At 52.9% G+C, this 136,927-nt stretch overlaps 6 protein-coding genes, 2 long non-coding RNA genes and 1 other non-coding gene across 17 annotated transcripts; 5 read left to right on the top strand and 4 right to left on the bottom strand.

Moving 5' to 3' along the window:
* The first annotated feature begins 33,562 nt into the window (after positions 1-33,562).
* Positions 33,563-39,729, top strand: DUSP26 (dual specificity phosphatase 26). Of its 3 annotated transcripts, none has more exons than XM_088179821.1 (5): positions 33,563-34,240; positions 34,818-34,907; positions 37,255-37,527; positions 38,267-38,475; positions 39,145-39,729. In XM_088179821.1, exons 3-5 carry the CDS (start codon positions 37,349-37,351, stop codon positions 39,342-39,344), a joined length of 588 nt encoding a protein of 195 aa, XP_088035947.1. In that variant the 5' UTR covers positions 33,563-34,240; positions 34,818-34,907; positions 37,255-37,348; the 3' UTR covers positions 39,345-39,729. The 3 variants fall into 3 exon arrangements, with proteins under 3 accessions (XP_088035947.1, XP_088035945.1, XP_014747900.1); XM_088179819.1 differs by having other exon boundaries at positions 34,460-34,907; XM_014892414.2 differs by lacking the exon at positions 33,563-34,240 and having other exon boundaries at positions 34,310-34,907.
* A 2,457-nt stretch (positions 39,730-42,186) lies between these two features.
* Positions 42,187-42,280, bottom strand: LOC148221001 (small nucleolar RNA U13). The gene has a single exon (XR_015808720.1). It is a non-coding gene; the product is annotated as a small nucleolar RNA U13 (small nucleolar RNA).
* Positions 42,281-42,549: 269 nt separating this feature from the next.
* Positions 42,550-46,426, top strand: TTI2 (TELO2 interacting protein 2). 6 transcript variants are annotated; one of them, XM_014892412.2, is made up of 7 exons: positions 42,550-43,365; positions 43,675-43,861; positions 44,242-44,334; positions 44,599-44,783; positions 44,947-45,090; positions 45,514-45,676; positions 46,296-46,426. In XM_014892412.2, the coding sequence occupies exons 1-7, from the start codon at positions 42,779-42,781 to the stop codon at positions 46,374-46,376; spliced, it is 1,440 nt and encodes a 479-aa protein (XP_014747898.2). In that variant the 5' UTR covers positions 42,550-42,778; the 3' UTR covers positions 46,377-46,426. The 6 variants fall into 6 exon arrangements, 5 of the variants coding, with proteins under 5 accessions (XP_014747898.2, XP_088036286.1, XP_088036288.1 ...); XR_015808718.1 differs by having other exon boundaries at positions 42,563-43,365; positions 44,242-44,783; positions 44,928-45,090; XM_088180160.1 differs by having other exon boundaries at positions 42,563-43,365; positions 44,242-44,783.
* Positions 46,403-50,319, bottom strand: MAK16 (MAK16 homolog). Its single transcript, XM_014892417.2, has 10 exons — positions 50,153-50,319; positions 49,799-49,848; positions 49,474-49,583; positions 49,113-49,177; positions 48,665-48,816; positions 48,051-48,105; positions 47,884-47,958; positions 47,402-47,518; positions 47,218-47,274; positions 46,403-47,003 (listed from the first exon to the last, which is right to left on the bottom strand). The coding sequence occupies exons 1-10, from the start codon at positions 50,165-50,167 to the stop codon at positions 46,815-46,817; spliced, it is 885 nt and encodes a 294-aa protein (XP_014747903.2). The 5' UTR covers positions 50,168-50,319; the 3' UTR covers positions 46,403-46,814.
* A 339-nt stretch (positions 50,320-50,658) lies between these two features.
* Positions 50,659-57,556, bottom strand: SLC18A1 (solute carrier family 18 member A1). The gene is made up of 15 exons (XM_014892411.2): positions 57,454-57,556; positions 56,798-57,116; positions 56,239-56,297; positions 55,981-56,064; positions 55,731-55,823; positions 55,255-55,344; positions 54,401-54,444; positions 54,231-54,291; positions 54,029-54,124; positions 52,563-52,641; positions 52,416-52,467; positions 51,839-51,902; positions 51,646-51,765; positions 51,430-51,563; positions 50,659-51,133 (listed from the first exon to the last, which is right to left on the bottom strand). The coding sequence occupies exons 1-15, from the start codon at positions 57,554-57,556 to the stop codon at positions 51,032-51,034; spliced, it is 1,500 nt and encodes a 499-aa protein (XP_014747897.2). The 3' UTR covers positions 50,659-51,031.
* A 2,067-nt stretch (positions 57,557-59,623) lies between these two features.
* Positions 59,624-68,343, top strand: ATP6V1B2 (ATPase H+ transporting V1 subunit B2). The gene is made up of 14 exons (XM_014892416.2): positions 59,624-59,932; positions 61,524-61,579; positions 62,172-62,270; positions 62,863-62,956; positions 63,045-63,122; positions 63,614-63,753; positions 63,848-63,949; positions 64,447-64,544; positions 64,848-64,971; positions 65,466-65,616; positions 65,893-65,975; positions 66,069-66,173; positions 66,646-66,775; positions 66,880-68,343. The coding sequence occupies exons 1-14, from the start codon at positions 59,824-59,826 to the stop codon at positions 67,014-67,016; spliced, it is 1,506 nt and encodes a 501-aa protein (XP_014747902.1). The 5' UTR covers positions 59,624-59,823; the 3' UTR covers positions 67,017-68,343.
* Positions 68,344-70,717: 2,374 nt separating this feature from the next.
* Positions 70,718-78,536, bottom strand: LZTS1 (leucine zipper tumor suppressor 1). The gene is made up of 3 exons (XM_014892415.2): positions 75,459-78,536; positions 74,279-75,103; positions 70,718-73,686 (listed from the first exon to the last, which is right to left on the bottom strand). Exons 1-3 carry the CDS (start codon positions 75,807-75,809, stop codon positions 73,027-73,029), a joined length of 1,836 nt encoding a protein of 611 aa, XP_014747901.2. The 5' UTR covers positions 75,810-78,536; the 3' UTR covers positions 70,718-73,026.
* Positions 78,537-86,786: 8,250 nt separating this feature from the next.
* On the top strand, positions 86,787-92,667 carry LOC148221000 (uncharacterized). Its single transcript, XR_015808717.1, has 2 exons — positions 86,787-87,235; positions 89,045-92,667. It is a non-coding gene; the product is annotated as an uncharacterized LOC148221000 (long non-coding RNA).
* Positions 92,668-110,070: 17,403 nt separating this feature from the next.
* On the top strand, positions 110,071-117,901 carry LOC148220999 (uncharacterized). Of its 2 annotated transcripts, XR_015808687.1 has the most exons (4): positions 110,071-111,310; positions 111,794-113,116; positions 114,349-114,501; positions 117,466-117,901. It is a non-coding gene; the product is annotated as an uncharacterized LOC148220999 (long non-coding RNA). The 2 variants fall into 2 exon arrangements; XR_015808688.1 differs by lacking the exons at positions 110,071-111,310; positions 111,794-113,116 and adding an exon at positions 113,867-114,257.
* The last annotated feature ends 19,026 nt before the right edge of the window (positions 117,902-136,927 follow it).

The raw sequence follows: 136,927 nt of genomic DNA, 5'->3' as shown, positions 1-136,927 counted from the left end.
TGAGGGAATAACAGCTCTGGCATTTAAAAAGTCAACTCCCATCAGCTGCAGCTCAAGATGTGCTGTGTAATTGGGGGACTCTAATTGCAAATAAGAACCTTTCTGTCCTCGGGAGCCGGGTCTGAGTTTGTCTAAGGTAATGAAGCAGGGGCTGAAGATCAGCCGTGGAACAAATTGCATTAAGGGGGAATCAGCCACTTGTCTGTTCGCATTTCTTCCCTTGGAATAAAAAAAAAAAAAAAAAAGCTTTGTGCCACCCAGTCCCCAGAGCTCCGGGGCTCTGCGAAGGGGAGGAAAAATAAATAACAAAACAACAAAAAACCCCCCAGTGATTAAAGCAAAATATGACAATCAAGTCCCATTCATTCATCTCTCCAAAACCAACAGCGCTGTCTCCCAGTTCCTGGAGCCCCTGTGGATCAATCCCAGCGGAGGGGACGTTGTTGCTACGAAACTCCAGCATTGAAATGGATGAGGCAGAGTGACCTTTGCCTCCGGAGATGATGTGCGAGCTATTTATATGCACAGCTGTACAAATTGCCGGAGTTTAATGTTAAATTCCACGGAAAATCGTCTTTGCTGCTCTGCTTTTGAGGAAAGGACGGGGTTTAAATATTTAATGGGCTCCTGTGGCTGTGCGGGCACCGTCGGTTACGTAAGAGAGCGGCAGAGAGGAGCTCCTGGCGAGGTCTGATTTAATGAGACAGAATTCCAGAGAATCCTCAGCGCCCCCGGGAGCTGCAGCTCCAGCGCTTTGTGCCACCTGCTCCTGGCAGGACAGCCCTCAGCTCCGTTCCCTCCCAATTCCCAGGGAATTTAAATTTCCCCCCAGAACTAGAGAGTGAAAATGAGGTTTTCACTTTCAGGGAAAAACCTTCAGGACTCTCAGTGAGGGACCAGGACAACCCTGAATTCCCAGAGGAATTCACCTTCCCCCAGAATTAGGGAGTGAAAATGAGATTTTCACTTTCAGGGAAAAACCTTCAGGACTCTCAGTGAGGGACCAGGACAATCCTCAGCTCCGTTCCCTCCCAATTCCCAGGAAATTTAAATTTCCTGCAGAATTAGCGAGTGAAAATGAGGTTTTCAGTTTTAGGGAAAAACAGTGTGGGATCAGGACAATCCTCAGCTCCGTTCCCTCCCAATTCCCAGGGAATTTAAATTTCCCCCCAGAATTAGGGAGTGAAAATGAGGTTTTCAGTTTTAGGGAAAAACCTTCAGGACTCTCAGTGAGGGACCAGGACCATCCTGAATTCCCAGGGAATTCTCCTTCCCCCCAGATCTGGTGACAGAAATGAGGTTTCCACTTTTAGGGAAAATCCTCCAGAGCTCCCAGTGCTCCCAGTTCAAGGAGGAGCTGAATTTTCCTTTCTTTACCCACATCAGCAAACACAACATTTTCACTGCTCACAGCCACCACCCTCAATCCAGTTGAGATTTTTTTTTTTCTTGCATGGTTTTAAATCCTCCTAAAAAATGCAGCAGATGAACGTGGTGGTCCTGCAGAGCTGTGAGGTTGTTTAAACCCCCCCAGCATCACCCCCAAAAGTTCCTTTTCTCCCTTAGCTGGCAAAATTCTATCAAATTCTATTTATTTAATATATATCTATCCATCAAAATTCTATTTAATCTCCACAATAAAGTGGTATTTACCCTAAAAATCTGATTATTGGGTTGTTAGGATGCAAGAAGTGAACACCAACGTTTATTATTCTTTTGTTTTCATTTCTAAAAGCCTTTTTTATTATTTTTTTTTTCCCCCCTGCAGGAGTTTTGCCTGTAAATAAAAAAGCTGCTTCTCGCTGGCAAAGTTCTGACTAAAAAATCCAGGCAGCTGGAGTTAAAAACACAAAGCCCTGGGCACATTGCAGATCTTTATGTGCTGTTGCAGCCCTCTGTGAGATTTAAAAATAGGCCAGAAATTGTCCACGATTCTTTGTGCAGGCCCTTGGAATTGGGCATTAATTTGTGGCAGCTGCAAAGCTGCCCTGAGACAACATTCCTGAATAAAGGGGGAGCTTTTTAATGCTCGAACCCCTCAAAAACTCCAACGCCTGGTGGATAAAAGCTGGTGTAAAATAAAGAATATTCAGAGGGAAAGGAAAGCCTTGCAGTCGGTGTTAATTTGCATTTCCAGAGGTGCTCCAGATGTGAGACAAATGACGCGGGGCAGATGATTCAGCAGCAGCGCTGGAGGGGGTGGAGTTATTGCTTTCAACTGCACTCCTTGCCCAGGAAATTGGGATTTCTGTGGGATTGCTCTTCCCCAGCCCCACGGATGAATCCTCACCAGGGAACTGATGGAGTTTAACGGGCTGGGGCTCAGTGCAGCTTTTTTAGGGGTTGGGTTTTTTTTCCCTCTGTGGATCCCCCACATGGAGCAAAGTAGGAAATTATTTATTTAAATTTCTTGATTTAAATTTCTTGATTTAAATTTCTTGATTTAAATTTCTTTATTTAAATGCTGTTTAAGTTGACTTTTTCCATCAGAACTCCTCCTTTGATCCTCCCTGGCTCCTGCCCAGCCAACGCAGCAGATGTTGTAATTTGCACCTGGTGGGTTGGTGTTTGAAAAGTCACATTTCTGCTTTTTTTTTTTTTTTTTTTTTTTTTTTTGATAAACAGAAGGAAATCTGTCTTCAGCGCCTTTGATGAATTCCATGGACTTTTCCCACCTATTAATTCCTCCAGCTGGGTGCAGAAATCCATCAGGGATGTGGAGGAGGTCACTGCCAACCCCAAAGTCCCAACCCCAAACTCCCAACCCCAAACTCCAAAATATTCATTATTACCGTAAATACTTTAAAAAATGAAAATATTCATGATTATAATAAATACTTGAAAAGATTAATTATTATAATAAATACTTTCAAAATGAAAATATTCATTATTCTCATTTGTGGCGCTGCTGCAATTCCTACGAGGGTTCTGTGATTAAAAAAATAAAAATAAATAAACAATCAATAAATCCCTGCAGAGCCCCGGAATGACAAAGATTGTTGGGAATCGTGTTTGAGGAGGGGTGGGGATGTTTTGTCATCAAATCAATCCCAAAAATTCTCCTTTAGGGATCCCTCAGCTCCCCAGGCTCTCATTTATTTGCACCAAGAAACCCTCGGTGTTTGCAGAGCTGAATTTATCTCAAACTCCTGCCAGGAAATAAAGCAAATATTGACCTGGAAGTGATGGGCTGCAGGAGGGACAGCAGAGATTTAAAATATATATATATAGAGAAAATAAATATAATATTTATTATTGTATGCCTGGGGCTCCTCTGGCTGAATTTCTGAGGAAAAGAAGTATTTTTTGAGATTTAAAAAGAAATAAAATAAAATTAAAAGAAATAAAAATAGAAGTAAAATAAAAATAAAAATAAAAATAAAAGTAAAAAAATAAAAATAGAAGTAAAAATAAAATAAAAACTAAAAAATATAAAAATAAAAATAGAAGTAAAAAATAAAAAAATAATAATAATAAAATAAAATAATAATAATAATAATAAATATTTAAAAATATATCCGAGGGATTTTCTTGGAGCTGAAATTCCAACGTGTTCTTAAGGCACCTCCAGGTAAAATTAATGTGCGGGTGGGAATTAATGAATTAATTCATTAATGTGTATTTCCCCATAATTAGAGCCATTAATTGGGTCGTTCAGGGGAACCCACAAACCAGGCCCTGCCATTTCCTGCTGCACACAGGAAATTCCTCACAAACCAAAAAAAAAAAAATTCTATGGTTTTACAAACCATTCAAAAATCTCTATGGTTTTAGAATTAATATTTATAAAAATGTGGTTTGGGCCCTGCTGCTGTGGCTGAACCAGCAGCTTTTAATTCCCACGTGAAAAAAGGATAAGAATGGAATTCAGTTTGCATAAAAACCCTGCTCTCGTGAGGAAAAGAAGTTTGCACGTGCAAAATCAAGAAATGAATCCCAGGAGGATCAGTGAAGGAAAGGTGTGAATTATCCAGGAATAAAGAGATTGGGTGCACACAAAAAATTCCATTTACCAACCAAGGAGCTGAGCGGTGAGGAACTTGTGAACCAATAAGAGTCAAACTAAAACCAGGTGAAAACGTTAAAAATTGGATTTTCTGCGTGAAGAATCGAGAGTCTGTTTGTGTTGGGACGATTTCCCAGCGAGCCTCCTGCAGCACAGCACCATCCAAAAAAAATTAAAAAATAAAAAAAAAAATAAAAATTTGAGGCATCTTGGCGAGAAATTCCTGCAGAGATGCTCTGGCTGCCAGATGTCCACGGGAGAAGGATGGGAAAGGAGCAAATGTTTGATCCTTCAAGTGGATAAAACGCCCCTTCCTGGGGAAAAAAAAATAAAAATAAAATAAAATAAATAAAGAATCACCGAGCAGAGGACAAAGCAGAGCCGCCTGTCCCTGGTCAGCAAACAAAGCTGCAGAGAATGGGCTCGAGGGGTGTTGACAACGCTCTGGCACTTCATTAATCCCAGCGAAATCTCTGCAAAGCCACTGATGCATGGATTCCATTTTCAAATTTCTCATTAGTTCCCCTTTATGGATTAAATGCTGATGTTCACGAGTGAGTGCACACAGCTTGGGCTGATGGATGTAATTGGGTTGTAATGGATTTTAGCTGCTGTTCCTCCTGATCTGGCCAATTTGAAATGCAGTATCAATGCACTCTGCCCATCTCTCTGTGGGGAATGAGAAATTGAAACCTACAAGATGAGATTTATCAACTTCCATAAAGTTCTCTGCAACCATCATAAAACTGTTAAACTCCTCATTATCATTCCAGCACAGCGATTTCCCCAACTCTGCTCGGGCAGTCCAAATATTAAAGTGCATTTGAAATAAGTAGAGTTGATCCCTCAATATTCTGCATGTCCTCAACATTGATTTAGGTGCTGTAAATATCCCCAACCCTGGATGACACGAGCAGGCAAAAAAAAAAAAAAAAAAAAGAAGAAAGAAAAATAAAAAAAATAAATAAAAAAAAAGGCCGTGACAGGATTTAAAGGTTGCAGAAGTTCCCTGCAGTTTTTAATAGGTCTGTGTGTCAATGGATAAATGGGTGAGGGATTTGCTGTGGCTCTGGGTGTAAAATTCAGCTTTGCACATCCTCCCTCAGCTTTGATGGATTGAGGGCAGCCCTGGCCCAGCAGGAGGATGAGGATGCTGAGGGAATTCCCTGAGGAATTCCACCCAGGGCGGGGTTCAGGCTCTGGAAATGTCAGGAATTTCACAAACCCCGGGAAATTCCTGCTCGGAGCTGGGTGGGGCTGGGAGGAAGGCACGGGCTGGGGCACCCGAAAATGCTGAGAGGATTTGGGAAATGATCCCGTGGATTCTTCCCTGAGTCCCCGTGGGGCTGGAATCACCTCACTGGGATTTCTCTGAAAAATTTTGGGGGCCAAATTTCTTTACCCAAATTCAGATTTCACCTCCCAGGAGCCCCAAACTCCCCTGGGAACCCCCCCAGTGCCCAGGGAACCCCCAGCCCTGCTCTGGGTGGGTTCACAAAGGCTGAAAAATCTCATTAGAGCCCAAAATCCTGAGCTCTGCACTCCCGGCCAGGGCTGGTCCCTAAACCCGGCATTAGCAGCAAAACCTGGGAGCAGGACCAACCCCAACAAAATTAACCTTTTTATTCACTTTTTATTGACTTTTTATTGACTTTTTATTGACTCCAAGCGTTCTGCTCGAGCCCATCCCAGCTCCCAGCTCTTCCCCAGCAGCTGCTCCATCACCAGAGCCCTCCTGGCCCAAGCCCAGCCTTGGCCTGTGGGGCTGTAAGCTGGGCTTTGCACCACTCAGGACTCGTTTGATTTTCGTCTTGTTGGTTTTCTCTCAGAGCCAGGATTAATAAAAACACGATTGAGGTGATTTTGGGGGTTTGGATGTTTGTTGTATTTCATTAAAAATTACAGAAAGTACAACAGCACCTCCAGCTTTTTGTTAGAAGTGGGGAAAATGGCTCCAGCTGAGCCTTTTTTAAGGTCTTTTAAACAAACTAATAAAAGTTTAATACTTATATTATTTATCCTTTAGACCCAATAATAGATTTCTATGACACTTGGAGTGACATTTGACCAACCAAAGGTCACTGCCTGAGTTCTGTGGAGAAGAAGGAAGAGAAGAAGATGAACAAAGACAAAGACACCACCCCAAATTCTCCATCCTGTCCCACATCCACCCCTGTGCTGTAAAAACCTCAAATTTAAACCCCATCCCCCAGTGCAAACACACACACCTGACCCACTGCACATTGGGGATTTCTAACTCATTATTCACATTTCCAAGCCTTCCCCAAGGTTCCAGCTCCAGAGCAGTGTTTGCCAGGGGCTCTGTGCCTGGGAGCACAGAAAGCTCCAAAACTCCAGATTTTTTGGGATCCAGCAGTGGCCATCAGTGAAATCCCAATTTTTGGCTGCAGTGCTGGGCCTGACCTGCTCTGTCCATCAGCAGCCACAGAGCCCCAGGCTAATTAGAGCAGCCCAGTAAAACAGATGAGAAATCTCTCAGCTTTATTGCTGTTATTATTGGGCTCCTCATTTCCATCCTGTGAGGTGTTTAAAGTCTGGAATTGCAGCTAAATGGGGCATTTTGGAATCAAAGCTGCTCGCCCTGCCAGCCACGCTCATCTGTCCCCTCCCAAAACTCGCTGAAAACCAACTTACAGCTGATTAAAATGTTCTAGAACCCCCTCAGGAGTGTGGCCTAACCCAAAGCTCAGCACTAAAGCAGAGCTTTAGTGATCCATGGGAGCAGCCTGGAGGGAAATGTTCTCCCCAAATCTGGTCAAGAGATTTTGGTCAAATAAAATTGTTAAAATGGAGAAATCAGAAATTACAGCAGGAATGAGCTCTGAGCATCTCAAGCAGTATTCCCAGGAATTCCCATCACTGTAAACATTTCCTGAGCTGGGCTGGCTGAGCCTCGAGGGGAATTCCTTGCCGTGTTTCAGCCTCTGATTCTCCTCCTTTAATGGAATTATTGCAGCCCTTCCATAGGATCCATAAATCCTCATTTGTTTCCTTGATGAGCGATCGATCTGGGCCTGCTAATTGCAGAAATTAGCAGAATTAGCAGAGCCACAGGGAGTGGCTAAAGCAGGGTTTTGTTAAGCCTGGCTCGCTTTGAGGCACAGCTCTGCTGAGGTGGGAATTCCCTCAGAAGTCACCTGGGAATGGGCACAGGATTGTTCCTGGCACTGGGACACCAGGAATAAACTGGGAATCACAGGGATAAACTGGGAATTACAGGGATAAACTGGGAATCACAGGGATAAATTGGGAATCACGGGGGATAAACTGGGAATCACGGGGGATAAACTGGGAATCACGGGGGATAAATTGGGAATCATGAGGGATAAATTGGGAATCACAGGGATAAATTGGGAATCATGAGGGATAAACTGGGAATCACGGGGGATAAACTGGGAATCACGGGGGATAAATTGGGAATCACGAGGGATTAATTGGGAATCACAGGGATCAATTGGGAATCATGAGGGATAAATTGGGAATCATGAGGGATAAATTGGGAATCACGAGGGATTAATTGGGAATCACAGGGATAAACTGGGAATCATGAGGGATCAATTGGGAATCACAGGGATCAATTGGGAATCACAGGGATAAATTGGGAATCATGAGGGATAAATTGGGAATCATGAGGGATTAATTTGGAATCACAGGGATAAATTGGGAATCATGAGGGATTAATTGGGAATCACGTTGGGCCTGCCCGAAGTTCCCAGTCTGGGGGTTGGGGATGTTTTGTCCTCAGCACTTTCTGTTTTTTCAGGATCTCAAACCCATTTGTTTCCCTAACTCCCTGATTTTATTATTCCTGCCTCGGATTTGCCAAAACGCTTCAGATTCCCCCAGACTGGTTTTTATGGGTGGGGAGAGCCCAGAAACCCCAAATCCAAGGAATTCTGTTCTTGTTCCCCCTGTGCTGTGCAGAGGGGCAGGGATGGCCCAGGAGGGACAAGATTTGGCACAATGCCCCCAGACCAAGCAGAATTCAAAATACCATGGCCTACTATTATTATTATTATTATTTATTATTTATTTCCTCATTACCTCTAGGCCAATTTTTTTTCTTCATTGCCTCTAGACCAAATTTTTATTATTATTATCCTTATTATAATTCCTCTTTTCTTCTTCCATTATTATTATTATTATTGTTGTTGTTGTTGTTATTGTTATTCTTCTTCTATTATTATTATTATTATCATCATAATTATTTTTTCTTCATGACCTCTGGACCAAGAGCCTTTTTTCAGAGCTGCTTAATTCATTTACAGCCCCAGGTATTTATCACAGGATTTATTGATTAATTCCCGAGCAGATGGAACACCTTTCTGGGCAGAGATGCTGAAGTGAGAGGGGGGAAAATCGATTTGGGAGATTTTTTTCCTGCCTGTCATAAAGCAGTTTTGCATTCCTGCAGTCCCGGGGCGGGTTTGGGATTTCTCTTTTCATTATTCTGCCATCAAAGCCACACAAACCAGCTGATTGTTTCCCCCCCCCACGCTTAAAATAACTGTTGATAGAAATGTTAATTCCCAGCCTATTGTCTTTGCTAATTAGCATATTAAAGAAGGCAGCTAGAGGAAAATATCAATTTATTAGGAATAATGAGGCTTCCCTCTCCCACAGAGGTGAATATTTCAGGATTAAAGGGTTTGAAGTCCTGAGGAGAGGGGAGCTCCCAAGGGAAAACCAGGCTGAGGTTCAGCATCAGAGCCCTCCAGGGGCTGAATCCCCAAAATTGGGGGTTTGGGGTGGGCCCTAAATCAAATCCCCCAAACCCGGAGTGATCCCAACTCCCTGGGACCCTCCAGGAGCTGAATCCTGGGAATTCACAAATTCCCACCCCTGGGTGCTGCAGCCTCCTGCCCCAGCACAGCCACAATCAGCAGAGTTGAGAAATCACATTTATCCCGAATTTATCCCTCCACAGGATTCCTTTTCCTTTCACCCCACACACACCACAATAAAATAATAAAAAAAAAAAAAAAAAAAAGTGTGGAAATAAAAGTAAGAAGAACTTTGGCACGGTGACAGCAAAGCTTTTATCAGTTTAAACACTCCCTGGAATCACTCAGCAGCAGGTTCAGTTAAAAGGTGATGATTCAATCGAGTGATTCAAATTCCAGAGTGACCTCACTGGAGCCAGCCAGGATTTATGGGGACCTGGGGACTTCATAAAACTTCAGACACCGAATCTCTGAACCCTTCTGGGCTGCCCTGGCTGCACCAGGACCCAGCTTAAACACCCAAAATATCTGTAAGCACCAGGAAAATGGAAATATTGGATACTCTTGGAGAAAGGAGAAAAAAAAAAGCCAGCAAGGAATTAATGAATTTACCCCCCACAAAATGAATGCATTAAAAATTAATGAATTCTTTTTTTTTTTTAACCACAAAATTAATGAATTCTCTTTTTTTAACCACAAAATTAATGAATTTTGTGCCAGTGAAACCCGAAGCTGCCGTTCCCCCAGCTCTTGGATGGGAGTTGGATTTTACAGGGGAGAAAAAAAAAGAAAATGCAGACAACAAAAACGTCAGGGGAGGATGGGGGAAGATAAAGAAATGGGATCATTCCTCAGCCCAGGAAACTTTCATTTGGGACATCCCGGGATAATTCCAGGGGAATGAAATTCCAATCCCTCAAAATTCGTTTTTGGGAGCTGTGGTGGATGGGAATTGCCTGGTTGGGATCACAGTGCTCAGGAAAGGGGAGGAAAAAAAAAAAAACCTCAATTATTCCATTTGGACACAGCAAAAATTAAACCCAGCTCCCTTTTGGGGCCTAAATAAACAACTTTGCCCTTCCATGGCTGCTCTCAGACGTTTTTTTTAGACACAAATATTGAGGAACTCTGCAGCTGCTCAGGGCCTGACTTCTGGAGAGCATAAATTGATTCCAAGTAACATCGAAGGGATGAATTAATTTGACAATAACTTTCTTTCAGGTCTAATAAAGGCTGAATGAATCACTGAAGGATGAGCTCACGAGGAAAGGAGCTCTGGCTGATGATTCCATTAATCCTCCCTAAAAAACCTGGACCACAAGGAAAAAAGACAGCTCCCTTCCAAACCCGTTATTTTTATCTACATAAAAACCCCCTTTGCTGGCAATTTTTCTTCTTTTTTTTTTCCCCCCCATTTGTGCTTTTACCCTGTTAAGAATTAAATTGCTGAGAGAATTCCTGGCACCAATTTGAGGCCATTTCAGCCCCACTGGGGGCCCATTGAGAGCTGGGCTGAAAATGGAAGGGGACAAACCCTGGGGGAGTCCCCCGAGGGCTCCACGCTGATTTCTGCTGCTCAAAACACATTTCCCTGCACGATTCCGGGGGAAAATCGAGCAGCACTTGCAAGGTTTAACTCTTGGGTTTCACCACAAACCGGGGCTGGGATTTATTCTGATTTATTTCGCTTTCATGCAAAGGTTGGTGAGGAGTCAGGATCTCTTTCTGCACCAGCCCATCCTGGAATTTCTGCAGCTCGGAGGGAGCAGGGGTGTGAACCCCACTTTATTTCCAGTAATTAGAGCCACTAATGAACCCAAACACCACAAAAGGTCGGGATTCATCAGGCTGGTGTCTGATTTGTACCCCAAACCAGAGAGCCTGGGGAGATAAAAACCCCAAAAATCTCTTTAACCAAAGGCCCTGTCAGTGCTGGGCTGGAAAACCCCAAAAATCTCTTTAACCAATGGCCCTGTCAGTGCTGGGCTGGAAAACCCCAAAAATTTCTTTAACCAATGGCCCTGTCAGTGCTGGGCTGGGACAGGGTGATGACCCCAAACCCCTGGGGCTGCTGGTCCAGGACAGCACTAACAGAGCCATTGGTCCAAGAGGATATCCAGGATTTTTTGGGGTTTTTTTTTATCTCCCCAGGCTCTCTCTGGGCAGCTTGGGAATTCCTCTCTGCCAGGGAATTTTGGAAATGCCTCGTCTGGAGAGCTCTGGGCTGCTCCAGGAGCTCCCAAACCATGGGGCACAAGATTTAAGATGTTTTAATTTCATGTTTGAAGTGCTGTGGTGTCATTCCAGTGGCAACCAAGCTCCCCATCACATCTAACTTGCATTTTTTTATCTTATTCCAACAATTTCTGCCCTCCTTGCTTTGCTGGATGAAGGAATTCTCCCACCCCCTGCTCCCACTGTTCCCCTACATTGATTCATGTTTAGAGCTGAGAAGAAATAAATAAAATAAAATAAATAAACCTAATTCTAAAGGACAGGAACGTGGCCAGCCAAGCAGGAGCTGGGCAATGCTGCTCTGGGCTGATGGTGGGAAGGACGAGAATTTAACAGAGGAGTTGTGCAGATAAACAGGAGGTTTTATAGGAATGAAAGCAAGTTTTGATAGAGAAGAAAAGAATTGCTGAGCCAGTCTGACTGGGTAACTAGAAAGTAAAAAACAAGTGAGTTGGAATGGGATTTTATGGCTCAGAGCAAAGGATAAACCTGCCTCAAACCAAAGATGTTTTTACCAAACAAAAGGATTTTCACAGGCAAACAAGAAAGCCAATGCTGCAGGTAGAGAAAAAATCTCAGAAATTTCCAGTGCAGAGCAAGTCCCAAAGTTTAATATGTGACCACTAACTCCCATGATTGGCCAGCCACTGCCATCATATGGTAATTCCAGCAGTTTGGATGGGTTGTGTGTAAATGTACAAGCTATTGTGTGTGATGCTGATTGATTGCCATCTATTAAGATGCTCTGGAATGAAAAGTTTATAATTAATTGTAACATAAGTAAAACTGGATTTCAGAACCCACAGCTCGCCCATAGCCAGCCAGGCTCACCCACGACCCCCAACTGCTGGACCCTCGTCTGTGCAATAAAGAATATTTAAAGATTTATTAAAATAAACCGTGCAATAAACAGCATTTAAAGATTTATTAAAATAAACCGTGCAATAAACAGCATTTTTGGAGCTGGCTGAAGCCTCCACGTCTGTGCCAGGCTCTTGCAGGCTGGGAGGAAGCTGAGCTCTGTAATTTCACCTTCAGCACCCCTGGGCTGGCCGGGGTCCCTGGGTTTGTGTTTTACATTCCCAGCCCCGGCCCCTGGCTGTAGATTTTCCCTGCAGACGCCAAGGTCAGCCCTGGCTCCAGCCTGGCCCGTCCCTGCATTCCAGCCGGGAAAAGGAGAGCAGGGGCTGCAGGGATGGGGAATTACGGCAGGGCAGGGAAAGGGGAGCCTCTGATTGATCATCCCCAACCTCCCGGGAGGATGGAAAAGGAGCTCGGGAGGGCAGAGGGGCGAGGGGAGGAGGAATTTCTGATTTTTCCTGGGTGTTCAGGAGCGTCCTCTGTGGACACACACATTGACAGAGCTGGGGAATCCCAGCTTGGGAATTCTGGATTTCTCCTGACTCTCAGCTCCATTCCCAGGCTGACAAGCTGACTGCAGCTTCAGTTAGGGAGGAGTCTCCCAGGGTGACAACACGGTGACAAACAGAGTGGAATTCATCACCAACATTAACCCCTGGTGTCTTTCCCGTGGGACACATCCTGAGGTGCTGTCCCAAGGATGTTTTTCCCAATTGTCCCATGAGCTCCTGTGCTGTCCTGGCTGCACTGACACACTTTCAATCCGGGCTGGCTGTACAATAAATTGGCCTTTTTTCCCAAAAAAAGTCCCTGTGTGTCGCTGTCCTGTCTCTGTTCAGAGCACTGATCACATCTCCAGCGGGCCAGGCTGAGCTGGAGCAGGGACTGGGCACAGCTAAAGGGATAAAATCGGAATTTATTGAAAGGATTCACCTTGGGCAGTGCTGGGGCTGCACCCAAATCAAACCCGGGGTGGATCCTGGGCACGAGTTTTACACTTTTATCAGTTTTACACTTTTATGAGTTTTACACTTTTATGAGTTTTACACTTTTATAAATTTTGGTCCATTTTGGGGTCAATGATCCAAGCACAGCCCCAGGCTCTGGGGTCTCAGCCTCCCTTCCCTTTGCTGCTGTTTCTGATTTTTGGGTACTGGGTGTCCTCGATTCTCCAGCTGGGAAGGGATTGTGGTGTCCAACTCCCCTGTGAATGGAACTCACCAACACCTTACTAACACCTTACTAACACCTTACTAACACCTTACTAACACCTAAATAACACCCAAATAACACCCAAATAACACCTAAATAACACCTAACTAACACCTTATTAACATAGATATAAATAAATGTTAAAATTTATAATAAATATATAAAATCTAGAAAGATTGTTTATATTATAAATGCATTTTATCATGAACGCATATAAATACGTAGAGATTGTTTCTATTATAAATAAATGGATGTTAAAAATTTTAAATAGGTTTAAAAAATATAGAAAGAGATTGTTTCTATTATATATAGATAAAGAAATAAAACGATATAAAAATAGAAATAGAAATAGAAATAGAAATAGAAATAGAAATAGAAATAGAAATAAAAATAAAAATAAAAATAGAAATAAAAATAAAAATAAAAATAAAAATAAAAATAAAATTAAAATTAAAATAAAAATAAAAATAAAAATAAAAATAAAAATAAAATCTGGAGTTTTTCAAACCAGGCTTTTCCCAACAAGTTCCTGCATTTGTTTTCTGGTGAAAACTCCTGCCCGAAATTCCCAAGCTTTGCTCGTTATTTTGGAAGGGCTGATCTCCAAGGACACATCTCCAGCAGCTGCCTTGGAATCATTTTTGGGCTTTCTCAAACCCTTCTTTTTCCAAAACAAACAAACAAACAAACAAACAAACAAAAAACCCTCAAAAAAATAATAAAAAAAAAAATAAACCCAACCAAACAAGCAAAAAAAGGGGGAAAAAAACCCAACCAAAACAACAACAACAACAAAAAAAACCCCACAAAAAACCAACAAAACAAACAAACAAAAAACCCCCAAAAACACAAAAACCAAACCAAACTAAAATAAATAAATAAATAAATAAATAATTAAAAAATCACCAAAAAAAAATATCACCATTTCCTCAGAGTGGAGAACAGCTTGAAACCAGACAAACACCTTGGAAAGATCAAATAAATTATTTCTGCCCCCCCTAAAAATGAATTTATTCCGATCTGTGTTTCTGCCCTGCTCAGGGAGGCTCGGGTTCATTTTCCACCCTCCCGTTGTTCATTTTCCAGGCCTGACAATTTGTGTCTGAGCATTTTGCTCGTGCTGATTTTAGCCTGAAAAAAATTCCCAAAATTCCCAAAATTCCCCAAATTCCCAGCCTGGCTCTCCCTGCTGCTCTGGCTGGGTTTTATTTCTTTATTTATTTTTTAATTTATGTATTTTTGAAGGCTCCTGTTTGCACTCATTAATCGGGATTAGCCTCACATTTAATTCTCTTTATGGACATTAATGAACACTTGTCAAGCTCTCCTGGAAAAACAATTGCTTGCAGTTTTTACCATTAAAAAAATATATATATTTAAAAAGCTGAAATTTGGAAGATTTGTGAGGAAAAAAAAATATTTTCCCTCCTCCACCCCTGTCCATTGTAAGGGAATGAAATTTGTGAAGGGCAAAAGAAGCAGAAGTCAAAGCTGACTCCAGTTGTACAGTAATTTTTTATTTTTTTTCCCAATATCCAATTTTTTTCCATTTAAATGAGGGGAATCCGGTCCTCAGGGAATTCCTAACAAAGTTAAAAACTCCAATGTGCTTTTATAATTTAACAGGGCCCGTATAAACCAGGAAAAAAAAAAGAAAAAAAAATTAAAAGCTCAGCCCCTCTGTGCTGCTCTCACACAAACATTGAGTGGCCAAAGCTGAATTTGTGGCTGTGGTTTGTTTGTGTCTCAATTCAGAATTTTATTACATTTCTATCCCCAGGCTCTGGCATAATCCTCGTTATTTACTTTCCACTTTCCTCCTCAAACCCAAACTTATTTTTCTCTTTATAAGTTTTTTTTTTTTTTTTTAAATATATTAAATTTTGCAATTCATTCTCAACGCTTGAAAAAGATTTGCCCTGAATAGAAAATAACTGGCTGTAAATTCTGCACAAATCCACAAACATCTTAACTGGGATGCAAACAGCTCGGGGAGATAAAAACTCAGCCCGAGGTCACAAAACTCTTGGAGGATAAATTCGAATTATCCCAATCCAGAATGGCCCCAGGCAGGCTGGTCCCAATAGAAACCCCAAAAAAGGGAATAAAAAATTCTGCCCTAAAGATCCCTGAGGATTAAATCCATGCCCCTGGGGGAGGCTAAAGGGTTAACATGGAAATAGTTATAAAAAAAAAGAGAGAAATAATAAAGGGGGAGAAATAATAAAAAAGGGGGGAAATTAGTTATTAAATGGGGGGAATATTGAAAAGGGGAAAATATTGAAAAGGGGGAAATATTAAGAAAGGGAAAATAATTAAAAGGAGGGAAATAATAAATAATGGGGGAAAGAATAAAAGGGGAGAAATATTTTAAAAGGAGGGGAGAATGTTTATTTTTCTAAAGGGAGAAATATTTTTTAAAAAGGAGAATTTTTATTTCAAGGCGAGATCCAACAGGGCCCAGCCGTTCCTCCCTCACTGAGGGGCTCCAGGGATGGATTAGGAAAAGAGAATTCAGTGGAAAAGGAAAAAAAAAAACAAAAAAAAAACAGGAAAAGAGGGTGGAACACCCAAGGAACTTGCAGGGATTCCCCATCAATGGAATAAATTCCATTTCCTGTGCCCAGCACAAACCCCGAGCTCTGCATCCCAAAAAAACCCCCCGGGAATCCCCCCGGGAATCCCCCCGGGAATCCCCCCGGGGGAGCTGCAGCTCGAGCCCTGCCCAACTTGGCAGATTAAAATAAATTCAGTGGAGTGATTTTTAATTTCTAATTCTGTATCGGTTCATTTCTATTTGGCTTGTTTGGGTTGTTTTTTTGTTTGGGTTTTTTTTTGGGGGGGGGGGTATTTTTTTAATTTTTGTTTTTGGGGTTGTTTTGGTTTTGGTTTGGTTTTTGTTTTTTGGTTTGTTTTTTTTTTGTTTTTTTTTTTTTGGTTGGTTGGTTTTTTTGTTTTTTGGGTTTTTTGTTTGTTTGTTTGTTGGGGGTTTTTTTGTTTGTTTTTTGTTTTTATTTGAGGATTATTTCATTTATTCCAGACGAATGCAGTTGGCTGCTGGGAGGATGGGAGGAGGGCAGAGGACGCTGCTCCCTGACATTCCCCGGTGAATCCCGAGCGCAGCCGGGAAATTGTGTGTGCAGGCAGAGGGGGCAGCACACCCCAAAGAGAAATGATTCCCCCAGTAACTCCAGCCCTACACAATAACGACACCGAGACAAAAATAATTCATCTTTCCCGCTTGGTTGGGTTGGTCTTTTCTTTTCTTTTCTTTTCTTTTCTTTTCTTTTTTTTTTTTTTTTTTTCTTTTTTTTAATGTTGTTTTTTATTTTTTCCTTTTCATCTGAAGGAGTCTCCAGGCTCTCAGTGTTTAATTGACAAGAATCAATTAATGGAGAGTTCACACCCAGAGCCAGGCCCTGAGCAGAGGCTGCGGGGACTCAGGGCTGGGCTTTGGGCTTTGGGTTTGGGGTTTGGGTTTGGGGTTTGGGCTTTGGGGTTTGGGGTTTGGGGTTTGGGGTTTGGGGTCTGGGTTTGGAGTTTGGGGTTTGGGGTTTGGGGTTTGGGCTTTGGGCTTTGGGCTTTGGGGTTTGGGGTTTGGGGTTTGGGATTTGGGGTTTGGGGTCTGGGTTTGGAGTTTGGGGTTTGGGGTTTGGGGTTTGGGTTTGGAGTTTGGGCTTTGGGGTTTGGGGTTTGGGGTTTGGGGTTTGGGATTTGGGCTTTGGGGTTTGGGTTTGGAGTTTGGGGTTTGGAGTTTGGGGTTTGGGGTTTGGGTTTGGGGTTTGGAGTTTGGGGTTTGGGGTTTGGGTTTGGGGATTGGGTTTGGGGATTGGGTTTGGGTTTGGGTTTGGGTTTGGGTTTGGGGTTTGGGTTTGGAGTTTGGGGTTTGGGGTTTGGGATTTGGGGTTTGGGTTCCATCCCCTGAATTTCTGCACCAGGTTCCACCAGCGAGGGCTTGGAACCCCTCGGGTTCCTCCTGCTGCTCACCTGGGCCAGGTGAGGCCGCCAAGGGCGTGGCCAAGGGAGCAGGGACAGCTCCGAGCTGCTGGCAGCAGAACCTGGCACTGCTGGGGACATCCCTGATACCACCTGGGGACATCCCTGGCACTGCTGGGGACATCCCTGGCACCACCGGGGACATCCCTGACACTGCTGGGGACGTTCCAGTCCCCCCAGAGCCGCTCCCCGTTCAGGGAATTTGATGGGAATTTGATGGGAATTTGATGGGAATTTGGTGGGAATTTGATGGGAATTTGATGGGAATTTGGTGGGAATTTGATGGGAATTTGATGGGAATTTGATGGGAATTTGTTTTCCCACCTCCTGCCCCCCCCACGCTGGCAGAGCAATAATTTCATTAAGTGATTAAGAGCTTTTATTGCTCTGACTCACAGCTCCTCCGACACCGAGCAGGAATTTCAATGAGTGTTTGCAGGGGAAATGGGCTGGGGAAAAGATTCCTGAGCATTCCTGTTCTTATTCCTGCCCTTTTCCCTGAGAAATCCTGTGAGATCAGCGGGGTCACCCCACGGGTTCTCACTGCAGAGTTCCCCTGCCATGAGAGCAGCAATGATAAAAATCCTCCCCCAGCAAAGTCTGCTGCAGATTTTTGTTGTTGTGAATCCCCTGTCCCGGGCTGGAGTGACAAAATTCCGATTATCAAACACCTTTTCCCTGCTCTCAGGAGCTGCCACGGGCTCTGGGTCAATGAGAACGAGCAATTGTTTGTTTATTTATCTAGATATCTATTTATTTATCTATTTATTTATCTATTTATTTATCTATTTATCTATCTATCTATCTATCTATCTATCTATCTATCTATCTATCTATCTATCTATTTATAATGTTATTGCTTTATCTAGGTATTCATTTATTTATAATTTTATTTGTTTATTTATTTTAGTTATTATTTTATTTATTTATTGTTTATTAATTGTATTTATTATTTATTCATTATTTTGGATAGGAATGGGAATGGGAATGGGAATGAGGCTGGGACAGGAAATTCTTTGCATTTTTCTCTTGGTTCTCTTCACTGTTATCACTCAGATAAGACACTCAGTACAGAGTGATAATAATTAATTACACAAATAAAGGCGTTGAACATTAACACACGGTCTCTATTTTAGCATTTAGGGAAAGTCCAAGCTATGTATAAATTACACTCTGCATACAAAACCTGGCACATTAAAGCAGTTCAACGTGGTTGCAAAGAGAATTAGATCAAAATCGCTGTGACTCAGAAGAATTTGTAAAAGCCAGTACAACAATTATACACTCATTTATAACAGCAGGCAGATTGGCTGCAGCTGCAGCTGGTGCTGAAGAAAACAAAATAAGTTTATGTGTGAGGTTGAATTATGCAGCCAGCAGAATCTTTAGGAAAAAAAAAAAAAAATAATCCACCCTGAATTCAACAGATTGCTGAATTACCACAATATTTAAGGCCAAAGATAGCAGCAAAACCCCCAAAAAATTAACCCAAACTGGCATTAAACACCAGTGGGAGCTGAACACCCCAGGAATCATCTGGGATAAAATCGTCCAGAAGTTTCTGATTTTTTTATTTTTGTGGTTTGGGTTTTGTTTGGGGCCTCCAGGGCCTTGGAGTTCCCCAAAGTTTTGGAGAAATGTGGTCAGAAACGTCCAGGTGTGGTGGGGAAGGGTTTGGTGGCTGCTGGAGGCGTTACTGGAGTAAGAAAATTTCTTTATTTGAGTCCAACAGTGAATCCTTGACTTCCTCTGCTTCCAAAAGATTTGTGTCAGGAGAGGAAAAAAATGAGAAATGAAAACCAAAGCGCACTGGAAAAAAAAAAAAAAAACAAAAAAACAACAAACATTTCCCTCCCATCTCACTAAAAATATCGATTAAACAAAGCAAAGCCTGGGGAAGGTGGTGGAAAACAAGGCCAGAGAAGCTGAACATTGATAAACTTAATTAAATTTCTAATGAAAACAGAGGCAGCCAGTGGTGATTACTCTGTGTAACTGAGACTAATACTCCAATTAGGATAATTCATCCCCTGGTGCTCTAAGCACAGCTCTGAACTTAAATCCATATTTCTTCTCACTGTCCACAGCCGAGGTCTGGGCTCTGGCAGCTCCTGGGGTCAGCAGAGATTTTTCCCTGGAATCACATCCCGTTCCACCAGCTCCAGGAATTCCTTTCCCTTCCTTCCTTTATCTCTCACACTCAGTGAAGTGATAACGACAATTCTCACTGGTTTTCAATGAAAACAGGTCAAGATATTCTTAATTCTTGGGAAATGTTATCCATGCTGGAATAAAGGCACAGTGGATGGAGAAATTCCTCATTTTCTCCTGGGGTGAGTGAAGCCTCCTGCACTCAGAGCATTTGCTGTATCTCGGATTTTCAGTCCCCAAGGCATCGGGGTCAGGCACAGCAAAAGTGATTTCCTAAGGACAGAAAGGTCATGGAATGCTGACAGGATTCCAGCTTTATTCATGGAATGGCTCTGGAGAGGTTCTGAGGGCAGAACTGCAGCAGCAGTTTGTGTTTGGGACCAGGTTCACCCCCTTTGGGCATTTTCCAGAAGTTCTGGGAAGTTTTTTGGGGTTTTTTTTTTGGAGCCTTTGCTTCTCTGATAAATCCAATTCCAGGGGGAATTCTGTGCTGAGAGCTCAGGGATGGCCTGAGGGCTGTCCTGGCTATCCTGTAAAGAAATCCTGGAAAGAAATCCTGGAAAGAAATCCTGGAGGAGCAGGAGAAAGCAGCACCGAGCAGATTTGTCAATCTGCAGACCCAGCCCAGCCTGGGTGTGGTGGCTGTTCCAAACAAACACCACCTCGGGCAATTAGCAACACTTAATTGGGCAAATTAGCTAATAGAATCAATGATGTCTTTTAATTTGGCAGGCAGGATTTTTACAGGGATTCATTTTCTGCCTCTCCACCTCTCCAATTATCCCGGGGTGTTGTTTCAAATGTTTATTCTGGAATTATCAGCCCTGAACGTGACCCCCCCGGGAATGTCAGAGCCCCCAGGAATTGTCCTGGCCCATGGGAAGGGACCCAGATTGCCCAAAATTGATGGATTTCAGCTTTTCCAGCCTGGGGGTGAAGCTGCTCTGCTGCTCTCCTCACCACGAGCCTGGTGATGGATTTTCTCAATTTCCTCGAGGATTTTCTCAATTTCCTGAGGATTTTCTCCATTTCCTCGAGGATTTTCTCAATTTCTTCGAGGATCTTTTCCATTTCCTTGAGGATCTTCGCAGTTTTCTCGAGGATTTTCTCCATTTCCTCAAGGATATTTTCCTGAGGATCCTTTCCTTGTCAAGGATCTTTTCTGTTTCCTCAAGGACCTTCCCCATTTCCTGAGCATCCTCTTTATTTCCTGAGAATTTTTCCATTTCCTGAGGATCTTTTCCATTTTCTGAGGATATTCTCCATTTCCTCGAGGATCATCTCCATTTCTTGAAGATTTTCTCCATTTCCTGAGGATTTTCTCCTTTTCCTCAAGGATCTTTCCCATTTCCTCAAGGACCTTCTCCATTTCCTGATGATTCTCTTGATTTCCTCTAGGATATTTTCCATTTCCTGAAGATTTTCTCCATCTCCTGAGGATTTTCTCCATTTCCTCGAGGATCTTCTCTCATTTTTTCCCATTTCAGCCCAGCAGAATTCCCCCATAAACCCAAACCTTCTCCCCCTTTCCCCTCATCCTGCCAGGCCCATCCTGCAGCTCCCGGAGACTTTCCTGCAAATGAAACCAAGAAAAGTTCGATTTTTTTTTTTTTTTTTTTTTTCAGCAAGGAAAACTCGATTTCAGCAGAAACTGGGGCTCCTAAAGCCCCCCAGAGCTCCCAGCCCAGCTCGGAGCCCCCTCCCAAGCAGCTGCTGAAGTCAAATCCACATTTGAGTGCATTCATAATTTTAAGTCAATTCACAGAAACAAAACCTAAACCATGAGAATTAGCAAGCAAAGCCCAGAGAATGAAGAGAACCAATAAATAAATCAATCAATAAATTCCCTGCCAGAATTTGGGAGAGCTCCACGTGAAGTGGGTGAGCAGCAGAACACAGCACATCTATTTTTATGATGACATCCTTAAGGTCACAGCAGAGATTTGGGAGGGGGGTGGGGGGGGGAAATTAAAAGGTATTTCCTCTGAAGACACCATTTTACAACACTTTTCACTCGCAGCTCGTTAATTTTCACAGCAGAGTTGCCTTTGCAACGTGAATTAAAGAAACAGATGAAAAAAGTCTGGTGCCTCTAACTGTACCAAGGGCCCTGTGCACACTCCTGTGCCTTTGATGAGAAACATTAAACATTTTTAATTTAGCACATCAATTTGAAAATCTAATTTTTTTTAATGCTTTGTAGCAGCAGACGCTTTTCACGGCGCTGTCACGACCACAGAAGAATTATGAGAAACTTGAACCGCGAAAAGTAAATTAGAAAAATCTCATTTCGGTTACTCTAAAAAAGAGGGGGGAAATTAGATTTTGATTAAAATCACTCACACATACAATTTTAGGTAAACTAATTTAGCAAGACTGACTATATAATAATTTTTTTTTTTTTTTTGCTTGCCTCTGCGTCCTTTAAGAACGGCTGAATGGCCTTGGAATGACCAAGGAGAGGAAGGGCTGCTCCTGGCATTTTCCCTGACCACTGCCTGGAACACAGATTTAATTCCTTGATGTTTAAGGAGCCCCCCTGCGTTCATTGGAGCTTCCCTGATCCCCTGGGAATTCCACAGAAATGTGGGAATTCGGGAAATCCATCAGGAGAGGGAGGAAGAGGAGGATGGGCAAAGCTTCCTCCTGGGCCACCAGCAGGGCCCAAATTCAGGATTTTGAGTCAGAACAGCTTCAGTTTCGTCTCTCTGAGATGGTTTCAAGGTCCCTTCCTACCCAGGAATTCCACGAGCCTATGCCCATGTGTATATGGATTATTATTATATTATTATATAATGCATTATTATATGATATAGTATTATATAATATTATATGCTGTTCTCCCCCAGAGCTGTGAGAGAGAAGAACAATTTCAGAATTTCCCCCTTTCCTGCTGGGCCCCTCGGCCTTTTGGGAGCTGTTCCCATGGGATTGCCAATAAATAATGCAGGAATGACCCACAGTGGGGCTGGCCCCTCTGCTGATCACCTTCCCAGCCATTTTACATTTCTTTTCCACAGCTGTAATCAAAGCAAACGAGCCCTGTGGCAGATCCCGTCTCTGTTTCCATCTTCTCCCTCTCTGCAATGTGTCAGTTGTTACCAATTCAAAACAAATCCCCCTTGTGATCATCTGGGACTATTTCAGCAAAAACATCCTTGAATTTCACCGGGGAAAACTTCAATAATCCTCAGCGCTCACTGGATAAACTCCCTCCCTGCTGCAGGTGTTGCCCTAAATTTGGGGTGGCATTTACTCAAAGCTTGCAATGGGACAATGCTGGCCATGGAACTTCCCTTGGGAATGGGAAATTCAGGGAATTTCAGGGAGTTCAGGAATTTCAGGTGCTGGCGCACAGAGGCAAAGCTGCAGTGCCTTCAGGTGGAATTCTGCATTATTGTGGTTTTAATTTTAATTCGCAACGACAGAAAATCCTTCCCCATCTCCCTGTGCAGGGTCCCCTCTGATCCTGTGACACTTCCCTGCTCCTCCTTCCTGTCCTTGTCCCTCCTCGCCTCCCAAACCCCGCAGTCCATCCCTGCAGCAGCCGAGAGCCCGAAATAAACGGGAGCAAAAGGCGCCGTCAGCGAATTCTCGTGGGTGTCACAGCACGAGCTGATGATTTCAGAACTGAAACACTTTTGGTTTTGGAGGAGGAGATACAGCGTGGGGTCATTTTTTTTCATTTTTCATGTTTGTTTTTTTTTTTTTTCCTTTTAAACTTTATTTTTACCCCTGACACCGCAGCTCTGTTCGCCCTCTGTGACCTCGGGAGGGTCTGCAGGGTCTGTCCCTGCCCGTGGGGTTTGGGATCACACCTGGCCAAGGTGGGGAGCCGGGAATGTCACATCCAACCCCTGGAATATCACCCCAAATCCCGGGAATGACACCCCCAAATCCCGGGAATGTCACCCCAAATCGTGGGAATATCATCCCCAGACGCGGGAATGTCACCTCCAGTGCTGGGAATGTCACCCCCCAAATCCCGGGAATGTCACCCCCAAATCCCGGGAATGTCACCCCCCACATCCCGGGAATGTCACCCCCCACATCCCGGGAATGACACCCCCAAATCCCGGGAATGTCACCCCCAGCGCGTTCCGGCCAAGGCGCTCACGCTGGTGTCAGTTTGAACCGCGGCCGGTGGAGTTTAGCCAGGCCCGGCTTTAGGTCCGGCTGAGCCCATTTCAGGTTTTTTTGCCCCAAATCCCCGACCTGGCGGAGTTTGCGGTGACTGCGCAGCGCCACCCGCGGGCCGCGGCGGGAGGCGCTGATGAAGAGTTTTAATTTAATTTAATTTAATTTAATTTGATAAGATTTCCCGGGAATGGGGAAACTGGGAAGGGCAGGATCCTGCCCCGAGCTGTGCCAGCACCCCCGGTGGATTTTCCCACTTCCAATCCCTCTCTTTGCCAGAATTCCAGCTGATGTCGGGTGTTCGTGTTTGATCCCTGCCTCTCCCTGGTGTCCTCTGAGCACCTCTGGCTCCATCAGTGATTCCATCACCGCTCCTTGGTCCTTCCTTCATCCCAGAGTGGCTCTGACACAATTCCATGGCTGCTCCTCTCTCCTTCCTTCATCCCAGACCCTCTCTGACACAATTCCATCACTGCTCTGGCACAATTCCATGGCTCCTCCTCTCTCCTTCTTTCCTCCCAGACCGTCTCTGACTCGATTCCGTCTCTGACTCGGTTCCATCTCTGCTCCTCATCTCCCCAGCAGTTTTTCCTCAGCTCCCGGTAGTTTCCAGCCAGGCTCTTCCAAAGCCCCTTCCCTGCTGCGGCACCTGGGGGTGTTTCGCTGTGCTGTAAAACAGGAATGGGGTTGGTGAGGAGGGATTTGGGCCGTTCCATCGCTGCTTTTCGTTCCCTGTGGGGCAGTGGCGGGGCCCTGAGGTGTCCCCAGGGCTCAGCTCCGGGGTGGCAAGGACAGAGCTGTGTCTGTGCCGGGTCAGCTCCTGCTGCTGCTCCGCCGCCCTCCCGGAACGCTGAGCACGGAGCTGATCCCACAGAATCGCGCCTGGTCTCGGCTCTGACCTCCCCCAGAGGGGTCCGAGCCCCGGGCAGTGACCCCGGAGCTGTGGCTGCACCTCGGGCAGGGCTCAGCTGAGCTTCAGCCTCAGGGCCCTGAACAAATCCCGGTGGAAAATCAGCGTGGATGGCCTGGGCTCCCTGGGGAACATTCCCTGGGGAACATTCCCTGGGGAATTCCATGTCCTGCCCTCCTGGGGGTGTCCAGGGCACTTCCCGAGCCTTTAAAGCCAATTTTTGGCTGGGTTATCAGTGAAGGGCAGCTGGGTGACAGCAGGGACCACAGAGTGCACAGGTCACCCCCAGAGCTCCCTCCGAGGAGGGGACGCAGGGAAAAACTGCTTCCAAGAGTTTTAAGGAATAAATTAAGCGGAATAAAATCTTCATGGCAGCTCTGCTCCCACTCAGAACCACGAGGGTGGCTCGGAGCAGATCGAGGAGCACCCAAGGGCAGGAGCCCTCCCGGGGACATCTCAGGGAATATCCGGACTTCAAAAATCAGCTGGAATTACACAGGGATGCACAAACAACCTTGGCAAAACGGCGTGAGCAAAAGGAGATGGGGGGGGAAAAAAAAATAAAATTCCAGTGCTTCAGAGCGTCTGAGGCTATTTTGTCTTTTGATGTTTGTTTTCTGCACGGTGCCAGCAGTTTCTGTCAGCTCTGCTGCACGCTGCCAAGTCTATTATTCGGCCTCATTCCTGCTCTCAATATTTTTAGCAGCAGCGGATCTTTAATCACGGGGAAATTGTTTTTGGGGGCGGTTATTTTCTTTTCTGCCTGTCCAAAAGCAGAGCTGAAGTCCGGCCCGAAGGCTCCGTGATGATCCCGCAGCCAGAGAGGACAAAGAGGGAGGGGTGGGACAAACTCCGAGGCCGTTTAGGAGAAGGATCTTTAATTTAATTCTACCTTTTTTTTTCCCCTGGAATGATGAATCCAACCCGTGACCCGGCAGAGCAGAGCTCCCTCCGAAATCCAGAGCGCTGGAAATTCAATGTTTATGTGATGACAGGAGCAAATCACGGCTGCAGCCAAAACTCTGCGACGCTCGAGGCTTTAAACAATTTAACAATTTAAACATTGCTGTGTTTAAAGGCCGTGATGATTCCTCACCTCCGCCGAGGGAGCAGCGATGCAGATTCAGGCCCGGCTTTGCATCCTTTCCCTTTCCAAATCCCACAGTCCGAGAGCCTGACTCGACCTTGAATTTGTTCCCCTCGCCCGGGTGAATCTCATCCGGAAAACGCCGATTTTGGGAGCACAAAGCTCCCGTGAATTTGGGGAATGTCGCTGCTGTGGGAGTGAAAAACTCATTTAACGATGGAGGCTTCAAAGAAGCACAAAAAAAAAAATCTCCGATGATTATCTGGATCGATTCGGGAATGAGAAATTGATAGGAAAACTTTCCCCACTGATCGTTGTTGGTGGCAAGGCAGCACCTGCTGGAATTCAAACCTGGCGTTTTCCACCCTCACACATCAAAGCCACAGCCAGGCCCAGCTGCTGAGCGAAATCCCAGCCAAAAATGAGATTTTCCTGCCCATCAGGATGGGCTGAGAGCGCCCACGGGCAGCTCCTGCCTGATGGGAACCAAGTTTTTAATTCCTGCTTGCTTTTTTTTCTTTTTTTCCTCTCAGAAAACCCTCATTTTCTCCAGATGCAATTAAAGTTTAAAAAGCTTTAAAATGCAGGGATGGATGGGATTTGGGGAAGGAATTCCTCCCTGTGAGGGCGCTGGGATAATTCCCAGAGAATCCGTGGCTGCTCCATGGATCCCTGGAAGTGTCCCAGCACCCTGGAATGGGATTTAGGGCAGATCCAGGTCCTGGAAGTGCCCCTGGAATGGGATTTAGGGCAGATCCAGGTCCTGGAAGTGCCCCTGGAATGGGATTTAGGGCAGATCCAGGTCCTGGAAGTGCCCCTGGAATGGGATTTATGGCAAATCCAGGTCCTGGAAGTGCCCCCAGCTCTCCCCAAGCCCCAGCCGTGGATCCAGCTTCTCCCCTGTAATCCCAGGGATAATTATTCCCTGCCCACAGCATCCCCCTCACTTCCACACGGGCCGTGGAAGTGTTAAAGTTGATTAAACACAGATGCTGCTGGTGGGGAGTGAGGGAGGGGAAATTTAATGGGATATTCTGCAAATGCAGCTGAGGAAAAGCTGATCCTGACAGAACCAACTGGATCAGAGAGGGGGGGGAATTACCCTGAATTATTTCCCGGTGTTTTCCTGCACGGGAAAATCGCTAAGCGAGGTCTGAGGGGAGTGTATAGACATTTATACATAAATAAATTCCATGTTCTGTGCATAACCATCAGTGGAAAGCCGTGGCAGCTCGGGCCTGAAGGAGGAGGAAAAGAAACTTTGCAGGAGGGAAAGAAATTCAGTCCCCAAGGGTCTCAAAGACTTTTATTGAACCAGCGTGAAAACGAAGCCAAAGCAAAGCAATTTCCTCCTTCCCCGCTCTCGGAGCTGCCCCAAACTGCCGAAAGTGCCCAAAAAAAAAAGGAGCTGACGGCTCCTGAAAGCATCAGAGGCGAAAGGGATGGAAATCGCCCTTTCTTTCACCGGGTAATTGCCTCGGGGACGAGCCGTGCCTTTTCTCATTCACAGCGCTGAAATGCTTTGAAAAGTCGATTTTTTTTTTAATTTTTTTTTTTTTTCCCCTCCCGTTCTGGCGGCCCGGCAGAAGCGCTGAGGTGGGATTTTCTGTGCCCTGAACACGATGGGTTTTTATCGCCCTGGCAGCAGCGCCGGGGGCCGCACAAAGGAGGCAGAGCCGCAATCAGGGCTGGACCGGGGCACAAAAGCTGCGCAGATTGGATTTGCTCCCCTGGACACGGCACGGGGAGAATTGGGAGCGTGTGGGTGCGGGATGAGCTCTGAGATCACCGCCAAGGTGACTCTGAAACAGCTGAGAACCAGCAAAGAACGCTCAGGATTTATCCCTTCCCTCCTTCCCTTCTGGGACATTCCCCCGAGCAGCCAGGACCCCTCTCCTGCCTCGGGGACGATTTTTTGGGGGGTGTTTGTGGGAGGGGGAGCTGCTTCGGGGGGAGGTTTGGGGTCCCTCCTACCTGAGCTCACAATTCCTGTCCACAATTCCAAGGGGAAAGGAAAGAAGGAAAGGGAAAAGGAAAGAGGAAAGGAAAATGAGAAAGAAAGGAGAAAGGAAAATGGAAAGCAAGGCCTTTCTGCTTTATCTGAAGGCAGAACAGGAACAGACAGCTCCCCCCTTCCCTAAACAAACCCATCTGCAACACTTCCAATTGGAATCCAAATAATCTCTGGGTTTTGGGATTCGGCAGCAAAACCAGCTCAGGGTCTGGAATCCCAGCGCCTGATGTTTGGGGGTGTTGGGATTTGGAGCTAATTAATTCAGCCACCTGTAAGCTTTGCTCAGATGTGCTGTCTGCCTTTTCCTTGCATGGATCACATTGTTTGGAAGGCTGCAGACAGAGCTGGCTGGAATCCCAATCCCTCTGTGCAGCTTTTTTTTTTTTTTTTTTTTTTTTTCAAAAATCTTCTCTTATTTTTGTTTATTCAAGCTTTTTCTTGTTCCTCCTTCTCTTCTCCCACCTCCCTCCTGCTGCTCTCTCCCTCTTCTGGGTATTTGCTCAGAAAAAAAAAGCCCAGCAACAACAAAAAAAATCTGACTTTCAGTGAGTGATTCGGCCTTTCCTGGGTGGAATTGTTTTTTCCCTCCAGGGCTGGCCGCAGGACGATGCTCCCAGCGCTGTCCCCGTGTCCCTGCCTGGTTTTATCTCAGCACAAAAGCTCCAGTTCCTGTCGGGAACAAGGCTCCAGGTGATAAATATTGCAGGATTCAGAAAGCCCAGGAGTGCTGTCCTGATTTCTGTCCCTTGGCAGGGAAAGGATGGGAGAAGAATGAAAAGATAATTAGTTTGGAGTTTGGAGAAATTAACTGGAAAAGGTTAATCCAGTCTTTTTTAAGACTGAGGGAAAACTTGGCTTGGGCTGAGCGGGCTGGAAGGTCCTGGAGGCTGAGATTGGCCACAGAACTGCTCTGCTCCGTATTCCCTGTGGGAATGAACCCTTCCAGCTGCGGAACTGGAGCGAGATTCCCCACAGCTGGAGAGCCTGGAGCTGTCCCTGGCCACCCCTGGGCTGAGGAGAACCCAATGCCAGGGATATTCCATAAAATCCCTAATTCCCTGTTCTCTGTGCTGGGATGAGCTCCCAGAGCTGTCTGTGGCCATCCCTGAGGTGAGGAGAACCCAATGCCAGGGATATTCCATGGAATCCATCATTTCCCTGCTCTCTGTGCTGGGATGAGATCCCAGTGCTCAGGAGAACCCAATCCCAGGGTTATTCCTGAAATCCATCATTTCCTGCTCTCTGTGGCCATCCCTGGAATGAGGAGAATCCATTCCCAAGGATATTCCATGGAATCCATCATTTCCCTGCTCTCTGTGCTGTCCCTGGCCATCCCTCTGCTTTCAGGTAAACCCCAAAATCCACCAGTGGCTGGGATCAGGATTTATTCCAAGATCCTCCCTGTAAAGCCGCCGTGCCCTGGGGTGCAGAGCAGGTGACAGCACCGAAGGTGACCCCGAAGGTGACCGAGGAGCAGCCCCTGTGTGGCTGAGCTGTGGGGTGGGATCCCCCCAAAAACTGCTGCACCATCCACAGCCCAGCACGGCCACAGCAGCGCCGATCCCCCTCATTTATCCCAAAATTTATGAGGGATTTGGGGGCGTGAAAAGAGGAAATGACGGATTTGTGGACAGGTGGGAGCTCCCTCAGCAATATTTCCCCGCGTGTCAGCGGCTCCTCGCTGAAATGTCGGGGATATTCTGGAATGTTCCTGCTGTAAATCCCAGCACGAGAGGAGCTGCTCTGATTTACAGCGGCCCCTGGCCTGAAATGAATTCCCCGAGGAGAAAACACAGGAGTTTGGGATGCTGGGATGGATTGTGCTGTGTTTATCCAGCCCAGACAACTTCCAGAAACTCGCAGGAAGGAAAACATTGGGCTGAGGCGAGGATGAGTAATTGAGGCTGGGGATGAGGAGGTGTAATTACAATTAGCCGCACAAGGGCGTTAATCACGGCAATAATTACACGTCAGCGCTTTCCAAAAGCAAAGAGAGCAGTGATGAAGTGGCCGAGAGGGTGACAAAAACCCGGCAGGGAGGGGAGCAGAGCCCAGCCCTGGATCTTTCCCATCGCCTGCCAAGCTTTTCCAAGGAAAGCTGAGCCGCGAGTCGGGCCCTGAGCTCCTGTTGGGCTGCATTGGGCTGATTCCACCGCCGGGAAATTGGGATTTGGGCTCACGGCGCTTGGATTTCTCAGCTTTGTTAGGTCGGGGCAGGGTTGAGGTCAGAGCTGAAGCCACCTCCCCTCTGCCAGACTCTCCACCCTAAAGAATACTTTTTTTTTTTTTTTTTTTTTTGGTCCCACAAAATAAAGCAGACACCCGATTTTAGGAGACATTTGTGCAGCACAAGCCTCAGTTCCCATGGGGCTGCTTCAGGAGTTTTGGGGCAGTTTGCCTTTGGTCCTTTTTGCATTTACAGGAACTTTTTATTCCAGCTGGGGGGGGGGGGTGGGTGCAGCCCCTCCTGCAGCCCCCAGACCCAGCTGCCCTTCCCTGATTTATCCCTGATTTATTCCTGATTTATCCTGATTTATTCCTGATTTATTCCTGATTTATCCTGAGCTATCTCTCTGATTTATCCCGAGTTATCCCGAGTTATCCCAAGCTCTCTCAGGTGCCAGGGGAGGCAGGGCCCTGTAATTTTTAATCTTGCATGAAACGAGCCCGTTGGAATGGCCTGGAAAATCCAAGCCGTTAATTCAGAATCGCTCCCGGACTCTGCAGAGATGCAATTCCATCCTGCAGCTCCGCTGCTGTAAAAGTTATGGGATTTTAATGCCCTTTTTATTATTGTTATTATTATTTTATTTCTATTTTGTCCTGCTGCAGTCACAGCTCCGGGAAGCAGCTTCACCTCAGCAGTCACCTGTGAACAACTGGAGAAGTTTGCCGAGTGTAAATCCCGGTCTTTAAACTCATTAAAGTGTGCCCGGCCTCTCCAGGAGCCATTTGACAAAGTCCCCTGAGCAGCAAAGTCGTGTTTATTACGATTATTATGGCTATTGTTATTATTATTATTATTTTTCTCTCGGCTCCATCGGCAATGTAAACACCATTACGTTTTAATTATCTGTTTGAGGAGGAGATTTCAGAGCGAATCCCGCAGGAACGCGGCCGGAATCACAATGGGAATGTCCCTGGAGAGGGAGAGGGAGGCACCCAAATGTGGCAGGGCTGAAGGTCACGGCCATAAATCCCACAAATCCCATAAATAAATCCCACAAATCCCACAGGAACGGGGCTGGAGCTGATGGAGCTCCCCTCCAAGAGGAGTTTCCCAGGTTTATCCGCAGTCAGGGGAAGGACAGGGGCTGGCCAAGGCTGGGTCTGTGGGTTTGGTGGAGGATTTGTCTCCCATTCCATAAAAAAAGGGGCGGAAGGAGAATCCTGAGGGGAGGGGATGGGATGGGAACGCCGCGGTTGCCATGGAGCCCACCCGGGATCAGCTGCGATCCCACAGCACATCCCGGCATCCCCAACCTGCCCCAGCCCCTTTTCAACCTTTGGATATCCAGGATTTGCCAGAATCCCACAGATCCCGGCATTCCCAACCTTTTCCCACCCTTCGAACATCCAGGATTTGCCAGGATCCCACAGGCAACGCTCCCCACTCATCCCCCCATTCCCAGCTCTTTCCCATCCCTCTTCACCCTTTGGATATCCAGGATTTGCCAGGATTCCACGAATCCCGGCATTCCCAACCTCTTCCCATCCCTTTTCCCACCCTTTGGACATCCAGGATCCCACAGGATTCACCCAGGGAAGGGCCCAGGGAGGTTCAGCCTTTGGCACAGGTGAGCAAAGGTGTGGGAGGGAATCCAGGAGTTGGAAAAGCTGCCAGAGAAAGGGAGAGAGGCTGGATGGACACCAAGGCAGGAGTGAACCCCAAAATCACCATTTTTATTCCTGAAATTTGGAGTAAACTCAGCTCTGGGGCCCCATTTTCACCCCCCTGGCCCAGCTCTGTCAGCCTCACCCTGGGTTTAAAATTCTGCATTTTCCACCCTCAAAGGAGAGGAGGAATTTCCATCCGGCAGAGCCATCCCAGAATTCCCAAAATTCCCAAATCCCTCCATTCCAGGGGACTCTCGATGCTCCAGAGCTCTTCTCTCCCAACTCCCAGGTTGGAGTTTTCACAACACCTGAAAATTGAGGGGTCCCAGAAACTTGGGATGGGCCCCTCTGCTTCCTGCAACACCTGGGAATTCCCGTGGGAGGGATGACACTGGGAAGGTGTGAGATGAGAATATCAACACCCCCCAGGCTTCCCAAATTAAAAAATTGATTTTTAATAACTCCAACCACCTCAGCTCTCATCAGTCTCCTCCTCGGCTTTATAGCGCTGGGCACGAAGAATATGAGGATTGGAAGAATTAACTGAATTAATGAGGGTTGATTATTAATGTTCAGAGCTCAATAAAAGAGGGGGGGGGGGGGAAATAAAACTCACCCAAAAGTGAGCTGAAAATAAGGACAATCTTTCATTGCCCCAAAATGAGATCCGTTGAGTTATTGCTGTGCTTAAAACTGAAAATGGAAATAAATCCCTCGCATTAGCCGGGAAATTCTCTGTGGGGAAATGTCCGAGGCAGGGGCAGAGGATGGGGAGGTGAAACAGAGACTAAAACCCATCCTAGGCCTGGCTTTGGAAAACTCAGCCTCTCCGAAGGGCCTGGTGCCCTGCCTGAGGAGCTGTGCTGTGCTCAGCTGCGGCAGAAATGTTTTTATAAGTGTAATGAAATTAATGTTGAGTTTAAAGCCGGGGAAGGGAGGCTCTGGAGCTCGGGCTGAGTGCTCTGATCTGACAGCTCGGAGGTGATTTATGAACAGCCAGAGCAGCCCCCAGTGGCTGCAGCCGGCAACTTTTCCAGCCGTGCTTCCATCCCATGGATCCCATCCCAAAAAATCCATCCCATGGATCCCATCCCAAAAAATCCATCCCATAAATCCCATCCCATGGATCCCATCCCAAAAAATCCATCCCATGGATCCCATCCCATGGATCCCATCCCAAAAAATCCATCCCATGGATCCCATCCCATAAATTCCATCCCATGGATCCCATCCCATAAATTCCATCCCATGGATCCCATCCCATGGATCCGATCCCATCCCATGGATCCCATCCCATCCCATAAATCCCATAAATCCCATAAATCCCATCCCAGGGGGCTCCTCCAGCCTCAGCTCCCACTCCCAGATCCCTGCTCGGACCCTGCTGCTGTGACCTGTCCTGCAGGTGACCGGGACAGAGGTGACCGGGACAGGAGGTGACAGGACACAGAGGTGACAGGACACAGGTGACAGGACATTCCAGGGACATTTCAGGGACAGGACACCTGTCATTTCTGTCACCTGTCCTGCCGCTGGAGGCTCCCCAGAGGGAGCAGCTTCCAAGGGGAGGCTGCCGGGAGGAGCCTGGGGCTGATCCCTCACCCCCCCCGTGCCTCGGGGATTCAAGGCCAGGATTTCCCTTCCCGGGCCCTGCAGGGACAGGGCTGGGACCAGGAGACAGTGACACCAAGAGCAGGGACCAGGTGACAGTGACACCAAGAGCAGGGAGCAGGTGACAGTGACACAAATCCCAGAGACCAGGTGACAGTGACACCAAGAGCAGGGACCAGGTGACAGTGACACAAAGCCCAGGGAGCAGGTGACAGTGACACCAAGAGAAAGGAGCAGGTGACAGTGACACCAAGAGCAGGGAGCAGGTGACAGTGACACAAAGCCCAGGGAGCAGGTGACAGTGACACAAAGCCCAGGGGTGTCCGTGCCCCCCCAGCCCTGGCCCAGCTCCAGCCTCTGACTCCAGAGCAGCTCCTGGAGCTCCTCCGAGCTATAAAAATAAAAGAAATAAATCAGATAAATCCGATAAATTTCCGACGAATCAGAAATCAGGGAGCGAGGTCTGGGCTGTGTCTGTGGACAGAAATCCGGGCTGTTTTTCCTCGGGGCAGCTCCGTTGTCCCAGGAGCCTCCCTGGCTTTGTTGGGCACTTCTGGCTGCTCCACAAAGCAATCCCGGCTTTATTATTGGAACAAAACCACAACAAGCACTAATCCCACGCTTAAATGACCGGCGAGCTCCCTGCAGGCAACGCTCTGCCAAAACATTTATCCACCTCCTTTCCCTTCGTGTAGTTTTGTTGTTGTTTTTATTTATTTATTTATTTATTTATTTATTTATTTATTTATTTACTTACTTACTTATTAGATTCAGATTTAACCTTTTCTGCCGGGGCTTCTGCCCAAAAACATTTTCCACGCTGCTGGGAATGTGATTCCCTGGGGCAGGGGAGGGCCAGGGCTGCTGCTGGCCTCGTTGAAATATCTGAGAGAGCTCAGAAATTCCCTCTCCGTGCCTGTTTTTTGGAGGAGTGTGGCCAGGCAGAAGTGAAAACTCTTTTTTTTTTTTCTTCTGCAGGTAAGGATAATCAACCCAATTTTCCAGGATTCAGGATGGGTTTTCCTGGAGCATCCCAGAGCTGCAAAACCCCACGGGCTCAGTGAGGACAGGACCTGCCCAGGACCTGCCTGGGATAATCCCGGGATTATATCCCGATATAATCACGGGTCCAGCTGCAAAAATAACCCAGGAGAAATTCCCGGGTTTCAGTCGAGCAGGGCCGGGGGGGGCCACGCCGCGAACCCCGGGATGTTCAGCCTGGAGCAGCTCGGTTGTTCTTCCTCGGGTTGTTTTTCCCACCCCACTCCCACTTTGTGATCTGACTCAAACTTTTCTCCGGGAAGGCAGAGCTTCAAAGGGAACGGGAGCACGTTCTGCATATTCTGCCTGGAAAATGTTTAACTGAAACATTGCAGCACTTGTGAAATGAATGGTGGCGTTTAGAAGCTGTCAAAGCAACAACAACAAAGCTTCAACCGTGACTTCCCGCTTTTATTTATTTTCTTTTTTTTTTTTTTGCTAATTTTTTCCCCCCTGGAAAAAAAATATTCCCTGACTTCGACAGGGATTTGTAAATTGTCGTAATTTGGAATGGAGCCATGGAACCGTGGATATTTAAGGTCCTTTCCAAGCCAAGCCATTCTCTGATTTGATATCCCCACATCAACCCAAGCTTTATTTTTCTTTACAAATGCAGAAAATCCTCACCGAGCCCTGGATGCACAAAGGGAGAGGAAGGAAAAAAATACAAAAAAACCAAAACAAAACAAAAGACAAACAAACAAAAAAACATCTGGAGCCTGCTGCAGATCCCCGGGGAGGGAAACCACGTCCTCAGCACCACTTTGGGCAGCTCCTGCTCCTCTCCCCTGCGCGCCTGTGGCTCCGGGAGGAGGAGGAGGAGGAGGGACAGCGGAGGATTTGGGGACCCCGCTGTCGTTGTCGCTGTCGCTTTGGGTGCCCGCGGTGTCCCTGGGTCCCCTCCGCGCACAGCCTGGCACAAACAACGCTGCCCCTGGCCATGTCATGCCTTAAAATAGCTCTTCCTCCATCAGCGTCTCTCCAGCGGCGGCGGCAGCAGCGAGACATGGCCGACAGGAGCTGATCCCGCTCCGATCCTGCCCCGGCTCCCGGCCCTCGCCAAGGTACGCTCGGGGGTGGCCCAACCCCTCCCCGCGGGTCCCGGGGTGTCCCTGAGCCGCGGAGCCTCGGCACGGCTCCTTCCTGCGTCCCATGGGACCGTTCCTGCATCCTATGGGGTCATTCCTGCGTCCCATGGGACCGTTCCTGCATCCTATGGGGTCATTCCTGCGTCCCATGGGATCGTTCCTGCATCCCACAGGGTCATTCCTGCATCCCATGGGATCGTTCCTGCATCCCACGGGGTCATTCCTGCATCCCATGGGATCGTTCCTGCATCCCACGGGGTCATTCCTGTATCCTATGGGGTCATTCCTGCATCCCAGGGGATCATCCCTGCATCCCGCACGGCTCCCCGCGTCCCTCGGGACCCTCCCCGCCTCTCACGGGACCCTCCCCGCATTCCTCAGGACCCTCCCCGCATCCCTCGGGACCCTCCCCGCATCCCTCCCCTCCCTCCCGGCAGGGTCCCGAGAGCCCGAGGGCTCCAGCCCAGCCCGGGAGGTGCCAGGAGCGCTCCGGGGCCGTTCCCAGCTCTCAGAGCTGAGCCCCTGAGCCCCTGGACCCGCCTGGCAGCGGCTGCAGCCCGGCCTGGGGTGTTTTTCTGGTGTTTTCCCATCCAGCTCTGGCCATAAGAGAGGCTGGATGGGGATTGTTGTTTTTCCCATCCAGCTGTGGCCATAAGAGGGGCTGGAATTTCGCTGTTCCAGCCCTCTCCATGATCCCGGCGCTGCCCGCGGCTGGGGACGCGTGGCTGTGCTGCAGCCAAGGTCACACAAGGTTTCAGAGCTGGGCTTTGCCAAGCCCGAATTCCCAGCCTGGAGGAGCCCAGGTTCCAGCCCAGGTGCCGCGCTGGGAGCCTGCGCTGGGCCGAGCTGGGCTGGGGACCAGGGGTGACACTCGGGCAGGGCTGGGGGCCAGGGGTGACACTGGGGCAGGGCTGGCAGCACCCCGGAGGTGCCAGGCAGGGTCTGAGCTGCCCCTCCTGGCACACGGAAGGGGCAGGGGGACATCCCTGGGTGCCCCCTGGGCTCCCTCCGAGCTCCCCCCTGCCCTTGCCGTGTTTTCTCTGCTCTGGAGGCTCGGGAGGCTCGGGAATGTCACCGAGCAGGGACAGGCTGTGCCCAGCCCGGCCAGCCCAAGGTCGCTGCGCCTCGCCCGGCCCCAGCTTGGGAGGGGAGGGGAGGCTCCAGGGCACTCTGGGCAGCAGCAGCGAGGCGAGAAGGAGAATTTCTCCTCCTGAGGGAGCACAAAAAGGCCTCTCTGAGCACATCTGGACACAGCTGGAACTGCCCGAGGGAGGGTCCTTGCAGATGTGTGACAGCAGCGAATGATCCGCGGGTTTGGGAGCAGGAGGAGCTGCTGGCTAAAAGGAGCTTCCTCATACCCCGCAGTTAACCCTTCCCACCCCAAAACAGCCCTGCAGTTAACCCTTCCCACCCCAAAACAGCCCTGCAGTTAACCCTTCCCACCCCAGAGCAGCCCTGGGCGCTCGGGGGCAGCTGCAGGAGCGCGCCCACGGAGGGTTAACCCTGCCCCGCCCTCCCTGCAGGGTTTGTGGGGCCCTGGCCAGGCTGCCCGGTGCCATCTGGAACCCTCCACCTGTCTGGGGGCTTTTCCTCCCCAGCGCTGGTGCCGTGCCCAGACCTGGCCGCCTTCCCTCAGGTTGGCAGCGCCGAGCTGGCACCGTCCCCTGGCAGCAGAGGCACGGGAGGTGGTCCTGGGCAGGGCAACTCCTGCCAAGGTGGCCTCAGCCCAAAGCTGTGGGGCTCTGGAGGCTCTGGCTGCCTCCCCAGCCCTGGCAGCAGGAATTTCTCCCCAGCAGTTTTCCCTCTGGGAAGGGATGGGAGGGAATGCTCGGCCCCTGACAGCAGCAGGGTGAGATCCCACAGCAGGGACGGAGTGAGAGCTCCCAGATTGCAGCACCACAGAACCCCCAAATCCCTGAGGCTGGAAAAGCCCTCCAGGGTCATCGAGTCCAAGCTGTGCCCAATGCCCGAGCACTGAGAGCCACCTCCAGTTGTTCCTTGGTGACTCCAAACCCCCCTGGGCACTTCCAATCTCTGCCCACACTTTCCATGGGGAAATTCCTGCTGCTGCCCACCCTGAGCTCCCCTGAGGCCGTTCCCTCTCCTCCTGTCCCTGTTCCCAGATCCCAAATCCCCCCGGCTGTCCCCTCCTGTCAGGAGTTGTGCAGAGCCACAAGGTCCCTCCTGAGCTTCCTTTTCTCCCCTTCCCAGCTCCCTCAGCCTCTCCTGGGGCTCCAGACCCTTCCCAGCCCCATTCCCTCCCCTGGACACGCCTGGTTGAAGATCCCTTTGTCCTGACAGCTTCTCCACTGCTTCCCGACAGGACCGTGGGTGGCAGCAGCAGCAGAAGTGACCCCCAGGCCCCCGCCCGGCCTCCCCGCCCCCACAGGCATGCCTTGTGGGTCTGGGCAGCTCCCATGGCTTTCCTGTCCAGGTTCTACAGGAACAGCAGCCGGTCCCCGAGCCGGGCCCCGCGGGACGAGCGCGGCACCCACCCCATCCTCAGCGTCTTCGAGCTGGAGCGGCTGCTCTACACCGGCAAAACCGCCTGCAACCACGCCGACGAGGTGTGGCCAGGCCTCTACCTGGGAGACCAGTGAGTGTCCAGTAAGACCAGTAAGGGACTGCAAAGAGAGAGAAAAGACAGCAACACACACGGAGATCTTTGGGGGAAAAAGGGCAATTTATGGTACAGACAGCCTGGATTTAAAGTGTGTCAGTGCAGCCAGGACAGGACAGGAGCTCATGGGACAATTGGGACAAACATCACCCTGGGAGACTTATACTGTGGTTTCTTATTGTAATCAATAATTTTTGGGGTTTTTTTTGTTGTCATAAGCAGTGGTGGTTGAATGAACACCCTCACACAAATTGACAAAGCCTTTGGGTGACAATCAGTCACAGCCAGCTGGGCCTTGGAGAGAACCACCAGGGAAGGTCTGGGAGTCTGGTTTTTGGGATAGGCAGCATTGATCAGACAAAGGCAGGAAGGGCTATTGGAAAATCATTGATCAGCATTGATCAGACAAAGGCAGGAAGGGCTATTGGAAAATCATTGATCAGCATTGATCAGACAAAGGCAGGAAGGGATTTTTGGGAAGTCTGATCTTGCAAGCTGGTAGCTGATACAACTTATTTGGAAAACATCACAAAACTTAATACAATGTAACATAATACAACATAATACAACATAACAAGGTGATTTTAAACAGAATGATTTTATCACACAATTTCCTTTACCTCGTGTCACTTCAGAGCTCAGCATTCTGTTTTACACAAACCCCAAGGCTTTTGTGATTGACACCAATCTTTCAGCAATTATCCCCCCCCTGCAGAGACATGGCGTCCAACCGGCGGGAGCTGCTGCAGCTGCGCATCACCCACGTGCTGAACGCCTCCCACTGCCGCTGGCGCGGCGGCGCCGACCTCTACGAGGGCACGGGCATCCGTTACCTGGGCATCGAGGCCCACGACTCGCCCTCCTTCGACATGAGCCCCTACTTCTACCCCGCCGCTGACTTCATCCACCAGGCTCTCAACGAAGGTGCCTGGGCAAGGGGGGGGAGAGGAGAGAGGGGAGGGATGGGGGAGCTGCTTTGGGGTGGGTGTTGTTGGGGAGCTTGGGAAACAAAGGGGTTTGGAGGTTGGGGTGGTGTCTTCTCATGGGGGTACCTGGATGGTGTCTCCTCCACAGGATCACCTCAATGGTGTTTCCTTATGGGGTCACCTGGATGGTGTTTCTTCGTGAGATCACCTTGATGGTGTCCCCTCATGGGATAACCCCAGTGGTGTCCCCTCATGGGATAACCCCAGTGGTTAGTGCAGCCAGGACAGCACAGGAGCTCATGGGACAATTGGGAAAAACATCCTTGGGACAGCACCTCAGGATGTGTCCCACGGGAAAGACACCAGGGGTTAATGTTGGTGATGAATTCCACTCTGTTTGTCACCGTGTTGTCACCCTGGGAGACTCCTCCCTAACTGAAGCTGCAGTCAGCTTGTCAGCCTGGGAATGGAGCTGAGAGTCAGGAGAAATCCAGGCCTGGAGAGAATTCCCAAGCTGTGATTCCCCAGCTCTGTGAATGTGTGTGTCCACACCCGAGCCCCGGCTCCGGGTGCTCCAGGGCTGGGTGGGTACTCAGCACTTTTCCCATGGGGAATTTTGGGGCTGTGCTGACGCAGCCGCTGTGTCCTGTCCCCCCTCACCCCGCAGGGAGGATCCTGGTGCACTGTGCTGTCGGGGTCAGCAGGTCAGCCACCTTGGTCCTCGCCTACCTCATGATCCGCCACCACATGCCCCTGGTGGAAGCCATAAAGACGGTCAAGGACCACCGCGGGATCATCCCCAACCGCGGCTTCCTGCGCCAGCTGGTGGCCCTGGACAACGCCCTGCGGCTCAAGAGGAGCTCCTGAGGGCACCGTGGGAGCCCTGCCCAGCCCTGGGTGTGCCCCGTGGTCCAGCCCAGGCCCTGGTCCTGCAGGGCCACCCAGGGAGGTCTGGCCATGGCTTCCATCCCAGCCCGCTCGCTCCAAGGCGCCTCCGGAGGGGCCCGGCCCCACATCACCCATCTCTCCATCCCTGCGGCCTCCAGGGAGCCTCCAAGGCTTTGTTGTCCCCCCCTGGCATTTGTGTCCCTCCCTGGCAGGAGCCTGCAGCGCTGTGTGTCCCCTGTCGTGTGTCCCGTGTGTTTCTGGTGATGTCAGGTCTGGTGTGTGGGCTCAGGCTCAGCTCCTCTCGTGGTGTTCAGGTGTTGTCCGTGCCTCGTGTCACCCTGTGAATAAAGGTAGTGCTAAGGAACAGCCTGGGGACATCTCGTGGGCTTGGGGACAGCTCAGGCTGGCACCTGGCACAGGGCTGGGGATGGAGTGGCACCCGAGTGCCCCCAAATTCTCAGGCCAGGGATCAAACCTGAGATCGCATTTAATACCCAAACCTGAGCCCCGCTCAGTGCCCAAACCTGAAATCACATTTAATACCCAAACCTGAGATCCTGCCCAGTGCCTGTCCTGGGGTTCCCCACTCACATCCTCTCCCGGAGCTGCCTCCTCTTTTTCCCAGCAGTGGGGACAACGGGTGACTCCTGGTGACCAGCCGAGCCAGGCTGGCAGCCCTGGGGTCCCCCAGGTGGGCTGGCATTCCCAGAGTCCCCAGGTGCCCATCACCTTCCAGGACCCGCCCCTCAACATCTCCATGGTTATTTTCGGCACCGGCATCTTCATCTTCGTGCTCAGCCTCATCTTCTGCTGCTACTTCATCGGGTGAGCCGGGGGCTCGGTGTCTCTGGCCATTCCCAGATCCTGTTTTGTCCCAGAAATCCGGGACAAATCCTGGAGCAGGGCAGGAAGAGCAGGAAGGGGCTCCCGATTTCCAGGGGAGGTGCGGGGGCCGCGCTGTGCGGGGCAGGGAGGGGAGGATGAGCCTTTCCCTGCTCCCCCTGCTCTTTGTAACCCCAAAGCCGAGGCTGCAGCTGCTGCTCCTGCAGGGCCAGCCCTGCATCCCTCAGCCATTTTTGGGAGCGCTGTTTTTTTTGGGAGAGGCCGTGCCCTCCTCGCCATGCCCGCGGTTCCGTGCCCGGCGCTTTTCCCCGGCCAAAGTCACGGCGGGGCCGAGCGCTGGAAAATCCAGTTCTTCCTGTCCTGCTTGACTTCTTCTGGCTTCTTCCTGCCCTGATTTCCGAGGGCAAACAATCGCCGCTGGCACCCCTGGGCGCTCCCGCTGCCCATTCCCGACCGCTCCTGCACAAACGGAGCCCCGGAGCCGCCGATCCCGAATCCCGGGCGGGAGGGGCGCGTTCCCCAAGGATCCAGATCCCCCCCGATTGCTGAACGTGCACGGGGTGAGCGGGACCGGCTCCACCGCGGATGGAGCTGGGATTAACCCGGGATAACCTCGGGACAGGCTGGGGATGGAGCTGGGATTAAACCGGGATAACCTCGGGACAGGCTGGGAATGGAGCTGGGATTAACCCGGGATAACCTCGGGACAGGCTGGGAATGGAGCTAAAATCAATCGAGATAACCCTCGGGACAGGCCGGGGATGGATGCGGGGATGTGCGGGCCCGGATCCGGGAAGGAATCCCCCTCCCCGCGGGTGCTTTGGGACCTGGGCTGAGCTCCCGGCTGGAATTTCCCGGGATTTCCCGGCATTTCTGGCGGATCCCCCACGTTCACACCCGCCCTCAGCCTCCATCTCACCTCCCACAGCGGACCTGCGCCGTCTGCCTGCAGCATTTTGGGCTGAAGGAGGAGCTGGGGTGCCAGGACACCTTCCAGAGAAAGTGAGAGGGGCTGGCAGAGCGGGGCGGGAGCCGGGAATTCCTTGTAGGAATCGCCATTCCCGAATTATTCCTGCCCCATGGAGCCGGGACAGGCTGGAATTCCCTGTGGGAAGCCCCAGGGTGCGGGATCCTTTCTCCCCTGGCCCCCGCCTTGTTTGCACAGAGTTATTTTTGTACCTGAGTCCCTCGGGATCCCCACGGGGCACAGGGATTTTGCACAGGTTTGTGTCCAAAAGTGATTAAACGGGTGATTTTCAGCCCGTCTGAGCTGTGGGTGCTGCAGGGATGGCTCAGGGGACCCCAGGGTGATGCTGAGCCCCCCAAGTGCCCGAGGAGGGGACACTGCTGGCCGTGACCCTTTGACGCGGTGACAAATCGCCCAAAATAGCATCAAAGTGCTGACCCCCCCCCCCCCCCCCCAGGGCCAGGACCCCCCAGACTGTGCCCAGACCGGGCTAGAACCCCCCGATCTCCCCGTTTTCCCTCATTTGTGACATGTCCGGGGGAAGATGACAACAGCAGCGACATCACTGACTCCCGCAGCCCCAAGGCACCCCAAGAGCTGTCCCCACATCGTCAGACCCCCCCATCTCCCCGTTTTCCCCAGTTTTTTACACATCCATGTGAAGATGACGCCAGCAGTGACACCGCTGACCCCTCCGGGGCCGGTCACCCTCCCAAGCTGTGCCCACATCGGGGTGGCCCCCCTGATTTGCCCATTCTCAGTGATTTTTGACATCAGCAGTGACATCATAGAGAGCCCAGGAGCTGCGCACCCCCCGCTTAATTCGCTCGTTCCCGCTGATTATCGACACGGAAAGGAGATAACAGGGCCGTGACGCGACGGACCCGAACGCCGGGCACCTCACACATGAAGTGGGGACGCAAACAATGACGCAGCGCCTCACGGAACCCCGGAATCTACTTTTGGACATGAAAAAGGAAGTGACGCCAGAGTGACGTCAGGACCCCCGGCGGTCAGATGGGACTGTGCAATGTCGTAACGCAGGGCGCACACGTCACGCAGCCGCGTGCCACTCCCATTCATCATCTCCATGAACCGGAAGGATCGCGGCCGTGCCTCCCGCGCCCGCACCTAGCGCCGCGCCACTGCTCTGCAAGTCATGGCGACAGCTCTGTCCCCACACGGCTCTCCCCGCTCTTTGTTCTGCCCTCTCTGAATCCTTTCCTCCGTTCCCTGCACTCCCCGTTCTCTTCTCTCCCCTCCACACCGCCCCTCTGCCCCTCTTCGCGCTTTTTCATTAGCAATGCTAATATATGCACATTAAGCCACACCTCTTCGCCGTCGGCTTTACGGCAACGAGGGTGGTTTTGCGACAGTTGGCGCGCGTGGAGCTCGTGGCGGCGGCGCCGCTGCGGAGACGGGACCGGGGGAGCTCGGGGGTCTCTGAGGGAATCCCGGGGCAGCTCGGGGGTCTCTGAGGGAATCCCGGGGGTTTTCAGTGGTCCCAGGGGTGCTCCCCGTTCCGCTTAGGGCGCTGCTGCCACCACCGATGTGCGTGTAAGGGGTTCCAGGGCGGGCAGATCCCGCCGGGCTGTGCCAGGCCATGGAGCGGGGGCCGGGGCAGCCTCCCCCGGCGCCCGCCGCCCCCTCGGCCGAGCAGGCGCTGCTGCAGGCCCGGCTGGCGCTGGCCGAGCCCGGGGCTCTCCGGGAGCTGAGCGCGCTGCTGCAGGCGGCGGATCCGCGCTGGCTGCTGGGCACGGCCGGCCCCGCGGCGCTGGGCGAGCTGGCCGCGGCTTTGGGCGACTTGGCGGCACCGCCACGCCGGGAGCAGGACGGGGCCGAGCCCCCCGGGCAGGACGCGGCGCTGGCCGCTGTGGCGGAGCGGGCAGAGCGCGTTGGAGCCGTGTTCCTGCTGCTCCTGCAGAAGCTGGAAGCTGCCAGGGGCCAGCATTCGCCAGGGGCGAGCGGCCTGCGGCGGCTGCTGGGACACGCGTTCATATTCGCTGTCACACACAAGGAGCAGCGGCCCTGGACCACGGCGAGCAGCCGGGCCGTGGCCCAGGAGGTGCTGGAGCGGCTGGTCCAGGCTGCGGGCTGCGGGTCCGTGGAGGAATTCCTGCGGGGAAAGGAGGGGGATGAGGAAGGAAGATTTGGAGCGGTGATGGGGCTCCTGAAGAAGGAGTTAACCAAGTGAGTGGGAAGGGGAGGGTGGCGAAATACCGGGAAACGGAGCTGAGGCTCCAGAGACGATAAATATGAAACCAGGAGCTTCACAAATGCCCAGCAGGAAGGTGTTGGGGGTGATTGTCACAAATGCCCAGCAGGAAGGTGTTGGGAGATGATTGTCACAAATGCCCAGCAGGAACGTGTTGGGGTTGATTGTCACAAATGCCCACCGGGAAGGTGTTGGGGGATGAGTGTCAGAGTTTGCTGCCAGCTGGGAGCCTCAGTGCACGGGAGATGAGCGCTGTGTTCCCTGAGCCGTGTCTGTCCCTGCAGAGACACCTGGAAGTGTAACCCTGCCTCCAAGGACGTGTTTTCCTGGGCTCTGCTCCGCGTGTGCCGGCCCTGGCTGTGCCCGCACCTGGAGCGGGTCCTGCCGCCCGCGCTGCTCCTCTCCGATGATTTCCAGGAGGAGAACAAAGTGCTGGGCGTGCGCTGCCTGCACCACATCGTGCTCAACGTGGTGAGGGAGGCAGGGCTTGGAGCCCTGAGCGGGTGTGCTGTGAAGGGAGGGACAAGCACAGGGTGTCCTGAGCTGGGAGGGACACACAGGGATCTGTTGTCACCCCTGGCCCTGCACAGACCCGACGATCTCATCCGTGAGAGCGTTTCCTGCAGCTCTGCCAGCCTCGGGGCTGTGCCCAGCACTCTGTGGAGAACAAACCTTTCCCTAAAATCCTGCCCTGACACAGCCCCAGCCCTTCCCTCCTGTGGCTCAGGTTCCCAACTTCTCCTTCTGGTGCAGGGCAGGGTTGAACCTGCATTTCCCAGGCTTTAGGAAGGCTGAGCTTTGCTTAGGCTTTACACTGCCCAGGATTAACGCCCTGCTCTCTGTTGTTGCAGCCAGGAGCGGATCTGTGCCAGTTCAACAGGGCCCAGGTGCTGTTCCACGCCCTCTACAACCACCTCTACTCACGGGAGGCCCCTCTCATCCAGGTGGGACGCCTGCACTTGGGTTTAAGGTGCCTTGGGCTGGTGGCAGCCCCTCGGTTTAAGGCTGAGCCTCAAGTCCAGCCAGGCTGTGAGAAAACCTCGGTAGATTGCAGGAAATTGCCCAGAGGGAGGAGCTCCTTCCTGCTGCCCCATCCAGAGGGGCAGGGAACAGATTTGAAGCACAGAGCTGTGGGTGGCAGCAGGGCTGGGCTCTGCTGTGTTTTGGTGAGAGCAGGAGCTCACATTGCCCATCTGTCCCCAAACCAGGCAGTGCTGCTGTGCCTGCTGGACCTGCTGCCCATCCTGCAGCGATGCCAGAGGCACCAGGGCCAGGGCAGGGCTGTGTCCCCCTGGGACCAGGTGCTGCAGCTGGTGCTGACCCACATGGAGGCCGAGCACGGGCTGGCACTGCGCAGGGTCTACGCAGGGACCCTGCCTGCCTTTGTCACCAGGTGAGACACAGGGGCACCTGGGGGCACTGCCCACCTTCCTGAGGGGGTGGGAGCACAGGGAAAGGCCCTGGGCTTGGTAGCCAAGGGTGTGCTCCCTCCTCAGGGTGTTTTTGGGATCCATGGGTATCTGTCCTCCCTCCTCAGGGTGTGTTTGTGCCTCCAGACTCGGCATCCTCATCGTGAGGCACCTGAAGAGGCTGGAGAGAGTCATCCTGGGCTACCTGGAGGTCTCTGATGGGCCTAAGGAAGAGGCCAGGCTGGCAATCCTGGAGACTCTGCAGTGCACCATAGAGCACGCCTGGCCCAGGTACCTCTCTGGGGGATCACACACAAAGAAGCTGTCCTGACCTGAATTCATTCCTGTCCTGAATGTTTCCACTCTAAAACCCAAAGTTACTTTTTCTTGAGGAAAAGGCCCTGAAATCCTAAAGGAAAATCTGTCCCAGGCAGTACTCGCTGGCATTACTGAAAAACCCAGCTCCAAAATTAAGCTGGGTCCTCATTTTGATCCCACCTGTGCTTGTTCCAAAAGCACAGATTAAACCAATGTGGATTTAATCAATCAATTAAACCCTGTGCTGTGCCCTGGGCTGCCCAGTGCCACCATTCCCAATTCCCAGCCCCATCCTGAGCTTCCTGCATGTCCAGGTCTGTCGTGGCCCCAGTCCAGCCCCAGGCTGTGCCATGCCCTGGCTCACGCTGGGTTTGGGATGAGCTGTTTCCCTTGCAGGATGCCCTGCAGGCTCCCAGTGCTGCTCAAGGCCCTGCTGAGGCTGCTCTGGGACGTTCACACTGAGCGGGGCCCGACACCAGAGCCCATCAGAGCTGCCCTGCTCCACAGGGCCACCCAGTGCCTCATCCTGCTGGATCACTGCTCCCAGGGCCACGTGAAGGTGAGTCCGGGCTCTGTGCTGCCTCCCAGTGCCCTCTTCCCTCTCAGCCCAGCAGGATTTTGGTTTTCCCCCCTCCCCAGCATCAATAATCAATCAATCAATCAGTGACCCGGGGATCAATCTGTGTACGACATGCTGGGGCCTGGCTGTGAACACTGCTACATTATTATTATTATTATCAATTAACATTGCCATATATTATTATTATTATTATCATCATGTTGGACTGTTTGAGTCTGTTCTCAGCAGGTGTTTGCAAATCAGTCACAGCCAAACACAAACTCCTGTCCTGTGCCAGTAAGAGCTGTGCTGCATCTGGGACTCCTCAACAAAAGTGGCTTTTCATCATTTGTTCACACAAAACTGCTGCCTTTTACATTTGTGTTCTTACCAGGCCAAAACTGGGCAGAGCTTATGAGCGTTTGCTGGTTTGTTTTCCTAGCAAATTCCAGGATTATGCTGGAATTTGAGCTGATAGAGCAGCAGGAAGGGCCAGTGCAGGGGTCCCAGTGCCTGGCACTGCTGGGCTGAGGGCACAGTGAGGGCTGCTGAGCACAGCTGTGCACAGCTGGAGCCGGGGAGGGTGGGTGACACCATCCTGCTGCTTTTGTCCCTGCAGGTGCTGCTGCAGGGGGTGCAGAGCAGCTGTGAGGAGAAGCAGGTGAGGGAGTGCCTCAGGAAGGTGCAGGAGAGCACCTGAGGGGCCTGACACTGCTCAGCCCCTTCTGCACAATAAATTTGTTGTGTTTATTGAAGAGTTCTGTCGTTCTTGCCCCACCTGTGTGCCCTACACCTCCCCCAGACACATCCAAGTGTCCCCAGGGCCACCCGAGGTTTCTGCAGCCTCAGAAGAAGCAGCAGAGCCCCCCCAGGCTCCTCCTGGAGCAGAGTCTGGGCTGAGCTGCTCGTGCTCGCACGGGAGGTGGGGGAAGTTCCTCCGAGTTGTACAAACTGAGTGCAGCTGCCCGGGCTCGGGACACAAACCCCCCTTGCTCTTGCAGAGAACGTGGGGAGTGTAAAAGCAGGAGTTGCCGGGGGTCCTGAGCAGGGGTGGCAGGTGGGTGACAGATGCTGCACTGCCACTCTGCTGGCACAGCTGGAGTTGTGTCAGTCACTACAGAAAGGGGCCAGGGAGGGCTCAGGCTGCTTTTGTCTTGGTGCTTGGCTCTGTTTCCTCCTCGTACTCGATCTCAATGTGGGGACGTTTTCTCCTGGCTGGGCCCTTCAGGGGCGTTTTCCCTTTCCATCTGCAGTTCGAGGCTTTCTTCTCTACTTCTTCCTCCTCTTCATGCTCCTCCTCACTGCTTGTCTCCAACTTATCCATGTCCTGAGCAAGGATTGAGTGAGCACAGTGATGTCAGAGCAGCTTGTGTAACTAAACCTCCTCTGTCCCCAGAATCCCCTCGTGTGTGACCCCATCCCACAGTCCGTGGCTCCAGAGGAGTTGGGCTGGGCTCCCACTGTCCAATTCTCTGATTTTGCTGCCTCTTACCATCCCCAGACACTCAAGGGTGGAGGTTTGTACCTGGTGCTTCACCCACCTCAAAGTCGCTGAGCTCGCTGTCCTCTGCTTCCACAAATTCCCTCTTATCCACGTCCTGCAAGGAACAGAGGCAGGGACTGGGCACAGCAGTGCCACGGGAGAGCCACCAAGGCCACCATCATGTTTTTCTGAGGTCTTTCCAGCAGGAAGGGGCAGCACCAGGGCAGGGCTGGAAGCTTTACCTCATCATCATCATCATCTTCCTCCCTCTCTGCATCCGAGTCGCTCTCGCTCTCAGCATCTTGCTGCTGCAGGGCCTTGTCAAAGGCGTGGATGGGGAAGTTGTAAATGTCTCCATACTGAAAGGAAAATTGGGATTTTCTGTAAGCCACAGGAGGAAGATGGACTTTGGAGGTGGGGGGCACTGAAAGCCTGCACGGGGCAGCATCAGGCTGAGGTGTGGCTCAGCCCAACCCTGACCCCACAGTCCTGCACGGAACAGGAGGGGAGCCCTCGTGTTTTGAGGCTCCCTGTGATACGAGGGGAGCCCTCATGTTTTGGGGCTCCCTGTGTTTTGGAGCTCCTTGTGTTTTGGGGAGCCCTCATGTTTTGGGGCTCCATGTTTTGGGGCTCCCTTTTTTTTTTGGGAGCCTATATGTTTTGGGGCTCCCTGTGTTTTTGGGGAGCCAGGCACTACTGTGAGCTCTGTGTGACCCTCACTCACCGTGTCCTGCTTCAACCTCTCCAGCAGCTCCTTCTCGATGGCATTGTCCAGCTGGGCAGCGATCAGAGCTTTCTCCTAACACAGAGAAGAGCACAGAGCAGCCCTGTGAGGCCCAGGGGCAGTGGGGACAGCAGCAGGGGACAGCAGTGACACAGAGCTGTCCTCACCTCTCTCCTGTTCTCGCGCCTCTCGATCTTCCTGCGCAGCGGGACGAGCTTCCTCCTGCAGGGAACAGGCACTGGGAATCTCACAGCTCTGGGACAACAGCCAGCAGCTGCAGCATTCCCAACGGGTGGAATGTCCTGAGGGTTGGGTGCCTCAGGAGAAGAAAGATCTAAATGATGGAGGGGTCACAGGAGGAGCAGCTGCTCCCGAGGGACAGCTCTGATCTCTGCTCTCTGTGACAGGGACATGGCTGGAGCTGGGTCAGGGCAGGCTCAGGTCAGATTTTAGGGGAAGATTCTTCCCCCAGAGGGTGCTGGGCCCTGCCCACGAAATGGGCAAAGCCCTGGGGCTGCCAGAGCTCCACGATGGACACTGCTCTCAGGGACAGGAGGGGTTGTTGGGGTGTCTGGGCAGAGCCAGGATTTGGGATCAATGATCCCTGTGGGTCCCTCCCAGCTCAGCACATTTATACACAGGATTCCTTCAGCTCATCCATGCCAGATCCATCCAAAACCCTGGAAAACGAGCACCAGCTCCGTGTCCCAGCAGTGACAGAGAGGCAGTGGCTCCAGAAGCCACCAGTGGTCACTTCCATGGTCACTCCTGTGTCCCTTACTGTCTCTTGAGGGTCAGCTTGCGGATGCGGATCAGGTACTGCGTGATCTTGGTGAACCTCTGCTTGCACTTGTGCCGGATGAAGCGGGGCCAGTAGATGAGGTTCTCATCAATCTCCTCCAGAGCCTTCTCGTAGTTCTTGCTCAGCAGCACCTGCAGGGACAGGGGAAGGGTTGGGTGGCAGAGCAGGACAAAAAAGGGACGTTTGGGAGGGGCTGCATCACCCCCAGAGTCACGGAATCATCAAGGAAAAACCCCCCAAGGTGGATCCCCACCTTGTCCCCAGTGCCACCTCCAGGGATGGGCATTCCAAACCTCCCTGGGCAGTTCCAACCCTTTCTGTGGGGAAATTCCTCTTGCTGTCCAAGCTGAGCCTCCCCTGGCAGAGCTTCCCTCCCTCCCCTCAGTGGGGACACGGAGCTGCTGTCCCTGCGTGTCCCCGAGCTCACCCGCTCCCAGAGGCGCCGGGGAAACGCCGCCCTCTCGATCGTCTTCATGTAGAGATAACAGCGACCTGGGAACAGCAACAAAGCCCCTGAGCCCTGCCCGCAGCTGGGCTGCCCTCAGGCAGTGCCACCACCCCTCCCTGCCCACGGCTGGATCCCAGAACCATCCAGAGTGGGAAACACGTCCAGCACCAAACCCAACCTTTGATCCCCACCTTGTCCACAGCCCACAGCACTGAGTGCCACATCCTGGCATTCCCATGACACCTCCAGGGATGGGGACTCCAAACCCGCCCTGGGCAGCTCCTTCCAAGGCCTGACACCCTTCCTAGGAATGGATTCCCCCTGCTGTCCCTGCTGTCACCTTTCTCCTCACGGACAGTGGCGTACTGGCTGTTGGCCAGCGGGCAGGAGGAGCGGTTGCACAGCCCTGTCAGGTTGTACTCGTTCCTGCAGAAATTCTGCGTTTTGGTGCTGAAAAAAAGGGGACAAGGAATGAATGAGGGAAGGGCAGGAAAACCCCACTGCTCCCACAGCTCACCCCATGCTCTGCGACTCTCACATGGTGACACAAAGGTGACACTATGGGGTCTGGGGGGGTACCCGTGCATGTCCCTCCCGTTCCTTTCCCTGCTGGATCTCCCCAAAGCCCCCCCTGGGCTCAGCCCACCCCGTCCCCCCAAACTCACGTCATCTTGTAGGAACAGAACTGCCTGTTCCCCAGCATGTTCCAGACAACCTGCAGGGACAAACAGCGGGTGACACTCCGTGACATCCCTCACCCGGTCCCCCTTGTCCCCCCCGCCTCCGGTGCGGCTCTGACGGGGGACACCCCACAAACACTGGGGTTTCCTCGGTGTTCCCCCGGCAGGGAGAGCGCGGTGCCCCTGCGGAAGCGCAAGCACAGCATCTCTGCTGCTGCCAAATCCCCACTGACACCCCCCGGCCCTGCTGTCCCCCTCAGCCACAGCCGCGCTGGGGACAGGGGACCGCGGGCCACGTGGGGCCGTCTGACACGGGGCCCAAAGAATGGTCGGACTCACATCGTCCGAATGCATGGTGGCGGTGACAGAGGTGACAGCGGTAGCAGAGACGGCAGTGACGGTGACAGCGGTGGCAGGGACAGCGGGGACTGACGGTGCTGGCGGGCCCGGCCGCGCGGTCTAGGGCGCCGCCATTACAGGAAGGGGCGGGGCGCGCAAAATCTCGCGAGAGCGGCGGCGCAGAGGGCGGGAAAAGGGCGGGAAAAGGGCGGGAAGGAGGGCGGGAAAAGGGCGGGAAGGAGGGCGGGCCGCGCTGTCATGGCGGCGGTGCCGCGCCCCCTCAGGACGGAGATCAAGGAAACCCTCCCACAAACAGACCCTGAGAGCTCCCGAGCGATGTGTTTGGGGCGGGTTAATGCTGGGCTGTGGAGCTCTGTGAGAAAGTGCAGATTCTCTGACAAAATCTTCCCTCAGATCTTCCGAGACACCCCCCCCCCGGCTGCAGCACCTGACAGATCCACATTAAATACAGCGATCTAACTGGCTTTGTTGACTGAGTCTAAACCTTATTCCCACCTCAGTTTATTTAGAGTTCTTCAAACGAATACATTAATTTAATATATGTTAGGAAGGACATGCTCTGAGTAGCACAGACATAGCACAATACATCAGACTACACCAAGACATAAATGAATGTTTAAATTTTAGTGTCCTCAGAGGAGCGGGGACATTGCAGTGACATCCTTACTGCCAGCTGATTCCATGGCTAAATCCCACATGAATGGATGGAGCCTCCAAATCCTGGTGGTTGGAGAAGAGGTTGGAAATTCAGCCACGAGGCTACGCTGGCTGTGTCTGCTCACACATCCACGTTCTGTAACCATAATTATAATTCCAAAGCAGGACATGGAATTTGCCATTGGCCATTCCTTGCCCTGGCTATTCCACGTTTTCCGCCTCCTCCGTGAGGGATAATTCCCGCTGGGCTTCCTTCGGGGTGTAGCTTTTGGGTTGCATGGGGCACTCCTGGCTCAGGATGGCCTGGGTGAAGCACAGCAGAAATCATGCTTTAATAAAAAAATAATGATTAATTTGAACAGTTAGCAAGAGCGTTATCACACTGGGAAAAATCCAAAGCAGACTTTTCCCCAGGGAACACAAGTGAGTGCAGGGAAGGACCCTCCACACTTCCTTGCTTCCATCTGAATTTTATTTTTTTTGCCCATTTTTGAGGGCGGCGCAGAGCCTAACGGGGACGACTCAACCCTTGGCAAATTCATTCTTAATTCCCTCAAACCCTTGGGGGTGTGAAGTGCAGGAAAGCGTCCCCGACTGACCATCTTCTCCTCGGCGGCCGGGGGGCTGCGCAGGAGGCGGCAGAGCGGCGCGTACGCCACGTTCAGCGCCCCGACGGCGACCATCAGCCAGGGGAAACCCAGGGCTCGCACGATCGCCCCGCCCGTGGAGGGACCTGCGAATCCACACATCCAAAAGGGCAAAAACCCCGGGGGGACACACCCTGAGTAGCTACACCGGGAGTAAAACTCTCCTACCCACGGCGAAGCCCATGCAGAAGGCCACGTCGGCGATGGCGTACACGGTGCCGTAGGCTGAGGTGTGGCGCAGGTCCACCAGGTAGCCCATGATGGGCATCATGGAGGAGTCCACCATCCCTGCCCGGGGCATTGGGGGCTCCTCAGTGCCCGCTGCCCCCGGGGCAGCTGCCCAGGAGCACCCCCAGCTTACCTATGGCAAAGCCCAGGCCGGCGTTGGGGCCGATCAGCCCGTAAATGTTGGTGGCCAGAGGGACCTGGGAGAGGAGAGAGAGGAGGTGTGAGGCCAGGAGAGCGGTGGGATTCCATGGAATCATGCAATGGGTTGGATAAAAGGGAATTTAAAGCTCTTTCAGTCCCACACCTGCTATGGGCTGGGACGCCTCCTGCTCTCCCAGGTTATCCCAGCCTGGCCTTGGACATTTCCAGCAATCCAGGGGCAGCCACAGCTCCTCTGGGAATTCCATCCCAGCCCCTCGCCACCCTCACAGGGATATTTCCTCCCAATATCCCATCCATCCCTGCCCTCTGTCACTTTGAAGCCATTTCCCCTTGTCCTGTCCCTCCATCCTTTGCAAATCCTCTCTCCCCATCTTCCCTCCTGGACAGCCAGAATTCGGTCACCCCATGGCCTTTTCCAGGCTGAACAATCCCAAAATTCTCAGCCTGAAGATCCAGAGACCTTTCCCAGAGCAACCCCTGAGCGTTTGCCATGCCAGGACCGTGAAAAATCCCTGCAGAGACACCTCAGATTCCGCTTTGCTACTCACACAGAGGAGGCTGATTCCCACCACAGCCATCCCAATCATGGAGCACAGCCACCTGCAACGTGAGCAGAGGGCAGGTGTTCTCAGCCTCGAGCAGAACATGCTGAAATTTGGGCTGGGCTGAGCCAAAATCTTTAATATCCCACTTACCTGCCCATCTTGTTAGCCAGAATCCCAAAGAGGTTGGTGCCAACGAGGTAGGAGATGCTGGCAGGCAGGAACGCCATCCCTGGGAGACAGAAAGGATTAAAAAGCTGCAAGAAAATGCAGATTTGCACAAATTTTCAGCCCCCCAGCCGCCTCATTTGGATAATATCATGAGCCAGGCCAGGCACGTGAACATCTCCTGTCACAGTTTCTCCCTCTTCCACCTTTTCCCTCGCTAAATAAAGAGGAATAAAGCTGCTTAAGTAAAAAGCTCAGGGATCATTGTGTAGCTCACAATTAAATATTTGCTCTCCCTGCTGCTTTACTAGTTGTTTATTTTTCATATCCTCTCCTGCTGACAATAAATAAAAGTGATCAGCTCCATTTCCCTGGGACTGCTTCCTTATTGGAACACACTGATTTGTGTTTAATTTCCTCTCCTCTAGCAGCTACAGAACGGGGTTAATCCTCCAGGTTTAGCCCAAGCTCTTCTGGGTTATTTTCCCCAGAATTATGGGAGAAAGACACAAAACAAAGAAGGCCCCTGAGTTTAGAACAGCTCGTGAGAGGGGTGGGTTGGTGTCAAACTCCGAATCCAAACTGCTCTCAAATCTCAGGAACCTGAACATCTTAGGGAATACATTTGGGATTTTTTTTTTTTTTTTTTTTTTTCAAAAATCACCTCAAAGCTCCTCAAAAATCACCTCAGAATTCCTCAAAGCGGTGACAGGGCAGCCCTGAGTGCTTTTCCCACTCCAGGATCTCTGTGTGCCGCTTTCCCCTCGCCCCTCCTTGCTCCAGGGAAGCTTTTAGTGCCTGGCTGTTGCTGAGGATAACTCGATCAGGAGCAATTCCAACCGCAATCCAATCCAATTTGGGATCTAAGTGCAGCCCGGGGCACCCCCCAGGTCATTCCTGCTCCAATTGGGTTTTATCACCATTCCTGGTTTATTCTTGCTGTTATCTCCACATCCCATTTTCCAGGCAATCAGCACAGCCCATCCTGCCCTGCCTGGGGTGCTGGGAACGGCCTCATCTCCCTGGGAGCTGCCTCTGCCGAGCCCATCTGGCCTCCCCCAATTCCAGCCCTGCTCAGGATGGGCTCCCGGGGCCCCCCGCTGCCTCCCTGCCCCGTTATTGCTCTGCTGCAGAGCAAATTCCATCCAATCTTGTCAATAACAGAGCAGAGCAGCCACCACTGAGGGCATTTCCAGCTGGAATTGGAGCCATGCCCAGCCTGGGATCGCAGCAGGGCAGATATTTCCTTCTTTTTTCTTTTTTTTTTTTTTTTTTGGAGTGATATAAAAGATGATTCAATCCCTCCCGCAGTGCCAGATTTTAGTCCCTGGAAGTGTCTGAGGACGTGGCACTGAGTGCTGTGGGCCGGGATCAGTCACAGGCTGGGTCTAGGAGGTTTTTTTTTCTGGAATTCCAAACTCTCCGAAGCCCAGCAGAGCACGGGGACCTACCGAGCTGCCACTGCGGGGGGCACATGGTCTGCAGCATCCAGATGGGCAGCGTGGGCTCCAGCATGGCCACACCCATGTTGGAGAAGCACAGGGCCCCTGGAAAAGGGAGGAAAAGGAGAAAAAGCTCAGGTTTAGCCCCTTTTGCTGCTGTTTCAAGCAGGCGAGAAGGAATCTTTAACAAGGTTGAAGGGTCCACCTTTACCTGCGGCCACCAGGATGTAGGGGTCTCGCAGCAGGGTGGACAGCGGCGTGGCTTTGGTGCCCTGCCAAGGGGGTGAGGTGGGCAGGGGGCTGTGGGTGCCCTCAGCTGGCCCCTGGCACAGCCCCCAGCCCCGGGCAGTGCCCACCTGGCTCAGCCGGCGCCCTGCTCACCTCGGGGGAGACGCGGGAGGGCTGCAGGATGCAGAGCTGCAGAGCTGGGGACACAACAGCGCTGGTGGCTCCTTCCTGCAGGTGCCACTCCTTCCTCCCACCCAGCCCTGTCCTTCCCCTCGGCCTGACCCATCCCAGCAGCACAGCCCCAGCGTGCCGGAGCTGTCTGGGGACCTGCAGAGGTTTGGAAGGGTTTTATCAACCCCCGAGGCTGCCAAAAGTGTGAGTGCTCCCATGGGGCTGCCAGCTGGGAGCGTGCCAGGAATGGGATGAGGAAAAGAAAAGGATGAAAGCAGGAAGTTTGATAGGCACGAGGCCCACGGTTCATTTTCCAGCAGCTCTCACACGCTTCATTACAGATCTCTTGCTTTACAGCCAGATGAGGATGGTAATTAGGGCTGTAATTTAATTAGCTCCACGCTTCCCACTGCAAATGCAGCTCCTGCTGGCTGGAGCTTTGCTGTGGCACTCGGGAAGCTCCCGTGGCCTCGGTCTGGGAGCAAGAACGAGGCTCCAATTCTGCTGGCACAGCCCGATGCCTTCGTGGCACCAAGAGGCTGCAGACAAGGGTGTCTTGCCAGAGAATTCACAGCTCAAAGAGCTTTACTGAATGTGCTGTTCGAGCCATTAAAGCAATCGGGGGGGGTATTAAGTAATGAGGGATTAATTCCAGCTCTGTTGCTGGGTCAGTCATCCGGAGATGGCAAAAATCAGATTTATCCTTGATGGAATAACCAGTGCTGATGGTATCGCTCACTGTGGTGATCTGCTCTTCCTCCCCTCAGGCTCTCCCCCAAACATTCACATTTCAGTAATTTTCTTTATTTGCAGGGTTCAAGCCTTTGGTTTCTCACCTCCATCCAAGAGGGCGAGGAAGGCCAGGACCAGGAAGGGCGAAGCTTTCCCCACAAATTCGTACATGACGCTCCCAAAGGGGGCCCCGACTGCAAGGGAAGGGCTGGGTCACACCTGGCAGTGCCACTGTCCCCAGAGCCTGGCAGTTCCACTGTCCCCAGTCTGGCAATGCCACTGTCCCCAGAGCCTGGCAGTGCCACTGTCCCCAGAGTCTGGAGTTGCTCTAAGTCCCAGCTGGGTGTTTGGGGAGGTGTCAGTCACTCAGGCAGTGCCAGGGAGAGGTCAGGAGGAGGGAGAGGAGGAAGAGGAGCACCCAGCCCGTGCAATGCCCACCCAGGCAGGAGGGGGTGCAGGAACAGGAGAAGCCATGTCCCCCTGTGTCCTGCCATGTCCCCGTGTGTCCTGCCATGTCCTGCCATGTCCCCCTGTGTCCCCCTGTGTCCCGCCGTGCCCCGTTGGGCACAGGGCTCCTTACTCAGCACGCCCAAGGCCAGGCCCCCCAGCGCGGTCCCCATGGCTCTGCCCCTCTCCGAGTCGTCCGGGTAGACGCTGGCCAGCAGCCCCAGGCCTGGGGGCACACACAGAGCCCACCTCAGCCCGGCTGGGTCTGTGGGGGGCTCCTCTCTGCAATCTGGGGTTTTAGGGGGGTTCAGGGCTGGGTGCAGTGAGGAGGACCCAGCCAAGGGGAGCTGATGCAGGCACTGAGGTGCAGCCAAAACCTTCACCTGCCACCGAGGAGAAGGAGGAGCCGATGCCTTGGAGGGCTCTGGCGATGAACAGCAGGGTGTAGGTGCCTGAGAAAGCAAACACTGCACAGGGAGGGGAGAGCTGAAACCCTCAGCACAGGGCAAGGCTGGCCCCAGCTGGCACTGGAAGGGGTGAGAGGGCAGAGACATCGTCCTTGTCACCCTCTCCTGAGCCTGGGGCCCTGCTCTGTCCCTTCTCAGGTGGTTCTTTGTGCAGGTGGGGAGGGTGATACTCACTGACTGTGGACAGGAACAGGATGGTGAAGCCCAGGAACATGGGGATGTGGTATCCGATCCTGGAATGGGAAAAAAGGAGGCCCCAGCTCAGGAGGGCTCCCCGTTCCCCCCTGGGAAATTTCTGTGGGTGGGAAGCAGCTCCTGAGGGGGTGATGTGCCCCAAGTGCTGCTCAGAAGGAGCCCCAAAAACTCTGCAAAGCCCCCCGGGGACACAGCTCAGCCCACGTGCCTGCCCCAGCACAGCTCAGCATCTGCAGGAGAGAAAGAAAACCCGAAAAGAACATTTTATCCGAGCACAGCAGGCTGGGAGGCTGTGTTTGTTTGTGGTTGCTGGTGTTAAACAGCATCTGCCAGCACCTGAGGAGAGCTTTAGCGAGCTTTATGTGGGACATAAACTCACAAGCCATGTGCAGGCTGTTAGGAAAGGTGACATTCCTGCCATTTGGATGGATATATTTCACCTCTTGCCGTTTCCCTCCCGGCAATCCCCGCAATTCCAGCAGCAGGCAGGAGCCGAGGAATCTCACGGAATCGCAGGAACCGCCGGGCTCTGACCTACCTGTTGGTCAGCACACCCACCCAGGGGTTGACCAGCAGCTGGACCAGAGCCTTGGAGGCGAAGAGCAGCCCCACTCGGGTGTTCTCCTGGGCCAGGAACTCCCCACCCTGCAGGCAGCCCCTGGCGGGGGGTCCTGGGGGGCTGCTCCTCGTCCCATTCCCGGCGCTGGTGAAGCCCCGAACGGGCACGGTGGTGGTGTCAGAACCGGAGAAAGGAGGAGCCCCGGGGGCTGCGGGAGTTGGCTCGGGCAGGGTTGGGCTCACGGAGCTCTTGGCACCTTCGTACTCGGTCATGTAGAGGAAGGTGGGGACGATGGGTACTGGAAAAAAGCCGGGGAAGGGATGAGGGAGGGATTTTCCTGCTGTTCCTGGCTGAACTGAGCGGGGCTGGCCAGGTTGGGGGTCCTGGAAGGTCACCTGAGCAGGGACCCGCTGGCATCACCCAGGGACCGATGGAGAGGAGCACCCAGGGCAGCCCCACAGCGACTGCCCCAAAGAGCCCCACATTTTACCCATGAGACAGCCCCAAAAAACCCCACATTTTACCCATGAGACATCCCCACACTTTACCTCACGATAGCCCCAAAGAACCCCAAACTGAGCCCCCAGGCAGCCCCACAGGACCCCCCCAGTGTCCCCCCGAGCCCCAGCCCGTACCCACAACAGTGAGCAGGATGTTGTCCAGCAGCAGAGCCACGAACACCACGGCCAGCACCAGCCTGGGCGAGGCCCTGCCCGTGGCCAGCCAGTGCTGGGACATGGCCAGGGACACGGCCAGGGGCACAGAGCTCGGCCAGGGTCCTGCAGGCTCCTGGGCTCAGGGGTCAGGGCCTCCAAAAAACCTGCCCAGAGAACATTCCAGGTTAAACTTCCCACGGGTCACGGCTTCTCCCTTGGGAAAGCAGCTCAAGGGGTCACTCAGTGTGTGCCCAGGATCCCTGTGCTGTCCCCAGGGTCTGGGTGCCATTCCCAGGGTCTGGGTGCCATTCCCAGGATCTGGATGTTTTTTTCTCCCAGGATCTGTATGGTTTTTTTCCCCAGGATCTAGATGCCGTTCCACAGGGTCTGGGTGCTCTTCTCAACATCTGGGTGCTGTCCCCAAGAGTTGAGTGCTTTTCCCAGGATCTGTGAAATTTCCCCAGGAGATGGAACCACCAGCTCCTCTATCAAACTGAAATCCCAGGCGATGGGAATTGCCAGATTTTAATTACAAAAAGCAAACACTCCAAAAGCTTTATCATCACGGGGAAGGTGCCACACCTGGTGGAGAACAGGGCTGGCTTCTCAAGCAAGTACCAAACCCCAGAATTAATGCAGAGGAATATAAACACAAATAAATTCACGACAGAGAAAGCAGAGGCAATAAAGACACGATTGTCCAGCACAAACCCTGTCCCCTTTCTCTGCCGTGGGGAGCAGAGGAAAATGTTCTTACCCCGGCACCCATCCGAGGGTGGAGCCGCTGCCGCCGCCTGGCCGAGCTCTGCTCCGCCGGGATTTACGATTCCCGGTTATCAGGAGACGAGAGGAGTGTCCCTGCTTTCATTGGAACCTCACAGGGCTGTCCTGGAGCGTCAGCAGGGCTGGCCCGAGGGCTGCCAGCGGGGCAGGAATGTTTATCCTCACTGCCAGCTTCCAGCAGGGCTGATCCTTCCCTGAGCACCGGGATCGGGGCACCTGGACCTGGATCCTGGAGATCTCGGGGATCCCTGCCTGGATTGGGGCACCTGGACCTGGATCCTGGAGATCTGGGGGATCCCTGCCTGGATTGGCGCACCTGGACCTGGATCCTGGAGCACCAGGATTATTCCTGCCTGGATCGAGGCACCTGGCCTGGGATCCTGGAGCTCTGGAGGATGTTGGGACCAGCAGTTTTTGGTCTCTCCTCGCCTCAGCGCTGTCTCCTGCCCATGGGATGCTCTCCATGGCTTTTCCCGGTGCTCTTTTCCTGCCTGGCCCAGCCAGGCTGGTTCCTCCTAGGCACAGCTGGGTGGAAAATCCCCTCACACCTCACAGGATTTTGCTCTTTCCTTCCATCATTTCTGTTTTCCTAAACTTCTGACACTTGGCTCCATGATTTCCCTTTTCAACCCCAAACCATCACTATCCTTCATCTAGGATATGGAGATTTACTGCAAGGAGAGGGAATAAATCTGAAATATATTCACCTTTCCTCCTCTGGCACATAAATTTTTGGCTGGGGCCATTCATCTGCCTCCTGCCTGGCCCCAAAACCATCGCCAAGAACGGCAGATGAGATTCCCTGCCCGGGGAATTCCCTGGGCGAGCATTAGAGCGGGAGTTGAAGTCTTTAAATGGATTTCAGGAGTGGAGAATTGAACTGGAAATTGCTTTCCCGGGGTCTGGAGCTGAGGCGGGGCATGAGCGGGGCAGCAGCACCATCTGCTGCGGGAGCCCGGAGCTGCCGAGCCGGGAAGTTTTGGTTTCTCTCTGCTTCGTTGCTCCCCCAGTCAGCCCAGAATCACCCAGATCTCTTTGCAGACCTTTCCCAAAATATTTCCCATTCTGAGCCAGCAGGAGGGAGGGGATTGATTTAATCCCCAACCCGTTCTGTCTCATTGCTCCACCTTTCTGCCTGTCTTTCCCTTTTACTTCCTTTTGTTTTTTATCCTTCTTTTTCACTATTTCCCCGTCTCTTATTATTGTAAACGTTTTCTCTTTTGATCTTATTTCCTTTTCCTTATTTTCCTCTTCCTCTTTTCTCTTGCCTTTTTTCCTTTTCCCTTTCCCCTTTTGAATTTTCAGTTTTTTATTCTTTGCAATTAACCCCTTTTTTCCCTCTTCCTCTTCCTCCTCTTCAGTTTCCTCTTCCATTTCTCTTTCCTTTTCCTCTTTTCTCCTTTTTTTCCTTTTCCTTCTCAGGACCTGGGACAGCTCCGGCCCCGCCCCTCACCACCAGTGGGCGTATCCCGAGCGTGGGTGGGCGTGTCCCGTGCGTGGGTGGGCGTGTCCCTGCCCGCGCTATACCCGCGCACGCGCGGCCGCCCCCTTCACAGCCGGTCCAACATGGCGGCGGTGCGGGCGCTGCGCGGGGCCGTGAACGGCGCCGGGCCCGGCGGGCCCCGCGAGCAGGCGGCGGCGCTGACCCGAGACTTCCTGTCCCAGCCGCGCCTCAGTGAGTGCGGGGGAGCCGAGGGGACCCGGGGGGCTGCGGGGAGGGGGCTCAGCCCGGCCCGGCCCGGCTCGGCTCGGGAGCCGCAGCCCCGGGCACGGACAGGCCGCAGCCGTGGGTTCGCCCACCCCTCAGAGCAGGCTGGGCTCGGGTTGTAATTAATCACCGCAATTAACCGGGGGATTTGGGCAGCCCAGGCCGCTGATGGCGCGGCTGTCGCGTGTCCTTCCCGCAAAGCCGGGGTTTGTACCGAGAACGGGAAATGGGAGGGTGGGATGGAGTCTGTTCTGGAACACTGAATTGAGAAATTGGGTGAAAAAGGGGAAATGCGGCGCTGTGGTAAAATCCCTTCACGGCAGCGCAGTGGACAGAAATCAGAGTGTGTGAAGGTGATTGTTCTGTCATCAATGACACAAAATGGCTTTACCTGTGCCCTGAGTAGCACCAGGACCTGCAGGGTGCTGCCCAGCAGCTTCTGGGTCACGGATCCTTTGAAAATACCCATCAGGTTTGGATGCCAAATCCATCACTGCAATTCCGGGCCTTTATTCTGAAGCCAAGGTGACTCCAGGTTTTTCCATGTAGGTTCTGGCTTTTCCCTGAACTGGCACGGAGCTGGGGATGGAAAATGTTCTGGGTTGTTTTTGGTTCGTCATGGAACTGGTGGAGAGGGTGATGAGGAAGGAGCGCTCATGAGACGGTCATGGGGTGAAATGCCTCATTCAGGGTCAGGTTTTCCAGGGCTCGTGGCTGCAAATCCTCAGGCTCTGAGCTGGTCCTGAGCTGATTCCTCCTCCTCCATAATCCTGGAGGATTCTCCCTGCTCAGGGTACAGGAGCAGCCCGGATGCTGCTGCTAATTAGGAGTAATTAACGGACAGGTTTCTGTCTCAGGGTGTTGAGAAGGATCGTAGGAGTAAAACTGAGTTGAAGCCCAGCTCCCCTGACCTGGAGCAGTTTGATTATTGCTCGTTAAGCTCTGACATTGCAACAGTTTCAGCTGTTTTATTGCTGGGTAAACACGGAGCTGTTGACAGTGCAGACAGAAGCTGGGGAGCTGCCAGGCCTGGGGTGGCTCTGGTGATTCCTTGGTGCTGCTGCAGGAATTTGGGATCCTGGCTGGGCTCTGCATGACCCCACTCTGCCATTTCCCCTCCTGTTCCAGTGAGGAACAGCCCCAGCTGCTCCTCGTGACCCTGAGGGAGCTCTGACTCAGGATTTCCTCCCTCTGAGGGTCAAGTGATGCTTTTACCCCGAGCTGACAGCAAAATCCTCCCTTGGAATCGCAGAATCATGGAGTGGTTTGGGTTGGAGGGGACTTAGAGCCCGTCCTGTGCCACCCCTGCCATGGGGACACCTTCTGCTGTGCCAGGGCCCCTCCAGCCTGAGCAGGGAATTCCTGCTGTGGGGAAGAAAACACTGGGATCACCTCAGAGTCACCTCCAGGGAGCAGGAAAACTGCTGGACACCCAATCCTGTTCCTAATAAACAGAAATCAGGCCCCAGGTCTGAGCCTGGTGATGGGAATGCAGTGGAAAATGGGATTTGGGATATTTGGGATATTCCTGACTCCTGCCTTGTGGTTTTTTTTCCAGCTTACAAAACCGTGTCAGGTGTGAACGGGCCCCTGGTTATCCTGGACCAGGTCAAGGTAAATTCTCAGCTGCTCATGGAGCTTTTGGAGGGAGAGTTGACAGGAAAAGCTGGGAAAGGTAAAATCCAGATTGCTGGGAAATTCCCCAGAGTGATTTGGATACATTTCTGACTTCTGGGATAAATGGGAGTGTGGAAATTCCCCCATCCAAGGCTGGAGAGTTGTTGGGCAAGGAAAGGAAACAGAGTTTGAGTTTTCCCAAAGCTCGGGAACGTTGATTAAATTCCAAGCTGAAATGAACCTGTTTGCTTTTGTTCCTTCCACACCAGTGCTCTGGAAAAGGAAGCTGTGAACAATTCTGGCTTCTTTTCAGCCTGCTCTTAAGGGCAAAACTGCTGCAGGTTTTTCTTTTGTACTGGGGCTTTCTGCTGCTGTTCGGAACTCCGAGTTTTTAGAACTGATTCTGGCAGCTCCAACCGTGCAAATGTTGTTTATTCCCTTAAAAATGGCTCTAACCTGGGAAACTCAATATCCTGGGAAGGAGTCTGGTTCTGATGATTAATTTATTCTTAAAAACCGAGTCGTTTGCAGCCTTGGAGCTGGTGATTTTTGGTTTGCTGGCTGGATTTTAATGCTTTCCCCCCCTCAGTTCCCCAGGTACGCCGAGATCGTGCACCTGACCCTGCCCGATGGCACCAGGAGGAGTGGGCAGGTGCTGGAAGTCAGTGGCTCCAAAGCTGTGGTTCAGGTAGGAGCAGGAGGCTCTTTTTCCATCATTTATTAATCAGGATTAATAAATCATGAACCAAATCAAACCTGTCTGGAGAGGTGTTCTTTTTAAATGAAAACAACCAAGTCACCTGCTTATTCCAAGTGACATCAATAATTGTAAGAGATTTCTGGCAGTGCACGGTGACATTTTTATTTCCACCCCCTCTGGATTTATTTCCACCCCACTGGATTCCTTTGCTGCTGGATTAAAGGAATCCCCTGGAATTTACAGTTTTGGATTCCAGCTCAGCCCTGTGCTAAGTGGGTGCTGGTATTTCTCCTCAAAAGCTGTTCCTTGTTCACATGATTTTATCTGAAGAACTTGGCAGGGGGGAAACACTTGAGATCAAAGGAATTGCAGCAGATTTGGTGGTTGTTGCTGATACAATCCATGAATTTTTTTTAAAGCAGAATTTTGTGGTGTTTTCTACCAGCTCTTGAAGCTCTTTCCACAGCAGCTCCTGCTTTGTGCCCTGGGGCTGCAGGTGAAGCAGCATTCGGGGATTATTTTGTGAAGCACAAAACTTGTGTCCTGTGATTTATTTTCATTTTTCCTGCTGCATTTGCAGGTATTTGAAGGCACTTCAGGGATTGATGCCAAGAAAACCTCCTGTGAGTTCACCGGGGACATCCTGAGAACCCCAGTCTCAGAGGACATGCTTGGTGAGGATTTACATGTGAGGAGTGAACAGGTTTATCCCAAATTAGCTGCTTTTCATAATAATTATCTTTTTATTATTGTTCCCTATAGGCAGAGTGTTCAATGGATCAGGAAAACCCATAGACAGAGGCCCCATTGTCTTGGCTGAGGATTTCCTGGACATCATGGGTTTGTTCTTAATCCTTTTCTGAGGGGGAGGAGAGTCAAACCTGGTGTGTTTCAGCTTTTTGAATTTCATATTTGGTTTAGAACACAAGAGCTAACTTGGGAGGAGCTTCACCTCAGTTTTGAGGTTTTTTTATGTGGCATCAAATTCCAATTAAATTACCCAAGTGCAGGGAGATGAGGGAGCAGAAAATTTTCTGCAGTGCTTGGAAGCTGCTCTTTATTATTTGTAGATTTAATTCTACAACACCTAAAGGTGAAATGCTGATAACCTGGCAGGCTTTTAAATCATTCCTAGCACTGACATGAACGTTTAACACCAGTCTGGGGGCCTGAAAGGCTCAGGTGTGACCAGGTGCAGCTGAAGGTTTGCTGGTGTCACAATGGGGTTTGTACCCATTTATCAGGGGGTGATTGATAAATATTGTTTGATAAACTCCCAGCATGTCCAGGGGTAAAGGAGTAACATTGTGTTCTCTCCAAAAATCCCACAGGCCAGCCAATCAACCCCCAGTGTCGGATCTATCCAGAGGAAATGATCCAGACTGGCATTTCAGCCATAGATGGCATGAACAGTATTGCCAGGGGACAGAAAATCCCCATTTTCTCAGCTGCTGGGCTGCCCCACAACGAGGTGAGGCCTCTAAACCTGCTGGGAGTCAAAACTGAATTTAACTGTGGGCCGTGGAACAGCATCAGATGCAAACCCTGGGGTGTTTCTTGCCTAGATTGCAGCTCAGATCTGTCGCCAGGCTGGCTTGGTGAAGAAATCCAAAGATGTGATGGATTACAGTGAGGAGAACTTTGCCATCGTCTTTGCTGCCATGGGGGTGAGCCCACAGTGCTGGGGGCAAGTGGGGCTGGAGCAATCAGGGAGGTTCTGAGAGTCTGAGCAGGTTTTGTGTGTGTGGAATTCAAGAATGGGTGAAAATCCCAAAGGATTTTGGAAGTGCTGCAATCTGCCTCTGGAGCAGGGTGCCCAAAGAAGCTGTGGCTGCCCCATCCCTGGAAGTGTCCAAGGTTGGAGGAGGCTTGGAGTGCTCTGGGATGGTGGGAGGTGTCCCTGCCCATGGCACTGCAGGGGTTTTTGGGGTCCTTTCCCCCCCAACCATTCTGTGTTAGAATCATCCATGATTCTAACAAAGCGTGGCTGATCAGGATAAAGCATCTCAGGCTTGATCTCCAGCCTGGAATTCCAGGATTTGTTCACTCTGGGAGTGCAGAGGAGCCTGATGGATGGGAGATCCTTGTTGTGGGTTATTAATGAGCTCATCAGCCCTTAATTGGATGTGAAACGTGCCAGGTTAAAGCCAGCACTGTGCTTTAGGTGAACATGGAAACCGCTCGCTTCTTCAAGTCCGACTTTGAGGAGAACGGCTCCATGGACAACGTGTGCCTGTTCCTGAACCTGGCCAACGACCCCACGTGAGTGGCCACTGCCTGGGGGGGGGGGATGGAGCCTCACGGGTGTCCTGCAGGTGCTGCTTGTGCTGGGCTTTGTGGCAGCAACGCTGCAGGTGCAATGGTGCTGCTACAGCTCCAGGTGCAATAATGGTGGTGCAGCTCTAGGTGAAATGTTGCTCCAGGTGCAGTGGTGGTGCTGCAGTTGAAATGCTGCTGCTCCAGGTGAAATGCCTGTGCAGCTTTAGGTGCAGTGGTGCTGCAGGTGCCCCGGGTGACCCCCGGGCGTCCCTGGCAGCCCCCCCCCAGCTCAGGGTTGTGTTGCAGCATCGAGCGCATCATCACTCCCCGCCTGGCCCTGACCACGGCCGAGTTCCTGGCGTACCAGTGTGAGAAACACGTGCTGGTCATCCTGACAGACATGAGCTCCTACGCCGAGGCTCTCAGAGAGGTGTGTGGGCATTAAGGTGTTAATTGATGTGTTTATTGGCAGGCTGGGTGTTGGCAGAAAGGGCTGGTGTGACGTGAGGAGCGAAGCTGCTGCTCAAGCTGTTGGAATTAATATTCACTGGAGTGGGTGGGAACAGCCAGTGAGGGTTTTTGTTGTTCCTTGGTCAGTTGGGATTTATTTCTCTGCTGGTAATTCCATCCCTGGAAGTGCCCAAGGCCAGCCTGGACAGGACTTGGAGCAACCTGGGACAGTGGGAGGTGACCCTGCCATGGCAGGAGTGGCACTGGATGATATTTTGATATTTAAATTTCCTTCCGAGCCAAACCACCCCATCATTCCATGAACCAGCAGTTTCATGTCCTCATTCTGGATCTGCCCCTTCCTGTGCTGACAAACACCTGAGGGGGTTTGTGTGGCTGCACTTGGCAGAAGAGGTGCTGGAAGTGCCCAGGGCAGGATGTGACCCCTTGGCAATGTTTTTGTGGCTGTGCCAGGTGTCAGCAGCTCGGGAGGAGGTGCCTGGGCGCCGTGGCTTCCCTGGCTACATGTACACTGACCTGGCCACCATCTACGAGCGTGCTGGGCGTGTGGAGGGCAGGAACGGCTCCATCACCCAGATCCCCATCCTCACCATGCCCAACGATGGTGAGTCACAGCCTGGGGGTCTGCAAAACACCGCCCTTGGGGCTCACAGCAGCACGGTTTCCTGGATCTTCCAGGTTTTGGCTGCCTTCTGATAAAAATGTTTCACCCTTTGAGGCCTCAGCCTTGGTGCTCACAGCCCTGCTCCAAGAGCATTTGGGATTTGTGGAGGGAATAATTGCTGAAGTCACCTGGCAACAAAAAGCTGCAGCTCAGTGCTGAAATGGATATAAAAGGGCTAAAAATATTCAAAACTTTTTTTTTTTTTTCTTTTCACAGATATTACTCATCCCATCCCTGACTTGACTGGATACATCACTGAAGGACAGATCTACGTGGACAGGCAGCTGCACAACAGGCAGGTGTGTGCCTCACTGCTCACAAAGTGTTTGGGGTTATTCTGATTTGATTTTTTTTAAGGATTCCTGATAACTCCTGGGTGTTTTCCCCCCCAGATTTACCCCCCCATCAATGTCCTGCCCTCCCTGTCCCGGCTGATGAAGTCGGCCATCGGCGAGGGCATGACCAGGAAGGACCACGCAGATGTGTCCAACCAGCTGGTGGGTAAAACCCCTCTGGGAACAGGGGCCAGGAAACATTGGCATCCAGAACATTCCTGAGGCTGCTTTATGGCCTTGGCTGAGTGTTCAGGGAGAGGTTTTGGTTTTGAACAGGCATTGTGAGTGATTAGAGAGAAGGGATGAGCCAAGCTGGGGGTGTTCAGATGGAGAGAAGGGTCCAGGGAGAGCTCAGAGCCTGAGGGGGCTCCAGGATAACTGGAGAGGGGCTGGGGACAAGGCAGGGGGGGACAGGACACAGGGAATGGATTCCCACTGGGAAAGGGGAGATTGGGAAGGAATTCCTGGCAGTGAGGGGCTGGGGATCCCTGGCAGTACCCAAGGCCGGGTTGGGATAAGGTGGCACAGCAGGAGCTGTCCCTGCCAGGGCAAGGCTGGGATGAGATGAGGTGTGAGGGCCCTGCAGGCCCTTCCCTGCTCCCCGAGCCGGGCCCAAGCCGTGCTGCCCTCACAGTACGCCTGCTACGCCATCGGCAAGGACGTGCAGGCCATGAAGGCCGTGGTGGGCGAGGAGGCGCTGACCTCGGACGATCTCCTGTACCTGGAGTTCCTGCAGAAGTTTGAGAAGAACTTCATCGCTCAGGGTAAGGATCCCAGCAGCTCCCAGCAGGGCAGGGCTCATCCCCAGAGCTGCCTGTGCCATTCCCTGCCCCACATCCCCCCTCCCCTCCCCGGGCTGTCCCTGCAGGGCCCTACGAGAACCGCACGGTGTACGAGACCCTGGACATCGGCTGGCAGCTGCTCAGGATCTTCCCCAAGGAGATGCTCAAGAGGATCCCCCAGAGCACCCTGGCCGAGTTCTACCCTCGGGATGCCAAGCACTAGCCCAGCTCCCTGTGCCCCTGCTCTGTGACATGCTGGTTTGGTTTCCTTTTCCATGTGTTGGTGTTTCCCTGTCGCCCTCCCAGCTCCAACCAGCAGCAGGTGACACTTGTGGCACAGCGTGTGACACTTTGTTCCCACTGAGAGCAGTTTGGAAAATATCCCTTCTCCCAATAGCCTGGATCTTCAGGAGGATGTTTAGGCCAGCTTTAAAAATGTGCAATAGCCACCACGAGGTTTGGGCTTTGAAAGGAGCCTTTTTTTGTGGGGTTTTCAAGGCTGAGCATTACCAGAAATTGCAAATCTTCACTTTCAAACCACGGGTTAGAAAACATGAGACAGGAGATGTGACTTGCAGGACAACGTTCCTCGGTGAAAAATGCAGGTTTTTAAGCAGGGCTGCATATTCTGAAAGGTTTGTGTGAACTGAAAACAGAGGGAGGTGACACTGGGGAGCAAAGGTGGGAAAGTCCTTGTCCTTTCACAGGACAGTGAGGTGCTACCTGACAGTAACAGCATAAAGCTTAAATACTGAATTACAGGTTTTGAATTGAAGTTTGCAGAGTAGATTTCCTCCTTCACCCTTTTTTGTTTGAATTCTGGAGATGCCAAACAGAGCCAGCAACTCAGTCTGAGCTCAGAAGTGTCACCACAGCTGTGGGTGATTCAAGGCTTTGTGCTGCTGCTGAAGGGGATCCTGAGAGGTGAAAACAAACCTAAAACCTGGCCCAGGTGAGCTCAGCTTTTAAACCATGGCCTGTACTACACCAGGTACCAGGAGTTAAAAAATGGCAGCTTTTAATGTGAGAAAGGATATTTGAAACCTGCTCGAGCTGTGCTGGGCCCGTGCCATGGCTGGAGCTGTTGTGGTTTGCACTCCAGGCACAGATTTGCCTCAGCCCTGAGCTCAGCATTCCCAAACTCTGCAATCTTGGCTGGGCAATTCCGTGTTGTTCCTTTTCCAACGGGTTCAGCCGAGGCTCTGGGCCTGCTGCTGCTGGCAGAATTCCACGCTTTTTCCAGGCTTTCCTGTAGTCTGAGCTCTGGTCTGGCTCACCAGAGCATGTTGCACCTCCCTGCACGCCTTCAGGCCCGTCTGGGAAGGTGCTAACATGACTGGAATGTGCTAATTCCAGCTTTCCCTGACGTCTCCCTGTGCAGTTCTCTGGTTTGTCCCGTGTTCTCTGTGGCTGCAACAGCAACTTGATTCCAGTGCATTCCACCCAAAGCTGTGTCCAGCCTCTTCTTCCTGAGGTCAGGATGGGAGGCATGAAAATACTTTAATGTAGAGAATCTCTAAATAAATTAAATATGGAAGGTGTTGAACAAACGGGAGCTTCGGTGGTTCTGGGGGTGAAAAATCACTTTGGGGTGTTCCTGTCCCCTGGGATCCTGGGAATGGGAGTGGAGCAACTTCACTGTGGATTAAGGGTCAGTGGAGCCACTCTCACATTGTCCCTGGAGCTGAGGAGGAGGAGGGTCTGACCTTCAGCCTCAGCCTGAGCAGTCACGAGGAAAGGCTTTGCAGGAATGTGCAGGGAATGTGATCCCTCTGTCCTCACATCCCTCCCTCTCCCAGTGCAGCTGGAAACCTAAAACTCCTGGAAAATGAGCTTAAACTCCAGTGTAGTTGGGGGTTGGATAGGAGGGGGGTCAGTCAGTGACCCCAGGCCTTTCCCTTCCCCTTCAGGGTTAGGACAGAGCCTGGCCCTGCTGGGGCCAGCCTGAGCCTGGCCCAGGGCCCTGGAAAACGGCAATGGCAAATCCAGGAATGACCGAAGGCAGAAATGGAAAACCTGGGAATGAACAAACCCAGCAATGACCAAATTCAGGGATGGGCAAACCAAACAGAGGAATGGCAAACCTAGAACTGACCAGGCCCAACCCAAACCCAGGACTAACCAAGCCCAGCTTTGGTTCCCCCCAGCCCCCGGGGCTCAGCACAGGGGATGCACAAAGGCTGTGCCGCTGTCCCTGTGTCCCTGGCAGTGCAGTGACAGCTCCTGGCACGGCTCTGGCCCGCCTGGGGACAGCAGGTACCGGCTCCAAGGGCCGTGCTGCTCTCCCAGCTGCCTCCCACGGGCCTTTCCAGGCCGCCTGCTTTTTATAATTCAGATTTTTTTTTTTTTTTTTTTTTTGATCCCATAATGAGTAACGAGCAGCGCCCGGGGGCTCAGCCCCTCGCCAAGGGCTGGCAGCCGGTGCCTGCCAGGGGCACACGCCAGCTGTCCCCTGCCTGGGGAGGGGAGGGGACAGCGCCGGGCGGCTCCGTCCCTGCCCCGGGGCTTTGGGGCCGCTGGCAGATGCGAAGCAGGGCCAGCCCCGGGCTGCCGGGGCTCATTTACACATCAAAAGCGGATTTTTTACCCCAAAGCCGGCCCTGCGAGCGAGAGGCGGCTCCGCTCAATCCTCAGACCCACGCGGGAGGGTTTGGGTTTGAGTTTAGGTTCGGGTTCGAGTTTGGAGCTGGGTTTGGGTTTGGGTTTGGGTTTGGGTTCGGGTTCGGGGCTGCCTCTGCCCCGCACACAGGCAGACACGCTGAAAGGAGATGCAAATCGGCTTTTCTCCGTCTCGGGGCTCATTTGCATGAGCTCATTAATCCAACGAGCCGCGCTGCTCCTGCGGCAGCTGGAGCGGGGCAGGGACCCCCCCCCTCCCCGGTCCTGTTTGCCCCCCAAAAACTGAGCCCGCGGTGCCCCTCGGGTGGTTCTGAAGGCACCCTGGTCACGCTGAACCTGTCCCCGAGGGATTTCCCCTGGGATTATCCGGCCTTGCTGCTTCGTGTCTCCTGCAGGGGCAGGGGCGCAGCTTTCCTGGTGCATCCCCAGTGCCCAGTTGACATCCCAGTGCTCTCCCAGTATCCAGGTTTGTGCCAGGGAGAGGACAAGGCTGGCCCAGCTCATCCTCAGCCGCAGCTTCAGGAGGGGTTTGGTGGCAAAGGGGTGCGACCATCACCTGCATTTTTGGGAGAAGCAGCCCAGAACTCTCAGGGCTGGGATTTGGGGTTTCCAGGGATGAGGTTTTGGCTTCTCTGGGCATTCCTGTGCCTTCATGGGGATTCTCTGTCCCTTCCCTCCCCAGCAGTTCGAAAATAAACTAAAAAATAAATCTAAAAATAAATTTCCCTCACTCCTAGGGCAGCGGGAGCACAGCCAAGATTTCCCTGGAAAGCAGCAGCAGGTGCCAGGTGCCTTTTTGGGGTGCCCAGATCCACCCCCTGCCCCGTGGGTGCAGCCAGAAGTGGCAGAGTTTCTTTCTTTTTTTTTCTTTTTTTTTCTTTTTTTTTTCTTTTTTGTTGGTTTGGAGCAAAACAGCTGAAATAATCAAAATCCGACCTCGGGTTTGTTACAGCAGCCACAATTCACATCTCCCTCGGGAAAATTTTCCCTGGATCTCCTCAGGACTGGGCCCTCCCTGCTCAGGGGGGTCAGGGTGAAAATCAGCCTCACCCGCAGAGCAGGGGGTGAAGCTGGGGGGCTCAGCTGGGCCGGGGGGATTATCCCATTCTCCCATTATCCCACTCTCCCTGATCCCAGAGCCCAATCCCTGCTTTTCCATGCTCGGGTTATCCCAGCTGCAGAGCAGAGATAACTCAGGGCTGCAAAAAGCAGGGCCAGGTGCAAGGATGTCCCCAGAGGGGACCCTGGTGTGCTGTGATAAATTCTGGGCATGGAAAATCCCCAGAACGCCACCGAGCACCCGGGGAAGTTTTAAAAAATTTATTTATAAATAAAAACATAAAATTAACCAGTAGTTTACATCAGTCACCAGAAAGAACATCCAAAAAAAAAAAAAAAAAACCTGCAGAAAAATAATTCTCTGTCCAGGGTGGGGCCACGGCTCCCACCTGGAGGACACACCTGGAATGCGACGGGCACACACAGCGCAAAGGTTGTGCAAAGGCAGCACGGCGAGGCCTCTGGAGATCACATCATCGAGCTGGGGGCACACGGGGACACTGGGGACAGGGACAGGGACGGTGCCACCGAGGCGAGCAGGAGCAGGGAATTGCCGGGAGGGGCGAGGTCGGGACGGGCTCTGCTCCCCTCGGCTCGGGAGGGTCCGGGAGCAGAGCCCTGGCACGGGGCTGTGCCCTGGGGGAGGCACAAAATCCCAGCTGGCCTCGCCATCCCTGACCCTTCTGCTTTCCAGAACATCCTTGGGCAGGGCTGGGCACGGGCTGGGCCCACAGGAAGCTGAGCTCGGATTTTTCCAGTGGGCTGTGGGTGAGGATTGGCTGGGCCGGTGCCAGGACTGGCTGAAAAAAAGCCAGGACTAGCTGGGAAATGCCAGCCCAGCTGGGCAGTGCCAGGACTGGCTGTAAATGTCATGAATGGCTGGAAAAAGCCAGGGCTGGCTGGGCAGTGCCAGGACCAGCTGGGCAGTGCCATGGCTAGCTAGGAAAAATCAGGACTAGCTGGGAAGTGCCAGGACCAGCTGGGAAGTGCCAGGGCTGGCTGTAAATGTCATGAATGGCTGGGAAAGGCCAGGCCCAGCTGGGCAGTGCCAGGATGAGCTGGGCAGTGCCAGGCCCAGCTGGCAGAGCTGGGGCAATGCTTTGGGGTGCTCAGGGCCGGGTGCAGAAGGCACAGACTGGTTCCTGGGTGTGTCACCTTTCCAGGCTGGAATGGCACGAGGGACACGGAATTTTGCACAGCTCGGAGCCCTTGGCCGAATTGGCGGCGTTGGGATTGTGCAAGACCCTCCCTCCCCCTCCCCAAAGACCCCTGCAATGGGGCAGTGGGTAAATAATTGCAGCAAAAATATCATTGCACTGGCACAGAGGGGTCCTGGCTGGAGCCCCCACCCCACAAACTGGGTCCTGCTGGTTCCCTCCCCAGTCAGGGGGACACGAGGGTCACCAGCAGCAACACCTCATTATCCATGGAGCCACTCGCTGGTGGCAGCAGGAAATTTTAAGAGCTGGGGTAGAAATTAAGGTGAAAGTGGCTGGTTTGGGGTTTTTTTAGCTTCCCTTGGCGGGATCAGGGATAAGGCAGCCGGGGGTCCCGGGAGGGACAACCCCAGCGAGTGCTGTGGGGTGAACACAAACCCCATTCCTTGGTCAGACCATGGCTGGGACATTCCTGGGAATTCTTGGATGCAGCTGCTGATCCGGCAGCCGGGAAAAGGGACGGAGTTTTTGTGGGGGGAGCTGGGAATGCCGGGCAGGGGGAGGGTGTGGGTGCAGTGCAGGGGGGCTGTGCTCCGACTGAACGGGGATTTGGGGGAGTGTGAGCAGGTGGGGACCTTCCCGAGGCCCTCGGGGGCGGGGAGGGGTGGATGTGGCAGCGGCAGGAGGTGGCTCTGTGCTCCCACAGCGCCCTGGGATTGGCATCAACGGAGGGGGAGGAGGAGTGGGAGCTTCCTCCAGGGAGCTGGGGCTGATTCCTGTCACAGGTAGGACTGTGCCGTGCCATCCCTGGGGCTGTGCCATCCCCGGGGCTGGGCACACACCGGGGCTGATTCCTGTCACCATCAGTGGGCAGGACTGTGCTGTGCCATCCCCAGAGCTGTGCCAGGCTGAGTTCCCTGAGCCTGCAGCAGAGCATCCCTGGGCTCTGGGCACGGATGGCAGAGAATTCCCTGGAGTCCTGGTCCCTGCCCGCCCCACCGGGGCTCCTCGAGGGGCAGAGGGGGCGGTGCCGGGGCGGTGCCGGGGCGGGGGAGCTGCGGGCACGTCACCATTGGCACGAGTGGCTTGGTCACCTCTGGAACACGACGGAGGGACGGGGGGACACGGCTCAGCTCGGCTGTACAGGGGGGCCGAGCGTCTCCCCGGGCAGCGAGGACGGGACGGGACAGCGGCTCAAATCCTGGCTCGGATCCTGGCTCAGATCTCGGCTCGGATCCTGGCTCAGATCTCGGCTCGGATCCTGGCTCAGATCTCGGCTCGGATCCTGGCTCAGATCCTGGCTCAGATCCTGGCTCAGATCTCGGCTCGGATCCTGGCTCAGATCTCGGCTCAGATCCTGGCTCAGATCTCGGCTCAGATCCTGTCTCAGATCCTGGCTCAGATCTCGGTGGCGATGATGTCCTCGTAGGGGACGTCGGCACCGGGGATCTCCAGCTCGATGGGCTCCTTGCCGTCCTCGCCCGCCGCCAGCTGCTGCAGCATCTTCTCCAGGCTCTGGTTCCTCTTGTACATGTGCAGGTAGCTCTGCTGCAGCTGCTTCTGGTAGTGGATCACCTTCTCCTTCTCCTCCTTCCACGTCTGCCGCTCGTGCTGGAAGCTGCAGCTCATCTGCTCGTTGTTGTCGCGTTCCGCCTTCAGCTCCGCCCGCAGCCTCTCCAGCTGCCCCTGCAGGGCCTGGGCATCGTCCCCGCCCGGCCGGGGCCCCTCCCGGGCCTCGCTGAGCTGCTCCCGGAGCACGGCGAGCTCGGAGCGCAGCTCCAGGATCTCCTGCTCCAGCAGGTTCACCTTCTCCCGCAGCAGCTCCGACTCGTTCTTCTTGCGCTGCAGCTCGTTCTCGCACACCTCCAGCTCCATGGCCTTGGTGCGCAGCGACACCTCCAGCTCCTGGCTCTTCATCTCCAGCCCCTCCATCTTCAGCCTCAGCTCCTTCAGCTGCGCCTTCAGGCTCAGGATCTCCGTGGTCTTGGTGGTGAGCTCGGTCTGCGACTCCTTCAGCTGCTGCTTCAGCAGCGAGATCTCCCCGGATTTTTGGCACACCTGGTGGAGGGGGGGGGGGGGTGAACACCTGAGTTAGGGGAAAACCCCGTGTGAGCTGGGGTTCAGCACGTGGAGACACTGAACTTAACTTTTTTATAATTATTTATCATTAATTATTATTTTTAATTAATATTACAAATACCTCTTATCAAAGGTTGGAATTTCCAGCAGATGAACTGTGTTTGCTCAGCGATACCACGGAGTGAGGAAATTAAGCTAAAGCAGAGGGTGGAAGGTTTTACTGCTCCCTAATAAACAGCCATGGCAAGGACTTCCTATTTCCTTGTGGGAAAGAACTTTACAGCTCCTGTGGGGCAGGAAAACCCCGAGCTGGAGGCCGGGAATGCCGAGTTATTTTAATGCCTGAGGGGTTTTGTGCTGTGCTTGTTCCCTTGGGTGACAGGAAGGGTTCAGAGGGGCAGCGAGAACCTCAATCCCAGTCCCCAGGGGGACAGCCTGGGGCTCTGCTGGGATTTCACATCCATTTCCTACAGCCTGGGGCACTCCCAGGTCCAGAGGAGGGAAGGGCTGGGGGGGTTCGGAGCTCTCCCCCTCCACGCCCCCCAAGCTCTGACCCCTTTTCGCCTCTCACCTCCCACTGCGTCTCCTCCAGCGCCGGGGCAAAGCTGGTCTTCTCCTTCTCGTAGGACCTCAGCTTGGTCTCCAGCACGTTCTGCTCCTTCATGAGCTTCTCCAGCTCCTCCCGCAGCTGCTGCTTCTCCTGCTGCAGCTGGAACACCTGCAGGTGCAGCACCTGCTGCGTCCGCTGCGTTTTCTGCGACGTCTGCTTGAGTTTGCTGTTGCATTTCTGCTTCAGCCCCTCCAGCTCCTCCTTGCAGCGCCGCTGCTTCTCCTCGTAGGCCTGGCAGGAGCTGATTTCCTTCTCCTCGAAGCTCGACTGCAGCTCCTGCAGCTCCCCCTCCCTCTCCAGCAGCTTCTGCTCCAGCTCCTGGATGGTGGATTCATCCGTGGAGAGGGGCGAGCGCACGCAGACGCTTTTCTCGGCGCCGGGGTGGTGGTGGGGGGCTTTGCCGGGGTTCAGGATCTTGTTGCCGCCATCAGAGAAGGACATGGCCTTGAGGCTCATCATGTTGCTGTCCTGGATGATGGCACACTGCAGGATGTTGTGGGCAGAGCCCCCGAAGCGGCTGATGGGGCCCATGGGGGTGACGAGGGGCTCCAGTTGGTAACTGCTGCTGGTGCTGTGCGTGGGCAGGCTGGACATGGAATTGCGGCCGGAGTCGGACAGACCCCCCGAGCACGGCAGCGGCCGCAGCTCCTGCTCCTTGCCCTTCTCCGGGGGGTGCAGCTGCTGGGGCAGGGCCCCCCCGCCCTCGGGGGATGAGTGCAGGATGGCCCCGGAGCGCGGCAGCACCGGCTTGAAGGCCGTGGGACGAGGCAGAGGCTTCTCCCCGGCCTGCCAGGGGAGAGCAGAGCCCGTCAGCACCGACCCCGACTCCTCCTCGTGTGTCCTCCCCCCACCCCGGGACAGAGCCCGTGTCCCCCGAGGGCTCGGGGGGATGCTCAGAGCGGGGGGAAGCTGCTGGCTAAAACTGCTGGGTTTACAAGGAAATTAAAAGACGGAAATCCTTCGGGTCATGCTGCTGATCCAAACCCCCAAAAGCAGAGGGTGCCCCCAGCTGCCCCCCACCTGCTCTCCCCTCATGGAGCACAACCAGCACAGCCCCGTGGTGGCACCCGCAGGCGCTCTGAGGACAGAATGGCTCCAGCGGGACATCCCCCCACTCCCAGGGCCGCTTTTCCCCACTCACCACTTCCAGCTGGCTGGGGAAGGGCATCAACTTCTGCGGCGTGGGCGTCCCGAAGTCCAGCCCGCTGGTCCCGGCGGGCACGCCCAGCTCCCCGCCGCCAAGGGCGGTGTAGTCCGGCCGGTGCGAGCCGTGCGACTTCTGGCTGACCTTGATATAAAAGAAATCCTCATTCTTGCTGCTCTTGGAGCCGGACTTGTGGCCGGAGTCCTGCGAGAAGCCGAAGCGGAGCAGCCCGTCCGAGTAGCGGTTGAGCTTTTTCAGGTGCGAGGATTTGCGGAGCTTGTACTGGGAGGCGCGGCAGTGCTTGCTGTGGAAGCTGTGGCCGGAGATGAGGCTGCTGACGCTGCCCATGCTGCTCCCGGCGCCCACAGATCATAGCAGAGCCCTCGGTGCGGCCGGGAGCGGCGAGCCTGGGGACGCGGGGACACGGCGTGAGCGAGGAGAAGCCACCCCGGGACTCGCCGGGTCGGGGGTGAAAGGGTGGGAGAGGAGATGAAAGATTTGGGGGGGACCTCAGACCCCTCCCGAGGGGCTGTGCTGAGCTGGCTGTGACAGGGACAGCACCCAGGGAGCGGCTGGAGCCGGGGGAGGCTCAGGGAAAGGTTCTTCCCCCAGAGGGTGGTCGGGCACTGCTGGGAGTCTGTGGCTGGGAGCGTCCTGGATAAAGCCAGGAAAGTTCTCTACAGGAGCGTCTAAAAACGGCCAGAGGAGGAAAAAGGGATTCGTGGCGATTTTTGGGTGCCTGGCAGGTGTATCCCAACCATCCCAACAATCCCAAAAAGCCTCCTGCCCGATCCTGGCTCCTCCGCAGCCAAACCTCTCCCGCATCCCTGGAGCTCCCGGATTCCTCTCCAGTTGCCAGCGCCCCTCTTAACCCGCCTGAAAAGGGAGGCCGAGAGGCTTAATTAATGAGCCTTAATGGCTGTGCGGCACTCGAGGGGACAAGAGGCTCTGAGTGCTGCGATCAGAGGCACGCGGGGCGCTCTGCTCCCCTGTTGGGAGGGAAAAAAACAGAAATAAAATAAATCCCCAGCTCCCGGTGGCCTCTGTGACACTGAGGGGGATGCAGATCCATCTCGATAATTCGGGGTGAGCTGGGAGGAGGGGGAAGGCACCGTCAATGAAATGAGCTGGGTCCTGTCGGCACCGGAGGAGGAGGAGGGAGGGAATGTTTCTGCTCCTTGAGTTTGGAACAGCTCAGAGCTCGCACTGGGAGCTCCAATCCTCCCCAGAGCGACTTCCCACGGTCCAAGCAGGAATCTGGGGGTTAAACTGGGGGAGCACAGCTGGAGAGAGGGAGCACAGCTGGAGAGCACCGAGGGGGTGTGACATGGCCCGAGGTCACAAAATCCCAGAATTAAAAGAAAAGACCTTTGAGATGGAGTCCAACCCCGCAGTGAGAGGGGTGAGTGGGTCTGTGTGTGGGGTCAGGGTGTCCTCGGTGGGTCCCGCGATGTCGCCTCCAGCCTGGCTGTCCCCAGAGCCGCTCTGGCGCTGGCTGTGATCACCCCAGCCTGGTTTGCGCTGCCACTCAGCAATTAGCGAGCCAGCGTCACTCAGCAATTAGCGAGCCAGAAAAGGCACGAGCGTGTCCCTGCCGCTCTGTGCCTGCTGCAAATGAGCCTTTCAAGGGTCTTTTGTCAGCACCAGCCCCGTGTCCCCTCCCCGAGCAGCGTCTGTGACCCTTCCAGCGCCTTCCAACTCCCACCGGCTCATGGAACCCACGGAGATCAACTCCTCCACGGCTTCCCGAGTGTTCATTTCTAGAGGGAAGGAGAAGAAAAACGGGCCCAGCCCTGTCGGGCGTGTGTGGGAGGGCTGGGGGTGATGGAAACGCCTCCTGCAAAGTCCCAGCGCTGCCTCCTCTCTTCTCCCATCTCCCACAGGCACCCAAAAAAATCCACATCCAAGGGGACAGCGAGCCTGGCACCCCCAGGGCAGCAGCTCCGAGCTCTTTAAAGGATCAAACCCCCCCCCCCCCCCCAGCCCCGCCGTGGGTGCATGAAAACCCTGCTGGAGATCTCAGGCTGGGAGCGTGGGGGGTTTTGGGGGGCAGACCCCCACAAACAGTGTGGGCTGAACCTGCAGGATTGGGGAAAACACGTGGATTCACCCACTCGGGCTTGTGCAGAAAGAGAGGGGGATTAAAAAAAATGAATGGCATCTCCTCATCCCAGTCATCCCTACCCTGCACGTGGGAGCGCTGCACTCTCCCATCGCCTCCTTCCCCCCAGGAATTCAATTTTATCAGCCTCAGCTCCCCCTTTCAGCAGCTTTCCCTGCACCTTCCCAGGCAGGTCACCCCTCCAGGAGCCCTCATTTCCTCCCGGCCCCGCCGTGCTGCTCTGCTCCTGCCGATCCTGTTCTTCCCCCCCCTCCTCCCTGGAATGCCAGCGCTTCCTTCTTCCCCGCGAGCTCTCGCCCACTCCTTTTCCCTCCTGGGTTATTATTCATCCTCGCCGTGCAGATGCTCCCACACATTTGGGTGTTTGTTGGGAGATAACACAGAGCAGCTGCCAAGAGCCCGGCTCAGGGCTCTGCCTCCTTCCTCTTTCCCTCGAGCGCTGCCAGGTGCTGTGTCCCTGTCCTGCCCAGGTGATTTGGAGCTTGGGGACACCGGGAATGTGGCCCTAGGGGGGAGTTTCCATGGTGGAAAGCGTTACCTGGGGTATCTGAGCTGTGCTTTAATGGAGGGGATGGCTCCGTGCAGAATTTGGAGCGTTGGCACTGAGCTGGGCCTGGGAGCTGCACCAAACCCGGCCTGAGCCTCCAGGACCCCCAAACGCTGCTGAACCCCCCGGGCTGAGGAGATGAAGCTGCCCTGGGCTGTGTGAGCTCTGCTCCAGCTCCTGCTGCTCTCCCTGTGCCTGGCTGGGGCTGGGCTCCCCAAACCCTGCTCCTTTCACTCTCCAAACCCTGCTCTTTTTTCTCTCCAAATCCCACTCTTTTTGCTCCCCAAACTCTGCTTCTTTTACTCCTCAAACCCTGATTTTTACTCTCCAAACCCTGCTCCTTTTGCTCTCCAAATCCTTCTCTTTTCACTCCCCAAATCCTTCTCTTCACACTCCCCAAACAAACGGCAGCACCCAGTGCTCGGAGAGCCCCGAGCTCAGCCCAGCCTCTCCCCCAGGCCGAGCCTAAGCCCCTCCCGGCTCTGCTGGGTCGAGCTCAGCCCCTGCCCGGGCAGGCGCCGGGCTCACGGCTCTCCTTTGTGCTCGGGGCCCCACGACAAGGCTTTCATTCAGTGCCACCATTGTCGCCGCTCATTCGGTGACATTCCCCGGGCTGGTTTGGATCGCGGCCGGGGCAGTGAATGGAGCACAAAGCGCTCCCGCTTTGCCATTAGCGAGGGGAGGAAGAGGAGGAGGAGGAGGGGGGACACACTCATCGAGAAGAGTCCCCCGCCTCAGTGACACGTTCCAGGCACTCGAACGGGCCGGGAGTCCGTCACACCCGCTGCTCGCTGCTGGAGCCCGCGGTGCCGCTGCCAGGGGCTGGGTGGGCTCCGTGCCCGCTGTGGTTGTGTCCCCCCGGCAGCTGGGCATGGCCTGGGGGTGGTGGTGAGATTGCTCCATAGCAAAAAAAATATTAAAAAAAAAAAAAAAAAAAAAAAAAGGCGCAAAAAAATAAGGCAAAAAAAGGGGGGGGGAAGGGGCAAAGAAAAAATAAAAGGCAAAAAAAAAGGGAAAACAAAAAAGGAAAAGAAAAAGAAAAAAAAAAGGCAAAAAGGGGGATCGGAAGGGAAAAAAAGAGGGAAGAGTAAAAAAAGAAAGGGGAAAAAAAGGGGCAAAAAATGAAAAAAGAAAAAAAAAAAGAAGGGGGGGAAAAGGAGGAAAAATAAAGCGAACAAAGGGCAATTTGCATGGCAGCAGCAGCAGCACCAGTCCCTGCGGGAGGGTGGCTCAGGTCAAGGTCACTTATGTCACTTATGTCACCCCTCCTCCTGCTGGGAAAGCCAAAAACCCCCGGCCGAGCTGAGCCCCAGCTTTGGGCAGGAGCTGCGGGCAGCCGAGGAGCGATGGAGGCTCCCGGGCCGGGGCTCGCAGTGGCCGCGCCGGGCGAGCGGGGCGGAATCGGCGGCGTGGGCGGCTCGGAGCGGCGCTGGGGGCAGGGCAGGAGGCATTTCTGGATTTCTGTGGTTCGAGGTGATTCACAGGCAGGACGGGCCGGGGGTGTCCCCACCCTCCCGGGGACCATTGCTCAACCCGCACAAAATCCTTGTCAGCAGCGTCCCGTGACTTCCCGCGGCTGCACAGCCTCCTGTTTGCTCTCTGCAGGCTCAGCCTGGCAAATCCCGGGCCTAGAGGAGGGATTTGTTCTTCTCCTGTCGGTCTCACTGCCCCCCGAGGGATGGGGAGTGACACAAACCCCGAAATGCCCCAGCAGATGTTTAATCCCCCGGGATTCTGCGGGGAATCAAAGCCGGGCATGAGGAGTGAGCTGGGCTGGGGAATGGGACTGGAAAAGATGGAAAAAAAATGGGATTGCCCTCCCCCAGAGGGTGCTGGGCACTGCCCAGGCTCCCCAGGGAATGGGCACAGCCCCGAGGCTGCCACAGCTCCAGGAGGGCTTGGACAGAATTCCCAAAGTGGGATTTTGGGGTGTCCATTTTGGGGTGGGACTGATCTTTGTGGGCCCCTTCCAGCTCAGGACATTCTGCGATTCTAGAATTAATAATTAATTTAATAATTAATCCTCAAGTTTGGAACGGCACCAGATGATGAGTGAGGAGGGACTGAGCATCCCTGGCCTCACCTGCCAGCCCTGCGTCCCTGCCTGACCCCGGGCAGGGGCTGCTCCCGGCTGGATCCGTGGGGTGGATGCTCCCTGCTGGATGTGGGATGGCCTGGGAACATCCCAGGAGCTCGGGGATCTCTGTTCCACCCGCCTCCAGCTCTTTTCCATCCTCCTGACATCAACATTTGTGGGAATAACCCTCAGCCCTGCTTGTGCCGTGCTCGGAGAGCAGAACCAACTCCTTCCTCTCGTTTTTTTAGGTTAAATCCACTCCAGCCCCACCTCAGCTCCCAGCCCTGGCCCCACCACGTGCCAGACCCTCCCAGAGCCCCCCCCCCAGTTCCATCCCCGCTCCTGTCACCGGGATTTGGGATAAAATCTCGGTGATTCACAGAGCTCCCACACGCGCCACATCAGTCATGCTCGGGGTACAAAGGGAGCGCGTGTGAGACACCGTTAAATATTCCTGGGGCGGAGAGAAAGATCCTTTCAGCTCCTGTAATTCCTCCCAGCATCTGGCTTTTCGCACTAATGAGCGACTGAGACGGCAATTAGAGCCTTGCTAATTGGCAAAGCTCCCCCGCTTCGGTCTTTGGCAGGTTTGGGGACACCTGAAGGGTGACGGTGGCACCACGTCCAGCCTGGGGAGTTCACAGCCCTGCCGTGGGGGATCCGTGGGGAGCACGGAGCCAAATTTGGGGACAATTTCACCTCCCGGGGATGCAGTGGGAACAGAGACCCCCCCGTTCCCAAAGGGTCCCATCCCTGCAGCAGCGGCAGGTGTGGAGCGGCCCCTCCTGCCCGGGCTGGGATATTTTGGGAGCCGTCTGGGGCTGGCAGCTGGTGCCGGGGTGGTGACAGCTGAGCGCGGCTTTCACTCGGGAGCCGCCAGGCCCCTGCTCTCACTTCTATTCCCGACCCTGCTCCGCACAATCTGCCGGGCCGGGAGCTGAAATTGCCGGCTCCGAGGGGCTGCTTTGCCTCAGGCAGCTCCGGGAGGGTTCGGGGATGGATCCCTCAATTCCTGCCCGTGCAGCAGCGAGCCCGGCGGGGCTGCGTGTCCCACACGCCTCCCCCGCGCTGTCCCCGGGGTCTGCTTGATGGAAAGGCTTTGTCTGCCCGGCTAAAAATAGCAGGGACTTGGTGTAACTCGAGATGAGCCCGAAATACTTTTCCTCCCCAGCTTTCCGCTTCCACGGGCTGCGCACGTGGCTCCATCCCCTGAATTATGGATAAAAGCGGCATGAGGGGCAGCGAACGCCTTTCCCTCAGGTTCTAACGAGGTGGGAGAACCAAGGGCTCCTTCCACGAGGCGCCGAGCTGGCCCAAAGCCTGCAGGAATTACCTGAGCCCAGGCTCTTTGTGCTGCACACCTCCCCCAGGCGCACGGAGGGGAGCAGCATCCTCTCCATGTACAGGCAAAATTTAGAAGCGGTGCTCAGGCTGCCATGGAGACGGGGCCGTGTTTGCAATCTCCGCGCCTTTTATTGTCTCTCCCCCTCTCCCCGAGCGGCTGAAAAGCGGCCAGGAGCAGCAGGGTTGGCATTGCCACCCTGGCATTGCCACCCTGGCATTGCCCCCCTGCTCCTGGTGGCCACAGCACCCAGCCCAACCCCCCCCCGTGTCCCCTCTGGGTCCCCTCTCGGGTCCCTCACCCCCTCTCAGGGACACTTTGGGCACCTTCTGGAGTCATTTGGGCTGGTCTCACTCAGCCTTTCATGTTCACTGTGAGGGGCACGGAGCCACCCTCTGCTCCCCCTCCTCCCTGGATGGCCGGGAAGGGGCTCAGGAGCTGAATTTGGGCTGGTCTGGGGCTTCTTCCTAAAGCCAAGGGCTGGGCACTGCCTGAGAAACAGGAGGGGGAATAACCGGCCCTGGCAGCAGCTGAAACCCCAAATCTCCATCCCCAGCCTGGGGAAAACTGAGAGTGAGAGGGAAAACCTCTCCCAGGCAGGGCCTAAAGATCCTCCTCAAACTAAACCTCACACTTAGGCTGGGCTTTGCTGCGATTCCTCCCGTGCTGCCCTTCCCTGTTTGTGGTACCAGCCACACCCCGGGCTGTCTAAATTCGGGGATTTTTGTCCAAGTTTTGTCTGAGCCTGGTGCTCAGAGCTGAGAAAAGGCAACTTGTGCTCGTTGATGAGGAGCCAAGCCCAGTCCTCGCTGTGAGGAGCATCTGCTGCCGCTGCCTCCTCACCCCCAGCTCCTCTCCTGCTTCCCAGAGCGTCACATCCCATCCCAAAGCTCCAGAGCAGCAGCAGAAGGGGGAGGGAAGGGGAAAAAAAAAAAAAAAAAAAAAAAGAGGCAAATTCAGTTCTCGCTTCCTATTTTCCTCTTGCTCTCTTTTCCAGACTTGGCCCGTGGTGAAATCCACCCCTTTAATGCCTGGCTGCCAAACAGAGCAGCTCTCCCAACAGGGAAATGTGCATCAAAGTTGCAGGGAATATTTAATTAACCTTTAAAGGAGCTCTTCCCTCAGTGGCTCTCGGAGATGTCACTTAATTGTTTCCAAAACTGAACGCAGGGTTTGGGAGGAGCGGGAGGCTCTGGCTGCTGGGAAAAGGAGCAGCCAAAGATCCAAATTCTCCTGGATCCTGAGCTGGAACCTCTGACCTTGGCTTGGGCAAGGGGCCAAATCCAATCCCTGCATCCAGGAAAGCTGGGAGAGCTCCAAGGGAACACCTTGGGATGGCAGCAGGGACACCCGGGAGGTTTTTCCTTTTCCAGGGAGCTCCCAGCTCCATCCCCTCCATCTCCCAGGCCTTGGGGGGATCCTCCCTTCTCCCAAAGTCAGAGCTGGGGGATGAGGCTCTCCCATAAATGATTAAAAATTATTTTCATTTCTGGCAGGAGCTGCCTTCTGCTGAAGCCTGCTGCTGCCACGAGGGGATAAATGGGAATATTTCAGCCCAGCAGGAAAAGTTCTGGCTGTGAGGAAGAGGGGGAAGAGGAGGAAGGAATGGCTGGGAATGCTGCAGCACAGGCAGAGCCACACGGAATCCCAGCATTGCTCGTGCAGCTCCTTCCCCAAATTCATCTCCCCAAATCCAGGGAATGGCCACGTCTGGGTGCACTCAGCGCTTCCCACAAAAAAAAAAAAAATAAAAAAAAAAAAAATCAGGAATTGCTCGAGCCTTGCTGCTCACTCGAGCTTCTCCCAGGGAAGGGAGCGAGCACAAAACCCAGGGAAAGCCTTTGTGACCCACGTGCCCAATCTTTGTGCATTCCCTGCTATTTTTAACTAATCCCAAATGGAAACCGCTCGCAGCTCCTGCCCACCGCCGGCCTCGCTCCTTCCCTGCTGCTCTGCCTGACCCAGCTCCTGGAAAAATCCCCCCCAAGGGCAGCTGGTGAGCGTGGAACAGCGAATCAATCAGGCAGGGGGTGGATTGGAGACCTCCCAAGAGACAGGGATATTTAGAAACAGGCACGGTCAGGGGGGACAGGGAAAAAAATCCCCTCCAAGTTTCCTGTCAGGGCTGAGCTTTCCTGAAATTCTGCAGGATTGAGAGGCCTGGGCTCTGCCATGGAGCCATGTGGGGCCACAGCCACGCCTGTGCCAGGCTGGGCTGCTCCAGGAGCAGCTTTAGGAGCAGTTTTAGCAGCAGGTTTAGCAGCAGGTTTAGCAGCAGCTCCCGGAATAGCTGCAGTGCTACTACGGATTCACACTTGGCCACGCAGCGCAGGCACCGAGCTCTGCCGGTGGCCGTGGGTGACTCGGTGTCCCGGGAAGGGAGCCTGGAATTCGGATCTGGCTCTCGGGGATTTTTTGGGATGGTCCCAAGGATCAGATTCGTGTCCCGGCCTCGGCTGGGCCCTGTGGCTGCTCTGTGCTGCCCATCTCTGCGTGCCGTGAATGCCTCACCTGAGCCTCACCTGAGCCTCACCTGAGCATGACTGGACCTGCCCGCTGCAGACAGAGCCTTTCTGAGAGGGGGAAAGGAAGGATTTGGGGAAAGGAGGGATTTGGGGAAAGGAGGGATTTGGGGAAAGGAGACAGCAAGGGGAGCAGGAGGAGCAGCAGCTCCCTGCAGCTCTGCCGATCCTTGTCCCCTCCACCGCAGAGCATCCCCCAGTGCCACCCCGGGCACGGGAACCCAGCCCTGGCACCCCCGCAGCCGGGGGGGGGGGCTCTGGGGGCTGTTCTGGAGCTCTCCTGTTGCTGCCTGAGCCTCGCCTGCTTCGCCTCCCCCCTCTCGGCAGCGCTGCCTGCCAGGGAGCCGTGACTAACGGGTGGGAGGGACCGAACGGCTCCGGCCCGGTTCTGCAGCCCTGCCGTGCCAGGCTGGGCTCACCCGGGCACCGGCGGGGGCACGGGCACAGCTCGGGGGGCTCCGAGGGCCGGGGAGTCCCGTAGGGGGAAGCGGGAGCATCCCCGGAGCCGCGATTGTGTCGCTGAGCTCGCTTTGGCAGCTGCCATTAATTGTCCCCAACGCCGATTGCGAGGGTTTCGCACTTCCAGCCCTTTGTGGCGCTGATTAATTGCCCCGGTGATTAATGGCCCGGGCGGAGCGGCCCCGGAAAAGGGGGTGCAGGGGACAGAGTGTGACACCAGAAAAGCCTGGCTGGGGACACAGAGCTGAGCTGGACACACACAGGGGACACAGAGTGTGACACTGGCCAGGACTGGCGTGGGAGGCTGGGCAGGACAGGAATCCCTGGCAGGGCTTCCCAAGGAAGGTAAATCAGTGTCTGGAGCGATGGTTGATGGCGGAGGAATGGTTTTTTGGTGTTTTTTTTTTTCTCGTTTTCCTTTACCCGCAGCCTCTGGTGTGGAAAACGAGCTCTGGGGAGGGGTTTGGGCAGCCATGGGAACTCCTGTGGAAACGCACGGGCCTGCTCCCAAAAATGGGGCCGGCCCCGGTCCCTCCTGGCTCCCCGGGGTGCACGGGACAGGAGAAGGTCACGGACCCCACTCGTGAGCACAGGAGGGAGACAAAAACCCCCTCAGCCCAGGGCTCGGCACTGCCGGACGGGGCAGCCTTGGGGACCGAGGGGTGGTGGCAGGAGGGGACAGCAGGAAACCAAGCCCAGACTCTCCAGGAGAAAGGGATGCACGGCAGGGATGCAGCCGGGACCGAGGGATGGGGGCACATCCCTGGGGAAAGACGGGGGGGAGGATCAGCGCTGGGGGTCCCACACGACCCCGGGACCCTCCTGCCACACCGGGGACGGACGGGACCTGTCCCTGAACCGGGAGGGGAAGCCCAGGCAGCGTCCGGACCCTGTCACGGCACAGACACTGCTCAGGTGGCTGAGCAGGGACGGGAATGCCGCGAGCCAGCACGGGAATGTCGCGATCCAGGACCTGTCCCCATGGCCAGCGAGCACCGCGCTGTGCAGATCTGTCCCCAGCGGTGACAGCCCAGCGCTGTGGCGCTGCTTTTCCAGGCGGGATTCATCCCCGGCTTTCCAGGAGCACCCGCGGGAGCCTCCGGGCAGCTCTGACCTCCCTCCCACGCCTTCCCCGGGCTGCAGAACCCGGCACGGAGCGGGGCCGGCCCCGCCAGACCCTGCTGGCCCCAGGCAAGGCCGAACCCCTTCCAGAGGCACCGGGCTGGCGATGCCGCATCCGGGCGAGGTTGGCATTTCCCGCAGGGGTCCCCGGTGCCCACGGCAGGCGCAGCCCCCGCGTTTGTTCATCCATCCCCTCCCACCCACCCGCGCTGCTCCAGAGGCGAAAAATTCCTGCAGGAGCAGCAGCCCCTACCCGGGATGGCTCCGAGCTGATGACAACAAACCAAAGGCATCCGCGCTTCCCTTCCTTCCCCTCCTTCCCGCGGCTCCGGGGCTCTGTAACCTGAGGCAGCCCGCACCGAGGTGCTGAACAGGCAGAATTTTCTCGCTGCCGTGTGAAAAGAAGTTTTCCAGACTTCAGAGGGAAGCGAAAAGCCAGAGCTGAGCCCCGGGGGAGCCGCGGGTGGCTCCGAGCGGGCTGAGGGATGGGAGCTGGGAATGGGGGCGAGTCCAGCCGCTCTCCCGGGGCCATCCTGACCCTTTGTGACCGAGCCCGAGCTCTGTCCCCGAGCCCCGAGCTGTCCCCACGGTGCCGGGCAGGGACGGGAGCAGTGCGGGGCCGCTGTGCCCGTCGGGGGGAGGGGGGTCACCCCAAATCCATCGCACTGTGGGGAGCCCCGACCGCGCATCTCAGCCCCTCCGGGTCCCCTCGGGGTCCCCGGTGTCCCGTCAGTGTCCCCGCAGCTCCCCGGGCAGCGTCCCCAGGTGCCGCCAGCGCTTCCCCCGCGCGTCCCCTCCGTGCCCCTGCCCGGAGCCCCCCGGGCACGGCTCCCCGGGGTCCCCCGGTGTCCCCCCCGTGCCCACCTCGGGTGGCCGCTGGCTCCTCGGCTCGGCGCGGGGCTCCGCGGGGCTCCCGGAGCCGGCCCGGCCGCAGCATCCCCGGCGCGGCGGCGGAGGAGGAGCCTGGACCCCGCGCCCGCGCACCGGGCCCGCCCCGGGAGCAGCCCCCGGCTTTGTGTGCCGGCCCCCGGCCCCTCCTCTGAGCCCCCGGCCCCTCCTCTGAGCCCCCGGCCCCTCCTCTGAGCCCCCCGGCCCCTCCCCTGCATCCCCAACCCCTCCTCTGCGCCCCCGGCCGGGGCTGGGGCAAGAGCGAGGTTTGCTGCTCGCTCTGGGGCAGATGTGGAGGGAGAAGGGACAAGGGACGAGGACACCCCGAGGGTTTTGGACTCTCCCGGCGCTGGGATTTGGGTCTGGCGCCTTGGGAAGCTCTGCGGGAACGGAGCCCAGAGCGTGGAGCCCGCCCGGCCGGGAAAGGTCCGGGCTGCAGTTCCTGTTCTGCTTGATTGGGAGCGAGCCGAGCTCCGAAATCCCGGCTGGGGTGTGCCCGGCTCATGGCACAGCCAGTCCCGGTGGCACCGACAGGGACACGATCCCCGGGCTCTGACCACGGGCTGGCAACTGCTGGGCCAAGGGGAGACCTGACCCCTCCTGGGCTCACCGGAGAGAGAGGGATTCCCTAAAGGAAAACCTTGACCTAAATCAATTCAGGCTGGGCCCCGATTTCTGGTTGTGCTCGGCCGCAGGTGAGGTTTGTCCTGCTCCTGTCCGTGGCATTTTGCAGAGTCCTGATGGTTCCCGTTGCTCCCCGGCAGGCTGGAGCCGTCATCCCCATCCCTTCCGCCCCTGGGGGAGCTGCTCGCCTCCTCCCCCTCCCCTGCCCGGAGTTTCCCTGCCCGGCTGACGCAGCGCTCAGGAATCCTCCGGGCAGCTGCCGGCACATCTGGGCTTGTCCCGGGCACGGAGCGGGGCGGCTGCGGCCGGGCCGGGTCTGAGGGGAGGGAGGATGGGATCGACCGAGCTGGAATAGGATCCACCGAGCCAGAACGGGATCCACCGAGCTGGAATGGGATCCACCGAGCTGGAATGGGATCCACCGAGCCGGCACAGGGTCCCACTCCAGCACAGGATCCCCATTCCAGCACAGGATCCCCCAGGAATGAGAGGACTCCAGGCCTCAGGGACAGGGACTAAACCAGTCTCACACTGGCTGGTGGGTGCCCATGGGATTGGGATCGTGTCCTGCGGGACTGGGATGGTGTCCCGTGGAACTGGGATGGTGTCCCGTGCAATTGGGATCATGTCCCGTGGATGAAGCTCCAGCCTCTGGCACGGCCCAAATCCCGAGCCTGGCTCCCGGGGTTTGACAGGAGCGGGAATGGGGCTGCGGGGGTGGAGCCGGCAGGAAGAGCGGGAATGGGATTGCTGTGAAGATTTCTGTGGTGATTTCTGCGATTTCTGTGGTGATTTCTGTGATTTCCGTGATGATTTCTATGCTGATTTCTGTGATTGCTTCTGTGAGTTCTGTGCTGGTTTCTGTGCTGGTTTCTGTGCTGATTTCTGTGAGTTCTGTGCTGATTTCTATGATGATTTCTCTGCTGATTTCTGTGATTTCTGGCGCTGCCCCTCGGCAGACGGGATCCACCCCCTGGTTTTTTTGGATGCCGTTTCCTGGCAGCTCCCTCGGTCTGGGCTGAGCTGAGCAGCGCTCCCACAATCCCGCGGCTGCCGCCAGAGCAGGCGGCGCCAATCGGCTATTTTGGGAATTCCAAAGTGAAGGGAGGAAGAGGAAGGAGGAGAGGAGAGGGAGGAGAAGGAGAAGGAGAAGGAGAAGGAGAAGGAGAAGGAGAAGGAGAAGGAGAAGGAGAAGGAATAGAAGGAGGAGGAGAGGGAGAAATAAGTAGGAAGAAGAGGGAGAGGGAGAAACAGAAGCAGAAACAGACGGAGGAGGAGGAGGAGGAGGAGGAGAGGAAGGAGAAAGAGAATACACGTGAGCACACAGAGCTGGTTCAGAGGACTCCACTGGGGGAAAGGCACAGGAAAACGAGCGTGGTTCATTCTCAGAGCTCGGTTTTCCTACAGCAAAACCCAACCAGGAAATAAACCCCAAACCTCACCAAAATCCACTTTTTGTACTTTGGCTGCAGACAGGGGGGTGGGATTTGTTTTCCTGGAGGGAATTTGGGCAGGGAAGCGTTCGTGCCTCTCTCAGGTCTGGCAGCCCCAGGTGTAGCTCAGGTTTTGGGAGCGAGTCCCTCCCTCATCCCTCCCTCCATCACCCCGGACCAGCCCGAAGTGGATTTGCATGGCTACATCAATAAAATCCCTTTTATTTCTGTATAAAGGAGAAGCAAAAATGACAAAGACAGGATTTCCCCCCCCCCTCTTTTTTCTCCCCCTTTTTTTTTACTACCACCAGATTATTTACAAATCCGTTGAAATTGGATAGAACTCGGTTCATACTCGTTTGCTGCTCGGGGAGGGAATTACAAGATAATCAGATCAGTGATAAAAGCAAGAAGGAGGTGTGTGTTTAATGACTTTTTCCCCCACAGAGCCGTGAAGGAAGATTGGAGGAGCGAGGCAAAGGCTGGAAAAGGAAACAAAACCTCCCTGGGCTCCTGGGGTCAGAGGGCTCCAACAGCACCTGGGGCCGGCAGGGAAATAAATTAAAGAAATTGTATTTTCCTTGAATTTTCCATGGGGGATTTAAACAGCTCCAGGCGCTGGATGTGAGGTGGGAAGTGCTGTGGGGACAGGGCAGGGACAATCCCTGGTGTCACACGGAGGTGGCACAGCCCTCCTGGGCTTTGCTTCCCAAATCCACAGGGACAGGAATTTCCCTTCAGAGCGGGGTGAAAGCGGCTGTGGGGCTGCCCAAAGGCTGAGCAGAAATTTCCTTTTCAGAGAGAAAAGTTTTCTTCCTTTTCCTTTTCCTTTTCCTTTTCCTTTTCCTTTTCCTTTTCCTTTTCCTTTTCCTTTTCCTTTTCCTTTTCCTTTTCCTTTTCCTTTTCCTTTTCCTTCTCCTTCTCCTTCTCCTCGACTCTTCCTGCCTGGGATTCACCCCCAGGAAATCTCAGGCCGCTCTCCTGCTGTTTTCCAGGGAATAAAAACAGGTCCTGGATTCCTGAATTTCTGGATTTCCCCACGGATGTTCAGTGCTCTGCTCTTTGCTTCTGCTCCATCAGCCTCCAGATCCAAATCCTCCTCAATAATTCAGCAGAGCTGCTGCACTCCAGGATTAAATAATTCATCCTGGAGCTGGAGGAGGGGAATGCGGCTCCCTGTGATTTGGGATGCTCCTGGTGGGAAATCGGGGCTTGGAATGGAGAAAATTCCCCCCAGGGTCCCGCATTCCTCCCCGGCCGAGTTTTGAGGCCCTTCCCGGCCCATTCCAGCATTCCCAGCTCTGCCCTTGGATGAAATCCTGGCTCCACTCAGCCCCTGGAGCTGAGCTGAGGGAGAGCTCAGAAAAACGAGGATTTATCCCAGCTCCAGCACGGGATGCTGAAATTGGGTTAAAAACCCCCATGAGGATGATCTGGGGGCTGGAGCAGAGCTCGGAGTGGGAACATCCCAAATTTCCTGCGGGAGAAGCAGGAGCTGCCGCTTCGGGGGGCTCTGGGACACTCCAGGATTTCTTTATTTTGAAAAACCCATTTGGCTGCAAATTCGGAACCTTTAAACCAGCTTAAATCACTCCTAAAGAGGAGCAGTAATTCCGGGATTTACTGAGCCAGGGGCTGCATAAACACGGATTTGAGGCGGTCTCACTAAATCACAGCCAAACCCCGGCACATTTTCCTCCCCGCTTATTCTCCAGAGCCCTTTAAGCTCGGTTTCAGGTTGATTTAAGCCCAGTCTGAGCCGGGGGAGGCAGGAGAGCTGAAATTCCCATCGCTGGGAAAGCAGGGATGCTCCAAAATTGCCCAGCCCAACCCAGCCCCAACACAGATGGACCTACAATAAATAAAACCAGACCCAAAATCTTCTAAGGAAACCCCATTTCCCCCCCAAAATCCCATTCTAGGATTGGATACGTGGTTTTTTAACTCTGAAAAAATGGTTTTTTACTATGGATAAGGATTTTTTAATTCTGGAAAAGTGGATTTTTTATTCTGGATAAATGATTTTTACCGTGGATAAGCTTTTTTTACTCTGGACAAGCTTTTCTACCTCAGGAAAAGTGTTTGTTTTTTTTTTTTATTTTGGAAAAGCGCATTTTTTTCACTCTGGATAAGCGGCTTTTCCCCCTCTACCTGTGGAAGGAGGGGGAGCTGAGGGTCTGCCCGAGCTGCTTTTCCTTCTCCAGGTTTTTCCCGGCTCCTCTGCAGGACCCGCCGCGCCCGCCAGAGGCTGCTGGTGCCGTGTGGAACCATCCCGAATTTCAGCTCCATTCGCTCCAGAATTCCAGCCCCGTCCTCTACAGAATTCCAGCCCCATCCTGTCCCGATTTCCACCCCCATCCTGTACAGAATTCCAGCCACATCGTGATTTCCTGATCCTTTTCCAAGCTCTCCCTGATCCCTTTCTAGATCTCCCTCATCCCTTTCCAGGATCCCCCTGAGCCTGTTCCAGGGTCCCCCAATCCTTTTTCAGGATCTCCCCGAGCTCTTTCCAGGATCCCGTTGATCCCAGGATCTCCCCAATCCCTTTCCGGGATCCCCCGATCCCTTTCCAGGGCAGGTTTGGAGCAGTGACCTCAGCAATGTCCCTGCTGTCCCTCGCCAGCCTCAGGGTCCCCAGACCATGTCCTGCTCCTCCAGGGGACCCCTCTGCTCCTGCCCTGGGGATTTTGGAGGGTTTGGAGGCCACGGCACAAATTTGGGATTCCCCAATGCCCGGGTGAGACCCCAGTTTGGGATTTTGTGTCCCTGCCACCCCTCGTCCTGTTTTGGGACCGAGCCTGGAGGGGTTTGGTGACCACAGCCCAAATTTGGGATTCTGTGACTTCACCACTTCCCGGCAAGAGCCCAAAACAGCGCCCAAACCCCACCTGGGCACGGCGTGGGGGGCAATTTTGAACCCCCCCAGGTAAAACCCCTCAAATTGCCGTGGTCAGGGCTCCATGGATGCCACACAGGGAACCTGGAGAATCCCAAATGCCGCTGGATCGGGGCTGGCTCCTGCATTTCCTGCCAGGTAAGGCCCGGGCTGGAATTCGGGGCGGTGATTGATGCATTGCCATAGTTACAGAGTGCTCTGCTCCCTGACCAGCGGGGATCGATTCCTCTTCACATGGAAATTCAGCGCCGGGAATCGCTGGATTTATCCTGCCAGGGTCTCATCCTGCATGGATCAATCCTGCCAGGATTTACCCTACCAGGGATTTATCCTGCCAGGGTCTCATCCTGCCAGGGTCTCATCCTGCCAGGATTCATCCTGCATGGATCCATTCTGCTCAGGATTCATCCTGCCAGGATTTATCCTCTCAGGATCCATCCTGCCGGAATCTCATCCTGCATGGATTCATCCTGCCCGGGATTCATCCTGTCAGGGATCCATCCTGCCAGGAATTCATCTTGGCAGGATTTATCCTGCCCGAGTCTCATCCTGCCAGGATTTATCCTACCAGGGTCTCATCCTGCATGGATTCATCCTGCTAGGAATTAATTCTGTTAGGGATTCATCCTGCCAGGATTTGTCCTCCCAGGATCCATCCTGTCACGGTCTCATCCTGCCTGGAAGTTGTGTGGCTTGGAATTTTTTAGCACATCAAGGAGACAAAATGAGGAGGAATTTCTCCATGGAAAGGGTGGTCAGGCACTGGAAGGGGCCTGGAGGTGTCCGAGGATCCCCTGGAGGTGACACTCCCTGCCCTGGGATGGGGACAAGGGCGGGATCAAAGGTCTGGTTTGATGATTTTGGAATTCTTTCCCATCCTCAGGGATTCCATGATCCAGGAGAAACCAGCAGAGCCTCCCTCCCCTGCTGCCCATGGAGATCACGGAGGAAACTCCCAAATTCCAAAATCTTCCTGAAAACTCCAGGTGGGTTCCCCCAACACCCAACTCTCCAAATTTCCTCGTGTTTCTCCTGCTGTGCTTTGGCTCTCCCCGGCTCTCCCTCCTCCTCCTCCTCCTCCTGTCTCCCCCAGGATCGGATTTCCAGCCCCGCGGTTTTATCGGCACCGGCAGAGGTTTCACTCCCAATAAACCTTTCACGACCTGCGATTAAACCTCGATAATGGAAATGTTCCCTGGCCTGCCGAGGGAGGGAGGGGGGAAAGGGGAGATGGAGGGAAAATCCTCTCCTGGAGGGCTGGAAAAAGGTGCTGGGAGGAGTTCAGAGCAGCCCTGAAATCATGGAATGTTTCAGGTGGGATTTAAATCCCACCCAAAATCCCAAATCCCACCCCCTGCCATAGGACAGCTTCTGCTGCTCCGGGTTTGCTGTTAATTAAAATAATTATCATTAAACCCCTCATTCCTGGCGAGGAATTCCATTTGGAATGACAAACATTCAGGAGTTGAGAATCCTGAGCAGAATCCTCTCTTTTCCTGCTGGAATTGGGGGGATGTGGAATTTTAATTCGGGCTAATCTGGAGAGCAAAATCCCCCCAATCCCGGCCTCTCTTTGGGGCTGAATTCCCAAATTTCTCGGGAAGGGAATTCCCAAGCCGGGGATGTTCCTGCCGGGAGATTTACGGGATGTTTTTATCCATCCCCATCCCCGCGGGTGTTTATTGGCTTTTCCTTGGATAACTCAAGCTGTTCTCGAGGCTTTCTGTGCCATTAACGCCCTCCGAGGATTAATTAGGGCTCGAGCCAGGGCTTTGTAAACCAGGCGTGGGTTTGTTCTGGGAAAACATCTCCGAGGGCCAAAGGAGAGGGGAAAAAACGGGATCAGAACACATCCAGGGGAATGAGGGAGGAATTCCAGGCTGCGGCAGCAGCAGGATTAGTCCTGGAAAGGAGGGATGAAAAATAAAAACCACCCCATGAATTCACTCCTTTTGCTGAAATCCGTGGGGAAGTGGAATTGAACACCTGGGCTCAGGTGGGAGCGGCGGATCCTGAAGGAATTTTTTTAGGGAGCGCCGGGGATTGGGCTCCGGATGCTCCAGAAATCCTGGAAAATTCCTCGGGATTGGGGTGGGATCAGCGGCTGCGGGGACGGGGATTTCACCGGAGCCCCCGGGGATTTGGGGATCAGCGATTCCTTACGGGAACAAACCTCACCGCTTGGGTCTCATCCTGATATTTTCGCCCCAAATTCCCCAATTTGGGATGGTTTATGAATTATCCCAGTGCCGGACAAGGCTTCAGAGGGAGGTGAACCCTGGCTGTGGTGACACCTGGGGACACCCGGGGCCATCCTGGAAATCCGGGAATTTCCCGGCTGGAATTCTGTCCCCAACATCGTTTTTGCTACAGAAGGAGGAGGGATTGGTGTCCCTGAGTTTTCCCTCAGGTTTTCCATCCTCCCCTCTCGTTCTGATCCCACTTTTCCTCCTTGCCTGTGATCTCCAGAAATTCCCGGACAGAATCCACAAGCAGTGGGATTTCAGATTCCTCCTGCCTGGCGAGAAGGTTGTTTTTCAATTATTTCTTATATTTTTTTACGAGGCTTTTATCCCTTCGATAATAAATTAAACTCCTATTTTCGCTCCTGCCCTTGAATTCCCCCCTTCTCACCTGAGTGGAATTTTCGCTGGAGGTGTTTAATGCCCCTCTAATCCCCGCGTTCCCAGGGGGGCACCAAAGCTGCTTTACAAACCCATAAATCCAGCAGGATAAAGTGCATTTTTATTATTCCTGTTGCCATGAAAGTCCGAAAAAAAAAACCCCGAGGCCTAATGTGATGCAGTCAATAACAAATTTGCCTAATGGTCCCACTTATCCTGGAAAAGCACCCGGAAAGGGATTTGTAGGGATGGGGAGGAGCATCCCGAGGGTGGGGGTGTCAGTGGGGGTCACCCAGGTGGGTTTGGGGTCACCCAGGTGGGTTTGGGGTCACCCTGATGGGTCTGGGGGTCACCCAGGTGGGTTTGGGATCACTCAAGGTGGTTTGGGATTACCCTGATGGATTTGGGGTCACCCAGTGGGGTCTGGGAGTCATTCCAGTGGATTTGGGATCACTCAACTGGGATTGGGGCCACCCAGCCGGGTTTGGGTTCACCGGGTTTGGGGGTCACTCAGGAGTGTTTGGGATCATCCCAATGGATTTGGGGTCACCCAGCCGGGTTTTGGGGTCACTCAGGAGTGTTTGGGATCATCCTAATGGATTTGGGGTCACCCAGCTGGGTTTGGGGTCGCTGTGCCGGGCAGAGCAGGACCCTCGTTCCCCCCTCCCTCCTCTCCCCTCTCCCGGATTCCCCCCAGCCCCTCCCGGGCCGTGTCCCGTCGGGACCGAGCTTTTCCCGGGATCTTTGCGGGGCAGTCGGGATTTTTGGGAAGCCGGGAATTGCGGGATTTGGGGCCGGGAGCAGCGCTAGATGGCAGGAGTCAGTCACGGGAGGGAGGGATGAGCTCCTCCGGCCCCGGAATCGCGCTCGGGGCTGGAATTCTGCCCACTCGCTCCGAGGATGCGCTGGGAGGCCAAAATCCTTCCTGCAGGCAGATCCCAGACCCCACATCCCGCTTTTCTCTCAATCCTGCCCGGGGATGGGGAATTTGGGAGGTTTTGCAAAGCCAGGCTGGGATCCGGGACCTGCTCGGGCGGCTGCTTGGGGTTTGGGATCTGTGGGGTTTGGGATCCGTGGGGTTTCGGATCTGTGGGGTTTGGGATCCGTGGGGTTCCTCCGGGTTTTTCCTTTCCCTTTCCCCTTTCCTTTCCTTTCCGAGACTCACAGGGAAATATTTCCATCGCTCCAAGCCTTGTTAGAACCTTTCTCTGGCTTAGGCTCGGCTTTTAGGGCTGCTGGCAGCAGCTGTCCCTTCTCCCCGCCCTAATGGTGCTCCCCCCGAGCTCTCCGAGGTTTCTGGGTGGAATTATCGGGCCCAGAGCCCAGCGAGGGGCGGCTGATGCAAAATCAGTGCCTGGAACACCTGAAAGAGAGAGGAGATCGGTGCCAAACCTTGTAGCGACAACACAAGGAACGATTCTCGCTCCGATTCCTCGCCTTGGGAATCTCCTCTGGGATGGAGACGAGGAGAGGCTGGGATTGGAAACAGGGAGAGGGATGAGGCCGGGATTTAGGGCAGAACAAACCCCAGAGAGGGGAGGCTGCGATCCCACAGGGATGGCGCACAGGAGGCACCAGGCAGTGATTGCTCCTTTCAGCCGCTGATTGCTCCTTTCATCGCGGCACAATCGGGACGGCACCCGGCCTCTGCTCCCAGCCTGGCAATGAGGGGAGGCATCCCAGTGCTCCCAGTCAGATCCAGCCCCGGGAATGGAGATATCCCAGTGCTCCCAGTCAGATCCAGCCCCGGGAATGGAGTTATCCCAGTGCTCCCAATCCCGGCTCGAAGCCCTGCTCTGTCCCCTCTGGCTGCTGTCGGGTCTCTGGTGATGGTAAACCAAGATATTCCCAATTCCTGGAGAGAGAAACATCTCCCAGTCATGTCATCTGCCATGTCCCCATGGCAGGGACAGCAGGGACACAGGGACACAGGGACACAGGGACAGCAGGGACACAGGGACAGCAGGGACACAGGGACACAGGGACAGCAGCTCCACAGCCGCGGGGTCACCCCGGCGGTGCCGCTTCCGAGCCGGACCCTCCTCAGCGGATCCGCTCCCTTGGATGATTCTGCAGTCCCCAAACACCCCAGGGGTCACCTGGCCGTGCCCTGATGTCACCGTGTCACCCCCCGGCCGTGCCGGAGGATCCCGCTCTGCCCTCCCCGTGTTTGCTGAGCCCAGCGCAGCCGAGGAGAAGCCGCCGCTGCTTTGATTGACTCGCAGATCAATTAAAGCAGCGCGCGGACAGATGGAGGGCTCGGATCCTGAATTTCCCCCCCCCGGTCTCCTCCTCTCTCGCTCTCCTGGGGCCTTTCAGGTTAATTGCCCTGATCTCTCTCTGCCTTTTTGCGCCGGCCCCTCAAGGACTGTCTGGCAAATCCTGCGCTCCGCGGGCACCGCGGCGCTGACTCCGGGCCGGGAGGAGGAGGAGGGAGCGAGGGAGAATTGATTTGCTCCATCAGGCAGCAGCAGCGGTTGCTGCCACTGTTTAATTCTCAGTTCAAGCCCCGTGGAGAATGCAAACGGCTCCGCTGCTCGGCCAATTTACAGCTCTGACAAGCTGCTAAACAACGTCTTTGTTAGCGCCGGGCGGCCCCGGGCTCTCCGCGGGTGGCGGGGGAGGCACAGGTGAGGAGGAGGAGGAGGAGGAGGAGGGGAAGAAGGAAGAGGAGGAGGAGATGAAGGAGGAAAAGGAGGAAGAGAAGGAGCTGAAGGAGGAGTAGGAGATGGAGAAGAAGGAGATGGAGGAGGAGGAAGAGAAGGAACAGAAGGAGAAGGAGGAGATGGAGAAGCAGGAAGAGAAGAAGAAGGAGGAGGCAGAGAAGGAGAAAGAGGAAGAGAAGGAGGAGGAGGAATAGAAGCAGGAAGAGAAGAAGGAGGAGGAGGAAGAAGAGAAGGAGGAGGAGGAGGAGGAGGAGAAGGATGATGAAGAGAATGAAGTTGTTTCTTCTGAGCATCCCCCTCTGCCCGCGCTGCCCCTGCTGCCCCTTCTGAGGGATTTTGGAGGAGGCTGAGGGGTGGAAATCGGCCCCGGGTGGAGCTGGAGCTGCTCTGGGGGCTGTGGTGGATGAGGGGGGGCTCCAGGCACCGACCCGCTCAGTTCTGTGAGCGAGCTGCAAAACCACGAGAATCCAACAAAACTCCACGAACCCCAATTTTGGGCGGCTCCTCCGGGATTCGGAGCCTTGGAGAAGCCCGTGGGAGCTCGGCTCAAGGAGGAATCCTCCCGGCAGCCACGCAGGGAGGGAGGAGGGAGGAGCTGGGAACTGTCCCGCGCTCCAGGATGGTTTTTAAGATCATTTCATCTCAGAGATTTTTACACAAAACCTTTCTGCTCCAAGGCCCCTCCTGGCCTGGGAGTGCCCAGGTCTGGCAGAGTCCTCGCTAATCTGAGCAGGCTGCACCAATCCCAGGCTGGAATCAGGGCCTGATGCCGAGTTTAAGTAAATTATCTCCCTAATAATGACATATTAATTATTGGTGCTGCCTGGGAGGAGGATCCTCCTGCTCCAAAAATCACCTGTAGCAATGCAGCCAAAAAAAAAACCTGGGGAATAATCCAAGCCCAGAGACAGTGAATTAATGAATCCTCATCCTGCTGCTGGTGCAGCACAAAAGGGAAACAAACCCAGAATCCTTCCCGGCGTTTATTAAGAGGTTTTATTAAGAAATTTTGCTTTTCTTGACATTTTTTTCTGCCTTTATTTTTTTTTTTTTTTAATTTTTTTTGCCATGAGCCTGGCTGGGAAGCAAGGTTTGGGCCGGGATCTGCTCCCAGCACACTGAGCTCAGCCCAGAGCTGGGGCTCGGTTTTGGGGAGCTGGGGAGGGGCTGGGAGGCTGCTGGGACATTTGTGGGACATTTGTGACATCCTGGCAGGACACCCTGTCCCATGGCTGCGCTGGAACAGATCCAGAGGGACCTGGGGAAGGTCTGGGAATTGCTGCCAAGGGCAGGGATGGCACCATTTGCCACCATCCCACTTTTTCAGTGCTGGAAGTGGATTTGGGGAGGGGTCACCTCGTGCCCCCCACCCTCCCCCTGCCCCTCTGTGGGCTCCAATTCCCTCTGTGCCATTTGAGTGCCAGGTGGGCGTCCCTTATTTGGGGACATTATTCGTGCTGACAGCACTGATGGGACTTCTCATCAAGCAATTAAATTAAAGAAAAAAACCAAAAAAAACCCCAAACCAAACAAAAAACAAAAAAAACCCCAAAACAAAAAAGGGCCCAGCTTGTTCTGAAACACAAAGGCAGCAGCCGGCATAAATTACCGTGTGTAGTTTTGGAGTGTTTACTCCAGCGCATTCCCAGGGGGGATAATTAGGGAAGAGGCTCTTTCTGTGTTCCATGGAGCACCAGGAGACGCTGCCACATCCCCTGGACGTGGCCGGGCCCGCCTGGGTGTGACCCAGGATCAGCGACGGGAGAGCAGGGAATGATCTGGGCTCTGCTCTGGGTTCGGGGGCTGTGATTTCCCGGGTGGATTGATCCCTGTTAGCTGAGATCCGAAATATCCGCCTGCGGTCAGGGCTGGAGCTGTTTGTGCTGAGCAGGAATTGGGGAATTGGGATCAGGGGCAGGAATTGGGATCAGGAATTGGGATCAGGGGCAGGAATTGGGATCAGGAATTGGGATCAGGGGCAGGAATTGGGATCAGGGTTGGAACAGGAGCAGGAATTGGGATCAGGGTTGGAGCTGGAGCAGGAATTGGGATCAGGGGCAGGAATTGGGATCAGGGTTGGAACAGGAGCAGGAATTGGGATCAGGGTTGGAGCTGGAGCAGGAATTGGGATCAGGGGCAGGAATTGGGATCAGGGTTGGAGCTGGAGCAGGAATTGGGATCAGGACAGGAGCAGGAATTGGGATCAGGGTTGGAACTGGAGCAGGAATTGGGATCCGGGTTGGAGCTGTTTGTTCTCAGCAGGAACTGGGGCTGGGAATGGATGCAAATGAAAATGTTCCCCCTGCTTTGGTCACTCCCTGCTCCCCCAGGATGGGATTTATGGGATTTTTCCCGTCCCCATGCCCAGAGCTGGAACATCAGGATGTAATTTTGGACCTTAATTCGCTTTTTCTCTTATTGGTGGTGAAATTCCCTCCTCTGGTTCATCCTGAGCTGCCAGGATTTGGGGTGGGAAGCTGATTCCCATTTTTGCCCTGGGAATTTGATTTTCCTGTTAGGGCTGACCTGGAGCTGCTGTGCCCACAAGTCAGGGGGGTTTTACAGAGCTCCTCTCCCTGTGAGCTGCTCCTGCACCCCCGTCCCTCCTGCAGACCTCCAGGTTCCGTGTGCTCCGAGTTCCTGGTGACATTCCTGCAGGGAATTCCAGACAGGAACTCTTTGCATCCTTGTCTTGGTCCCAGATGGTTTTTTAGGAGGAGCAGAGGCGATGCCTGAGGGGTCACTCCCAGCTCCGAAAAGTGGGAATTCTGCTGGAAATGAGCTCAGGCCACCCTGTCCCCGTGATCACGGAATCCTGGAATGGTTTGGGTTGGGAGGGGACCCCAAAGCCAACCCCAAGGACACCCTCCCACCATCCCAGGCTGCTCCAGGGGCTGGAGCTCCTCTGGAAAAGCCATTCCCACCGAGATCCCTCACAGGGTTAAACCTTGAGGCTGGAGGGATCCGAAAGCAAAAAAAAAAAAAGCCGAGTGGTTCTCAGGGTTTGTTGTGGCTTTTTTTTTTTTTTTTTTTTTTTTTTTTTAATTACCGTCCTCAGGCACATTTTTAATTTGAGGCATCAAAGGCAGGAGACAAAGCCGTGCGAATCTGGTGCCCGTACCTGCGGTGGCCGGGCGTGTGCCTGTCATCTTTGCAGCTTTTTCTGGGGACAAACAAAACCCCCTCTGCTTTGTTCTCTCTTTTTGTTCCGTGCATTAATTTCTCCTCTAAAATTTAAAAAGGGAAAAAAAAAAAAAAAGGGTGAAAAAAAAATTATATTAAAAAAAGAGATCAGCGAGATCTGGCGCTTTGCAGTAAAAAAATTAAAAAAAAAAAAAAAACAAAAAAAAACAACAAACCAAAAAGGTGGTGTTTAGGGGATTAAAAAGAAAACACCTCTTTTCTTTCAACTAAATTACAAAGCTCTTGCGCTGCTTTGTACCTGAGGAGAGGAGCGGGTGGGATCGGAGGAGGAGATGAAACGGCTGAGCCGAGGCCAAGGAGGGGAGGCTGGAAATGCTGGAAATGTTGGAAATGTTGGAAGTGCTGGAAACGTTGGAAATGTTGGAAATGTCCCTGCCGGGGTGGCCCTGGCTGGGCTGGGGCTGTGACACTCAGCTGGGCCTGATCCTGGTCCTCAACTCTGGGACAGTGGGACTGTGGGATCACGGCTGGGAATCATGGAATCACAGAAAGAAATCATGGAATCACGGGAGGAAATCATGGAATCACTGGAGGAAATCATGGAATCATGACAGGGAATCGTGGAATCACTGGAGGAAATCATGGAATCATGGCAGGGAATCGTGGAATCACAGGAAATAATCAAGGAGTCACAGGAGGGAATCATGGAACGGCTTTAATGGGAACAGAATCCAGATCTTTGGGCTCACAATTCCCACTGCACTTCCCAGAACTTCCATTCATGGAATTTCTTTATCAAGAGAGGAATCCAGAGCTACGAGCTCGCAATTCCTGCTGCTGCTTCCCAGAACTTCCCAGAACATGGAGCAGCTTTACTGGGAGTGGAATCCAAACCTTCAGGCTCACAATTCCCCCCATCCTTCCCACAACTTCCATCCCATGGAATATCTGTAACAGGAGTGGAATCCAGAGCTATGGCCTTACAATTCCCACCACACTTCCCAGAATTTCCCTTGTATGGAACAGCTTTACTGGGAATGGAATCCAAACCTTCAGGCTCACGATTCCCACCACACCTCCCAGAATTTCCATCCCATGGAATATTTTTACTGGAAGTGGAATCCAGACCCTCGGGCTCACGATTCCCACCACACTTCCCAGAATTTCCATCCGTGGAATATTTTTAACAGGAGTGGAATCCAAACCTTCAGCCTCACAATTCCTGCTGCTCCTTCCCAGAGCAGTCCCGACCCCTCGGAGCCTTTCCCAGCTTTTCCCAGGGCGCCGAGCGAGGCCGAGCCGCTGGAATTCCGCCAGCTCCGGGATGGATCATCCCCTTTATTGCTGCCACGGTGCTCCTAAGTGCCTCCATCCATCATTCCCGGCCTTTTCCGAGCCGGAATGAGCGCCCAGGTGACAATTTCTGCTCCTGGAGCCTCTCCACGAGTCCCTGCTCTGATTTCCTCCCTCCCCTTCTGTTTTATCACCACTCGCACGATGGAGCCATGGCCAATTAAACAGAATTAAGGAAATTAAGGAGAGGCTCCCCTCAGGTGTCCTCATCAAAGCCTCGAGGGCAATTCCAGCAATAAACGGGATTCCATAAAGAACCTGGAGTGGCCGGTCCATAAAACTCCCCCCACGGCCAAGAGGCGTTTTGGGATCTCAGAGGTTTGAGCAGGGATTTGAGGGGGATGTGCTTAAAATTCCACCTTTAATGGGTTTAAACTGAACTAAGGCAGGTTTAGAGGGGATGTTGGGGTGGAATTCCAGTCCTAAAAATTCCAGATTTAAACTGAACTAAGAGAGGTTTAGCTGGGATGTTGGGGTGAAATTCCAGTCCTAAAAATTCCAGCTTTAATGGGTTTAAACTGAACTAAGGGAAGTTTTGAGGAGGATTTTAGGGTTTGCTACCCAGAAGGGATTCAGGATTTTGGGGAGGATTTTAGGGTTTGCTATCCAGAAGGGATTCAGGATTTTGGGGAGGATTTTAGGGTTTGCTACCCAGAAGGGATTCAGGGTTTTGGGGAGGATTTTGGGGTGCTGGGAGGGATTTTGAGGACTCTGCCAGAGGAGAATTTGGGATTGATTATGGATGCTAAACGCGGAGCCAGCCCTGGCAGCCGAGCCCTCAGATCTCCGAGCCATCAAATCCCGCCTGAGCTTCTGCACGGAACGATGGAGAGAAAAGGGAAAAAGAATTAAAAAAAAAAAAAAAAATTAAAAAAAATGGGATAAAAGTGTGGAAATCGCTCCTGGAGCTCCTCACCTCTGTTCAACCTCGCTGCTTTCATGTGGCGCTGATTTGTTTTGATCGCTCCGAGCCGGGGTTTGCTCCAGCCCCGTTCCCAGGGAATTCGTGGGAATGAGGAGACGCTAATGAGGGGGGAGGGGGCTCGGGGGATCCCGTGGGATGGGGGTGTGGGATTTGGGATCTGGGATTTGGGATTTGGGGGGGTGGGATTTCAGATTTGGGATCTGGGATGAGGGATTTGGGGGGGTGGGATTTCAGATTTGGGATCTGGGATGAGGGATTTGGGATCTGGGATTTGGGATGTGGAACTTGGGATGCGTGATTTGGGATGTCGAGTTTGGGATGCAGAATTTTGGATTTGGGATCTGGGATCTGGGATGGAGGATTTGGAATCGGGGATCTGGGATTTGGGATGAAAGATACTGGATTTGGGATTTGGGATTTTGGGGTGTGGGATGCAGGATTTGGGATGAGGGATACTTGATTTGGAATTTGGGATTCTCAGCCCAACCCCAAAATGCCACCACCCCAAAGCAGTGCCAACAGGACCGTCCCAAATCTCAAGTTTTATGGGGGGAAAAAAAAGGAGGAAAACTCCACTTTTATGGAAAAAAAATGTGTCTAATTTGGAGCATGTTGGAATTATTTTCCCCAAGGACACTGCAACATTAAATAGGAATTAAATTCGGTTTTTGTTCAGTGTGTTATTTCTAACATAAATGCATTTTTACCCATTCTAGGGGTTTTTTTTCCCCCTTTTCCTATTCTAAATAATTCCCTGTCTCCTTGGCTCCCAATACCCCCGAATGGAAAGAAAAGCTGATTTCCATCCACTTAAATCCATCTCAAACGAGCCCATTAGGAGCCACCTTCATCCAGGGTTTATTCTGAGGAGAAAAAAAACAATTTGGGGCATCTCCCACTGCTGAAAAATCCCATTTTGGGCTCGCACAGCTCCGCTGTCCTTCTGTGCCTAAATTGTTTTTGTTTTTTTCGTTGCAGGTGCTTTCAATTTCTCCCCAATTTGTTGGAATTATCCTGACGAGCATTCCTGCCAAAAAAAAAAAAAAAAAGGTCGAGAAAACTCAATTTTCCCTGGGAAAATTAATAAAATACACTCCCGGCTCATGCAACCTGTTCATTAATCTGTGAAAGGAGAAATAATTAAAATTAAAATCTGGGGGTTTCTCCTGGATTTCGCCTTTCTGAAATTGTGGGGACGGGAATTTTTGGGGCCAAACAGCTCAGTCTGGCACTGGGAGCATTTCCAGCTTCCAAGAAATCCCTGGGAGAGGAGCTGGGGCTTGGTCGGAGCGGGCAGGATAAACCCAGATTTAAAAACGGGAATTTATTTTTCCCTGGAATGTCGTCGCTTTTCCCAAGGATTTTAGGGGGAAGCTGTGATGGGAATTCGGGGTTTTCGTTGGATTTTTGGGGGAGGAGGGGACATGGAGGGGACTTTGGCACCTGAGGATGTCACATGATGATGTCACATGATGATGTCGTCACATGATGATGTCACGCGGTGACGTCACATTTGGATGTCACCTGAGGGGTGGCTGCAGGTCAGGGGCGGCTCCCGCTGGAATTTCTCATTCCCAGGTGGAATTCCCTGCCCGTCCCGCGGCTGCTGCTCTTGGAGGAAACAGAAGGAAAAATTCTCGGTGGGATTTGCTTTTCCACGGGAGGGACGAAGATTGGAAAAGGCGGATTTGGGGAATAACCTTGGAGTCAGGTCTGGTTTTTATTTCCTTTTGGTTAAAGCTGTTGAGAGGCATCCAAAGCAGGGAAAGCGAAAACAAACAAACAAACAAAAAACCCAAAACAAAATAAAAAACCCCACTAATTTATTTAATATAAATAAAGCAGCCAGAAAAATCGGGATTTTGGGGGAATTTGTGCCACCAAACATTCCCGGCATCCATCTCCACATTCCCACTGCTCTGGGATGGGGACGTGGCACCGGCCAGGGGTGGGGGCTGAGCCTTCCCATCGAGGTCTCAAAACTCTCCATTAATTCCGGTTTTAGCAGGCAGCCCTTTGTTTGTTAAATTAAAACCAGCTGGTTATTGAAAGAAACATATTTATTGGGAATTAGCAGCCATGTGCTGGATGGATATTTCCCACCTCGTTGTCAGGGCTCAGACACAAAGCTGTGTTTAATAATAATTTTTTTTTTTTCCCCCCTCCTTTCAATTATCGCAAAGGCGGAGGGGGGAATAAAAATCATCCCATTAATTCCGAATTAAACGAACATTTGGAAAATCTCAATTCCCAGCGCTGGTGGTGCTGCGTTCCAGCTGGCTCCGGGCAAGACGTGCTGGGATTTTCTGCTGGAATTTTCTGCTGGAATTTTCTCCTGGATGATCCAGGGCTGGGCTGGGACTCCCAGATCTTCAGCTCTGCCCTCTCCAAGCCCCCGCTTGGCATCGTCCTCTCCTCCTCTCTTTTCCGACCGAAAATTCCAGGAATCTCAATGTTTAGCAGAAAATGGGGATAATTGGGTCTTCCTGGAGCAGGCAGGGAGGGCCATGAATGATTTAGAGGGAGCTGGATGCTGATCAGAGGCTCCTCCTGAGCTGCCTCCTCTCCTCAGCTTTGCTGAAACATTTCTCGCATTTCCTCAAGTGCCCGGCACCGGGCCGGGCTTTGTTTGTGAAGAAAATCTGAATATCTGCACAAATTCTGGGCTGGGGGAAGGAAAAATTCCCAGGGACGCCCCAGATCCAGATCTTGGGGTGGTTTTGTCTCACCTTTGCATCCCGGGGGGTCTTTTTGGGTCAGGACAAGACATGGCCTTGGATGGGTTATTCCCTTTTTTTTTTTTTTGTGACCTTGGATGGGTTATTCCTTTTTTTGAACCCTTAGATTTGTTATTCCCGTTTTTTGTGCCCTTGGATGAGTTATTCCCTTCCTTAGATGGGTTATTTCCCTTTTTTGTGCCCTTGGACAGATTATTCCCTTATTTTTGTGTCCTTGGATGGGTTATTCCCATTTTTTTTTGTGCCCTTGGATGGCTTATTCCCTTTTTTGTGCCCTTGGACGAGTTTTTCCCTTTTTCCCGAACCTCAGCTGCCCATCCTGCTCCATGAGATCTTTGTTTCCCGAGCACAGGGACCCTTTGAAAGGCGGCCCCGGTGCCCCGGGGAGGGGGGTTTGTGTCTCGCTGTCCCCAATTTCTCTCAGTGGTTCCTTTTTTTCCCTGGAATCCGAAGGTGTCAGCGCTCTCTGCCCGGCCCCAGCGCCCGGGGCAAAGCCTGACCTTTGCTGCTCCCTCCGCGCTCCAAGGAGGGGAGAAAAAAAAAAAAATGGAATTTTGAGCGGAAAACAACCCGTGAGGAGCGATGGGAAGAACAAAAACGCTCTGAGGGGAAGGAGCAGCGACATTCCCAGATCCTGGAAATCCCAACCCTGGGGAGCGGCGCCAGGGTGGTGCCATGGTGGTGACATTGTGGTGACATTGCAGTGGCATGGTGGTGACATTGTGGTGACATTGCAGTGACATTGTGGTGGCATTGTGATGATATTGCAGTGGCATTGTGGTGATATTGTGGTGACATTGTGGTGTCATGATGGTGACATTGTGGTGACATTGTGATGATATTGCAGTGGCATTGTGGTGATATTGTGGTGACATTGTGGTGTCATGATGGTGACATTGTGGTGATATTACAGTGGCATTGTGGTGGCACTGTGGTGGCATTGTGGCATCATGGTAGTGACACTGTGGTGACATCGTGATGACATTATGGTGGCATCGTGGTGACACTATGGTGACATGGTGGTGGCATTGTGGTGACGTTGTGGTGACGTTGTGGTGACGTTGTGGTGACATTGTGGTGACGCTGTGGTGACGCTGTGGTGACATTGTGGTGACGTTGTGGTGACGCTGTGGTGACATTGTGGTGACGTTGTGGTGACACTGTGGTGACACTGTGGTGACACTGTGGTGACATTGTGGTGACATTGTGGTGACGTTGTGGTGACGTTGTAGTGACATTCTGGTGACACTGTGGTGGCATTGTGGTGGCATTTGTGGTGACATTACGGTGACATTGTGATGCCAGGGTGGTGGCACTGTGGAGGCATAGTGGTGCCATTGTGGTGACATTGTGGTGCCATTGTGGTGACGCTGTGGTGCCATTGTGGTGACATTGTGGTGCCATTGTGGTGACACTGTGGTGACATTGTGGTGACACTGTGGTGACATTGTGGTGACGTTGTGGTGACGTTGTGGTGACATTCTGGTGACACTGTGGTGACGTTGTGGTGACGTTGTGGTGACACTGTGGTGCCATGGCGGTGGCAGGGACACACAGGCCGGGCAGAGGTGACAATGCCACTCCGTGCGGCAGCCCCGGAATTGGGGAATGAGCAGAAGCCGGGAATTGGAGATCCAGAATAACCCGCGGGGTTCGCTGGAGTCATTTCCCACCCGCCAAGGAACAAAGACGTGGAAAGAGCGCCCTGGATCGGGATCCAGCCCCAGGCTGCTGCTTTTCCCAAATCCCGGCCCTGCTCCTCCCTCCTTTCACCCCTCCCGGGTTTTTTTCGGCCTCATTTCCAAAGGGAAACTCGGGCCCTGGCGTCAGATTTTAGGGGAAAACATTCCCAGCAGAGAGGGATGGATGGAAAGGCTGGGAGGGAGGGAAGGAGGGAGGGAAGGAGGGCGTTGTTTCCCAGCCCCCAGCCCCGTCCCTGCCCTTATCTCAGTTTTTATGGCACAATCTGCGGCGCTGCCTTTAGATAAGGGAGGCGATGGCGAGGCCGTGCCAAGTTTAGCGCCTCGTTTTTCCTCCTTTCAGGCAAAGGCTGTAAAACCAACAGCGAGGCACCGATAAAAAAAAAAAAAAAGGAGAAAGTTGTATTTATTGAGATAAAAAAAAAAAACCAACCCGGGCTGCCTCAGCACCGGGATAAAGAGCTGCAAAGCTGATTTTGGCAGCTCCGAAATCCTGGGATGTTTCTGGCGCTCCTGGTCCCTCCCCAGCTCGGGAATCACCCCAGGTGAGTTCCTGCCATAAATCCGGGATAACGGCTCAGATTCCAGGATGATCCCGGGAAATCACCGGTGCCACCACCCCCGTCCCAGCTGGGGACATTCTCTTCCCCCTTTTCCCTCTGGTTTATCAATAAAACAGACACAGAAATGTAAAAAAAGATAATTTTTTTTTTTTTTTCAGTAATTCCAGCCCGTGCCGTGGCTCAGGTTGATTTAACAGTCACGGGGACATTCCTTTGTTTACAAATCAATATTTCGCCGAGGTACAGCAGGACCTGTCATAAATATCCTCATAAATATCTTCATAAATATCTCCATAAACACCTTTCCAAACACCTGAACCCCATCCACAGGTCCCTGTGGCGTGGATCCCATAAGGAACCCCACGCTGGCTGTGCCAGGAAGGATTTTTGGGATTTGCTGGCACCCAGGTGGCCCGGAGAAGGTTAAAAGGTTAAAATTTAAAAGAAAAGGCCCAGGGAAAGCAGAGCCTTGTAGATAATTCCTAATTCTGAGCCTGGGAATTGCCCCTGCTCATTATCCAGGCCAGAATTGAGTGGGTTTGGGAAATACAGGGAATTTATTTGCACTTGTAATGGATAATCCAATACAGATAAATTTACAGCTAAGCAGGAACACTCTGGGGCTCCTGAGCAGGGGCACTTCCAGGAATCCCATTTAATTCTGGAATTTGCGTGGCCCAGCCTGGGCACAGCTCCCTGCTCCTGCCCAGAATTCCTTCAGGATTTGGATATTTTTAACCCCTGGAATTGTCCGAGGCCAGGCTGGACGGGGTTTGGAGCACCCTGGGTGGGATTTATGGATCACTGTGGGATAATTCCGTGTTTGGGGTTAAACGGCTCAAAAGTGATCCCAAATCTGCATCCCCTGCCCTGCCTGTGTTGTGGGAATTTTCTTTAGGATGGGGAGGTCCCAAATGTCCCCCCCCCGAGGTGGCAGCAGCCCCTCCTGGCACGGGGGAACCCCAAAACCCCCCCGTGCCGAGCAAACAGAGCCTGGAGAGGAAAGGAGCAGCAAAACACCCCCAGCACGCAATTATTGCTAAACACGGGGTTTTATGATCCGTCAGAAATAATAATTAAAAAAAATAAATGAATAAATAAGTAATAAAATAAAATTAAAAAAAAAAAAAAAAAAAAAGAAAGAAAAGATTCCCAGCCCGGCAGAACAAGAGAGGAGGAGGCAAAGTGAGCAATCAGGGAATCATTCTCCGCGTAAATTGCCCTCGGGAAAGGAATGTGTCAGAGCAGATTGAGGGATGGTGTTATCCCAGGGGAGGCGAGGAGAGACGGAAACAAACCCAGACAGGGAAGCTGGGGGAGACCCCTCGGGATCCTGCTCTGCTCCCCCCTCCCCTCCCCTCCCGGCCGCCCTTTATTAGCAATAAAACCCCAAAGAGCGCGAGGAGGGTGGGTAAATGACAAAGGGGAGGTTAATGAGGGGAGGAGTAATTGCTGGGCTCCATAAAGCGCTGCCGGGCTGTGCCCGGGGCTGGGGTTAATTTGTCACCGCTCTCCGAGGTGCGACAGCTCCTGTCCCCCTCCCCCGTGCCCCCATCCTGTCCCCAGCGTCCTCCAGGGCTCCGGGAAGGGCAGAAATTCCCCATAAATCACGGATGAATGAGCCAGCCCTGACATCTGCACTCGCCCTTTCTGTGAGCTGCTTTTCCCATTTCCCAGTGCCCGCGGAGGGGAGGATTTGGGATATGTCAGACAAATCCCATGTGCAGGGGAGGATTTGGGACGTGGAGGAGATGATTTGGGATGTGTTGGACAAATCCTAGGTAGAGGGGGCGATTTGGAAGTGGAGGAGAGGATTTGGGATGTGTTGGATACGTCCCAGGTGAAGGGGATGATTTGGGATGTGGAGAGGAGGATTTGGGATGTGGAGGGGATGATTTGGGATGTATCAGTCAAATCCCACGTGCAGGGGATGATTTGGGATGTGCCGGACAAATTCCACACGGAGAAGATAATTTGGGACGTGGAGGGGAGGATTTGGGATGTGTCTGACACATCCCACACTCAGGGGGTGATTTAGGATGCGCTGGACAAATTCCACAAGGAGGGGAGGATTTGGGATGTGTTGGATACGTCCCAGGTGAAGGGGATGATTTGGGATGTGGAGAGGAGGATTTGGGACGTGCAGGGAATCATTTGGGACGTGCTGGACACCTCCCATGCGGAGGGGAGGATTTGGGATGTGGAGGGGAGGGTTTGGGATGCGGAGGGGATGATTTAGGATGTGTCCAACACAGCTTCCAGCTGTTTGATCTCCCTGCAGCCCAGAGGGATAATCCAGGGAACGGGAGCGTGCCAGGACCATGGAGAGGGAAAAGGTGGAGCTCCGCGGTGACAGAAGCAGCTCCAGGCAAAAATAAATGGATTTGCTCCTTTTTTTCCCTCTTTCTCTGCTTTTTAACCAGCTCGGTGCCGGCCTGAGGAGCCCAGGAAGGGACGTGGGATGGATGATTTGGGCAGGGATGGGATAAATCCCCCCTGGTGCTGCTGCCCCCAATTCCTCCCGGGATCAGGCTCTGGATCCTTCCTGCTCCTTGCAAATCCTAGGATGTGCCTTTAAAAAACAGTGGAATTTTTCTCCTTGGGCTGGGAGAGCTCCAGGAGAGCCGGAGCTGCTGGATTTTGTGGGGTTTGGGTCAGGATCCGAGGTGGGATCCATCATTTGCACCAGCACAGATTTGGGATCTTCATGGGGGTCAGGCTCTGAGAGGAGCAGGAAAATTCTGTGGGTGGATTTTCCTGGAGGTGGGATGAGATCTGCCCAAGGTGGGATCAGCTGGATCTGTGGGATGAGCTCTGCTGGATCAGTGGGATTAGCTGGATCTGTGGGATGAGCTCTCCTGGATCAGTGGGAGGAGCTCTGCTGGATCAGTGGGATCAGCTGGATCAGTGGGAGGAGCTCTGCTGGATCAGTGGGATCAGCTGGATCTGTGGGAGGAGCTCTCCTGGATCAGTGGGATCAGCTGGATCTGTGGGAGGAGCTCTGCCCAAACTGCAGCTCCATTTCCTGGAAAAGCAGAATTCAGCTGGAACCCCTGGAGCAGGGAATGAAGGTCAGAGCCCCGCAGGCTCCATACCTGAGCTGCAGGAGCCCAGATTTCCCGGAAAAGCAGAATTGAGCTGGAACCCCTGGAGCAGGGAACGAGGGCTCCATCCCAGCTCTGCCCCAGCTCTCCCAGTGCTCCGGGGCTGGAGCAGAGCCTGGGCTCTGACAGCGGATATTTAATGATTTCCCCGAGGGCAGTGCTCAGGCAAACAGGTTTGTCATTTATTTTTGCACATTTCCCGGAGTATTATTAATTTCCCAGGATAAACTCCATTAGGAGAAGGCATTAATTTCTGGGATATAACTTATTCACAGCTCTGCAGACAGGGATTCCACCGGTTAAGAATTACTCAAATATTGATCTGGACATTTCTAATTAACTTTGCCCATGTGTTAATATGCATACGCCCCCAAATTGATTTTGGACGGCCCAATAATGAGATTTAATACCTGAGGTAACGTATATTTATGTGTTTAATTATTAGATTCATTAGCAATTTTAATAAATGCTCTCGGCTCACGAATGAAGCACCTCACTTGACACTTGTTGACTTTCCCTGTCGCTGTCTCAGCAGAGGAAGGAGAGACAAAAGCCCTGCCTGGGAAGCAATTAACACCTTGTGTAATTATTAATACATTCCCCGTGCCTGCAGCGTGGTTGGGTTTGAAACCGAGGCCATCTGCGAGAAACACAAAAATATCTGACGGGTTCCTGGCTCCGGGGGGGGGAGCAGGGAGTGTGAAATCCGCGTGGGAAGCAGCAGGAGGATGGCACGGAGAAGGGCCGGGAGCGACTGAGCTCTGGGGTGAATCTGGGGGGCTGCAGGAGCTGCTTCCCAAATTCCTGTTCCAATTCCAAGGTGGAGAAGGGATGGTGCTCCAGGGGCTGCTGCTGGGGTGGGGATGTTCTGCTTCAAACCTTGGCCTTTCCTTCCCAAATATCCAGATTTTCCTGCAGCATCAGCCTTGGATGCCCCTCTCCATACCCAGACCCAGTCCTGGAATGGTTTGGATTGGAAAGAACTGGAATTCTGTCTCAGGTTGGGATCCCATCCCATTATCCCATCCCATCCCATCTGAGGGAGGGATTTTCCACGGGCAGGGACATCTCCCACAATCCCAGGCTGCTCCCAGCCCCTTCCAGCCTGGATTTGAACACTCCCAGGAATGTGATATCCCCCAAAAACGGTGGAATTGGGCATTTCCAGAGCTCTGCTGAGCCCCCCAGGATCCCCCTCTCAGGGTAACCCATCTCTTCTTCCATGCTGGAATTGCTTCCCAAGTGCCTGAACTAAGGCGACCTCTCAGTCTGAACCTTTGCCCTGATTTATTTTGGGATCCACTCCTGTTTTCTCATCCTGAACCCACAAATATCCTCCAAACCCCCTCCCCTTTCCCAGCCCCCTGGGAGATTTATGACATTTTATCCCAAATCCATCACGGGAATGGCCTCATCTCCCCCCTCCCCGATGACTCCATGCCCGAGACGTGGCCGGTAATAACCTAAAATCCCATTTTTGAAGGGTTTGTGTCCAGCTGCTGCCACCTCATCCCGGCGTTCCCCCCCTCCCTCGCGTGCCCACGGATGCCTGGGCAGCCTCGCAGCGTTTCCAAGCACTCAGTTATAATTTGGTGCTGGGACCATTGGGAAATTGCCGACAATTTGGATGAAAATGGTTGGAAAATTGCAGTGTTTAGGCCCATTTTGCGGGGCTGTGTGTGTGCAGAAATTGCAGAGGAAACATTGGAAGAGGCCAGGCTGGAATCCTGAGGGTGCTGGGATCCCCCCCCCCACCTCCCCAGGGTGTTCTGGGTTTGTAAATAAATGTGTAAATCCAGGCAAAGGAATTGTCCCTGAGGGGAGCAGGGGACTGGGAAAAATTGGGAAAAGGGGATGGGAGGGGGAGCCCTGGGAGGCTGCGTTTGATCCCACAACATTCCCAGATAAAGCTCAGCTTGGGCTGTGCCCAGCACTTGGAGCTGATCCAGCGTCTTTTTGGGAATAAAATATCTCAGGAGTTGGTTAGTGTTTGTTCGCTGACAGTTCGTGTGTTTTTCCCAGGAATTTATCCCAAATTTTGCCTGTTGGGATTGCTGATGCGCCTCAGAGAGAGCGAGAAAGTCTTGGGGGTTTTTCCCACCCGTTTTTAATCATTCCATGATTCCCTGAAAGGTCTTTTCCAACCCAAACTATCCTATGATCCTATAAAACGCCTTTTCCAACTCGAATATTTCCAAGATTCTCCGAAAAGACTTTTCCAACCCAAACATTTCCATGATTTTATGAAAGGTCTTTTATCCCAACGATTCTGTGATTCTCTGAAATTTATTTTCCCTCCCCAAAACAGTTCCATAATTCTGTGACATCACCACTGCACGAAGAAACTGGAGGGGAAATCCGGATTTATGCAAAGCTGCCGCTCACCTCTTCCCAAATCCCAATTTTTCCCCCAGGAATGTGGGGAAGAGATCCAAAACTTGAGGAATGCTCTGGAATGCGCTGCTAATTAAGGAGCAGACAAACATCATTTGCATAAATCTGCATTGTCAGCCTGGGAGGTAAACAATGGCAGCAGGAGCTGGATTCCCTCCTCGTGCAGTGGGAATTGCAGCCTCGGAAACCAAATTTGGATTTTTTTTTTTTCCCCGAATTTCTCTTTCTGACCCCGAGCCCGTCCACAATCGGCTCAGAGCACGTGGGGACTGGGAATAATCCAAACTCGGGATTTTAAAGGGTGGTGTAAACACGGGGATTCGTTATAATCCTTAATTACAGCTAATTGGGAATGTCGAGCGCTGTGGGTGCCGGGAGCTGGAGCTGGTGATGTCCACTGGATGTTCCGAGGGTAATTAAACACTCCAGAGTTAACTAATCACTTGGATTATGGGGAAAAATGGGATATTGGGAATATAATGGGAATGATCCCGGTGGGGAGGAACCAGGACCCTCCTGAGGAGGGGGAATTTCGGTGCTGGGGCTGCCCGGGGGGTTTGGATTCCCCATCCCTGGAGGCGTCCAAGGAATTCCTGGAGGTGGCACTGGGAGATCTGCGCTGGGGACAAGGCGGGACCCGGTGACCTTGGGGGGCTTTTCCAACCTCAGGAATTCTCCTGGGATCCCTGATTCCGTTTTGTCTCAGCAGAGGAACGTCCCAGCGTGGAGTTTTCCACGACGGACACGGTGTCAGCAGGGTCAGGGAGGGCGGCGGGAGGATGATGGATCAGCGCCAGCATTCCCACAAAATGTTTTATGGGATCAATTCCCCAGCCCAGGCAGAGCTGGCTCAGGGTTTGCATTTTCAGGAGTCACAGGGAGCTGTAAATCAGCCCCAAACCCTCACCGACCTCCGGCACCCGCTGACCTCCCCCGTCCCCAGTGAAGGTTTGGAGTGTAAAATCGTTAAATTGGAAGATTTTTCACTGAATCGGAAGGAAAAAGGGGCAGCGAATCCCCGGGAGGTTTCCAGATGTGTGGAATTCTGCTTTGCCATCCTTGGGAACGCTCCTGGATCCCGGCTTGGCCCTGGAGGAGCTTCCAGGAGATGAGGGCTCAGAGGAATCAGCTCCAGACAACAGCTCCAAGGTCTCTGCCGAGTCAGGATTTTCCAGGAGCTCTTTTCCAGCTTCATGGTCATTATTTAGATTTTCCGGTGCTGTTTTTTTTTTTTTCCTATGTTTTTGCAGACTCCAGGTTTTTTTTATTATTTTTTTCCTTCCCCCAAGAGCCTCACTATTACTGTGGATATTTTTCCCTTAATACCGCAAGGATTAAACAGAAATAATTCTCCTTTTGTGCTTCCTCCCTGCCTGGACACTGACCTGCCTGGGCTTGGTGCTGAGCTCAGCTGGCCTCAGCTTGGGCTCTTTTCCAGGCCAGGAAAAATGAATTATTCCCATCTGGATTATTCCCTGCCCTAGGAGGGAGCTGGGGGCGGGAAATCAGGAATTATTTGCCCCAGGATCCACATCCAACATCCCCTGGCAGAGGTGGGACGTGCTTGGATCCAGGGATTCGTTCCAGGCTGGGAGCCCCAAGGCTTGGCAGCGTTGCAGAGATTGAAATTTCTTTGTGTTCCAGGGGATTTCGTGGCAATTCTGGGATAAATGGACCCAAACAAAGCCAAGCTGTGGGAAAGTTCTGGAAAGACCGGAGGGAATTCGCCTCTGTGGGATGAGCTGGTGGCCTCATCCCCTGGGAAATCTGTTGCCATGGGAATTGAGGGAATCTCCGGTGAGTTCGCGTCGCAAAGAGTTAAGGAGGAGAGCGATTAAAAGCCGTGAATCACATCTTCCTCGAAATCCTTGAAGGACTTGCAGAGGGAAGGAGGGAAGCGCTGGATGGGCTCTGATCCCCCTCCTTCCCCCCGGCGAGGATTTGTGATGTGCGGGAGGCAGATGAGAGAATTCCTGCTCGGCAAAGAGCAGGGACTGCAGATTAAATCAACCTGCTCGGCCCCGCTCCCGGCGCTCCCGAGACGCTGAAATATTTATTTAGAGGGGGAGGAGAAGGGAATGGCAAGAGGGGGATGCATGGAATTAAAATGTTCATTAGCTTACGGTGCATAATTAACGGGGGCCTTGTTACAGCTGGGTAAAGGATTCCCTGCTTTTCCCCCTTTTTTTTTTCTGCCAGCCCTGGGAATGGCTGGAAGGGTTGGGAAACACCTGGGGAGGGCACGGAGAGCTGGGAGCCAGGAGCGCCTATCCCTAAATCCATCAAATCCTGGCTTTTCCAGGATTTTTCTGGATTGTTTCACGCCATGCTGCTGGAGGTGGAATTGTTGAGCTGTGAGGTTTGGGATGCTCCGGGTGTTTTTTTTTTTTTTTTTTTTTTTTTTGGAGCAGAGGGAATTTTGGGAGCTCAGCAAGCTCTCAGCTGCCCTTAGGATCCAAATTCCCAATTTGGGAATTTCTTCTTTTGCCCCGGATCAAAAGCACTCCTTGAGAAAATCCCATCAGTGGGATCCACATTCCCATTTTTCCCTTGCGATTCCTCAGTTTTTCCCTGGGGAAAAAAAAGCAAATTCCCACATCCTTGGCTTCAACCTTGGAGTTTGTCTCTCCTGCAATTTTTTCCCAGAGCAACCGGGCTGGAAAAATATCTTACGTGGAAATCTGTATGGAATGGGAGAATGGAAAACGTTGAGTGGGAGGATTCCAGGGGAAATAAAGGGATTTATTCTCGGTGCCAGTTAATGAAATTAGAAAAAGGAGACGAGCTGGGCTGATAGCCTACCGGGAAAGATAAAATATGTTGGGGAAAAGAAAAAAAAAAAAAAACAAAAAAACCAAAGCCAACAATGCTGCAGCTCCTTGGAAATGTCAAAATATTGCATTTCCCAGGATGATAAAGATGGGAGAAATAGCTGGGTTTTAGTTTCAAGTGCCACATCATCACATCATCGCTCTTCCCCTCTATAATTTTTATTAAAAAAAACGGGAATGTGCCGGGGAGCCGTTCCGTGGTGCTGGCAGAGGGAACGGGAGGTTTGTCCTGGGAAAGGGCGTGGGAGCCAAGGCTGGGAGTGCCACCCCGAGGGGACAATGCCACCGCGGCCACCCCCACCCCAACGGGGCCTCCGCGGGGATCTGGGGGCATATCCATGGGGTTTCCCACTGTATATCCATTTCCCTGAGCGTATCCATGGGTTTTTCCAGTCTATATCCATTTTTCCAGTGTGTATCCATGTTTTTTTCCACTGTATATCCATTTATATTTCCACTGTATATTCATTTTCCAGTGTGTATCCACGGATTTTTCCAGCCTACATCCATTTATTTTTCCACTGTATATTCACTTTTCCGTTGTGTATCCGTGTATTTTTCCAGTCTACACCCATTTTTCCAGCATTTCTCCAGTGTGTTTTCCCAGTGTATATCCACTTTCCCCGTGTACATCCATGCGTTTTTCCACTGTACATCCAATTTTTCTACCGTGTAGCAGCCGGGGAAGGGGCAGCAGGAATATCGAGTTATTATTTCATGTTTATCTCAGGAATTTTGGGATTTGTTGGCTGCGAAGGGAAGAATTTTCTCTCTGCTCCGCCCTCCCAGAGCAATCCTGAGCTTCCACCTGGGATGAGCTCTGGGAATGTCCCCCCCTCCCACCCCAAAACCCCTCGGGAGGGGAGGATTCCACTGATTTCTCCAAGGGCTGATTTCCCAGCGCTTCCTAAAGCAGGAACATCCCAAAATAAACCTCCCCCTGCTCAAAAATTCCGGAATTTTTGCCTCTAATGATGCTCCTCTCCTGATCCCGGGGTGGCAGAGCAGCTCCAAGCCCTGGATCCTGGGAATATCAAATATTCAGGAGCAGATAACGAGGGGAGAAGGGAAAGGAAGTTTTTCCCACTGGACTTGGACGGAAAATAAAAATCCCAGAGGGGCTCAGGAAAATGAGAGAGGCTGGGAAAAGGGAGGGAAGGGGCCTCTGGAAATCCCTCCAGGCCTCCCTGGCTCCCAGAAAATCCCAGGGAATGCTGGATGGGTTTTTGAGGGGAATTGGGAGCCCAGAGGGGCCCTTTGCCTTCCCTGAGCTCTGCTCGGGATCTCAGCCTTTGGAATAAAGGAATTATTCCAGAGGTGAGGTTAATTATCCCTCGGTGCTGTTAATTTGGAGTTTGGGAAGGCAGGAAGCGGCTCCAGGGCTCTGGAATTGCACTGGGAGTTGTCACCACTCCGGTGAATAAAAACCAATTAAAGTTCCTGATCCCAAATTAAAGTTCCTGATCCCGCTGATCCATACATGACCTCCCCGCCTCCCACAATTTTTTTATTTTTTTGTGGAATTCTGAGCCATTAAAGGCACAAATTCTGCTCTTTTGAGGGTTGCAGAGGAGCTGGGGTGGGCTGAACCCTCCCTGACCCCTCTGATACCAGCACAGCCCAAATTTTGGAGTTTTATGAAGTTCCCTCATCTCATCCAGTGGCGGCAACAGCAGCCAGCCCCGAAAAAGCCTGGAATTAAAAATAAACCAGCAGGAATTAAAAATAAACCACGAGGAATTAAAAATACATCTCCAACCTGCAAAATCGAAGGTGAGGAAGGTGAGGAAGGGCAGGGCCGGGCTGGGAGCGCTCCGGGGATGCAGAGCCTGAGGAAGCACAGGGAGCTCTCCCGCCCCGGAATTTTTCATCAAAGGTGGCAGGAGCGCTGGCCCGGGGTTTTATCTTTGCCTTTTATCTCCCCTGGAAGGATCCCTGAGCCTGGCCTGGATGATTTATACATCTGGAGAAAGGTGGGAAGAGCCGGGAAGGATCCTGCTGGTTGGGAACATCCCGGATCTCACCCGTGTTTTCCGCTCCTCCTCTTGTGGACACGCACATTGACAGAGCTGGGGAATTCCAGCTTGGGAATTCTGGATTTCTCCTGACTCTCAGCTCCATTCCCAGGCTGACAAGCTGACTGCAGCTTCAGTTAGGGAGGAGTCTCCCAGGGTGACAACACGGTGACAAACAGAGTGGAATTCATCACCAACATTAACCCCTGGTGTCTTTCCCGTGGGACACATCCTGAGGTGCCGTCCCAAGGATGTTTTTCCCAATTGTCCCATGAGCTCCTGTGCTGTCCTGGCTGCACTGACACACTTTCAATCCGGGCTGGCTGTACAATAAATTGGCCTTTTTTCCCCACAGAGCTCCGTGGGTGTTGCTGCCCTTCCTCTCTCTTTGCAGCTCAGTGACCACATCCTCCTCCTCCTCCTCCTCAGAACCATTCCTGCCCTTTTCCTCTTGTTTGGAATGCCAGGCAGAGCCAGGGAATGGAATGTGAGCAATCAGGGCTTTATAAACCCCCAAACCACCTCCATCCGTATTCCAGGCTGGGAGCAGTTTTCATTTGAAACATTCCCAAGTTTGCTGTGGAATTTCCCCTCATACCTCCGTGGGTGTTTCCTGCAGGGACCAATCCCACTCCGGAGAGAAAATCCATGGATACCTAAAGGAGTCCTGAGGCCCCTGGTGGCCTCCTGAGCATCCCTTGCTCCAGCCTTGGATTCCCAGTAGGAATCCTTGAAAAACACTTGGAAACACTGGGAAAACACTCAGCTCCAAACCCTCCTAACTACCCCCAACCATTCCCATTTATTCCTCAAAAAAAAAAAAAAAGGTTTTCCCCCAAAATCCCAGCCCATGAGTATCTCTTGCTCATGCCTTGCATTCCCAATGGGAATCCTTGGAAAACCCAAAGCTGGAGCACCAGGGACACTCAGCTCCCAAACCCTCCTAACTACCCCCAACCCTTCCCACTGATCCCCCCAAAAAACCTTTTCCCCCCTAGAAATCCCATCCCTGAGCTGCTGGATGTATTCTGAGCTCTCTCCTCGCTGCCCTTGCAGCCGAGTGGGACCAGGAAGAGCCTTCCCAGGTCTGTTTTTCCCCTTTAAAAGCAGGGATATCATTCCCGGGAGGCGGAGGAGCACAAAGGCTGTCACTCGACCGCAGCAGAATGGGGCCAGCAGCGGTGGCAGCTGAATTTCCCGAGCAACAAAGCTCCCGTTCTCATGCAAATATCCCTGAGAAATGCAATCCCGGCCAAGAGAAAGGCAGATAATGTGTTATATAAGCAGAATTATCTCGGCACAGACGGATTCTTCCAAGGGTTTGGGGTTTATCCGTGTGGGGTTTGTTTTTTTTTTTTTTTATATTTATTTTGGAGCCCTCGGCGCCTCGGTTGGGGCCGGGGAGGGGATGGCAGAGCAGGAGTTTTATCACCCACAAAGCCCCTCTGGAAGGCGGATAAAAGTCAGGGAAAGATTCGGGGCGCCGATAGCGCGGCCTCGCTTCCCGCAGGATTCCGGAGCGCCTGGCAAACATCCATTAATGAGGCCTCGGAGGAGCTCCCGGGCCCGCGGTTTTGGAGATGAAGGCTCCGATCCAGCGGGAAGGCAAACGGGATCGGGATGTGCCGGGAGCTGGACCCGGCTCCTCTCCCCTCCCAGCCTCTCCATCCCCGCAGAGCCGGCAGGCAAAAGCGGGAATTTTTACTGGATGTTTTCAGGATGATCCTGTGGGATGGTTCCAGCTCCCACAAAAGTGGATCCATCCATTTCTCACGGAGATGGATCCATCCCAGCTCCTTCTCCCTCTGGTTCCCGTTTTTCCACAAGGTTTTTATGCGTTTTTGGGGAGTTTTGCAACAAAACCAGTCCCATTTGTGAAAACATTGAGTCCGGACCTGGAGCAGAGGAAACTGAGCAGGATTTACCCTGGAGGGAGTGGAGGGAACGTCTGGAAAACCAAGAATGCCCGATGGATCAAATCATGGCAAATGGAAGATGAGAGGGAACGCCAGCGCAGGGAGCCATCATTTATTTAAATAAATCCTGGAATCATGGAATGATTTGGGTTGGAGGGACCTTCAATCCCATCCATTCCATAGGATTGGACACTTTCCACAATCCCAGGTCATTCCAAGCCCCATCCAGCCTGGAATGTTGGCACATCCACATCCATAGCTGTCCATATACATTTATATGGGCACAGAATTAGAGAATTAATTAATTAAGCACTGGATGAATCCGAGCTAATGGAATTCCGAAATCTCTGATTACCAATCCCAGGTTTCACTCCCCTGGATACTCTGGGGAAAGCTCAGCTCCTTAATTCCCACTCCCACAATTCTCATTCCCAGAGGATCTCACGGAGATGATTTCCCTGGCAAACCACGCTGAGTTGGAACTCCAGAATTCCCAAATCCCTCTCAAATCAGAATTTTCAACCCAAGTACAGCAAAAATCATTGCTGTGGCCTTGCAGGGGCTTGGGACATCCTGGGATCACTTTTGTGTCCCTCCTGGCTCTTCCTGTGCTCATGGAACTCCTTCCCACCCAGGCAGGGCTGGAATTTGAGCAGATCCCACCAGATTTGGGATTTAAAGCCCATTCCTGTGTCTGGTGGTGCTGTGGATCCCGGTGGTGGGTACAACAACCGTCAGCATCCTGGGAAAAGGATTCAGGATCATCCCCAGCCTTTTCCCCTCATTCCCACCAGGAATCACATCCCGTTGATCCCAGGAGAAGCCGCATTCCCACAGTGCGGGTGTCACCTTGCAAACCCCCAAATTTTGATTCCCAAGAAGGGACCGACGGAAAAAAATCTGAAATTTTCGCCGCGTTCTCGCCTCAAAGCCACTCCGGGCTGGAAAATAGGCCAATTTCCACCTTATCTGCTGCCTCCAGCTGGGATGTGAAAAGCTCCGAGGGAAAAAAGCCCATCTTGGCTTTATCTGCTCACCGCAAAGTTTAATTATCCGCGGCTGTTCCGCCGCATTGTGGCCGTGCCCGCGCGGGGACAGCGGCGGTGGCAGGGCTGGGACAACGGCACCACCCAGGCGGTGATACCTGGATTTTAGAGCTGGGATGGGTCAGGAGAGAATATTCTCATTTTTCCTGGCTTTTTTTTTTTTTTTTTTTTTTCTTTTTAAATTTATTTTTATTTTTTTTATCTCTCCCGTCTGTGCTGAAGAGCCGGAATTTCTCAGCTCGAGCTCGTTCCGTGCCCACGTGCGCGGGACCTGTGTGGGATCCGTGAGGAGCCGCCGTGTCCATCAATTATTTATAGCAGGAACGGCTTCGTTTTGCTCCTCATTTATTCCCCATTAGCTCCACGGTAAATACAGGGAGAGAAAAGGGGATGGAGGCACCGAGGAACTCCAGGAATAAATCCGCTAAGGAGAGGGCAAATGTTAGGGAATGTGGAAGGGCTGGGAGTTGCAGGGAATAAAAAGCTTTAATCTGAGGAGGGTTTAAATGCTCTCCGAAATGTCAGCTCGTTAATAGCTCGTCCTGAGTCCCTGCGTGCTGGGAAATGGAAATGATGGAGAGATCCCTCTCCCATTCCCATCAGGAGCTTCCCCCATTTCCAGCTCCTCTCCCTGATCGTTCCCATTGCATTTAATTATTTATTTCATCAATTTCTGTTTGGGTGAGGGGATTTTTTTAATGTTTTTTTTTTTTTTTACTTCCTCCTCCATCCTTCTCCACTTCCTCTCATTTCCCTCCGGGATTCAGCCAGAAATTAAATTCTTGCCTTGGGAAGATCTGGGGAGCAATAGGGGCTGATGGGTTTTTATTTTAACGTCCCCTCCCCTGCTTTGGGGGCTTGGGATGTTGCATTAATGGAATATTTAATGCAAAATGAGAGAGGGGAAAGGAGGAATTTTGCTCATGGATTTCAATTCTGAGTCCCTCAGTCCGGAGGGCCCTTCCAGAGAAATGAGGGCAGTGCTGGAGCCTGGGAGGGCTGTTTGGACCTGCCAGGGTTGGGGGTGAAAGGGCCAAAAATTCCATTTTAAAAAGCAAGGAATAGCCAAGCTGGTGCCGTGGGCTAGGAGGGATGGACGTGACATGCCCAGGATTTTTCCCACTGAGCAGGAATTTGGGATTCCCAGCCCTTGGGATCTGTCTGGCTCGGTTTATTTCCCTTTTCTCCATGATTTCCCTTTTTTCTATGGTTTATTTCCCTTCTTTCCCTTCTGCAGGCTGGAATTCCCTCCCTGCCTCCGAGGCGTTTCTTTGTTTGTGTTTATTTATCAAGGACACCGCGGTTTAGGGAGAAAAAAAAAAAAATCCAAAATCCACAGAAGTTGAAAGGCGGAGAGATCAAGATCCGTCATTTTAGGAGAAAACCAACAGTGACTGCAGCGATTCCCGGGAGGATCGGAGCTGTCACCGCTGTCACTTCCTGCTAAACAGCCCTCCAAGAGCATTTACATGGAAAACACGTTTACATGGAAAAGCCATCGCCTCTCCGAGCAGGGGAATCCTGCTGGAAAACAGAATTCCACAACGGAGTGGGCTGGGAGGGATCTTCGGATCAGCTCAGCTCAGCTCACCCCTGCCATGGGCACCATCCCGGGTTATCCCAGCCCAGCCTTGGGCACTGCCAGGGATCCAGGGGCAGCCAGGGATTCTCTGGGAATTCCAGCCCAGCCCCTCCTCACCCTCCCAGCCAAGAATTCCATCCCAATATCCCATCCATCCCTGCCCTCTGGCACTGGGAGCCATTCCCTGTGTCCTGTCCCTCCATCCCTTTGTCCCCAGTCCCTCCCCAGCTTTCCTGGAGCCCCTTCAGGCCCTGGAATGTTCTGGAATTTCTCGCTGGATCCTTGTCCTCTCCAGGTGAACATTCCCAGCTCTCCCAGCCGTGCTCCGGAGCGGAGCTGCTCCATCCCCTCTGACCCCTCCATCCAACATCTCCAGCTCCTTCCTGGGATGGGATCCTGGAGCTGGAGCAGCACAATCCAAAGTGAATTTTGGGTCTTTTCCAGAAGAACAGGATCTGTTCCTTCCAGCCTTTCCCAGGGCTGAGAGCTGCAGGGTCTGAGGCTGAGCTCTTCCCGTCCCTGCCAGCTCCAGCCAGGGTTTGGAATCCTCTGGGAAGAACCAATTCTCCTTTTCCCTGCTCCCACAAACCGGGAGCGTGGCTCTGACCATCCCCTGACACGTCCTGCTCCCAATCCCTGAGGCAGATCCTTCAGAAAAAAACCTTCGGATCCTTGTCCAGAGAATGAGAGACGGGAGGGACGGAAATCCCGTCATTAACATCGGATTTTCCAAAGCCAAGCTCATCCCTGTTCCCGACAATCCCGGCTCCACGGCAGCTCCAGACCACGCTGGATTTTAATCTCCCTGAAATCCATTTCCAACCATTCTTTGGGATTCTCTTCCAGGCTCTGGTTTGGGATGTTTGAACTCCTGGCCTCAGAGTGAAGTTCTGGGGTTTTTTGTCAAATTAAATCATACCTTTAAATAGATGAAATCTATTTATTTTATATAAATATGGGGTGAGGAAAGCTCAGCTGAATTCCTTGGAGGGAAAACTTTGCCAGGCGGGAATTTGGAGCACCTGGACCAGTTCTGGTGGATTTTAAAGCAAAAGGAGCAGTGTCCAGTCTGGAAAATTAAACCAACCAAGCTGTGGTTGTAATTAAACCTGACCTGGTCATTAATCCTGGGATCCATTTCCAAAGGTCAGGTGCTGATTTAAAAACAGCCTCGCTCCATCCCTGGGCAGTTGGGAATTCCTGGGGGAATTTCCATGGCCATCATTAGGTAAAATGTCAGGTTCAGTCAGGAAACGGCAACTTCTGGCCTTAAAAATGACAAATTTGGGCAATTTCAACTAATTCAGCTCTGAAACCCGACCTGTTCCAACTCCAGGCACTGCAGCTCTTTGTCCCTCCCGGTCCCATGGAGGAGAGGGATGGGAAAAGCAGAAAATCGGGAAAATTCTGTCAGTGACAGAGAGGGGACAGAACATCCCACAAACCCTGCTCTTCCCTGGGATGAGCCCTGGGACACAAGGAAGGGGCTCAGCTCCTCCCTGGCAAGGCTGGGATTAAAATCCAGCTTTTCACGGCACAGTTTGGGCAGGGTTTTTGTTGCTCCGGGCATTGGGTGCTCCCGGATTTTTTCCATACGCTGGGAAAAATAAATAATGAAGTGTTGGTTTGGGAGTCTTGGACACAATTAGGGATAAAAGCAGCTCCTTGCACCTGGGATCTGCTCCCAAAAAAACCCCTAATTTTCCCCAGGAAATCATTTAGGAATCATTTAGAATGATAAATCAGGCGCTAATTCCATCAGAGATGGAGGCTCGGGCACATCCCACAGTCAGGGAGGGATTTGGGAAATAAAACTGAGAGATTCCAGCCCGTCCTTTCCCGGTGGTCCAGGAGAAGTTTCCATCTCGCCAAGGAATCCTGTGTCATTCCAGAGCACACAAATTATCCCGGAGGGCTCTGGAGGAGTCAGGCTGGCAGATGTTGGAGCTCATTCCTGCGGCGCTGCAGGAGGGACGTGCTGGAAGCTCCTCCTTGGCACAGACGCTGGGAAAAGTGGGAAAAATCCTCGGGAACGTGGCCGGGTCAGAGAATCTGACTGGGAACATCAACAAAATTCCAGGGTCAAATCCTGACCCAGGAAAACTCGGGGAGGTTTGGTACCGAGAGCTGCCTGGGTTTGTGCCGACCTTGGAAAAAACCCAGGATGAGCCACGGGATCACGGAATGATTTTGGGTGGGAAGGATCTTAAAAATTCATCCCATTCCACGCCCTGCTATGGGCAGGGACATCTCCCACTGTCCCGGGTTGATCCAAACCCCTCCTTGGTAAAATCCAGCGTGAAAATCATCCCAAGAGATTTCCTGCATTTGTGGAGGATCTGTAACTTCATCCCACCTGGGACATTTTCATCCCGAGTTTTCTTCGGGCTAAAAAACCCACTGTGAAATCCCAAAAAAACCTCCAAGTTCATCCTGTTCCACCCCATTTCTTGGACAGGGACACCTCCCACGATCCCAAATTGCTCCAAATTTCCTGGATCTGTGGAGGGTTTGTAATTTCATCCCAACAAAAGCATTCATGGAAAAGCTGAAATCTGATGGATGAGGGCCTCTGTCCTGCTGGAATCAATAATTCCCTGTTTTCCTCTTGTCTTTTGGCTCACCAGGATGTTCCCACTCCACGTTTGGCACCAGATTTCCTTTCCCCGGGAGAAAATCCCATCATTTCCATGAATTTAATCACAGAAACTCTTCCCTGATCAGCGCCGCGGGTCCTTGGGGAAGGAGGGAGTGGAAAAGAGAAGGAAAAGAAGCAGGAATTGGAGCCGAGCTCTTTCCAGCAGCCAAACAAATAAAGGATGATGGATAACGAGAGGGAGGAGAGGGAATTGGGATCTTCCCTTCTCCAGCAGCTCCTCCAAATCCCATCCCTCTGTTCCCTGGTAATTCCCAGCCTCTGGCAGGGGGTTTCCCGATATTAATTAACTTTATTTATCGCTGCTGGCAGAGTGACTCCGGCAGTAAATCAAGCAATTAAAGCCTCGGGATTGCCCTGGGAAGGGAAGGATCCAGGTGCCAGGAAGGATTTGCTTTCTGCTTCATGTTTTATTCACGGACTCTCCGCTGCTTCTGTCCGGGGTGGAAGAGTTTGGCAGGGGAAAAAACGCCAAGGAAAAGTGGAAAGGGCTCCCCAAAATCTCCCTCAGCCTCGGCATTCCCAGCTTGGCCAAAGGAGAGGATTCACGGCTTGGAGAGGATGAAGCTTCTCAGTTTGTCCTGCAGGTGAAGTTAAAAGCCGAAAAAGTTCTACAAAATATTTTAAGATTAAATTAATTATTAAATTATGAAATTCACGAATTATAAAATGTATTGTTTCTAAAATGCATTCTTTAGGAATGATTTTTTTTTTTTTTTTTTTTTTTTTTTTTTTTTTTTTTTGCTTCAGAGCTCTAAAGTGGAAGTTGAATTGTTTTAAATGAGACAGAAAAAAAGGGCAAATGGAAAAAGGAGCGACAAAGGGTTAAAGCCGCTCCTGGCGGTTGTTCTTTCCCAAAAATGAGGAATCACCGAGGCTGGAGGAGACCCCCAGGATCTCGGATCTTTCCAGAATCATGGAATCCAGAGGAGCTGCTTCTTCCTGGGGTGACAGGGAGGATCCGGAGCTCGCCTGGGGAGGCTCCGGCTGCTCCGAGGGATTTGTTGGCAGCGGGTCCGGATTTAATTGAATGTGGTGAGAAGAAAACACCAGGGAAAAAAAAAAAAAAAAAAAAAGAAAAAAAGAAAAAACGAGGGGAAAAGCCCGAGTGGGATCCGAGGGAGACTCTTGGCTCCTCGCAGCGCTCACACTTCGCTGCTAATTACAGGGAAAAAGCAGCAATCCCTGGGGGAAGTGGCGAGGGAGCGACTCCAAACCCTCAGCGAGAGTGGGAAACGTTCCCTGCTTTCAGGATTGTTCTTTTTTTGAATTTTAACTTTTTTTTTTTTTTTTTTCCCATTTTAATTTTTTTTTTTTTTTTGTCCCTCATTCCTGCGGCTTGGAAGCTCCATCACATTTTGTTTGGAGAGTGTCTGGGATGAGGAGATGCTGGGAAAAAAAAGGGGGATCAGTGAGGACCTTGTGGTTCTCCCCAAGTCCCTGGCGGGAGGGTTCAGGGACAGGAAAAGGGGACACGGGATCCTTCCGAGCTTCCCGAGCATCCCAAATAAATTCCAGCCCCCTGAGCTCTTTCCCGGTCCTCCCAAGGCTCCTCCAACCCCATCTGGAGGTTGGAAAAGCAACGTCCCTCAAAGATGTTTCCATGGGAAAGTCTTAACCTAAAAACCAAAAAAAATAATGGGAGAGGGGGGGAAAAATGGAACAAAAACCTGGTGTGAAAATGAAAAATGTTGTGGGAAAAGTCAAAATCTCCGTGCCCAGCAGAATTCCCAGAGGGTGGTGAAGTGACTTTTCCAAAAGGGCTGGGAATGTGTTTTTAGCTCGTTAAAAAATCGATAATTGGGCACCCCCGGGTGATAATTGTCCCCGTTCATTCGGTGCTTTGGGAAGGATGGGTGGCTGCTGTCTCCACGGGGAATTCTCAGATTTTGGGGCAGGGAAGGGAACTGCTCCAGCAGGAAATAGGGAAGAGCATCCCAAAGGTTCTGCAGGCAGGACAAGGGGCAGAGGAGAATTTGGGATCTGTCACGCCCTGGATTTGATCCAGATTGCTCCTAAATCAAGGAATAAAAGTGGTTTTTGTAAAGCCGAGCTTGGCCGAGTGGCTGAAACCCAAACCAGAAGATTTTAGCTGGAAACCAGGAAGATCCATGTCAGGCCGAGCTTTTTATTCTGATTTATTTGCTGCAGGAATTCCTGACGAATCCGAGCCTGCCCAGCAATTAAATTACATTTAATTGGATTAGATCGGAGACGAGGGGAGCTTCCCTCTCCACAATGCCAGGGAAAGAAAAATGAAACATTTCAAGGAAAAAAAAATACGACTTGGGCTTGAAAAAAGGGGGGGGGGGAAAGCCAGGTGAATTCATCCGGATGAAGAAAGGGAAATGTAATGAAATCCCATCGAGCAGGAAGCCCGGAGAGAGAATCCGAAGTTGGGGGATTCATCGAGGCCATAATTGCCCCGTGTTTATTGATTTTCCAGAGATAACAAAACAAATGTTTGTGCAGATTGGGCTCCGTTTATTCCATTTATTTCCCCGCGGAGTTGATGTTTCTCTCTTGGAAAAAAAAAAACAAAAACAAAACCAAAAACAAACAAAAATAAAAACAAAACCCGAAAATGCTCTTAAATTCATTGTTGTTTCTTCCGAGCTGGTTATTAAATTATTGCTGGATCCCACTGGCTTCGTGTCTCTGAAAATTGCTTTGTTTGGAAGGAGAATCCACTTTGCAGCCGTTTATGAAGCAGCTTTTTATTTTTCCCCCCTTAATTGTTGGCGTTAAAGGAGCAGGATCTGGCTCTGACCTGGTGGAATTCCAGAATCCTGGAATTTGGGTTGGGAGGGATTTAAATCCCATCCAATTCCAACCCCGACACCTTCCCTGAGGCTGGATGGATCCAACCTGGCCTTGGGCACTGCCAGGGATCCAGGAGCAGCCAGAGATTCTCTGGGAATTCCATCCCAGCCAGAAATTCCTTCCCAAAATCCCATCAAATCTCCCTTTTCCCAGTTTAAATCCATTCCCTGTGTCCCATCCTTCCACCCCTTATCCCAAATCCCTCTCCAGCTCTCCTGGAGCCCCTTCAGGGCCTGGAATGTGCTGGAATCTCTCCCTGGAATTTCCCTTCTCCAGCTGAACATTCCCAGCTCTCCCAGCCTTGGGATCAGCTCCATGTTTAGCTCTGGGCTTTTTCCTTCTCCTGTTGGTGGCCCTGGAGCTTCGGGCTGGAATTCCACCTGATAATTCCATCTGATAATTCCAATTGATGATTCCACCTGATAATTCCATCTGATAATTCCAGTTGATGATTCCATTGATGATTCCAGTTGATGATTCCATCTGGATCCCCCCCAGATCCTGCCCCTTTTCCCTGCGGGAGGAGCCGGGATTGAGCTGTCCCTGGTGCCGGAGCCTTGGGAAATCTCATCCCGGAGCTCCGGCTTTGACCCCGCGCTGATCCCGCGCATTCCCAAAGCTCCTGGAGCTTTTCCCTGGATCACCAATCCCTCTCTTTAATCACAGCTCAGGCCCCGCTGTCTGCGCTGCAGCAACACTTCCAGCTCTGATTGATTGGGATTTAAGTCCTGATTTTCTCTCCGAGCATAATCAGGCCTGGATGGGGAGATTTTGCCGGTGACAATTAAAATAATGAAAATGAACTTTAAGTGACATTCAAACACCGTCACCTGCTCCCGGCTGTGCTCTCCCCAGCCCCCCCCGGCATCCCGGGAGCTGCAATTTGGAGCATCATTCACCGCAGGCTGATTGCAGCTGCATCCATTCATTGCAGCAGCCTGAAAAGAAGCTGAGGGGGGGAAAAAAAAATAAATAAAAGGAATTTTCAGGTGTCAGGACCTGGCCCTGCTCTGCATTTCCAGGAAAGCTCAATATTGGGATACTCACAAAAACCTGGAGTGGGTTCTGGAGGAGTTTTCTTGGTGTTCAGGGGTGGGGATGGGTTCATGGTGTTTGTGGGGTTGAATTGTGAGTGTTTATTGATTCCCACATTTCCTGATGCGTGCAGACCATGGCAATCCATGGAATTACTCATGTGGATGGGGTCAGGGCAGCTCCAGAGCCTTGGGTTTTCCATCCTGGGATCAGGGGCTGGATAAACCCGAGCCCAGCACGGCCCAGCTCCTCCTGCTCCATTTGTTGGCAAATTCTGAGACTTCCACCTCTTCCAGGATGTGAATTCCCATCCCTCACTCGGGTTCTGGAAGGGTTTTCCTGCCTGTCCATCACCCCAGCACGGAATTGTTCCCTCCTGGGTTTTCCTTCCTCTCCATCATCCCAGCATGGATTTTTTCCCAGCTCCTGTGAGGAATTCAGGGGGGTTGGGGTTGGTTCTGGTTCTCCAGCACAGAGAAATCAGTTTGTTCTGGCAAAAAAGGAGGTGGAAATCCCTGACCCTGCATCCCACCCCATTCCAGAGCTTTTTGGGAAGGGATTTACCTCTCCAAAGCAGCTGCAGCCGCCCTGGCACTGGGATTCTCCCAGGCTTGGCCGCCTCCTCCATGGAATCAGCTCCAGCCTGGGATCTCACTCCTGTGCTCTGCTCCAGGAAAGGAAAGCAAACCCTGCCATCCATGCCCGTCACTCCAACCCTCCCAACACCTCCCAGGCTGGCAGGGATTCCAGCGCTGGGAGTTTTCCCTCTGCCTCCCTCACATCCCAGGTTTTCCCCGGAGGTGGCGGCGCGGGCACCTCGTGGATGAGGAGGGGTTGGGAGCAGCGTTCCCGAGCCAGGGATCGGTGCCAGGAGAATTCTGCTGAGGGATTGGGGGAATTGAAGGGTGGCTGCGAGAGCTGCGAGAGCTGGGAATCCTCACCTGGAGAGGGGAAGGCTCCAGGGAGAGCTTCCAAGGATAAAAATGCTCCAGGACAGCTGGAGAGGGACTGGGATCAAGGAATGGAGGGACGGGACACAGGGAATGGCTTCCACTGCCCGGGAACAGAGTTAGATGGGATATTGGAAGGAATTCCTGGCTGGGAGGGTGGAGAGGGGCTGGGATGGAATTCCCAGAGGAGCCGTGGCTGTCTCTGGATCCCTGGAAGTGCCCAAGACCAGGCTGGGATAACCCGGGACAGCGGGAGGAGTCCCGGGGCATGGCAGGGCTGGCACTGGATGGGACCGAAAGTTGTTTCCAACCCAAATTATTGTGGGATTCTGGGATTCTCCAACCTCCCAGCAGGAGCAGGACACACCCCAAGCCCCTGCGACACCTCAGGACGTGGCGGCGCCGCTGATTTTGCTCGTGGATGTTTTTGTCCCCGAGCTCTCCCGGTGTCCCCAGCCAGAGCAGCTTTATCTCCAGCTCAGCAGGAGCGCGGGGAGCTGGGGAGGGCTGGGAAGAGCTGCCAGGCAGGAGCTGTCCCTGGAACGCTCCCATCCATCCCCAGGGGGGGGATCAAGCCTTGGCTCGGCTCTTCCCGGGGCCGCTGCTCTGTTTGGAGCCGGCAGCTGTGAGAGCAGCGGAGCCCCGGGAGTGCCACCAATCCCAGAGGATCACTGGGAGCTGGCAAACCTCAGGAATGCTGCTGGGACATGGAAAAAGGGCTTCGAGGGCTCCAGAGCTGCGGCTCGGCTGACAGGGACACACCGTCCGTGTCCGTGTTTGCAGGCGTGTCACCTGTGCTGGCTTTGGAGCAGAGGGGCCCCTCGCTGCTCCTTCATCCATTTCCCGATCATCTCCAAATCCTCCTTCCCCCAGCTCCAGCTGCTGCCTGGGAATCCCCATCCCATCCTGGCAGGCTCAGGCCCAGCTCCTGACCAGTTTATCCCAGTTTGTTTTGGGATGGGCGAGGGAAGTGCTTGAGGAGTTCTGGGAGGAGGGGGCAGAGCTGCTGCTGGGAAATCACAGCTGATTTTCCACAAGCCTGAGAAGCCTTGGAATTGTCCCAAAACTGGATGCAGAGATTTTGGGATGGCGCCTGTGGAGGTGTAGAAGGGCTGGGAATGCAGGGAAGGACGGGAAGCAGGAGATGAGGGACAAACCCCAATTGGTGACATCAAAAATCAGATCGGTGTGGTCCCCTATCATCAACTCTTCTCTCCTAATTACCCACAGATAATGAGCGAGCACGAGAGTGGGAGATACCGGGATGATTTTCTGTTCATCAAAGGGGAAAAAAAAACTTCCTGGAATTTTTTGCCTTCAGTGTCTCCAGTTCTGCTCCAAGGATCCTGCCCAGGAGACCCTCCTGACAGCCCTGCCAAAAAATCCGTCACAGCCATTAGCAACAAAGTTATTAGCTGGTAATTAACTCCGTAATTAACTCTGGCAATCAACACGGAGATCTAACGTGAACTCGAGTTAAATCAAGGGCCATTAACGTGCACCAAGATCTCTCCGCGGTGGCTGCGGCGACAACAACGAAGATTTCCGGGAGGAGCTTTGGGAGCCTTGGGATCATCCCGATGGTGCCGGGGCTTGGCAGAGCCTTCTGCTCCCTCCTTGCCACGCTTCCAGCTCCTGTCATTCCAGGATATCCCGGGATATCCCATCCTCCCAGCCCCTGCCATCCCAGGATATCCCATTCCTCCTGCAACTTGGAAGTGCCCCAGGAAATCCCGCTCCTCCTGGTTCCCATCATTCCAGGAAATCCTGACTCCCATCAGGACATCCCAACCTTCCTGGTTCCCATTGCCCCGGGACATCCCACTCCTCATCCAGCCTTGGAATCATCCCAGGACATCCCGCTTCTCCTGGATCCCATCAGAACATCCCACTCCTCCCGGATCCCATCATCCCAGGACATCCCGCTCCTCCTCCAGCCTTGGATTCCCCAGAATCCCAAACTGTCCTCAGGTGCCATCCAAGCAGCCAGGCTGGTGAGGTGTCCAAGTGATGTCCACGGGCTCATCCTGGCTCTCCCCCGCTTTCCTAACTCCCCCTCCCAGGGATGTTTTTCCCTGTGGGATGACATTCCCAGCAGTTCCCAGGAGCAGATCCAGGCACCGGCACCTCCCTCATTTCCCGTGAGCAGGGCCGAGCCTCTCTCCATTCCCTGATATATCACTTCATAAAACTTTATGGAGCCAGGACGAGGAATCCACACGGAACAGATGAACTGGGATTGAAATATGGCCCAATTAAGGCTGGAACAGGCCTGGCTTTGCTTGGAGCATCCTCCAGCTTGAAATGAAATCCTCACCCAGGGAGATAAATCAGAGAAACCCCAACCCCGCTGCTCTCCTGAGCGAGCAGGGATCAGCCAGGCCCGGGGTTGTTGGGAAAAGACAGATTCCAGTTGGGATGGGGATGTTTGCAGCTTTCTCCCCGGGGCTGGGCTCTTCCCCAGCTTTTCCTGGCTCATCCCTGCAGGAGCAAAAACAAACCCAGCAAATTGTTTTGCTGTGGTGTTCCCACAGCTGCAATTAAAACCCATTCAGGCTCCGGGTTAATTTCCCTTCCTTCCAAGTCCTCTTTTTTTTTCTTTCTTTTTTTTTTTTTTTTTTTCCCCTGCAAGAAAAGTGGATTATTTTTAATTACAGTTTTACACTCCATTAATGAACCTCAACAATGTGCTAATAAACAGGATGCAGGCACCAGGACCCGAGGAGCTTCCATGGATTCCAGCAGGTTCCAGAAGGATTATTTATCCCCAGGCTGCCCTGTGGAGATTGGGAGGTGGGGATGGAGAACAGGCAGGTTGTGTTCTCCTGGATTCAGGCTGGAATATCCCAAATATCCTCCCAAAATCCTCCTGGGATGGCTCTGAGCATCCTGGGGGCGCTCAGGAGTTTTTCTGCCCCATCCCACACAAATATCCCGGTGTTAATGCAGATTCTCCCGGTGGAATTCTGCGGAGTTAAACCCCCCCACAATTCCCATTTTTTTCCGTACAGAGAGATCTCACCTGCGGAGTCGGTGGCTTTGTTTTTCATCAAACGCAGCTTTAGTCTCTCCCCCTCTGAATGCAAGGAGAGCTTTGGGTTTTGTGCATGTGGAAAAGGTCATTCCAGCAGAAAACCTGGAGCCTGGCGGGTGGCTTTTATTGAGGTGAGAAGGATTGAAACCCTGCCAAGCCGAGGGAAACAGGAAAAACAAAAAACGCTGCAAAAACCCAGAGCAAACCTCCAAACCCCAAACTAAACCCTGCCCGTGCCTTCCTGCGGGGATGAGAGCCCGGATTTGGGGCAGGCCATGGCTCAGCCTCTCCCCAGCCCTTCCCACCTCGGGGATTTCCATCCAGAAATCCCAGAAATTTCCAGCCCGGAGGGGAGCTGGGTTTAAATCCCAAAGGAAATCGCTCAAATGCTCCCAGGGCTTTATCCAGCCTTTCTCCTGGCTTTTCCTCCTCAAATTCTCCTCAGGAACCTTTTGCTCCTCTTTAGCTCCTGGAGCCTGAGCTCTGAGTGGGAAAGGGGGAACAGGAGGAGGTTTGGGAGCAGGGGTGGAGCTCTGGGAATGGTTTGGGTGGGGAAGGACCTCAAATCCATCCAGGGACACCTCGCACTGTCCCAGGCTGGTCCCATCCAGCCCAGCTTTGGACACTTCCAGGATCCAGGGACAGCCACAGATCCCCTGGGAATTCCATCCCAGCCCCTCATCACTCTCCCAGTCAGGAATTCCTTGCCAATATCCCATCTAAATCTCCCCATTCCCAGTTTGAAGCCATTCCCTGTGTCCTGTCCCTCCATCCCTTCTCCCCAGCCCCTCTCCAGCTCTCCTGGAGCCTCTTCAGGCTCTGAGCTCTCCCTGGAGCTTTCCCTTCTCCAGGTGAACATTCCCAGCTCTCCCAGCCTGGCTCCAGAGGGGCTCCAGCTCCTTGATCTGAGATTCCATCCATCCATCCATGGATCCATCATCCCATCCCTCCATCCCCTTAAACCCCTGTGCCCCACCCAAACAAAGAACATTGGAGCATTAAAATCCCTTCCCCAAGTTTTCCTGGTATTTCCAGGAATGCAGGCAGGGACTGTTCACCTTTAACAGCTACTCCACGATTTTGGGGATTTTTTTTTTTTTTTTCCCCACAGAACCCTTTAAACCGGGGATGTGCAGAATTCCTGCATCCCCCAATCCCAAACCCAGCTGGGTTGGGCAGGAATCCCACTCCTCCAAAAAAAAAAAAAAAAAATAGTAAAAAATAAATAAAACCATGGAAAGGAAATGCAATTTCCCGAAGGAGAGAGCAGAGGGACCCCTGTGGATCGGCGTTCCCACTCTCCCTATCTCCAAGGCTCCGTGTGCTCCTGGCCCTGCTCTGATAAGGCTCCTTTGAATCCCTTTTCAATCCCCGTCCTCTCTTCCCATTGGCTGCTGCCTTCCCGAAAATCTGCCATGAAAGGCAAAGCAAAAAATAAAAAAAAAATAAAAAAAAAAAAAATAAAAACAACAACCCTGAAAGACTCGGGGCTGAGCGAAATCTGTTTGTTTGGGATTCGTGGAGCGTTTTCCCGGGAAGGGAGGGGGGTGTCGGCTCCCGGCTGGGAATGGGGGGTTTGGGGTTCCCTTTTCCCACAGGGAATGGGGGAATCAATAAATCCCTTCCAAATGGAGGATGAGGGATGGGATTTTGGGATGAGATTTGGGATTTGGGAGGGGATGGGATTTTGGGATGGGATTTTGGGGTGGGATTTTGGGGTGGGATTTTGGGGTGAGATTTGGGATGGCATCCATAGGATTTGGGATGGGATTTCGGTTGCGATTTCAGATGGGATTTGGGAAGGGATAGGATGAGATTTTGGGAGGGGATTTTAGGATGGGATCCATAGGATTTGGGATGGGATTTTAGGATGGGATCCATGCGATTTGAGATGGGATTTCAGAAGGGATTTCAGATGGGATTTGGGGAGGGATAGGATGAGATTTTGGGATGGGATTTTGGGATGGGATCCATGGGATGGAGGAATTTGGGGCGGATTGTTTGGTGGAGCCAAACCCACAGCGGGATGTGAAATTCCCATCCCACCCTCACTCCAACAATTCTCCAGGAGGAATATTTGGGATTATTTGAAGCATTTTTATAATTTATAAACAGGTTTGGAATTGCATTCCCAGGATTTAATTGGCTCCTTCCCAGTGCCAGCAGATGGGAGCTGCTGCCTTTATGGGCACCCCGCTGCTGGAAAATCCCATTTCCCAGGAAGGGACAATGATCTGTGTCCCTCTGGAATGGCAGCAGGGACAGGAGGGGACCTGGGGAACGAAACACTAAAAACACCCCATAAACCCCACCCCTGTTTTTAATGAAAAGTTGAATTTTTTCCCATAAAAAGCCCTGGAATGGGGCTTGGGGGTGGCTTTGGGATTATGAACATCGAGGAGAATCCATGGATCCACAATTCTGTTCATCCTCACGGAGGAAAATTCTGCTGGATTTGTATTTTTAGCCCCGAAATCTATTTTTTCAAAATAATTTTTCCCATTTAATTTAGTATTTTCAGGTCTGTGCTGTCTCAAAGTTTTGGCAAATCCACGTCCTGATTTTCCGTGATTTTGGGAAGAACTGTCCCGGTTCTGAGGTCCTTGAGCTCCCAAATTTTCCTCCTCTTCCTCCTTTTCCTCCTCCTCCTCCTCCCCCACACCTTCCCAATTTCCAATGGACCAAAACCAACAAAAATACCCTTGGAAAAATCAGATTTTTCCTTTAAAAATCCCAGCCCTGTAACTCCTTGAATTCCCAGCCGCTAATTCCATTAATTATGTTATGATGCAATTAAACATTTCATTTCCTGCCTATTAGCGCCTCAATTATTAATTAATAATTAGAGATCATTAACTGATAATGTTCTCTTGGCAGCTGAATTATTCATCTCCCGCCATGGAATTTTTTTTTTTTTTCCTTGACATTTGTCTCTGATTTTTCCTCAGAATTTGGACCTTTCCCAGCTCTGGGAAAGAACCAAAACTTCTGGGAAACTTCAGAAAAATCCGGAGGGAATCCTGGGAATCTTCCCTGATCCGTGTGGAAATTCCTCATTCCCAGGTGGAGGTGAAGGAGTGGCTGCTCCAAGGGGTCCCCAAATCCATAAATCTTGGGAGCAAGGGGGTCGTGAACCTTGGGAAAGTGGAATTCTGGAGGATTCCAGGGCCAGGGAAAGGTGGGAGAAGGACACTGGGAATTCTGGAGAACTCCAGGGGTAGGAAATGGTGGGAGAAGGTCAACTGGAATTCTGGGGCTTTCCACGGGCAGGAAAATTTGGGAGAAGGACACCGGGAATCCTGGAGCAGCCAACGGGCAGCAGGACACCTGGAATCCCCTTTTCCCCCCTCAATCCCCCCCATTTCCCCTTCTGACATTCCCATTTGGAATCGGAGACCCTGATTCCCGAATTCCAGGCAGGGAAATTTTTTTTTTTTGTTGGATAAACAGGGAAGAGCCGATTTTTCTTTTTTTGGGGGGGAAAACAAAGGAACAAACAAAGCTGTTCCAGCCTTATCAGCTCCGAGCTCTCCTTATCTGCTCCAGAATCTCCATCATTTCCTCCGCTTCCCCCTCGGAATGTTCGCGGCTCCGGCGTTGTTTGAAGGTTGTTTACAACAATTATGGAAGGCGGGGGGAAGGAAAATTCCATAAACGGGTGGGATTTCCTGTAAAACAGACACCGAAAAATAAAAAAAAAAATCGGGAGCGGGTTCCCGATATTCCATTTTTCCTTCCGGTGGCATCCGGGGAGGATTAAGGATGGGATATCAGGGAAGAGGAGGAAATTGGAGCATCCGTGGGCAAAACGTGGTGGGAGAGGGATGGGAACAGGGATTTCTGAGGATGTGGGATGGGCTTCGAGGATTTGGGATGGTTTTGGTGGATGCAGGGTAATTCTGGAGGATTTAGGAAAATTTTTGAGGATGCAGGGTAGTTCTGGAGGATTTAGGATGGTTTTTGGGGATGCAGGATTTAAGGTTTTTGAGGATTTAAGATGGTTTCGGTGGATGCAAGATGGTTTGAGGAGAATTTAGGATGGATTCGGGGGATGCAGGATGGTTCTGGAGGGTTTAGGAAGGTTTTTGGGGATGCAGGATGGATTTGGAGGGTTCTGTGCCTCCCCAGGAGGAGTTTTGGGGGTGGGAGGGCACCCAGGGATTTTGGGAAGCCGCAGCCCCTGCCGGGCCCGCTTTAGAAGAGAATTCCCAGTGAATCCCGGGGGCTCCGGGGTGGATTCTCCTTCTCCCCATTCCCCGGAGCTGCAGTCGGGGAAGTTCAGGGCCTGAAGACAAAAGAAGGGGACTTTTTTCCCCCATCTTTTTTTAAATTTAA

This window comes from Sturnus vulgaris, chromosome 28 (genome assembly GCF_052056855.1).
Source record: "Sturnus vulgaris isolate bStuVul1 chromosome 28, bStuVul1.hap1, whole genome shotgun sequence".
NCBI classification, from domain to species: Eukaryota; Metazoa; Chordata; class Aves; order Passeriformes; family Sturnidae; genus Sturnus; species Sturnus vulgaris.
Note: the sequence above shows the minus strand (reverse complement) of the source record. Positions and strands in the feature narration are given on the sequence as shown.

Coding starts and splice junctions, on each gene's coding strand:
- DUSP26 (XM_088179821.1), top strand. CDS start 37,349: ATGGCTTTCCTGTCCAGGTTCTACAGGAACAGCAGCCGGTCCCCGAGC. Junction 37,528..38,266: donor GGCCTCTACCTGGGAGACCA/GTGAGTGTCCAG, acceptor CCCCCCCTGCAG/AGACATGGCGTCCAACCGGC. Junction 38,476..39,144: donor CCACCAGGCTCTCAACGAAG/GTGCCTGGGCAA, acceptor CTCACCCCGCAG/GGAGGATCCTGGTGCACTGT.
- TTI2 (XM_088180159.1), top strand. CDS start 42,779: ATGGAGCGGGGGCCGGGGCAGCCTCCCCCGGCGCCCGCCGCCCCCTCG. Junction 43,366..43,674: donor CTGAAGAAGGAGTTAACCAA/GTGAGTGGGAAG, acceptor CTGTCCCTGCAG/AGACACCTGGAAGTGTAACC. Junction 44,784..44,946: donor CTGCCTGCCTTTGTCACCAG/GTGAGACACAGG, acceptor TTGTGCCTCCAG/ACTCGGCATCCTCATCGTGA.
- MAK16 (XM_014892417.2), bottom strand. Junction 49,178..49,473: donor CACTGTCCGTGAGGAGAAAG/GTGACAGCAGGG, acceptor TGCTGTTCCCAG/GTCGCTGTTATCTCTACATG. Junction 47,959..48,050: donor GGCGCGAGAACAGGAGAGAG/GTGAGGACAGCT, acceptor TCTCTGTGTTAG/GAGAAAGCTCTGATCGCTGC.
- SLC18A1 (XM_014892411.2), bottom strand. CDS start 57,556: ATGTCCCAGCACTGGCTGGCCACGGGCAGGGCCTCGCCCAGGCTGGTG. Junction 56,065..56,238: donor CCTGTTCCTGTCCACAGTCA/GTGAGTATCACC, acceptor CTCCCTGTGCAG/TGTTTGCTTTCTCAGGCACC. Junction 51,564..51,645: donor CTGCATGGGCTTCGCCGTGG/GTAGGAGAGTTT, acceptor GTGGATTCGCAG/GTCCCTCCACGGGCGGGGCG.
- ATP6V1B2 (XM_014892416.2), top strand. CDS start 59,824: ATGGCGGCGGTGCGGGCGCTGCGCGGGGCCGTGAACGGCGCCGGGCCC. Junction 59,933..61,523: donor CCTGTCCCAGCCGCGCCTCA/GTGAGTGCGGGG, acceptor TTTTTTTTCCAG/CTTACAAAACCGTGTCAGGT. Junction 61,580..62,171: donor TTATCCTGGACCAGGTCAAG/GTAAATTCTCAG, acceptor TCCCCCCCTCAG/TTCCCCAGGTACGCCGAGAT.
- LZTS1 (XM_014892415.2), bottom strand. CDS start 75,809: ATGGGCAGCGTCAGCAGCCTCATCTCCGGCCACAGCTTCCACAGCAAG. Junction 75,104..75,458: donor TCCCCAGCCAGCTGGAAGTG/GTGAGTGGGGAA, acceptor CTCCCCTGGCAG/GCCGGGGAGAAGCCTCTGCC. Junction 73,687..74,278: donor TGGAGGAGACGCAGTGGGAG/GTGAGAGGCGAA, acceptor CCCCTCCACCAG/GTGTGCCAAAAATCCGGGGA.